The 144179-nt window shown below is 38.2% G+C and overlaps 8 protein-coding genes across 8 annotated transcripts in view; 4 read left to right on the top strand and 4 right to left on the bottom strand.

Annotated features, from left to right (window-relative positions):
- Window positions 1–10758, bottom strand: part of LOC139737001 (uncharacterized) — a 17368-nt gene extending 6610 nt beyond the window's left edge. Inside the window, exon 1 of the mRNA XM_071647674.1 lies at window positions 10563–10758. Within this exon, the coding sequence (XP_071503775.1) occupies window positions 10563–10650 (88 nt within the window). The 5' untranslated portion in view covers window positions 10651–10758. The remainder of the gene's footprint in view (window positions 1–10562) is intronic.
- A 9593-nt stretch (window positions 10759–20351) lies between these two features.
- Window positions 20352–23852, top strand: LOC139737026 (uncharacterized). The gene is made up of 4 exons (XM_071647706.1): window positions 20352–20417; window positions 21793–21888; window positions 22674–22917; window positions 23664–23852. Exons 1-4 carry the CDS (start codon window positions 20411–20413, stop codon window positions 23764–23766), a joined length of 450 nt encoding a protein of 149 aa, XP_071503807.1. The 5' UTR covers window positions 20352–20410; the 3' UTR covers window positions 23767–23852.
- Window positions 23853–27659: 3807 nt separating this feature from the next.
- Window positions 27660–34748, bottom strand: LOC139737024 (protein N-lysine methyltransferase METTL21D-like). The gene is made up of 5 exons (XM_071647703.1): window positions 34510–34748; window positions 31218–31328; window positions 30234–30306; window positions 29153–29272; window positions 27660–27788 (listed from the first exon to the last, which is right to left on the bottom strand). Exons 1-5 carry the CDS (start codon window positions 34746–34748, stop codon window positions 27660–27662), a joined length of 672 nt encoding a protein of 223 aa, XP_071503804.1.
- A 2188-nt stretch (window positions 34749–36936) lies between these two features.
- LOC139737025 (uncharacterized) lies at window positions 36937–64994 on the top strand. Its single transcript, XM_071647704.1, has 8 exons — window positions 36937–36971; window positions 39257–39986; window positions 40495–40713; window positions 42711–42877; window positions 45337–45429; window positions 48104–48316; window positions 56215–56283; window positions 64827–64994. The coding sequence occupies exons 2-8, from the start codon at window positions 39317–39319 to the stop codon at window positions 64989–64991; spliced, it is 1596 nt and encodes a 531-aa protein (XP_071503805.1). The 5' UTR covers window positions 36937–36971; window positions 39257–39316; the 3' UTR covers window positions 64992–64994.
- Window positions 64995–81153: 16159 nt separating this feature from the next.
- On the top strand, window positions 81154–96531 carry LOC139737000 (uncharacterized). The gene is made up of 5 exons (XM_071647673.1): window positions 81154–81287; window positions 84339–84402; window positions 87297–87395; window positions 91901–92077; window positions 92632–96531. Exons 1-5 carry the CDS (start codon window positions 81154–81156, stop codon window positions 93895–93897), a joined length of 1740 nt encoding a protein of 579 aa, XP_071503774.1. The 3' UTR covers window positions 93898–96531.
- An 18563-nt stretch (window positions 96532–115094) lies between these two features.
- On the top strand, window positions 115095–121613 carry LOC139737023 (ciliary microtubule inner protein 5-like). The gene is made up of 3 exons (XM_071647702.1): window positions 115095–115392; window positions 118198–118237; window positions 121005–121613. The coding sequence occupies exons 1-3, from the start codon at window positions 115097–115099 to the stop codon at window positions 121194–121196; spliced, it is 528 nt and encodes a 175-aa protein (XP_071503803.1). The 5' UTR covers window positions 115095–115096; the 3' UTR covers window positions 121197–121613.
- Window positions 121614–128507: 6894 nt separating this feature from the next.
- LOC139736999 (caveolin-1-like) lies at window positions 128508–130431 on the bottom strand. The gene is made up of 3 exons (XM_071647672.1): window positions 130183–130431; window positions 129674–129766; window positions 128508–128801 (listed from the first exon to the last, which is right to left on the bottom strand). Exons 1-3 carry the CDS (start codon window positions 130429–130431, stop codon window positions 128508–128510), a joined length of 636 nt encoding a protein of 211 aa, XP_071503773.1.
- Window positions 130432–136536: 6105 nt separating this feature from the next.
- Window positions 136537–140812, bottom strand: LOC139736998 (caveolin-1-like). The gene is made up of 3 exons (XM_071647671.1): window positions 140648–140812; window positions 138637–138729; window positions 136537–137122 (listed from the first exon to the last, which is right to left on the bottom strand). Exons 1-3 carry the CDS (start codon window positions 140810–140812, stop codon window positions 136829–136831), a joined length of 552 nt encoding a protein of 183 aa, XP_071503772.1. The 3' UTR covers window positions 136537–136828.
- Between the last annotated feature and the right edge of the window lie 3367 nt (window positions 140813–144179).

Here is a 144179-nt window from a genome sequence, read left to right as displayed (position 1 = left end):
GTGTGTTTTCCATGTTCAGCAGTTTTTCTAGAACCCCTTTTAGGGGGAGAGTAGAATGATCAGGTATGACTTAGAGGCCCCTTTTCACTTCTTGAAATCCTTTGCATACTCTTCAATTTCAAGTCTAACTTTTGAATGAATAATGCTACTGCTTTGAAAGTTGGCATTAATCATGGAAAGAATATGTTAATGGAACACACCTAATTTCAGCTTAATCTGATAATCCTTTCATTGTTGTTGCTCCGGTGGTTTACATTCTGTGTTTTGTCCCTTTCATCATACAGCTAGTAAGGCTTGGTAAAGATTAAGTGCTTGAATAGACCGTGTACTTCAGAACCTCTTTTCTCAGTTCACACTTTTCCAGAGTGTGTGCTTTGTTTCCAGTATTTAGATAGGTTAGGGGAGTCCATTTGAAATGAGTTATACATCATTTTAAAGCTTAGAGTCTGTTCTTTTAGAAACTGCCCTTAACTAAAAATCCATGTCTGGCGACTTTTTGTTGGTTTTGTGATGCATGGTCACATATTATGTCAGCATCAAATACCCATTCTATACCTATTCCTATTCCGTCAAGAACTGACATTTCTCTCCAATCTAATGAAGGAAAAAAAAACAACTTGAAAACATTGATAAATTTGAAACAGCAAAATACATGGTATGATGGGTATGTCAAGCCCGTAAAGAGTACATAAAACTTGTATAGCAACTGCCTATACAATTTATTTACAGATGGCAAATGAAAGCCATTTGCAAACCGATATTAATCGGTACCGGTACAAAGTTCATCTACGAGTCTCAGTCATTTCTCTATAAACTCCAATGACAGGAATTAGTCAGTACAGACAGGAATCGTTCGAGATTCTCACTCTGGTCGGATTTCCGGGTATTTAGAGGCGGCTGGTCCAGCGTGAAAGCAAATCGACGATCAATGTAACCCTGAACGACGTATCTTTTAGAAGAATTAATCAACTTTTTTTTTTCATAAATGATAATTGGCTTTCAAATTTCATGAAACTGTCAGATATAGCACATCTTAACATTTCAGATAGACACAAGGAATGTTATCGATAAATTACTAAAAGAATGATAGATCGAGGATTTTGAACTCCAATTAGTGTCATCTAGCTGTATCACGACGTATAGATTCGTACAATGTATATGCTTGCGCTATTCAATGCGGATCAAAGTACATGTAGGTAATTTACGTCGATTCCACTCCAGCTTTGCACACACCAGGGAGGTGCCTCTCACCTCCCTGCACACACGTACTGTATGCACAAGCGAGATACTGCACTGTAAAAACATCGGTGTTAGATTTAACACCACGGGTGTTAAATGTAACACCGATCAAACTTCAATAAAGGACCACACCCACAGGTGTTGAAAATGCACTGTGATGGTGTTGAAAAGTGTTCACCTGACACTTCGTGGTGTTAATTTGACACTGTACCTGGTGTTATTTTGACACTGTACTGGTGTTAATTCAAAAATGACACCACATGGTGTTGATTTGATATTTGTTGGTGTTGATATCAATGGTTTAACACCCGTCCAGCTTCAATAAGAGACCACACCAGCTGGTGTTACTTTGGTATAAATTTATTTTCACATTTTTTCAAAAATCTAGTATTTTAATGTAAAATTCTTGATCGTCTTGTTTAAATTAAAAATCAAGAAGAAGTGCAGTTACTAAGAAACTCTTCAAAAAACAGTTTAAAATTTGGAAATGACACCCGGAGGTGTTAAGCTAACACCATAAATGAGCACCGAAAATTTAACACCAGCTCGGTGTTCACTATTTAACACCGGACTTTTTGCAGTGTGTATACTAGAGTTCACTTTAGCTAAAGGAAGTGACTCCGACAACGAGAATAGAATCAAAGTCATGCATCGTTCTTTCATTTTGAAAGCTTCAATGATGTTTTAATTTCAGATGTTGATATGCGTGACGAAATTTGAGGAAAATTCACTCATATTCTCTACTCCAGAGTATCATTCTGGGCTGGCAGTAATGTGATGAAACTTCAGATGTTGATGTGCGTGAAGAAATTTGAGGAGAACTCACATATTCTCTACTCCATAGTTTCATTCTGGGCTAGCAGTAATGCCATCAAACTCCATTTTGAGAGCACTATACTGGTATGAAATAACAAAGCACGGCACCGGAAATGAAAGTAAAAATAAAATTTCCAGACACTATATTCAGATATCTACACTATAAATAAAATCATCTGCATGCTGACATTTATGACATAGTCAATTAAAATGCTTGATTTTATTTTCCAATTTATTTAAACCAATGACATGAGATCAAATATCAAAGAAACTCATTAAAAAAAAATTATGCTGACATTCTTATTCTTCCGTACCTTGGAAATGAGTTAATGCGTACAACAATGAAAGTTTGCATACATGTTTAGACCGCATAATTATTTGGTTCTGGAGGATTTTACCATGGGTTCATCTGGGCCAACTGGAAATGCTAAAATGTCACTATATTTTTCAATATCATGAAAATACCTAGAAGCATTGGAAGGAATAAAAAACCGCAGACTGATTATTTGATGACAGCTGGGATGGGCGTCATGTACGGTAAAAGGTCAAATAAAATATGATAAACAGTAAATTACTCTTTTTACTGATATTGTTAACAAATTGAATTTCGGTTCAAGCTATGTGAGATCATTTAACGCATTTTGAGGATGTGCCATCTAACTTTCAGATTTCAGGTTTTTTTTTTGTCGATCATGTGAACTGTCTCACGTTTTCAAGATCGAAGAGTAAAAAAATTATATGATATAGCAGAGACATACAGGTCACCATAAAAGCAAATTTCTAGATCCGCTAAATGTTAATAACGACCATGTGCAAGTTATGGAAATATATAACTGTGACGTGATTTGCTTTGTAAATTATGTAAAAATGTCAACGGAAAATTGTCCTGTCAATCACCATTAACTCTGAATCTGACTGAATTTGGCTGACCACTACAGTATTTGAAATCTATTATAGGCATACTTATTTGGCATACTATATGTTAAACTACACCTCCTGCTTGCTGTTACCAAATAACTCATAAGTCTATCCCTTTTTAAATAGGAATATCATTAATAGTGTTGTCAAAAAGAGCAGCAGTGAAGGATGTGAATGATAATTTTGGCAAATTTTAATTCATAATACTGGGATTTCAGCGTCATGCAAAAATGTCATTTTGTGTCCATTTTAATGCAATACAGGTAAGCACAGGGATTTACAGCACTATTGAACTATTGAACTCAAACATACCATCAACACGGACATTCAGCCACTCCCAAACAGGCAAACACATACATGTAGATTTAGATTTCGGAACTATAGATCAGTGATGAGACTGTCAATTTAGATTTTGACCATTTAAACATCACCAGAAGAGGTCGTAACTGTCGTTGTACAGTTAACAAAATTGATTGTTACATCAACATTTATGAAATGCTGTTAGTACGCATCCCACCATTTCGTAAATGTTGAATTTAAAGGGGAAAATGTCGGATTTACCATTTCTGAAGATGGCAGTTCAACCTTTTGAGGTTAATGTCAACATTTTGAGTTTTAAATTTACCCTTTCACAAAAGGTTGGAGTAGTGACAACATTTAAAAATATTGATTTACCATTTCATTTTCTAGAGTTTACCTTTGGTATCAATAGAAACGGCATGTGCTTTCAATGTTTATACATTAGGGCTTACCACGCTATTTCTTTTGGAAAATATCCACGATGAACTGACATAACACCAATAGGTTTCAACTAAGATTAAACAAAATTTAGATTGATGTTATTTTCTTTTGTTCCTTCAACGTCTCTATCAAATTCCAGTGTGTTCGTAATATCATCAGATACTGAGTAGACCTTCAATTAATGTATCTCGGAAAATCTAAAAGCTGAATCTTTATACCTCAGATGTTATAGCATCTCTTTAAAAAGCAAATTACCTTAGATATTCCAATTTTGAAAAATTAACCTTGATAAAATCTAACTTCTAGTAATGGATTTCATGATTTCTCTGAGCATAAATCACAAACGGAGAACATGTCCACAGCGATAGATAATTTTGGAATGGCCTGTATGACATTATTTTGGGCAAACTTCAATCTTGATCAATATGCATGAAACTTACTGTATGCCATGCTTCTATCATTAATTTTGGTCTACAAAGACATGCTACTATTATGAAGGATGAAAACGTTACGAGTGAAGTATTGTGTGGCGTGTTTTACGGTCAGGAGGCTTACCCGTCCTAGAAAATGGTCTTGAAATGTCTCGTTAGACTCGATTTCCAGTCGCTCCCAGCATATATCTCACTAAAATAGCCAGACTAGAGTGGCGTAGAATGGATGCGCGGCCAGGCTGCAGCGTCGTAATGCTGGTTGAAGGCCAACAATCTGACGCGGGGATTCCCAGTGCAGCGTTTTGATAGGAAAAGGCATGCGGTTGACATTTTCACTATGACGGCCAAAGATCACGACGATTCATATTTGCTGTTATTTTTTTTTAATGTTGTCTGATTAACGTTATGACCCCTAACTGCACAGAACACTTTTTACTCTATTTGAGAGCACATATTCTATTGCTACTACAGTATTTAAAAAGCGACATGAGCTACTCTCTATTTACAATCGGTGTACACGCGGAAACAAGAGGAAAAAACCAATTGGGTTGCTTTCCTTTTTTAACCTGTATTGCAAGAACTGTTCCGTATATCAGCCAGTGTATTTCATCATTAAGTGTGATTCCTTTGCTACATAATACCGGACAGCTTGAGGCGATATGCAGTACAACTGTACCACGGGTTCCATATTTCCCCATCTTTTTTTCCTATGCCTGACGAATGTCACGATCAGTTTTGATTTTTAAAAAAAAGAAACACTAGTAAATGTTTGTACGTTATGATATTGTTAATTTCTTTTCTGTACAAGTGTTAATGTCTTAGATGTTGTTCTGTGACTTTCTACAAAAATGTTATCTCTTTTCTTCTGCACTACTCAATCATTTGGAAACGATTGTTTAAAAGAGGCTCAGTACATGTATATTATAATGTCCAATTATAAACATATATATGCTTTATTTATTTCACTTCGGCATAAAATTACAGTCTGGGGATATTATCATTCGAAATCACGGGGTGCATGCGTTTGTTGAATATCATCCTTCGTGTTCTCAGACCACAACGTTCTGTATGTACCTGTCCGCGTTTACAGTCATACGTATACCTCCACGTTTGTTTCATTTAACTCGACAATTCAATCATAATTAGAGCTTAATAACCATGGTGTGAAACTGCTATTAAACGGATTATCTAGGTTTATATACACTAATAAAGCGAATTGAATTTCAAATGTATTATTTTTATAAGCGAGTTATGCTAAGCAGGCCTTCCCTTTTCTTCTCCTATTTTCTTTTTCTCATCCCAATGTACACAAACCGAAGAGCGAGGTTTTGCAATTTCTATACATTGGTGCGAAGCTATTTATCTGCTTTGTATACAAAATGACCTGCAGTACATAGGCCAATGTTATTCATGACCTATTTTACACCTTCGTGGTATAAAGGTAGCAGTCTTATTTTTTGGCTATCATGTTTCCCCCTAATTTGATTGATTGATAGCCCTACCTGGTTAGTCTTCTTTACTGGTGCACTCTCACTGGAGCAATTTCCCTCGGCACTGTTTTAGTCAAATCGTATGAAACACAATTTGCTTTATACCTGTCAACTTGCTATATTGTCAGGGCCATATCTCATAAACGTTTTTATTACTTCAAATGTATGACACTGGATACTTATGGCAAGACGGCTGCCTGTGCTGTAGGTACAGCTACGATACATTTATTTACGGGTGTGTACACGTATACAGAGAGATATACGCAAAGGCAGTTACGTTGTTTTTCTTTTGCACCCACATTTCAATTTTGCTCTGCAGTAAATATACAACACTCCGTTAATTTCTATGGTCCCAGATAGTTTGAGGCGGTATGCAGGTAACCAGCTGGGCTCCTTAACTTTTCCACCCTCCCTATTATCTAAATGCCTAATGAATGTCACAGTGTGGTTGGAACGCATTGTTTGACACCCACCGCCTAAGCAAAAGCTTGTATGCTAGGTATGCTGTGATATTGTACATGTATATTGCTTTTCTTTGAGTTATGAGTCGTTGTCTAAGATGCTATTGTTGGACATAATAAGCCAAACTGAAAGATTGTCCAATTATGACGTCTATGATGCAATATGTAATCATGAAAAAATAGTTTCTTTTTAATTTTACTCTTGACGCAAAGGTGGTAAAATGGAGACATCGTCGTTGAAACATGGAATATCTAAGGTAGCAGATTTGAGTTTTGTATCACGTGCAGTACTTACATCACATTCCAGTGTATTCAACTGCATCAGTACATTGTCAATCCAGACATTCATCACGTGATATTGTAACGAGTGACGGCAGTTCCTTGAATGTTGAATGTGTATTAATAATATTTGCAGCCTCTACTCCTACCAAAGTGCTAAATGCACTCCTTGTTTCGTTTATTTTTCTCGTGTGTTTGCCTATATATAGTTATGTCGTCTTATGAGTTCAAAATGTCGATGCGCCGCTCCTTGCAATCCATATGGATGAGAATTTTGAACGATGTACAAATTGCCAATTTTACTGACATTTCTGCCCCTGCTCCTTCTGCACTTCTCTCTGGGTCTTTGCCTCGTACACTTGAATGCACTCTTGTTCTTAACGTCAACGAATGCTGTAATACCATTTATTTATATGACGGATAGTATGACACAGGTTGTAAATTTAATTTTCCTTATCATTCTCTAAACAATGATGCTTTCTTCGATATGTTTTAATCATGGCACAGAAAGACATGCAACAAACGACCCCACACTGAGAGTAAAAAGTTCTGTACCAACCGTTGATTATGATTTTAACTCTCATACTAAAAGAGCAAACTTTGGTGAAGATAACAAGAGACAATATCCTATAGTTCTGAATATTTTGCAATTAATCAATTCAAAGCTCTTACTAAAATAACTCATTTTTTTTTTCTTTGATGCAGCTTAATATACGGAGTTTGAATAGTAATTTCGATAATTTTGGTTGTCTTATGAATGACATTCATAAATCATTTTTCTCTGTAAGAAGTCTGAGTGAAACATGGATTAGCCCGACTTCTCTGCCTACGTTCTCTCTCCCCGGTTATCATTTTATAGACAACAGTCTTCAGCACAAGAAAGGCGGAGGAGTTGCCCTGTATGTAAAGCAAAACCTTAATCATATTATTCACAGTGGATTGAAATCACTCTTTATTGAAATTAACTTGCCTTGTTCTAGGAATATACTTCAATAGTAATTAATCATGTACCGACCTCCAAATTTTGAATGTCCAAGATTTTTCTTTTCATCATTATTTGCAATCGTTATTTCAAAATCCAATTTAGAACAATAAAGATTATTATATTATGGGGGATTTTAATGTAGATTTATTTAAGTCTCGAACATTAAATACCTCTCCGAATTTATTAGGTATTATGATGTTCTCACCTTCTTTGCCCCTTGGAAGCCAACTCGAGTAAGTAATCATTCAGCAACTATTATTGACAATACATTCTGCATTGTTATCCCTTTACCTTTTTTTCTGGAATTGATTTATGGGATTTGTCTATTACCCCATATATACCCTTTTTTATTATGCCTTTTATTCTCAAATGTAATTTGAGTTCTTCTGCAGTTTATTTTCGAAAAGTTACACCCGATAATTTAGCTAGGTTGCAAGACGTTTTAATGAACTGGATTAGTCTGAGGTATTATGATGCTGAGGACCCTAATGATGCTTTTGATTTATTCTTGAGAAAATTGAATTCACCTTTAGAAAAATGTGTTCCTTTAGTTAAGAAAAATGATAGTAATTACAAAAGATCTCCTAGACTCCCGTGGATATCGAAGTCCTTGTTGCAATCAATTAACCGAACAAATCATTTGTATTATGCTGATAGAATTAAACGTACTAAGGAATCTCGTCATGAATGTGCAAAGCGAAAATATCTCAGTGATCAGACATTTTTTTTTTTGTTGACTTTCCTTGATAAAGTCCCTAAAGCTATTGATAAATTTCATATAGGCGTATTCCTGGACTTCTCCAAGGCCTTCGATACCATCGACCACAAAATAGCAGTCCCCTCCATTTCCGACTTTTTCTTTGTTATGATTCAGTTATATTTTAGCCCATGCATTTCTTCATCTAAAGTATGTTTATTGCCTCATTGTAAACAAATGACATGCATTTAAATCTCATGTGGATATGCAAAAGTTACGTTATATAAGATGAATGAAAAGAATGAAAGAAAATGAAAGAAATGAGCATTAAAATGTTTGAAACCAAACCCTTGCCTCTCTGACAGTTTCTCCCTGAGATTTAGACCGTACATACTTTATTATATAATAAGCCTATCGAGGGTTCAACACTAACGTGTGCACACATTCAAATTTCTTGGCTCACACTGATCCCATATTTTATCGCCTAAAAACTCTAAAGGCCCATGGCATACATTTATACCTGACTACCATATTCAAGTATAAACACACCAGAAATTTATTACCATTTTATTCATAATGCCTTAGTAGGCCCTAACCAATGACCATATTCACTTATACCCAACCCGTCGTTCCCATGATTTTCATTTAAGGAATCCAAAGCTTTTGCTTTCTCAGAAGTCGATCAGACATCACGGTCCGGATACATGGAACACTCTTCCTGAGGAGTTGAAACAGTGTGCCTCCCTGTTTTCATTCAAAGCAAGCTTTAAGAAGCACATTTTATTACAATATACTTCAAATACGAACTAAAAACAAATAAATTATATGACTAATGTTGGTCTCCCGATAGCAACATCGCATATCACCCCTCTTCCATGCAGCAAACCAATTCTATTATTCTAAATTCCAACCCATCTGCCCTTGTGCACTTTTAAAAGCACTTGCACGCACATTCACCACCATCACACATCAGAGTTTATTTTCCCCTGCTATCTGCAGCAGAATTTGTATTGTTTAATCTAGTATGTCCCTAACCTTTTCCTCGGGCCGGCCATCTTTTCAAGCAATGCTTACAATGGCGGCCCTCTGCTGCTATCGCTTCTTAACTACAATTGTTGTTGTAATCCCTGCTGCATAGACATGCATTCTGTATATTATATAATCAATTTCCTCTTATATCGTTGTTTATGCAAGTCAAACGACTCTGTTTTGAATTTACTTTGTATATTTCCCACATGTTCACGATTATGTATTGACTTATACATATTGATTTGCTGATTGATCTATTGATTTGCAGAAAAAAAACGTGTTTTGTTGTGTTTTTTCTGGTGGCCCGTTTAGGACATTTTAATCTTTGAATTGTATTTTTGTTTTTGTTTTTTTGGCCAGAGAGATGGTGGCCCAAAATTGAAGGAAACAATTAAAACAGAATAGATGTTGTGGACCAATTACCCCCCCCCCCCAAAAAAAAAGCCTTTTTGGAAGTTTAAATTGGCGGCTATTACAGTCATTAGTTTTTTTAATATAGGCCTATATACTATGATATGATATGGGGGCGGGTACATACCACATAGACGCTTGACCCCGACCCCCTGATGTGGCCCGGACGTATTTGACAATTTTATATCTGACATGGAGTGAAATGAAGGAGGGGGCAGGAAAACAGCTACAAAAATGCAGTGATATAAACCCATCGTTATGAAGTGAGTTCCCCTCCAACCCTGAAAATGAATAGAACCTTCATATTCAAGTTTTAAAGGCATAATTTACCATTTGCAGATGAAACAAAAACCCAGCATTAGTGTTTCAAAATAGTTCTAAAATGTGAGTTAGGGAAAGAAACAACCGATGTAAAAATTTGAACCAGTGTAATCGATCTTAAGTATTCTTAAATATATAAAATGTGAACGATAAATATATAGTTAAAATAAAAATGTTTCGAGACTAAATCGTCTACAGTTATGGTTTAATAAAAAAAAATTACATTTTAGGCTTTAATGCAAAAATGTAATTATTATATATGAAGAGTTTGTTTGCAAAAACCGATAAGTCCATATTTGCCAAATGGAGATAATTGCGATTAAAGGTCAAGAAAAATAAAGAGAATAATAAGAAATTTTTTGCTTCTTTTGACCATAACTTCAAAAATATACCTTTATATGTAGTGACCAATATATCATTTAAAAGGTATTATTTTGTACTTTATGACAGATATCGTACTTCAAAATCATCACAAATGGACTTATCGGTTTTTGCAAACAAACCCTTCATATTATATATATGGTAGGACGTTTTGTGATTCAACTGACCTACACATATGCGTCAAAAGTGATATTTTGAACATTTTTAAAATCACTGCTCCCAACAGGACTCTTAAGCCCCAGCCTTGGCAATGGTTTCAGTGTGCATACCTTAGTATAGCTCGGAAGTCCCTAAAATTAATGTCATGCGATGTGGCTTACTATGTACATTCATGTAATTCGATGCGAGGTACAATACACTTACCATGTACTTCAGAAAAACAGATCACAAGCAGTCCAGTTGCCAAAATTAGCCGTTGAGTAAACACGGGGAGATTGCGATTTTCATTCATGACTGTAAAGTTCGCGACAAGGATGATATGAAAAGAATATTATGAAAGAGCAAACGCGGAACAGATTTCAAAGGACATGCCACGATTCCCTCGCCAGACTGTAATAGACTGAAGTATAAGTGTAAGTTATGGCAGCGCCGCTGCATTTAATACGCAGCCAACACCCGAAAAGAACACTAGATTCCTATAGACGCGAAGCTCAACTGCATTGGGGATTCCCCGTTCAGTAACCCTCTTGCCATTTTGGGGTCATGTTGGTGGATGCGCATAATACAAGAATAGCTCCGTGCGCATACGCTTTGAAACTGGCAAAACAATGTAAAGTTTTCTTGAGAACGGGGGGGGGGGGGGGGGGGGGGGGGCGGTGGAGGAAGGGGTCACAGAAAATTGGACAATTTGTAGAAATCTGATTCTTTAACGAATGTCAATGACCGGTAGAGGATTCAATTTGCATATTGGCAATTTCTGAGCTACGTTTTACAGCAAAATTAGAATAAATAACGTTGAATACTGATTCAATTAATACTTTTCATATTTAAGAAGTTCACAATATTCATAAACAATGAATGTCAATGTTCATGCAAATATGGTAGCATCAACTGCACTCGAAGCTTACATAACTTCCTGCAATCTATTATGTCTGTCCGAGACATTCTGGCAGATTCGATGCAATACGTTTTCATGTTTTGCGGGAAATCTTTTATGATTTTTCGGTTAAAAACATGAACAATTAAAAACAACAACCGAAACAAAACACAGCGAAAACACAAGGGAAAATTACTTTTCCATCTGGGTGCAAATCAAATGACTGCTTCATGATTTTCATGCTTGGCCTATACTGCAAACATTATTATTATTATTATTTTTTTTTTACATTTTGATTTTCTGCGTGTGTGATTGTGTGCGTAATATGTGTTTGCGTTTGCGTGTTTGTGTTGGGAAAGGAGTATGCATACCGGACATATTATTTCTTTTCTTATCTGTTTTATTTTATTTTTGCTGGTCCCTACCTCACCAGAATTATTTTTTTTCCGTCGCTCATCCCAATCCTCCTATCCCTTTCCCGATTCTCTGTATTAGCCTTGTCCATAATACTAGTCATCAAGTTTTACTGTACCATTTTTCAACATAATCATACTATTTTCGGGTGGGGTGTATGAGGGAGATTGCTCTTGACAAGGGGCATGCCTAAACGTTATATTCAAACAAAACTAGAATCGTAGTCTGGAAGTGCAGTATCGGTATAATCAGTAAAATCAGTTTCTTTGTTGCTGTTGTTTTTTTTTTTTCATTTTATTTGTATGGTCTGTTCCCTGTTATCTCCTCTCTTCCTCCGTCTCCACTTTTCTCCTCCTGTTTACTATCATCAGTTTAGACCATGCATGGAATATGTAGAGATTATAATATAAGGATAGTATATCATACTATCCTTATATGAGGTCACTCAAAAGCAAAACAAAAAGCAAAACAAACAGGACAAAACAAAGCAAAACAAACAAACAAACCATCAAAAGGCAAAATTATAGGTGTAGCAACGGTAAGAGGCAAACAATCAACAAAAATACACTAAGCAGCTGCAGACCTATATCAGAGTGATGCAGTTCATCGTAATCTTTAAAATAGTGATTATACCATTCTGCCCTATTGGCAAAAGGAAGCAAGTGACATCGAGTACAAATGCTACAAATGAAGAAAATATGTTTTTGGGTAGGCCCTTCAAAATGGAAATTTGTAATGAGAAAAAATGTTGGTATTCGTCCCAATCATCATTATGTATGCATTAATGACAAATCGAAGAATTTTAATATTCCCATGAAATTTCAGTATGTAACTTGCTTCCTTTTGACAAAGTATTACAGATTTGTAGCAAACATGAACAATCCGGCAAAAGGAAGCATGTAACAATCATATCGTTAGTATGTTACTTGTTTCCTTTTGCCAAAGTATTATAGTTTTGTAGCAAACATAAAAAGATTGGCAAACGGAAGCAAGTGACAATCACATAATAAGGATGTCACTTGTTACCTTTTACCGAAGTATTTTAGATTGTGTGCAAATATAAATAATTTGGAAAAAGGAAGCAAGTGACACTGAGGTTGTAACTTGCTTCCTTTTGCCAAAGTATTTCAATCTTCTGGCAAACATGAAAAATCTGCCAAAAAGAAGCAAGTGACAATCATATGAGAATGTTACTTTCTTCCTTTTGCCAAAGTATTATAGATTTGTAGCAAACATAACAACTTGGCAAAAGGAAGCAAGTGACAATCATATCAAAAGGATGTTACTTGCTCCCTTTTGTCGAAGTATTTTAGATTGTGTTTAAATATAAATGATTTGGAAAAGGGAAGAAAGTGCATCATATCATGAGGTTGTAACTTGCTTCCTTTTGCCAACCTTCCAAAAATGTGATAGAATTGTGTTCTATTACTCTTAGATGTCCCAAAATTTTCTTGAAATATATAGGCCTATTCCTTTTGTCATGCGTAGGGTTTTTGCAAGAAATACCTGAAATTCTGAAGTCCGCCCGAACGACCCCACCTCCTCGTCTCGGTCCTTTTCGAGGTACTGAGATGGGGGGGGGGGGGGGGGCTCCGGCTCCGGCTCCACCTCTTCCAACCTTTGGGGTTGGGGCGGTGAAAATTCGTCACAGATTTTTCTTTTTTAAGAAGATGGAGAACATTTTGAAAATCTCCCTCCTCCCCCTCACCCAACCCATCCCCGATCAGGGTACCCCAGCCTGCACCCGCCATAATTAAACAGGATATTTCAGTCATTAATGTCTTCATAGCACTAACTTAGTTCTATCTTTTTCGGTTCTACAGGAGATTTAAAAAAATCAGAGTTTAGGGACTTTGAGGCTTCAACTCCCCCCCCCCCCCCCATCCCCTCCTCTTCGGAGGGGAGGGGGATCATTCTAATAAATCAAAATCAGGTTAGGTGAAAATCCGTTACGATTTTTCAAGAACATACAGAAAATGTGGAAAATCTTCCTCCTCCCCCTCACACCCCCTATCAGGGCACCCCTCGATCCGTCATCATCAAATCTGAAATTTCAATAACTACGGTGTGTGCATTATAGCTGCATTAACGTATAGTTCTATCTTTTTCGGTTTGACATAAGAAGATTAAACATTCCAGACATTAGGAATCTTAAGCTTCAACTCCCCCCCCCCCCCCCCGAAAGGGGGCTAGGGAGGAGAGTTGAAGCCTCCCCATCCCATGGCCTCATGCCCTGCTCCCTGGATATGCCAGTAAACTCGAAGTACTGTCATCAATGTCTTTATAGCACCAACCAAGCTCTATTTCATTTGGTTATAGAATATAAGAAGAATTTTGATAAAACCGTATAGTTCCGGGACTTTGAGGTTCATCCCCCCCCCCTTTTTTTTTTTTTTTTGGGGGGGGGGGGGTATGACTAATCTAAATAAATTGAGATCCCATCACCACAAAGGTGCTACCTGCCAATTTTGTTGAAAATCTGTCAAGGATCTTATTAAGAAAATATTAAAGGCGGAGGTTCATGCGCAGTTTTGACACGGAGTTTATCTACCATCTTTATACACAGAATTGCTAAAGTAAATTGTTTGCACATTTCCCGGCGACGTTTGCATATTTCCCGTCAAAATTGAACTTTTGCACATTTCCCGGCATCATGTTTGCACATATCCCGTTGATGAAATGTGCACATTTCCCGGCGTTTGCACATTTCCCGGCTCCACACACCATGTATAAGAAAAATGAGATAAAATTCTGCATGACTCTCAGAAAAAGCAATCTTGATCTACTTAATCAAGCCAATTATACATCTGCCTCATTACACAAACACGTGTGGTGTCAGGTTGATCACTTTTTTTTTAACATACTTTTCTTTTGTAGAGCATACCCTACATACAAAAATTATAGGAAATTCTGCATAACTCTTAAATAGAGAAACACTACATCTGAGGGATGGCTGTGAATCATTGTTGCTTCTATTGAGTTTGGAATTCAGTTATGGTGGTATAAGGCACTGGCATTTTCTACCTTGTAGATTCTCATATCTTTTTATGAGCATAAACATAATACAAAATAGTATACAGGTATATACGGCAAATACACTGTTGGATCCATTTTCCATATCTATTTAGGCTTATACATGTAGGTTTTATTTAGTGGAAGCATTTCAGGTCGTAGATTTTTTTTTTTTTTTTGCTATTGAGTGTTAAGATTTCAGTGTTATTTATGAATGCATTAATGACATGTGTGTTGTTAAAATTAATTATCTTCTGTGTTTCGTTTTGAAATGTGTGCTCTATGGATGCGAAATTATTCATTTCACTTGATTCATGAGAAATCTATATTTCATGGACATAAAATAAATGAAATCTTGATGATCGTGATCAAATTAATCAATATCTGCCTCATTACATAAACTCCCTCACACTCCCTTTGAATACATCATTTCCCAAAACCTGCAGTAAACAAAACTATTAAAAAAAAACTCATACTTGAATTAACTTGAAGAAATTGATTATTTTTAACCTATCAACCTACCCCCCCCCCCCCCTATTTGATTATATTAGTTAAAACCAGACTGGGAAGTGCTCTCTTCCTGCACACACACACACACACACACACAACACACTTAAGATCCTATAATAACGAACCCCCATTTTTGACCTCCTGTTTATGATTCTTAATATGTATTGAGTATCTAAGAACATTCAAGATAGTGTACTTTTGGAATAATGAGCATTAACCGAAAGATAGTTATGACACGATTAGAAAATGATCCCTAATCAGAACTGATAAAATCTGAATTGAAAAAAAAAAAAAATCCGCCGGGCAATGCAAAAGAAAGTACAGAATATCAAAAATGTGAGCAATGGTGATTGATTTAAAAGCAGAATGAATAGAAAGAAACCAATGTCAACGTCAAAATCTCCCATTAAGAAGGAAGATTTTGTGGGGCGGGAGGCATTTCAAAACGTATGCAATTTATTTTGATCGTGAAAAAAAAAGACTTGTAATTGACATGTTTGGGGATCAAAAATCAATGGCAATGATTGAATCATAAATCATTATAAACCGTGTGCAAATCGCAGTTGCGTTTTTGGTAATATTCTAACCATAAAACCTGGTTTTGAAACAATGTACGTTTCTAACGAGAAAACACTTCCAATAAAAAAAAAAGAATGCAACCTATTAGACACGATGGATTCGGGACAGTGATGGTCCCCAAGGCCAACGAGAGAAGGCAGCCTCTGAAAGATAAAGAAGAAAGGATCGAGGCAAGAGCCTATAGCTGAACCAAAATTATTTCAATATACGAGGAGATACTTGAGATAATGGAAAGTAAATTAGGCATTCCTACTGAGACAAGCTGGATGAATGAAAACGACAGAGCACTAATCAAAGAGAGGACGTAGATGTTGGTATTATGTAATGGAAATCGAAAACGAAACAAGATGTATTGTTAAAGTCTATACTATACATTTTTGATTCCGTCCCAAGAATAGCAAACTAACCCATATGAAGTGTATACCAAACTCAGCAACCCTCAGTGATAAAAGTATTAGATATACTAGACCTGATCTAGACTGATTAAAAAGACAGATTGAAAGAAAGAAAGAAAGAAAGAAAGAAAGAAAGAAAGAAAGAAAGAAAGAAAGAAAGAAAGCATTTATTACTGATCTGAGATTTTGTTGTACAATGGAAATTAGTAACCACTCTGAACTTGTGATGCAATTGCACACTGATTTTGGTCATTTATAGGTCCTATACAGTACACACTTACGTCCTATAATTGAATTGAATTGTGTTTATTTCCACATTTCACATCAGGCATTAACAACAGCAGTGCCTTGGTAATACACGCACAAAAAAACATCAACATACAACTAATGATAATGGAGGAGTAAAAAGCACACAAAATAGGCTTGTTCATTGTGATGCCCTAGAAAAAGTATATCGTTTCGTTTTATTAAAAAAAAAACCACACACACACAAAATAATAATAAGGATATAGAAAATAGAAGAAGGAAAGAAGGAAATATTTCATAAATTACACTGAGCTACATGTTCATCAAACAATATTGCTTTTTGTAAATTCTCTTGTATTGATTTAGAGACTTGCATTTATACTTAAAAGAATTTGACAAATTAATTTTTTTCGAAAGAATTGAACTGTTATGAAAAAAAAAGGAAAACTGTGAAATTTTATAACGATTGAAGGGAGAATGAATGTTACGAACATTAAAAAATTTACTAGTAGGCCTATTGTAATCAAGAAATGAACAATTCAAAATAGAATACTCATTGAATACTTTTGGGTAAATAATTGTTGCATGATAATAGAAACATAAGCTTAGCAATTTCCAAAGACATCAGTCATCAATTGGCAATATTTTTGTTTGTAAAAACAGAGGACTTGGTGTGCTGCGGAACCGAGATATTATTCGAATGACCCGTTCTTGTAACTTTTTTTTTTTTTTGGAGTTGAGTTGAGTTTATTTACAACATACATGTGAATATGATAACATGATAACATGAAATTCCATAGGGTAAGATACAATAACATGATTTTTTTTTTAATGAGAATACAATGATTTTGTACAAGGTTCTTACAGCTATGCAAGCATATATTTTACATACTTATATTTATCTTACATAAGAATACATGTGGTATGATAGATTTAGTTTCGTCGTGATACATTTATCACTAAAAAGGCAAAGAGTATGAATAAGTATGTAATGTAGACATACGCATAGACAAAGGTTCTGAAAAAAAATATAGAAAAAGATATAGAAAAACAGAAGATAATGTTGTTAAAGGGGGAACCAAAAGTTAGCACAAGTGCTAGTCGAGAATGGTTCTCCCGTTATAGCTACATGTATATTTAAGCTGCTTATTGCAAGGTCTACTCTTTTAAAGTAACTGTACTATAAAAGTACATTAAACTAAACACTGAATATTCTTTTCATCACTAAACTTCATTTAACAATTGATTTTTTAGGTTTCTTCGAAATGAAGATCTTGTTCTACCCTCTTGAACATTTTTGGGCAAACTATTCCAAAACTTTGACCCGACAAAAGATATAGAAAATGTACCATGTGTCGTTTTACATTTCGGAAGTCAAAGCATGGAATGATCTTTGCCTCTAGTCCTGTATGCATGATTCATTGGCTCATAATATTGCGTTACAGAATGTGGTAAATGTGCCTTGTGTAGATCATATACAAAGGTTGACACTGCAAGCTTATGCAGGTCAAAAACATCTAACACCCCTAGACTGGTGAATAATGGCCTAGAACTTGTTCTTAAGGGGGAAATGTAATTGCTCTCACGGCCATTTTTTGTGCTAAAAATATACAATTTAAGTGGCTTCTGTAGGTACTTCCCCATACTTCAATTCCCAAAAGTATATGTGATTGTATAAAGAATTTTTATAAAAGCATGAGAACATGCCTTGGAATAAAGTATCTTAACTTAAAAATTAAGCCAATTTTGCGCCTAATGCATTTGTTGATATACTGAATCTGATCCTTCCACATCAAGGTCTCATTAATTTGGATTCCTACAAAAGATGCTACATGTACTCTTTCTATAACCGTTTCAGAGTCTGTTAACACACCTTTAATTGCAATTGGTTGTCTTGGTCCTTTAATAATCATTGTTTTCTTCAAATTAATAGTTAATTTATTTACAATACACCATTCCTGTACCTCATTCAATTTTCTATTTACGTCATTCATATCAATTTCTTTTGTACCTTTGGGAAATGTATGAAAAATGTTTGAATCGTCAGCGAATAGTCTGAACTGAAAATAGTTCGATGAGGTAGGTAAATCATTGATGTATAATAGGAACAGTGTGGGTCCCAGCACTGATCCTTGTGGTACTCCACATGTGATCGTTCCACTACTGGATATTTCATTCTTGTAGCACAATACCTGCGATCGGTTTGAGAGATAATTTAGGAACCACTGCAACACAATGCCTCTTATGCCATAATATTCTAATTTCGCTGAAAGGATGCGATGATTGCTTGTGTCAAACGTCTTTTTGAAATCTATATACCAAGGGTTATTTCACCTTTATCATTTGAGTGTATTAATGTATTAAACAAATTGATTAATGATAATTTTGTACTGTATGTCTTACGAAATCCATACTGGTGTCTGTACAAAATTTTAGTGGACTCTAAAAAGTCCATTAGACGACCATTGACTAATTTCTCGAAAATTTTTGCAATTACTGGCAGAACTGAAATAAGTCTGTAATTACCTGGGTCATCTTTCGAACCTTTCTTGAACAAAGGCGTCACTTTTGTAATCTTAAGTGCATCAGGGAATTAGCCCATTTCTAATGACAGATTAAAGATATAAGTCAATGGGGAAACAATATATATTGTGCTGCGTCCTTCATCAATCTTATTGACAAATTATCATAACCACGAGACTTTGTATCATCAAGAGCATATAATATCCATAATTTCTTCTTCTCTTATAGGTTTCCAAGCCAAAGACTTAGTATTTCTTACACCCAAATAATCTTGAAAACAACTATTAGGAGGCCCATTTGGTATTCGTTCTGCCAATTGTTGACCCAACAGTGACAAAGTAGTTATTGAGTTCTTGGGCTATTTCATTGTTAGAAGATATAACTTTTTTTCAATCCCACCTTGATTAATAGTTAACTCTTCTATATCCAAATGCTTATCTTTAACCTTTCTACCAATTAACTCATTAATGATATCCCAGGTCTTTGTCATGTTACTTTTGTTACGATTAAAAGAATTGCAATAATACAATCTCTTTGCATTTTCAATAACTGTTACCAAAGTGTTTCGATACCTTTTATACTTGTTTCCGTATTCGTCACTAAAATTTGATGACCTATAGTTTTTGTATATTAAAGATGTGCTTCTTCTTGATGGATTTAAGAATCGCTGATGAGATCCAAGGTTTCTTTGGGCTGTTCTTTTTCTGGGATACATGTAGGGGCATGCTTATCACATATTTTCTCAAACATATCATGAAAGATTTTATAAGCTGTGTTTACATTTTCGTATCTAGATACATGTGCCCATTCAATTTTTCCTATATAGATCCTCGTGAAATGACTGGGCATTAAATGACTTGTAGGATCGGGCAAATTTCCGCACAAAAGCATTCGTATTTTTATTCCCATTTTCAAAAAAGACAAAAAAATTGGAAAAATGATCTGACACATCTGTCTCAATGACACCTGAATGAATTGTATGACTATACACATTAGTATAAATATGATCAATAACAGACGACGTAGAGTCTGTCACCCTAAGTGGGTGACGATATACTAAGTAATCTGTTGCACTACTCTCTACCATCATGACCATACTCAGATAATCATATACCTTTTGATTTATTCGTTTGAGGTATATCTTTATCTAGTGTTACTAACACGATTTATTATTTTTCTTTGAGGTGAGAGGAATTCAGGGTTCAGGTGACGGAAAATATGTAAGCTTGGGTCAGCACAATGCATTGAATCCCCCGCGGACAACGGAAAATAGTACGCCAAAACGAAAAAAAAATATATACACTGTATTATCTTTGTCAACTTCAAAATGGTCCGCACTCGTTGATCCCGATGCGACTCATGATCCTTGGCCCTGCGGGTTGCATACCGAATTAGTATTTTGTTTTGCGCCATCTACGACGGTTTCTATTGGAGATCGAGAAACGCTGCTGCGAAGTGAGTCGTAAAGGTCGGAATTCTTGCTATTGCAATTGAAAATGCCAAGTGAGTATAACTAATTTTTTTTTCGTCAGTTGTATGATCAATTTGTTGTTAGAATGCAGCATGCAACCTACAAAGGCAGAAGAAAGAGTGATGACCTCTGTTTTTTTAAGTGACAGTTTTCCGATATTGGATCTAGTTCATAGAGGACTAAGCTAGTCCCATATATTACATTTCGTGTAAGCAAGTCCGTTCAACTGATTTTAGTTCACGCGTACGACACCCGTACGAGCGCGAGCGTAGGCTCTAAAACCCCTATAGTATGCTATATCACCTTTTGACGGACAGACATGCATTTTTGATTCTTTTTGTATAGAACCCTATACAAGTGTGTACGTGTATATCGGTACCGCACAAGATGGAGTTGGGTCAGGTTTTGCATTTCCATTCCATTTTTGCATTTCCATTTATACAACTGCAACTGCAGAGTTTCTGCAGAGTAACCGTGTCATTTGATTTATTAACAATAGTAGAGTAGTCAATAACATTTTCACTCGGCATGTAACCTGTTAGAAGTCTAATTGTATGAATAATGATGTAGGCAACCCTAACGTTAGATGAAGATCTAATTTCTGAGCTAGGCGTGCATCATTAATGGTCATTATACTAGTGTCTACTCATGAGTCATACTAGTCCTACATAGATCTATAGTAAATTTATCAACCTGAGTTTTTCAAATCAGCAAATACACTAGCCTGACTAGTCAAGCCGAGGTGACTAGCATATTAAACACTGTCTGTCAGTGACGGTAACACTAACAGATCCAGATTTACATTGTCATTTTGATTTTTGTGAGATGTAGTCCAACGTTAACTATGCACAGCCCTGTCCCTGTACCCAACAATGGCGACGTCTGGTCAGGCTAGCGCTAGTCTAACATTAGTTGTCAGAGCGGTAGAGGTCTACTCTCTAGACACTACTATGAGTACCGTACCAAGAAGATCCAGGGGTCCTGTCACCGCAACAGCTACCCAAACACATACGTGTTTGGGTCGCTGGTGCGGTTAGGGGTCCTGAGGCTGTAGCCCATAATAGTGGAGCCCTACTGTATGTTCACCGCACTATTGTCATCATGAAGTCAAGTACATTGTAATGGCAATGGCAAAAAAACAAAAAAATTAAAAAAAGGAAGGGCAATGGAGAAAAACAAACAATTCTCAACAAAAACAAAAAACTAGAAACCTTAGATATTGTGCACTGCTATTAAACTAAGCATAGTTTTTACAGCTTGCATTGTACATAATATACCTTCAGACGTAGATTACAAAGTACATGTATGATTGATGTAATTTGACTATCCAAATTTTATCTGTCACTAATGTTAGTTTACCCTTTCTGATTAAAGTCTAAAGTGAATTTGAATGATTCATTTCCTCAGGTAAAGGAGGAGGAAGCAAGAAAGGAGATGGCAAGGAGGAGCCAAGATCTTCAACTCTGAAGGGTGTTTTTGTTTTCCCTAATGGTGATAGATACGGTAAGATGTAAACCAGGAATGTAGATTGATCCAATCATTCTGTGGGAGTCTTGAAATGAATTGTTATTATTGCACCACAGCATGTCAATAATGCCCAAAATGGGCCCTTTAAAAATGGCATTTCTTTCTTCTACCCTGCATGAATCTTGTCATACGAAAATCCAAAGCTACGCTGTACATTCCAATTTATGATTTTTGCCCAGACCCAGAAAAGAGAAGCCACATGTAACTGTAGGTGAATCATTATAAATGAACATAATATATACAAGTACATGAAGTACAGTAGTATTGTTTGCTGAACAGTGGTCAAGTTTGCTGCCCGTATTACTCCTGTGTTTGACACGAGACAAAATTTTGTTTTGTGAAAGGCCAGTTGTCTCACTACAAGAAGTTCAGATAGATTATAGATTGGCATCCATATGCTGTAGGAATACAGTCTGTATTTGCACTTCAATCCATTAACTCCCACAAAGATCCACATTGTCAAAAAGTGAAAACCAATACATTTGTAGTATCTAGGTTTATCTTGACTTTTTGGATTATGAGCATTGGGCGTTGGAATTGTACAAAACCTATTCGACCTTATGTGATGTCAAATGTGATTCTTCAATGTTAATATACGAGTGTGTACCAAGGCAAGTGAAATTCCTGTTGCTCATTGTACTGGCTACATTGCATGTTCTTGGTCCAGACTGATCATGATATCTCCTTTGAGCCTACACAACAAGAAATTAATAGCAACTTTTCTGAAAGTATGTTTGTTTCAATCTTTTAAACCTGGACAGAGGGAGACTACATAAAAACTGATGATGGTGCCCTTGAACGATGTGGCTATGGAAACCATATCACAACAGATGGTCAGCGCTATGAAGGACAATGGTCCAGCGACAAAATGAATGGTCAGGGGAAACTGACCCACCCATCGGGCAGCGTATATGAAGGAGAGTTTGCGGACAATCAGTTCCATGGGAAGGGCACCTACACCTGGCCCAATGGAGCTGTATTTGATGGCACATTTTCAGAAAACAGGCAAGTGACAAGCAAGAAATATAATACACTGATTTATGTACATAAGACTTGGCATTACAATATTCTTAGGGCTGTAAAGGTGTGGTTTGTTGTTGTTGATGTTGTTGTTTGTTTATTTGTTTGTTTGTTTGTTTGTTTGTTTTGTTTGTTTTGTTTTGGGGGAATTTGGTAATAGCATTGCCACCATTCTTGCAAAAGATAATGTGTTCTAATGAAATTTGGAGAAAACAGTATTTTGCCCCCAGCCCCCCCCCCCCCCCCCCCCCCCCCCCCCAAAAAAAAGAGAATACATGTACAAAATAATATAGAAAAGTAACAGTTGCCACATCTGGATTGATTTGCCTATGACATATCTTTGCTGGAAAGAAAAATGTATGAAGAGGCTCAATTTCTGATTAGCTGCTCTATGTGTATATGTGTGTGTGCATACAATTCTTTTATTAATTTTCATTACCATAAAGTGAAAGCAACCTGATTTACCCTGTTTCATACGAAAACTTGATTCTGTTTTGGGGAGTGCAAATTGTCACATTGACCATTGTGTGAGAAACTGATATACAAAATGTTCCACATGTACTTGTTCATACAGCTTGGTAGTGGAGTATTACTGAATAGCATCTACACGTAATGAACTCATTGATGCAGAATTAATTTACCATCTGTAACTCTTAGTTTCCCCCTTTAAATGATAATCCATTTTCTCACGGTCTCCCTCTCTTTCTTTCATTGCCCTCTCTCTTGCACAGGATGGAAGGTGAAGGACAATTTACAGACACAGACAAGCAGATCTGGTCAGGGGCCTTTCACTTCAGGGCAGCACCGGGGCTCAAATTTAAACTGTCCATGTGATCATTACGAGACAAACACAAGAGGAATGAGACCTTTTCAATGGACTAAATTATGCGTTTTTGAAGCTAAGAGTGCTGGTGCGCACGACTGGGACATTTAGCCTTCAGGATACATGTATGGAGTTATCAGAAGCTGTTTGTTTTGTTTGTGTAATGCTTTGATCTTTCAAGTCATAGCACATAAAGTCTTCACAGACATTGGTTGAATACACTGTACAGGCTCTCATGTACCCCTCTCATGGCACACTGTACACAAAAGTCACAACTATGCATCTGAAGTCATAAAAATGTATTTTATAGGCTATGACCTGTGTTTGGATTACTACAGTGAAGGCTTTTCTGCACTCTTTCAGTGCCACTTTGCTCCATTTTTTGAGCTTGGTCATTTTCAGCCTGCAGTGTTTGCAGCATGACGTGGAAGGGAAGATTACCAATAGACCATCATTGTTAAAAAACAAACAAACAAACAGGTGTTAATAGGCAGTGCTGCCCTGACCATTATCTTGGAGAAGTACGTTGCTATATTCCTCCTCTCCTCCCTCTTCCCCCCCCCCCCCCCAGGTTTTTATTTTTCGCATATTTTACGAGCATGTGAAAATGTTCAGTTTGATCCCAACATGAAGGTGACTTGTATGGAGTACATTTTACAGAATTACACCACCGCCAAAATTGTCTGAAAGTCCGATTCATGAAATTTAGACTTGCTATCAAAGTACATACATTGTACTTCTATAACATATATTCCAGACAGTTACCACAATCCATATTACGTCAGCATTGAAACAGCAAATGTGTTACAGTGTTCATTGTCCACAAACCTACACTGTACTTTGTTTCTTGATTTTTTTCCTGTTCCTGTCGGCATTTCCTTTATTTACACCTTAGAGGGACTGTATACGTGTAGTATTGGTTGAGATGAGGATTCAGCTTTTCACTTATTCTTCTTCCTATACTGTGCAGAACCTCCTAAGAGTATACTCGCACACTGTGAGATACAGTACTTAGAAAACACTTCATAAAATGTTAAAGAGCGTACAATTCTAAGAGGAATTCAAATTTATTTCAAAGAGATCCTTTTGCCGGGATTACTTTGTTTTACTTTTTTTTTTATATCTCAGCCATTTCAAAACTAATGTTCATCAAATAAACTCTGGATTCCTCCCATGCTCTTTCATATTTCAGAAGAGTTTTCTCATTATCTCAAAAAAATGATCATAAAAAACTTTGGAAACCTGAAGCCCTATCTCAACCCAAACTGTACAACTTTGTACCATCCCTTTTAAAGCGATGATGCTGTAAAAAAAAAAAAAGTAAAAAAAAAAATAAAACAAAAATGCAAATTGTTTATGACACACAACTAAGGCAACTTTGAGCAGGCATTATGGAATGTGAGCTAATTATGTGGCATCCATGGAAATAATCACTGCCCAAAGAGAGCCATGGTCAGAGGTCATATCTGGTCACAAACTCAAACTTTACAATGAAATTTCCTTTGGACATACTGAACGTGTAGATTAGTGCAAGAATACTTGTATAAAGATATGTAAGTTCATCTATTGTACAGTTCTGTATATAGTCTAATAAAGTCTAATATTATTACCAGGTAGATTCCACTATGTTATGAGTCTAATACAAAGAGATCTACATGGCATGAGAAACAAATACAGTACAGTGTACATGTACATGCATTTCTGTGAAATTCATGTACAGTGTATGTGTTTGTATTTGTTTGTCAGTGCATACTCCCAGAGAGAGCGTGAGAGAGATAAAAACAGCCAAAGACAAATGAAATTAGCCTGAAATGTTTTGAAATACAACAGATATTGACACATAGACTTTTTTTATTGTTGAGAAAATCTCAATTGAGAGAGGAAAAAAAAAATATTTATACAGGTATACACTTTGCACTATAACTGCATCATACATAAATATGCACACAAAAGAATGATGGGAATCCCATCATGGTATTTGTCCAATACGATGAAGATATAACAAAATAGCCATTTAGTTGAATTGATTGAATTGAAATGTCAACACAGTGGACTCCTGTTATAACAAAGTGCCTGGGACAGGCAGTTTCTTTCGTTATGTGGAAATTTCATTACAACCAAATAAATAAACAATAAAGAACATAGAGCGTATAATGTTGGAGCCTGAATTTTTACTTTGTTGTAACTGGAATTTAGTTATACTTCAGTGCACTGTAGGCCTATTAAGTGCAGCTATGGCAAAGTGTCAGCTAATCAAATTCTCTTTTTAACATCTTTGATTTCTCATTCTTTCTGTGCTTCCTTCCCCAGAGGTAGAGCTTTAGGACAATACTGGTATAACTTTTTTTGTTGTTTTTGTTTTTGTTCTTGTACATGTTATATCATTTTTTTTTTTGTCACTGAAGGTAGCTCTGATTGATGTCACACTATATTGCACAGTTGCAGACAAGTTGGTCATTGATTTGTGGAGATGAAATTACAGCAGAGATGGGAGAAGCAGAAAAGATATAAATACATGTATAAAATTGTAGCACAATCTTTTACACACTGCAGATCCGGAACGAGCATCTATAGGACCTGCACACATGCCTGGGTATACAAACACACTGATACAAGTACATGTGACTGTACAGTATACATTTCCAATGTGTGCAGGGCACCGTAGTTACAAGGACCTACAACCGTGACAATCGCCCTGCTTTCATCAGGTTCCTCCCAACTCATATTTATCTATGTACAAATATGAATATAAATTCCTAGCAACAAGGTGGAAATGGAAAGAGGCATTAAATTTGAATGTGTCACTTACATGGTTTTACAACCGGTTAGACAGCTGCCCCAGTACAATGCTGAACCCCTTCCTTAAAAATTCTACAGTTTCCATAGCCTTTGTCTTGTATAGATCTACACGTACAAGAACCCCATTAGCAAGAGGTCACTTGGGAAGTGACAACTTGTGTCACTGACAACTTATGTCACAATTAACCCTATTCTAACTGGGGGGGGGGGGGAGGTCAATTTGACCCCCCCTCGACATTTCGCGCCACGATTCCGCAACGCGCCAAGATTTCGCCTTTTTTCATTAAAGTCTCCTGCATATTTTGAGACCAAATTTGCGACGTCCGGGTACACCGTTCTGAAGTTACGCAGTGTTTTGCACATGCATGTCAACCCGAAAACAGCTCAAATTCATGATTTTGTGTGCAAATCCAATGCAAATTGTGTTTTTTTGTTTCATTGATATAAATTAGATTATTTCAACTTTTAACCATTGAAATTAATCAATTGTAATGTAGATAAGCTTGGAAAAGTGCCTGCAACAAATTTTGGCAAAAAACAATAGAAAACAAAAGGTTGAAAAAAACAATGAAATACATAAGAAATTAACAAAACAATAAAAAACAAAAGAAACTGATTTTGATTGCGCTATTCTTTTACAAGAAAATTGTTTGATGTGTCTTAAGGAACTATGACACAAAAATTTAGCAATCCTTCAGTCTTTTTGATGGAGTTATAGGTGAAAATATGATTTCATGCATAAATTTGCATAATTAATTTATTAAAAAATATAAAATCCCAATTGTTCTATTGTGTGACCACGTAATCTTGTACTTGACATCCGGCTTTATGTTCACGCAAAATTTTGTGGCGATCGCGCGATCGGTGGCCGAGATCTGAAGGGGGGGGTCAAATTGACCCCCCCAGTAAAAACTTGGTCTCAAATAGCCCAGTTAGAATAGGTTTAAAGCTAGAATGTAACCAGCATTCATCAAACTGTCTTCATTTACTTGTAAATTCCAGATAAAGTATTTTTCTGCTGATACACTGGAAGCAACCCTTTTATTAGCTTTTAATTTTCCACTACCCATCAGAGTCCATTCCATGCTCAAAAAGTTGTACTGCATCAGCTCAGAGTGTCCTCCGATACATCTGTTTTCCTCCTGTACTGCTTGACGTGAATTTCCTCGCTGTTGTACACTGGATGCAGTTCTCCTCTTGGAATCTCTTCCACACTGAAGTGAGGGTCCATGAGCTGTTCAACATCAAACATCAAACAATCTGGCTGAGGACTCTATCAACGTTCACTCAATAGCTGTGGATATGAGATCTTAGTTATGTCATGGAGTCTTACTGGCAATATAAACAACAAACAATCTACATGTATTTCTTCATCAGAAAGGACTGTGAACACTACTCGGGGGGGGGGGGGGGGGGGGGGCGGGGGAGGGAAATCAAGTGATGACTTGATATTGCTCAATGGATACAAATGAAGCTCACTGAAAGAAATAAGAATACTGTTTGTGCCATTATGGTGAGGATTGCAATCAGTTGCCCTTTTGGAATGCAAGCAAAGATGAACAAATGAGACTGTGTAAAAAGGCAAATAATTTGTAAAATCCCATATTATGCTTCACCTAATACAATGCTGTGCATGGCTAAGCGGTTCAAAGTTCAGTGATCACACAACACTTTTAAATGGGGAGATACAGTCAAGAAATCTGGCTTTGAATTAGAGAAAATTTGACTTATGAATTAAGGATAAGATCAGTATATAAAGAGAAGAGGACTTGAAAAGACTTTCAACTTTAATAGGCATTTGTGACTCTGCACCTCAAAACAAACAAAAAGTCGCCAGACATGAATTTTTAGTTAAGACCATATTCCGAAAGAGCAGACTTTAAGCTTTAAAATGATGTATAACTTAAATCAAATGGACTCTCCTAACCTATCTAAATATTGGAAAGAAAGCACAAACTCAGGAAAAGTGTGAACTGAGAAAAGAGGCTCTGAAGTACAGTGTCTATTCAAGCGCTTAATCCTTACCAAACCGTGCTGGCTGTGCAGTGAATGGGACAAAAAACAGGAAGTAAACCACCAGAGTAAAAACAATGAAGAGATTATCAGATTAAAGTGAAATTAAGCATGCCTCATTAACACATTCTGTCCATAATTAATGTCAACTTTCAAAGCAGTAGCCCTATCCTTTCAAAAGTTATTAGAGTTGAAAGTGAAGAGTGTGGACAAGGTTTTTCAGAAATGAAAAAGGGATTCTAAAGACACACCTAATCACACTATTCTACCAAAAATGTTCGAGATAAACTGCTAAAAAAACACACTTTCCTGCCCGTTTTATGATACCAAATTTTTGCATAATGTAGAAGAAGACCCGCTCTTTCAGAAAATATGAAAAAGTCAAGTTCGGCTAGGTTGACCCATTTCACTTATTTTCAGTCCTCACGCAAAATCAGTGTGTGCGACTTTATGTTCGTTTTGAGGTGCACGGTCACATTTATTCTCCTTATGCAGGTCGACTTGAGCATGGTTGACTGAAGTTGGAGTTACTCAAGTGCTACAGAAAAATGTCTGCAAGAAAAGAGACTGAAAAACAAGTCTTACCTGATCAAAGAGCCTGTGGGCTTCAGCATTTTGTCCTATTGTCCTTTCCTCATAGCAGCATATAATCTGCCCTCCTTGGTTAGTCAGATCCACCAGAGTCTTGACCAGGGGACCAACAGACTGTTAGTGTCAAAGTTCAAAGTGTAAAGGTTATGATCACACATCTCCCCTCTCCAATCTATTCCACTTGTGTGAGACACGTTGATACGATGAAAACTACTATGGCAAGATTACATCAGAAAAGATATTTGCGAAGAATGAAGAACACTCAGCTTTTCCATGCCTGTGATAACAGGACCCCTAGAAGTTGAAAAAGCTTGTTGAGTGTGTTTGAGTGAGAAAGATCCATGTGGCGTGGGTCCCACACCTAATTCATGTAAACTGTGTCAGACTTGGTAAGTCTGCCACCTCCTTTGAATGCTCACAAAGACAAAGAAACATTACCTGATAATATTCATATAATATTCAACTAACATAAAGTTGACTTTATATCTCTCTTGATATGTGTAATGCAGTCATATCTTATGGGAACTCTAATGTAAATGCATATAGGATGTGGGCAAACAGCAATATAACATCCGTTACTGATATGTTTCCAGTAAAATTTCATTCAAATGATTAAATGCCTTCTTACTTCCAATGTTTATATATGCGATAACTTAGTTGTAGACCCACTGTCATTTTAAACTCATTCCAACCCTGTAGGGTCATTAGATTATGTAGGAAAGTTACTTCTCATGTAATGTTCATGTTCTTTCTTTGCAACACTAGTTCCCATACAATATATTTTGAAACACTGAAAATGACATAAATAAGACTGAACAATTTTCCATCTTTGACTTAATGCTAGAAAGATGTTTGAACCATACATTCAGGCATATTAATGTGATATATTTAATTAACTATGAATATTTCTGGAACTTCCGGGATGTCATGATTTCTGTATTTGTTGGTTTTATATTTTGTTTTCTCCAAGAGCCTAGAGGGGGGTCGAAAGAGTCGATAAAATTCCACAAATAAATGTCTACAAATTCTAGATGTATAAGTCAGGAGATATTTAACGGGGCATTGCTTCCATTACCTCTGGGTAGTAAACACAATCTGACATCAGAATCAGGTCTGGGCTGGGCAGGAAGTCTGCTACATCATCTCCCCTGCAGACGATGGTAGAAAACATTATGAATTAATTTGAAGGATGGTATAGCATACTGTGAATAGCACAAGAAAGAGGATAGAGTGAAGATAGCAAATGAAATATCGACAAAATTTAGAGCAAAAACGGTTATATGATTTCAAAACTGAAATTAGATGTCGATAACCTCATCACTTGTTGCACCACACAATCATTGTTATCAAATGTTATAGTGAATTCAGTCTCCTGTTAGTTCAAAGGTTAATGTTGTTCTAAGAAGAAGAAACAAAGAAAATGTCCTCTGCTGTTACCTTAATGCATATGATATGAAACATGAGTAAAGTTTTAAAAATATGCTATGCAATGCATCATTTTTGTAATATTTGTTTGTCTGTCTGTCTGTCTGTATGACTATCTGTTTGTGTGTTAGGTAAGGATAAGCAAGCAGCCAAATGAGACTTACAAGTTTGCATGCCACACAGGTAAAAAACAAAAACAAAAAAACAGTCCCTGTATGATAATTTTCTGACTTGATATAAACTGGGCAAGAAGAGAAGAAAAGGAAGACGGAGGAAAAGATTTGTTTAAAAAAGAAATAAAGGGAAAAGACAGCCAAAGAATGTATAAACCCTTCATAAAGTTACCCTCCCCTCCCCAAAACCAGCCCTGGTGCCCTGTTGCATAAAACCCTTACCGCTGGACTTACCGCTCCTTTCTAGCGGTAAGTGTTCAAATTAGTGGTAAAGCTTGAAATCCTTGATGCTGATTGGCTGTGACGCCTAATTTTGACGGTAGTTACCATTGAAATTCAACGGTAAGTTTTATGCAACGGGCCACAGAGGACTCTTCTATCTTGTATCACATCTAGGCTTACATGTAGACTGTATCTACAGTCTATTAGCAGTTATTCAAAACAAACTGATCTGTTATTACCATTTCAGAACTCTGGCCTTAGCAGATCCACTCAGTGCACTCTCATTGGTCTGAATGTTCATCTCCATCAGTGGCAGAAAGTCTGGAAGGTCTGTCAAGATGACATCAGCACTGTGGCAAGAAAGTAATATTGTAGTGTACAACAAGTACAAACAATAATTATACAAGAAACAAGTTAAGGAAAGGAGAATACAGTGCACTCCCATTATAACGAAATGCTCAGGACCGGCAGTTTTCTTTTGTTATAACGAAATTTCGTTATAACTGAACAAATACAATACAGGTGTATATGTGACAGTGCACCTCAAAACAAACAAAAAGTCGCCAGACATGAATTTTAAGTTAAGATCATATTCTGAAAGAGCAGACCTTAAGCTTTAAAATGATGCATAACTCAAATCAAATGGACTCTCCTAACCTATCTAAATATTGGAAAGAAAGCACAAACTCAGGAAAAGTGTGAACCGAGAAAAGAGGCTCTGAAGTACAGTGTCTATTCAAGCGCTTAATCTTTACCAAACCGTGCTGGCTGTGCAATGAATGGGACAAAAAACAGGAAGTAAACCACCAGAGTAACAACAATGAAAGGATTATCAGATTAAACTGAAATTAAGCATGCCTCATTAACACATTCTGTTCATAATTAATGCCAACTTTCAAAGCAGTAGCACTATCCTTTCAAAAGTTATTAGAGTCGAAGGTGAAGAGTGTGGACAAGGTTTTTCAGAAATGAAAAGGGATTCTAAAGACACACCTAATGACACTATTCTACAAAAAATGTTCGAGATAAACTGCAAAAAAACACACTTTCCTGCCCGTTTTATGATCCCAAATTTTAGCATAATGTAAAAGAAGACCCGCTCTTTCAGAAAATATGAAAAAGTCAAGTTCGGCTAGGTTTACCTATTTCACTTATTTTCAGTCCTCACGCAAAATCAGTGTGTGCGACTTTATGTTCGTTTTGAGGTGCACGGTCACATATAACAAAAACAAGGAAACCACCCATATTATATCATATTCTGTTTGTTGAATACTCATCTTACACTATGCAGCTATGTGAAATGGGATGGTACACTGTTCCTTTTAAATTCTGTTTGGATATTACATTTATAAAGAGAGCATAAAATTGACGGAAACTGTGCGTGACATACAGAGGGAACACACCGTGATGTGAAGCGTTCGTCCATGCTTGTTCCGCTATATACACTGTATTTTCGAAAGTGATCTGCATTTCGTTATAACAGAGCACATTTCTTTTGTTTTTCTTTGTCCGTGGGGCTCGGAAAAGACTTCGTTACAACGAAAATTTTGCTATAACCGTGTTCATTATAAGCCAATTTTGTACCATAGCAGACATTAATGTCAATAATTTTGGGACCAGAAGTTTTACTTCGTTATAACGAAATTTCGTTATAACCGTGTTCGTTGTAACGGGAGTGCACTATACCCTGACATGATAGTTACTAGCAGCGTGAACCTAATCATTGATTCAATCTGAAAAGACAACATGATGAATATTTACAAGTAGTAGTATCAGACATTATACTGCCAACCACAATATAGCAGCTAAAAAGAAAACAAATGAAAAACGAGAAAAAAAACCTTTTGGTTTGGAGCAATCAATACTAACATTTAATAGTATTATTAAACCGCACACCCAGCGACCCCAACCCGTACTGGTCACAGCGCCCCACGCCAGGATTAGTATAAGGGGTGCTGTTCGTTATTCCGAATAAGGTTCGCTATTCCGAAAGTTCGTTATTCCGAAGGGTCGTTAATCCGAAACACACAAATTCCCTATACCTACAGGTTCATTAATCCGAAAATGAAAAACGGTTCGTTAATCCGAACATTGGTGGCACTATTCCGAAGGTTCCTTATTCCGAAGATTTCTTAATCCGAAAATAACATTCAGAACAATGAGCCTTCGGAATAACGAACCTTCGGCTTCGGAATAACAAGCTACTAGCTGTAACCAGTATAAGTGTAGAACTATTACAGCATTTAGATTGACATTCCCTGCCCGGAACGCCGGAAGTATAAGAAGGAATGATGTAACTTAAAGGGATACAATGTAGTACAGTTTTGGTTGAGATGAGAATTTGGGCTTTTAAAGTTTTGCAAGATACCAGAAAACACTTATGATATAGCACAGAGCATACCATTTTAAGAGCATTTCAAAGTTTATTCGATGAAAATCGGGTTTGGAATAACTGAAACATCCAAAAACAAAATAAAACAAAGCGATCGTTCCAAAGTGTGGGTCCCACACTTTATTAGAATCGCTCTTTTTTGGATATCTCAGTCATTTCAAAACCAATTTTTATCAAATAAACGTTGAATTCCTCATAGAATTGCATGCTCTTTCATATTTCGTATGAGATTTCTTATTTTCTCACCTAAAAATGTTAGAAACCTGAAATTAGGTCTCAACCAGTGCTGTACAGTCCCTTTAAAGCATAATATTCCTTAAGGGTGTGCATTATATCAGTCCGGGAAACCCGCTCATGAGGACCGCTCCCGCGTACGAGGACTGCCCCGCCTCATGAGGCCACCTAGTCACTTCTTATTCATCACATCTGACGTATAAATTGTCACAACTTTGCACGGTGATTTTTTTGTTACACACACATGTCCACTATTCATCATGGATAGTGGACATGTGTGTGTACCAACAAAAAATCACCGTGCAAAGTTGCGACAATTTATAAGTCAGATGTGAGATGAATAAGAAGTGAATAGGGGGCCTCATGAGGCGTTCCCCACCCCACCCCACCCCCCCCCCCCCCCCCCCGGGCCGCGTGTTTTTTTTTTAGACGGCGCAGATTGGGGACCCTAAAATCTATTGAGGACCCTATCCCTAAACCTAACCCTAATCCTAACCCTAACCATCAAACCCTAACCCTAACCCTAACCCCAACCCTAACCCTAACCCTAACCAAAAACCCTAAACCAATGTTTTTCCCCATAGGTTTAACACGCGCCATGCCCAATCTGTGCCGTCTTAAAAAAAAAAAAAACGCCCCCGGGCCTCATGAGGCATGGGGGCGGTCCTCATGAGGCGAGGCAGTCCTCGTACACGGGAGCGGTCCTCATGAGCGGGTTTCCCGGACTGATATCATGCAAGCTATAGTGAGCCTGCACTCACATCATCATTATGGCCCAAAACGTTTGGCCCAGTCGAAGCAAATTTGTTTCCGTGCGCACTTGTTACGCGTCGCATGCTAAATGGTAGTAAATGTGGCCTAACACTTGTTGGTGCATGGCATAATATCACGACTTTTGTACTTACCCTAGACGACAAGCAACTAAGCCTGTTGCACCTGTCCCGGCTCCAAGCTCCAGCAATCGCTTCTTCGTCAGTTCGCCGCCATATCGTCGTCTGAAACCGCTGGTTTCTAGATACTTCGCTAAAACAAGAGCAGCATCCCAAACGACACAACCAACATCCCCGATGAAACTTTGCTTGATCGTGAGAATCGTCTCGTCTTCACACTCTATTTCGCGGTCGAAAAGATTACCAGCATCCATGCTCTTCGTGCAAGCGGGTACTAGCTAGGCGCAGCAGCAGCAGTAGTGCGGGACGCGACTGGACACGGTGCGGCGGGCGGGGCGGAGGCGGCGTGCAGATTCACATTGGTAGCTGTAGAATCCCTAGTGTTCAGCTGAATGAAATCTCCATCATGCCCTGTACGCAGCCAGCTTTCGGGACTTCCCCTCGATACAGTGAGGGCGCGCGTTGACAACAAAGGTTACGAAGTGGCCATGATAATAATAATAATAATGATAATAATAATACTAAGATACACTGTAATAACTATTATTATTATTAGTAGTAGTAGTAGTAGTAGTAGTAGTAGTAGTAGTATCATTATTATTATTATTATTATTATTATTATTATTATTATTATTATTATTATTATTATTATCATCATCACCATTACAACAAAAAGAGGAAAAATGATAGTAATCTATGATAATGATAAATAGTAATATTGGTAAAAGGGTGGCCAATCACAAGTATTTTTTGCTGTGTTTTCTTTGCAAATCACTTCTTTGCATTTTTTTTTTATTATCTTGAGCTAATTTGTATTCCTGTTTTGATTTTCTTTAATTATTATGAGGAAACAATGTCCTAGATAACATTTGGACGTTTTCTCAATGTTCTTGAAATGTTCCAAGTTCGTTATTTGGATGTTTTGTCGAAACGTTTTCAGAACGTCTTTTTGTGGAAGGCTTTCAACGTATTTAAAATGTTTCAATGGATGTTATAAAAACGTTTTTTAAACGTTTAGAAAAACAATAATGAAAAACTTTCGGAATTTTTTAAGGACCTGCAGAAAACCTTGTGGACGTTGTAGACGTCAGTAAAACCTTATCGTTCTGTGGATGTTCTGCGGACGTAAAAAAAAACAAAACAAAACAAAAAAAAAACAAACAAAAAAAACACCTTTGAAAACCGTCTAGAATGTTTAAAAAAGTTTTAAGAACGTCTAAAAAAATCTTATTACCTGTTCCATAACGTTTAGAGAACCTTTCATATATCCGTCTAGAACATCCAGAAAACCTTTTACGAACGTCTAATGTTTATTTTCTACTGGGTATCTAAAAACAATATACAGTTACAGCATGAGATTATACAGGCACAATCTGGGATTAATGTAGGCCTACCCTAATCCTAACCTGTTCCTTCCTACCACCTATATCTATGTTACATCCTGTTCCCATTATTCCTACTGATGAATCTGTATCACATTCTTTTATGCAAGTATACCAGCCAAATGTTGTAATGTATGAAGACATTGTTACTAAAAATTAGATCGCACACACCGCCTGCATCTATGTACAGTGCACTCCCGTTACAACGAACACGGTTATAACGAAATTTCGTTATAACGAAGTGAATCTTCTGGTCCCAAAATTATCACCATTAAAGTCTATGGTGCAAAATTCGCTTATAACGAACACGGTTATAACGAAATTTCCGTTATAACGAAGTCTTTTCCGAGCGCCACAGACAAAGAAAAACAAAAGAAATGTGCTCCGTTATAACGAAATGCGAATTGCTTTCGAAAATACGTAGCGGAACAAGCATTTATATAGTGTCTCTGCATGGGTGAACGCTTCACACCACTGTGTGTTCGCTCCTTGTGTCATGCACAGTTTCTGAGGGGAACTTGCGTTTATTATTGTAATACAGCTATCCCATCACATTTCACATAGCTTTCCAGTGTATGATGATCGAGTATTCAGCAAACAGAATGTGATATATATACGTGGTTTCCTTGTTTTCGTTATATATTGTATTTGTTTGGTTATAACGAAATTTCGTTACAACGAAAGAAAACTGCCGGTCCCGAGCATTTCGTTATAACGGGAGTGCACTGTATTCATCTTATGAAAAACTAATTAAACTGCAACATTTATTTAAAAAAACAAACAATCAAAGGGCATGATTTTCAAAAATGTCTCTTTGAGAAGCTTTATAACCCTTTAATGTGCAATTTCCCATATGATGTTGGGGCAAATATCATCAAAAACACATTTATGATGTTACAAACTCAAATACAGTAAATATTATGACCGCTCTATAATTATACCCGCTCTGCAACCCGCTCTGATCCTGACACTTTGGCGCCCTCTATGTTTATTGTTGTACAACGAATACACATCATCAGCTGTTCATGACACATTTCATAACAAACGAATCCAAAGTCTATAAAGACTGAGTGAGAGCAGACTATCATTCTGTCGGTAAGGCAAGCTATTTACTTGTGAAATTGCTAATGCATTGCCAATATGTGATGTGAGTCCTAACTCATCCTAACCACGACGTTTCTCTTAGAATAACGTTAGAATTAGAGCTGTCTGCTTAACTTCATGAAGGAGGCAGCAGGAGGCGTGTCCACTCTCGCAAACAAAGCCCTTTGATTTCCACCCAATAAAAATTCATAGTCCCACATATTGCGATCAGTGTCCTCGTAGCTCTACCCGTTTCCTGTTCAGACGGTCGACGGGCAAGTTTGAGTTTTCAGTTTATTTGGTGCCGTTTATTTTATTTCACCACGGGTCACTTACCTCAGCCGATGGCTGTTCTTTTGTGAGTCTGTGAGGTACAATGTATGTCCGTGATGTTACAGCCAAGAAAAGTCTCACTTAAACGTAAAGCTTTATACATGCGGCTTTCTGTTTCTGTTTCAATTCTGTTCAGTGACAGTGTTTCAGTTCTGGTTCCGTCGGTATACTCAGAATTAACTGTACTCCACCAACGTTCTGATGTTCTCGATGTAAAAAAAAAAAAAAAAAAAAAAAAAAAAATAGCACATGCGTTCATTGTATCTGTTTTATAAGATTCTGTCAATTTCTAGCAGTAACATCAGTCCGGGAAACCTGCTTGCTCATGAGGCCTGAGGGGGGCTCGGCCAACATCCCTCCTCCTCCTGAGCCTTGCATGGCCCCGCGGCACATAGGGAAAGGCGTCATTCAGTGCTTTCTGTCGTTCTGCGCTACATTCGGTTTGCCAATTTGGCGACACTATTGTGTGTGCGTGGGGAGCTCATGAAGTCATGTAGGCCCATGTACAATGTTAACTGCGACAGCCGCCACACGCAGCCTGTCGCAGTTGGTGGGGAGCTCATGAAGTCATGTAGGCCTATGTACAATGTTAACTGCGACAGCCGCCACACGCAGCCTGGCGGCGCGGTCTCCGGGGCTAGTACAATGTATGAATGAGGCCCTTAGGACAGTATGCTCATTAGACATGAGGCTCCCTGTTCACTTTGAATATTACCCGTCGACCTGTCTCACATCTGACATATAAATTGTCACATGTCTATCTGTCTGTCTTTCTCCCCCTTCCCATTCTTTTCTAATGGATGCATAATTCATGTATGACAGGGACTGTACAATACGGTACTGGTTGAGGTGAGGATTCAGGTTTATTACATTTCCAAGTGAGATAATTAGAAACCTAGTCTGTCTTACAATATGAGTGAGCATGTAATTTTAAGAAGGATTCAATGCTTATTTGATGAAAATTAGTTTTCAAATGGCTGAGATATGCAAAAAGTGAAAATGATAAAAGGCGACAGGCCATGCCTTATATTAGGATCTCACTGTTTCACCTTGTTTTTGTTCTAAGCCCTTTCAAAACCAATTTTCATCAAATAAACTTTTGATTCCTCTAAGAATTACATGCTCTTTGACATCTCATAGAGTAGTTTCTGAATATCTCGCAAAACGTTAAAAGCTTAATCCTCACCTCAACCAGAACTGTACAGTCCTTTTAAGTTATTTTATGTTAAAGGACAAATCCACCTTCATAGACATGTGGATTGAGTAAATGCAGCAATATTAGTAAAAAGCATCAGTGAGAGTTTGGGGAAAATCGAACAATCCCTTCAAAAGTTCATGCATTTTTAAAGTTTCTGCTCAGTCACTGCTGGATGAGAAGACTACTAGAGCTTGTGATGTCACATATGTAGAAAGATATGAAGAAAATAAAGAAAATTCAGCATAATATATTTTCACTTCTTGCAGTCCGTTGAGGACGAGTCCCGAGTGTACTTGGGCAAGGGTCTATGTGAAATGTGTGTTGTAGGCAATTCAGTCCGTCCTCAACTGGTTAGAAGAAAACTTGACTTGCCTCTTTCAGAAGGCAGGAGAAATTATATTTAATACTCTTAACATATGTCAGTGACAAGTTGAAGAAATGTAGGTCCTACAATTTAAAAAAAAAATTGTGAAATTCTCTTGATATTTTCTTTTTTATATCATTCTACTTATGTGACATCATACACTTTAGTAGTTTTTTCATCCAGCAGTGACCATGCAGATACTTTAAAAATGCATAACTTTTGAAGATATTGTCTGATTTTCCCCAAACTTTTGCTGATGTGTTCTACCAATATTTCTGCATTCACTCAATCCACAGGTATATGAAAGTGGACTTGTCCTTTCTGGCATGCAACGTATTTTGTACTCTTTACAATGTATCAACTCAAGTGCATATGCGTATTTGATGTTTCTGTTCTTTACAGGAAGTGAAAAATCGACTACAATAGTTTCATCCAGAGACTGGCCTGCGGTTAAATGATTTCATGATGGACTGCTTCCGTGGCCAACCCCAGGTGGTCCTCCGACCAGGTTCTATCCAGGCCCAGGGCTTTCAGTCCCTTGGAGAGCAGGAGGCCCGCCCTGTCAGGATAAAGCAGTCTCGTCCCCTCCCCCCATGGCTCTGGTACATCATTGCCAAATCCCTCGGTATCAAAACACACCCGAAGGACAGGCCCATATTTGCCCTGTTCCTATACCTTCTCACTCTCTTGAGCACTGTAGGCTACGTCATTGCCAGCACGTGGTACACTGTCAGCGACATCGTCTCGCAGAATACAACATTTGATTCGCTCAACGGCACTGTCAATATCCTGATGGCGCTCATGTTCTGCTCAGTGACTGTCTACGCAAACAACCTTGCCTTCCGACTCTTCACCAACCGCCTGTTTGTGCAGAGCGTTCGCCTTCACACCAAGACCTTTCTGAAGATGAATTCCGCTGTTGTGATAGGCTTCCTTGGACTGACCTTTATTGGTCTGTACAACTATGAGAACAGGCACCTTTTCCATGACGACACATGTCACTCAGTCGCCATTTCACCCTGGATCTGCTTCATTCAGTACCCTTGTCTAGTGGGTTTAACTGCATTTTCTTTCCTCTGGAACATGCTGGTGGCTGTGGCTTGTCTTTCTGTGTGCCGCACCCACACAATCAGTGAGTACATTTGTTTCATAGTACCTTTTTTTTTTAATGTCAAAATCTCAGTCTTCAAAACTCTCTGTAGAATTCAAATGAGATTTAGAATGCAGTCATTGCTTATTACATGAACCGTACAAGTACCGGTATATTGGTCTGCCATTTTGAATTAGCAGGTTGAAGACTGCTGTGATATCTAATTACTCCTTGAGTATAATACTGGTTCACGCATTGTTTTGTTTTGTTTTGTTTTGTTTTGTTTACTTTTTGTTGTCATTATGATTGTAAATGTTAACATTAGAAATGTTGTATATCAGTTTTATTATTTTGACACATAAACCACAATAAAAGATGACTTCAAAATTTTGAGAGATGTACAATTTGTACTGTTTACTACAGCAGAATTACACACTACCATAATTAATTTTGCTCACATCTTAAAGGATACACAGAGAACGCAAATTTATTTCATGTAGAAAGTCTGGGTGGACAGCAAGCTATCAGAATTACGCTCACTTTTCTCTAGGTGTTCGCCACTTTCTCTTGGAGCTTGACGAGGATGCGATGATCTGCCACATCAGTAACTACCACCGGCATCGCACCAGACGGCATCCTACCATCAGCATCGCTGAGGATCAGGTGGACGGGACTGCCAGTGCCATCCTCAACGACAGCCTTGGTGCGGCCAGGCACCAACAGATTGCCCCTTCACCCACATCTGAAGAAGTCATGCAAAGTCTTGAAGGTACACTGCCAGAAATATAGATATTGAAGTGATATACTTTGTGTGTCTTCCATACAAGGTTAATGATTTTGAGTTGAAAGATAGAAATTGTTTAAAATACAAGAAGAAGTAAAGTATATTTCAACAGGATCAAATGTTTGTCCTCTTTGACTTTTAATCACTGATTGCCAAATATAGCATCTTCAGAGAATTTTGAGGCAGCAGTGTACTATGGTTAGCTACATACAGTGCACTCCCATTATAACGAACACAGTTATAACAAAAATTGGTTACAACAGAGTAAAAATTCATGTCCCAACATTATTCGTTCTATATCTTTTCATTGTTTATTTGTTCAGTTATAATATATTTCGATATAGTGAAAGAAAACTGCTGGTCCTGAGGATTGTGTTATAATGGGAGTCCACTGTATATGACTCTGCTTCACTAAAAGCCACTGAAAAGTCACCAGATAAGATATATTTTATGTGGAATAATTTCATGATCTGAAAGGGTAGATTCTGCACTTAACTACCTCCGCCAAGGAGGAGGTTATTTTTGTTACCATTGGTTTGTTTGTCCATGTGCAAAAGTTAACAGATTTGGATGAAACTTACAGGAAAGGTTGAGAATGACACAAGTAACAAATGATTTTAGTGATCTGAGAATTTTGGGGGAATTCATGATTTTTGATATTTTGACAGGTAGGGTCAATGAACTTGGGAGTTCAAGCTGCGCATTTTTGAGGTTTTTAAATGCGCACTAAAGTGCATGCTCTTGTTTCTGCCAGGGCGAGGCGCGCCGCGCAGCTGAGGGTTTATGATGTACCAAAGGCTTCTATATAATATTGGAAAATCAGGCGATTTTCAGCATGTATACCTGTGGGTGGAAATCACTGCTCTCTATGGAAGAGCCCAAAGAGCTCTTCCCCAGTGATGGAGAGGAGACAAATCTCTTTGGGAAGAGCAAGATCACCGGTGGAAAGTAGCTGCGTGGTGGAGGTCTGCGCTCTCAGAGTGCTTTTCTAGTTCATCACTGTAATGATGTGTAACTTGGAATAATTGAATGCACCAAGCCAACTGTTAAGAAATGGAGTGATGAAAAAAAAAAACATTTAGCAATTCTCCCACAAAAAAAAAGAAACTTTAAAGTCATGTTCTTATTCAAATGCACTGAGTCTAACTTTTGTGTAGAATAAACAGATAGTCACCATAGGCCACCATTATGAAGTAATTACTAGATAGACATAACACTTGGTATGTTTCCTCATCAACAATTTTTAGTTTGGATTGTTCCAAGTATCAAAACTGCATTTGACCTCCCAAACTTCCCTCTCCTCATCCCACATATCACCATTACTCACTGTAAGATTGATGCTCCACATACATGATGTATGGTTCCTGATGAAGTGTGTGCAAACTTACACTACTGCACTTCCCTCTTGTGACAATTCTTCTAATCTATTATGCTCTGCCATTCACAGCTCCTTCTTGTCTCCATTAGCTCATTACACCATATCGATAGACACCCTCCTAACAGCTGAGATCTTATGATCAGGCTCTGGCCCTTTGACATCCTTACATACCCACTATTCATGGAGAAACTGCATTTTCTCAGTTGCATGTCTCCAACCTTGAGAACTATCCCACACCCACTTCCTAGAAACCTTTCCACAAACTCTGATGTTCAGTTGAATAGAATACATCAATGATGGGGGAATTTCCCTATGCATACCATGTATGAAATGTGAATTGAGCAAATGCTGGAAGATTGGTGATGCACTTAGTAAAAGTTTGAGAAAGAATACTCGTAGACAATTTACTCAAAAGTTGTGATATTTCAAGTTTCGAAGTGATATGAAGTGTTAATGGATACGAAAGATGTAGTAGGGTATGAACACAAGTGAAAAGTTGTACTCAACATTGTTTTAATTTCCACTCAACACTGTCTAACCTCTATGTGCACAACAGGCTTCTCTGAAAGACATTCCATTGTAACCCTTTTCCAAATGTTTGCAGATGAGTGGGATATGAATGAGCATGAAAGAAGGCGCATATCCGTGTCTCGGCTGCATCATACCAGTGTTGGATTTGATTCTGTCGATGCTGATCATTCCAACCACGACGTCTGGGCTCATCTCCTCGCCTCAGGCTATGATGGCGGTAGACAAGGAAATAGCACAAATGTGAGATTCTGCAATTTTCATAATATATTTCTCTTCATGGATACAAATTTACATGTATGCGACCCTGCATCAGAAAACCAACAAAAAGTCACCAAACATGGATTTTTAGTTATTAAAGTGCATATTCTGAAGGACCAGACTCTAAGATTTAAAATGACCCATTGATTACTCAATTCAAATGGACTCCCCTACCCTAACTAAGTTTAAAAACACACACACACACTCATACTGGATAAGTGTGAACTGAGAAAAAAAAAAGGCTCTGAAGTACAGGGTCAAGTTGAGCACTTATCTTTAACAGGCCGTGCTAGCCATGTGATGAATTGGACAAAAACAGGATGTAGACCACCATACCAACAACAATGAGGGAAAACCACATTCTGTCCTGTTATCAATGCCAACATTCAAGGCAGTAGCATTTATCATTTCAAAAGCTATTAGAGCTGAAAGTGAAGAGTGTAAAGGATTTCTAACAAAAGAAAAGCAGCCTCTAAAGTAAGACATACCTAATCACACTATTCTTCTGAAAAGGGTTGTAGAAAAACTGCTGAAAACACACTTTCCCATTCATTTTATGATCCCAAACTTAAATATACTAGAAAACGAACAGCTCTTTCATAAAACATTATAAAATCAAGATTGATTCGGTTGCCCTGTTTCATCTTTTTTTGAGTCCTCTCATTAAATCAATTGATGTGACTTTTAGTTGGTTTTGTAATGGACTGTCACAATTATTAGAATTGAAGCTTATTCCACAAGTCCATAAGCCATCACAAACAACTTTTGAAAAACACCCAAACTCTAGGAGTTGATGCATCTGTGAAATATTTCCAGACCTACGTGCCAGAAAACCAAGAACCCACTAAAATTCTTTTTGGGCTTTGTGATGCAGTTTTTACAATCAGCTGGGTGTGGAAGTCATTTCCTCTCCCATCATAAACTTGCTCAGAAACTCTGTACTAAATTCCATCCTTTTGTGGTGTAGGAACATGTCCATAAATTTAATGTCAGCAAACATCAAGACTTCACAACACAATTGCACTTGAAGGCTTTAAAGTTTTCAGTGTGCCAATTGAGTAACATTACATTGATTTCTTTGTTACCACAAAAGAGAGAGAGCGAAAAAAAAAGTGTGAAATGGTTTAAAGCACTGTTGTAAAAATTGATGATGGATGCTGCACCATTCAATAGTTTAGTGACTACACCATTCCGCAATGGAGTGAGTAGATCACGAGTCACAAATGCAGAGGATCTAGTGCACAGCAAGATAACTTAAGAGCAAATCTATTCAAAGTAATAAATCAGTCATGTGATAAAAGGAGATTTAGAGTTTACCTTAGGACAAATCCTGGTAACACAGTGCAACTTGTCAGGTTTGAGGTTGATGTATTGCTGTGTCAAAGTCTAGTCCATTAAAGGACAAGTTCACCTTCATAGACATGTGGGTTGAGTGAATGCAGCAATATTAGTAGAACACATCAGTGAGAGTTTGAGCAAAATCGGACAATCCGTTAAAAAGTTATGAATTTTTGAAGTTTCTGCTCAGTCACGGCTAGATGAAAAGACTACTATAGCTTGTGATGTCACATGAGTACAACGATATAAAGAAAAAATAAAGAAAATTCAACATATTTCCATTTTTCTCGCATAACAAAAGAACACTCGACTTCTCTCTTTCAGAAGGCAGGGGGAATAATATTACCCTTAACATACGTCAAAAACAAGTCGAAGAAATGTGCACTTTATTCAAAAAGTAAAGTTTTGTGAAATTCTCTTTTTATTTTCCTTATATAGTTGTACGCATGTGACATCATACACTGTAGTAGTCTTCTCTTCCAGCAGTGACTGCGCAGATACTTAAAATATTCGTAACTTTTGAATGGATTGTCCAATTTTCCTCAAACTTTCACTGATGTGTTCTACTAATATTGCTGCATTCTCTCAATCCTTGTGTATATGAAGGTGGACTTGTCCTTTAATATCTGCAGGGTTTGTCCAAAAAAAAAAAAATGTTTGAAGCATGGAAATAACCTTAAGTTTGTATGATTACAGCGATGATGGCAAATCTATCTTGAAATAAGAATTTCTTAAATCTACGAATATTATGTGGATGGCTTACAATAGAATACTGTAAATCGACATACCGTATAAGATGTCACAGTGTATGCATTATCTTTCAACCCATTGAGGACGAGTCCTGAGTATACATGTACTCGGGCAAGTGCATTAAAGGGAAATGGGTATTGTAGTGAAATCTGTCCATCCTCAACGGTTTAAGAAAAGTCACACTCATATTTATCAATCTGTTAATATTTTGAGTGAATTGTGGCAGACATGCCAAATGACTGATTATAATCAAAATGAACATTTGGGTAGTGGATCCTGCAGGATCCTGCAAGGTATAATTTTGATGCAACGCCTAAACCTTATACATTATTTCATCATCATCCTAACTTCAGGCACGCAGTGAGTTTCAGTCCCGGATCGCCAATGCTGATGGTGTCAAAATCTTGGAAAACAAAGATATTCTGGAGAAGTACTGGAGACTACAGGTAAATTCTGCCATAGTGATTTGCTGGAATTGAGGTATTCCTATGATTAGTAATGATTAATAATGTATACAGTCAAATTTTGCTACAAAAACCACACACAGGACATATAAAATGTATATATTATAGTCATTTGTGGACATGTGATCTTATTAGACAAGTTTGGTGCAAAAATAATTTTGTAGTGATATTTGTAATGCTCCAATCAACATAATTACCACACTGCTACATACAGCTTATAAATACACAGGTCTTTAGAAAGTCATCAACATATATTTCTAAAAGAAGAGTAATGGATGATGCCTGTGACCTTTTGCACTGTATTATTAGAAATCTGACATCATTTACTTCTTGAAAATTCAAGATAGATTCTTATAATGAATTTAATTGGCATTCACATTGAAACTGTGTGTTTGGCATTAGTAAGCCTTTTTGTCACTCTTTCACTTTCATAAAATTGGCTGTGACTTTGTGTTTAGATGTTGTATTTGTTGTTTTTGTTTTTGCTCTATACTATTTTTAATATTATAAATTATCATTTATTATTTCATCTCAGTATGGCATCATGTAGGATCAACTATGTTGGCCTATGCATTGCCACTACAGCTGTACTGTATCTCTTGTTTGTTGTTTTTTTACTAAAGCACACATGTGACCTGTGCTGTGTATCATGTGATCGAGCTTAGTCGTGGTTATTTGTTTGCCTGTTTGTTTTTCATGTCTAAATTTGTCAAAAACAGAGTACAACCGTGTCCAATCTTCTTGTGAAACAGTTGAACAAAGATGTGCCAGAAAAACATACACTGAAAAAAAAAATGAACAAAGAAAGTATGGCAAAATAATCCGTGTTTCAGAAAGAATTCACTACATATTGTAAATCTCACTTGCTGAAGTTGATGGTTACAAGTGACCCAAGAAAGCATGCAAATATAGATGCGTGTATTAGTTGTCATAATGTGTCAGTGATAGCAGTGTATACAATCAGTCTGGTCTAGTTTCAATGGACATATTGTATGTGCGGTACTTCAGTAATTTTTACCTAGCCAAGGATGTACAATCTTAGTTTTCATTGATAATTACCACCGCCAAGTATGTTTTCGTTACCGTTGGTTTGTGTGTTCATTCGTTCGTTCATTAGATAGTTACAGTGTAGTTTGTCCGTGTGCAAAATAACTCAAAAAGTAGTCAACGGATTGGGATGAACTTGCAGGAAAGGTTGAGAATGACACAAGTACCAAACGATTAACTTTTGGTAGTGATCCGAGAATTTTGGGGGAATTTATGAAGGATTTTTTATATTTTGGCAGGTAGGGTCAATGAACTTGGGAGTTCAGGCTGCATGTACAGTATTTGAGGTTTGCATGCGCGCACTAAAGTGCATGCTCTAGTTTCTGCTAGGGCGAGGCGCGCCGTGCAGCTGAGGGTTTATGATGTAACAAAGGCTTCTATAATGGGAAATCGGGCGACTTTCAGCACACTATAAACACTTTCAGCATGGTGTCTAGTACGTATGGGTGGAAATCACTGATATCACTATGGAAGAACAAGATCAGTGGTGGAAATGAGCTGCATGCTTGGCGGAGGTCTGTGCTCTCAGAGTGCTTCTCTAGTTGAATATTTTTTACTTTGATACAATGTTTATCTTTTACTTTTGGAATTCATATGTGAGGCACGTTCAGCCATGAGACATGTTAGTAATGCAGTGTACTTTAATGATATAGGCCACCATATACACATATATGTATGACAATTTTTTTTTTTCATGATGAGACATAGTTATGTTTTATCACTAGTGCTTAAATTGAGAAATTTGTGGAAAATAAGAGGATTTGAAGAGACACCAGATTTACTTTAAAACATGGGATGTATCACCTGACCATGCAGTACTCACCATGGACCATCACACACACTCACACACATACTTAATTTCTCAGTTGGATTCCTCTGTTTAACTATAAGTCTCCATCAATGCTTTGTTAGTTTCTGAAAGCCTAGTATATAAAGAATGATTTTTTTTTAATTTTTTTTTTTACAGTTAAATGGGGTGAAGATTTGCTGGTCACCTCTGATTACATAATTTGTCAATTCCAGTCTTATTTTAAATACACATACAATGTAGTTTCATACCAGTCAGGCATTACTTTTTGAGACTTATTTAGGAAAAGCAGGATTCTCAATAATACCCTGAATGAAAAAAATGCATGACTGTTCGCATGGATTGGGTATCCTCTGCGTGAATGTTAGTTAACCTTTCACCTGTGAACTCTGACCCCCCATATATAATTCCAGTGCCAACTGCGAAACACCTCGCACTGCATCCAGCGCTGGCTCCTGAGTTGGAGTGTGCTCCTCATCTTCTGGAGCGTGGTGTACCTGGGGTATCCTCTACGTAATGGGGGATTGGGGGGATTGGGGGATTGGCTATCCTCTGCGTGAATGTTAGTTAACCTTTCACCTGTGAACTCTTGACCTCTTTATATGATTCCAGTGCCGGCTTCGAACCACCTTGCACTGCATCCAGCACCGGCTACTGAGTTGGATTGTGCTTCTCATCTTCTGGAGCGTGGCGAACCTGGGGTATCCTCTGCATGATTGGGGATTGGGGGATTGGGTATCCTCTGCGTGAATGTTAGTTAACCTTTTACCTGTGAACTCTGACCCCCTCATATCATGTCAGTGCCGGCTGCGAACCACCTCGCACTGCATCCAGCGCTGGCTCCTGAGTTGGATAGTGCTTCTCATCTTCTGGAGCGTGGTGTACCTGTTATACTGGATCAGCCATGAGGCGTCCATCATCGACATGTTCCTCTTCCTCCTCCCCCTGGCCATCCTACCACTCCTTTGTGCCGGTCCTACCGAGGTCAACGGGGAGGGTCACAAGGTCCCAAAGGTGAGCTGCGGTGCTGACCCTCTGTTGTCAAGCCAGATATTGTAATCTGTTTTAATTGTAAATGTCCCTGTATTTGTGGTTTTCAGTTTGCCTTTCCATGGGGATGCCTTGAACTTCTGTGAGTCATGTTATTTTATTATGTCTAAGTTAGATCTTTGATTTTAGAAATAGATTATACACGTATCCTGCTCCTTTAGATAAAGTTCATGTTAAGGTAGCAATACCCCCTTGAGCATGTATCAAAATAAAATCATTTTTTAATGCATTTTTTACAACAATTGACCACCCAAGCCTGGCATAACATATTACCTTATAACTAAGTAATCCATACAAAGTCTAAATTACGATGGTCACATGACCCGTTGCTATGGTAATGGCGGCCATCTTGGATGGTCAATTTTGGTACATAGAGAATTTGAAAATCAAATATCTCAAAAACTGTTAATGATAAACTGTTGGAATAAAAAGTATATTAAAGCTTGATACTTTCTCTATGAAATGAACCAAAATCAGGTAATTTGAACACCCTATAATAGATGAAGTATGAAATGATGAATGATTTAATGAAACTCATAATTATGACTTTAAAAAAATCAAAAAAATACAAAGAATCATAGTTTAAGCAAGATTTTGGTTCACTTCACAGGACATAACATAAGAATCACTTTGGCCAAGTTCCAAGATTCTAGCCCCTGTAGTTATTTGAGATATGTTTGTGGAGGCTCGGCCATATTGCCGAAATCATGTTTTTAAGATATCATCACTTAAAGTTTTTAGTATTCAAAATCAATACACAAAATTGGGGAAATGAACTAATAATTGGGTAAATTACTTTAATTGTGACCCTGCACCTCAAAAGAAACAAAAAGTCGCCAGACATGAATTTTTAGTTAAGACCATACTCTGAAAGAGCAGACTTTAAGCTTTAAAATGATGTATAACTCAAATCAAATGGACTCTCCTAACCTATCTAAATATTGGAAAGAAAGCACACACTCAGGAAAATGTGGCAAAAAAAAACCTGTTGAAAACTGCTTATCCAATAAAGGCGAGCCAATGGAGTAAAATGGAGTCAAAAGGGGCCTGAGCTTTCGATCCTAGCAGAATCTTCGTCAGAGGCAAAATGACAAACAAGCAGGGAAAGCAATCACATATAAGGACTTCACGCAAGAACAGACAGGTACAGGCTGGTTACACAGAACAAAGAAAACAAAGGAGAGGGTGGGCGTTCATGGGCAAGGAGCCCAACAGGTAAAGAGAGGGGGGATTAGAGCAGGAGGGTGGACAGACAAGGGGCAGAGGAGAGTGGACAGACAAAAGGCAGAGGAGGGTCAGTGGTGATCAAGAGGATCAAGGGGGCAACCAATGTAGGAAAAGGATGAATAGGGAGGCAACATCAAAGAAGATAAGGAACACTAGAGGGATAAAGAAAGGGAAAGAGTGAAAAAGCCAACACCAAGGGGAAGGGGGGGGGGGGGGGGGGGGGCTGAGCAAACAGTGAACCCTGAAAGGAGTACCAGGAGGAGGCAGCAAAAGGAAGTAATCAAATAAATCAAAGTATATATACACACAGTAATGATAATGATAATTGAAGTAACAATAATGAAAAAGATATTGATAAAAGAAATGAAATAAAATACATATGAAAAAATTGGGGGAAAGAAGATTGTATACAATGTACACTGTATGTGGATAGGCAGGCAAGGCATAGTAAGCACAAGTAAGTATAAACCAACAAAACCAAGTGCGTGTATGTTTACAGTACCATTGTAGGTAGAAAAGGGCTGTATAAAAGAGACTCGGACTAGAGGAAGGGATTAATTGGGAATAAACAGGTCTGCAAATAGAAAAAGCGCAAAGAAAGAACAAAATGAAATTCAAAAATGAAAAAGAGAATAACAATAATAATAAAAATAAAAAGGAATAAAAGGTGGTTAGTCATTTCCCTCCTGGATGTTGAGGCCATGGGGTTGGATAGTGTGAAGACGTCTCATCCAGAGCTTCTCTCTGCTGGTTCTGACTGTGTCTGGACGAGTGCCTAAAGATTCAATGCCCTGTAGAGTCATATCAGTGATGGAATGATCAGGTAGATTGAAATGGTGGCCCACTGGAGTGTCGAGCTTGGCTGTGTTGACAGTAGATCTGTGTCCATAGAAGCGTCTTTTGAGTGTTGTCTTGGTTTCCCCAACATACTGGATTCTGCAAACTCTGCAAGTGATGAGATACACAACATTAGTGGTAGTACAAGTGATGTTTCCCTTTGTGTGGTGAGAGAGGCCGGTAGAGTTGCTGGTGAAAGAGTCACTCTGGTGGATGTGTATGCTACAAATGATGCACCTACTGGCTGAACATTTGAATGTGCCATGCTGTAAAGGAGAAGAATTGTCAGTGAGGGAGGGTACTTCAGCACGGTCGATGAGATCCTTGAGGTTATGGGGGCGTCGGTATGCCAGGATGGGAGTATCTGGGACGGCCTGTAAGAGACGATCAGAGGTACAGCATGAAGGATATGGTGGTTATCACGAAGGATATTGTGGAGAGAGGGTAGATTGGGATGGAAAGTGGTCACCAGGGGTATTCTGTCACTGATGTCCTGCTTGTTGGATTTCGGTTTGAGAACTTCAGATCTGGGGAGAGAACGAACTTTGTTGATGGCTTGTTGAAGTCTCCTGGTACCGTAGCCCCTGGCTGCGAGATGTCTCTTCAGGTTCCTGGCATGGAAAGAAAACTCAGAATCCTCAGAGCAGATACGGCGAAGTCTGAGGGCTTGGCTGTAGGGGATACTGGTTTTGCAGTGGCGGGGATGGCAGCTGGCTGAGTGAAGGTACTGATGGGTAACTGTGGGTTTAGTGTAGAGAATGGTGGTGACATGGTTAGACTCCTTCCTAACGGTGACATCAAGGAAGTTGGTCTCTTCTTGGGAGAAATCAGAAGTGAATTTGATGGTTCGGTGGAAATAATTGATGTGGTCAATGAAATGATGGAGGCTTTCTTCCTCCCTGGTCCAGATGAAGAAGATGTCATCGATGTAGCGCCACCAAATCCATGGACGACAGGGGGCTGAATCTAGCATCTGCTGCTCTAGCTTGGTCATGAAGAGACAGGCGAAGGAGGGAGCCATCCTGGTACCCATAGCTGTGCCAGATACCTGTAGGTAGTGCTTGTCCATGAATGTGAAGTTGTTTTTCATCAGTACATGTGACATGAGGGATTTGATGTGAGATATGGGGGGGGGGGGGGGGGGGGTTGGAATGGCCGCTGCAAGTCAAAGCCTCACAGGAGGCTAGAATACCTTCATCGTGGGGAATGTTGGTGTAGAGAGAGGAGACGTCGAAAGTACCGATGATTGCTGTCTCGGGTATCTGGTCCTTGATGTCATCGAGTTTCCTGAGAAAGTCTGGTGTGTCATGAATGTAGGAGGGTCGAGTGAGACAAGGGGTTTAATGTGGTGATCAACAAAGAGGGAGATGTTCTCTGTTGGGGAACCATTTCCAGAGAGGATGGGACGACCGGGATTGCTAGGTTTGTGGATCTTGGGGAGCAGATAGAATCGGGCAGGTTTGGCATTAACGGGGGAAAGAAATTTGTGAGCCTTCTTGGTGAGGTGTTCATGTTCCTTCATGTCATCGAGTGTCGACTGGATCTGTTGGGAGAAATTATTGGTGGGATCAAAGTCAAGAAGTGTGTAGTGGGAAGGATTGCGGAGATGTTTCATGGCTTCATCGATGTACTGCTGGCGGTCCATTACTACAACAGCTGATCCTTTGTCTGCGGGCTTGATGATGATGTCAGACCTGTTTTTGAGAGATGAGAGAGCCTGGCGTTCTTCCTTTGGGAGATTGTCATGTGATGCAATGTCGAGGGTATCTGCGGAGTGAACTTGAGATGAGACAGCTTCGATGTACGTTTCCAGGGAGGGAACTCTATTCTTGGGGGGAATCCATGAGCTTTTTTGATGAAAGGGCTCAGGAGCAGAATTGGGTTCATCAAGAAAAAATTCTTTGAGGCGTAACCTGCAGTAGAAAGTAGAGAGGTCTTGGCTGAGTGCTATCTGATCAACCTTGGGTGGAGTGGGGCAAAACTTGAGACCTTTTGAGAGAAGAGACGTTTCTGCTTGAGAAAGGGGAGAAGAAGAAAGGTTAATGACAGAAGTGGCGGATACATCAGTGGGTGTGGTGTGTCGCCTGAATCTGTTAGACCCTTGATGTTTCTTCGTGATGTTGCCTATTTTCTTGTTCCTGCGAGCAGTGAGGTCAGACACATGTTTTGAGAGACCAGATTCAATTTCATCATTGTATTTGAGCCATTGGGTGTCGGTGCAGCAAGAGCGAAGTTCACTCTCCAGTCTGTCGATGTCAGCTGAAAAGGAAGTGAGAGAGGCGGCACACTGTTCAGAGAGAATGTTAATCAAACGGATGGAAGCTCCACGTAGAGTCTGGTTCCAGCGTTTCCGTAGTTCAGGTGAGAGTGTTCCAAGAGCTGGAGTGCAGTGGAGTTGGAGGCCTGTGGGTATCATGCGGTTAAGGGAGTAGAATCTGTAATTATCCTGGTGAAATGAGAATCTGAGGGCCTTGAGCTTGGTTTTCCTCAGTTGATGAAAGAGAGGTAGATGGTTAGCCATGGTAGGCAGGGGACAGAGAAGAACAATGATAGCCAAACAAGGGAAGGAGAAATACATAACCTGTCAGAATTGAGGGAAATTCAAAAAAGGGAGCAAGATTGACCTGTAAGGCGAACAAATCAAAGGGAAAAGGGTAAGTACAGTCGGTCAATGTACAGCTAGGCCAACCTGTGCTAAGCAGAAAAGTGAGTGAAGAGAAATGATAAAGGGAAATGATACAAGCTCAGAGATAAAGGCACAGAACTGAAGAGAAAAGTAACAGGGACGGAGACAAGAAGGAAGAAAGAAATACGATACAAACAAACAAATACAATACTGTGGAAACAAAGATACTGCAAGTTGAGAAGTGGGAGGGAAACATAAAAGCAGGGCTAGGAAGGAGACTGAACTGGAACAAAGCAATAAAACAATTAAAACAAAACAGAACAGAGAAGACAAAGAGGATAAGGAGGATCACGTGGGCGTGATGCAACAGCAGAGAATGAACTAAATGTGGCAAAAAAAAAACTGCTGAAAACTGCTTATCCAATAAAGGCGAGCCAATGGAGTAAAATGGAGTCAAAAGGGGCCTGAGGAAAAGTGTGAACTGAGAAAAGAGGCTCTGAAGTACAGTGTCTATTCAAGCACTTAATCTTTACCAAACCGTGCTGGCTGTGCAATGAATATGACAAAAAACAGGAAGCAAACCATCAGAGTAACAACAATGAAGGGATTATCAGATTAAACTGAAATTAAGCATGCCTCATTAACACATTCTGTCCATAATTAATGCCAACTTTTAAAGCGGTAGCACTATTCTTTCAAAAGTGATTAGAGTTGAAAGTGAAGAGTGTGGACAAGGTTTTTTAGAAATGAAAAAGGGATTCTAAAGACACACCTAATCACACTATTCTCCCAAAAATGTTCGAGATAAACTGCTAAAAAAAAAACACTTTCCTGCCCGTTTTATGATACCAAATTTTAGTATAATGTAAAAGAAGACCCGCTGTTTCAGAAAATATGAAAAAGTCAAGTTCAGCTAGGTTGACCCATTTCACTTATTTTCAGTCCTCACACAAAATCAGTGTGCGCGACTTTATGTTCGTTTTGAGGTGCACGGTCACAATTTATAAGTTTTTAAGAGCAAATTAATGCATTTTGTGCACTTATTATTCAATGAGGACATAATGTAGCATACTAATGCACAAACCATCAAAACATAATTAATTCCAGAGGTAATATGACATGGTCACATGACCCGTTGCTATGGCAATGGCGGCCATCTTGGAACCTAATTTTTTGTGCAAGAAATGCTTGCCGATCAAATGTGACCCGCTACAACAAAATGATCCTAAAGTCGGGCGAGGTCGATTATTTGAAAATTGCATGATATGATTCCCTAATCTTTCTGCTTTAAGTTGATATATAACACATTTTATAAAAATAATCGGCTGCGGAGATATCGATGTTTAAAAGAGAGCATGTCGAGACGTCTGGAAAATCACTGTTTTGAGAAAAGCGCCCTAAAAGTCTTCCTTTCGACGCAATCGCGATCAAGGGACACGCAAGTCAGTTTTCATCTCTGGACAATAGAAGGTAAGCCCTAGCAACCCCCGAAGAGTTCATTCAAGCACATCAGCGTCGGCGGTCTCCTCACCAACCAATCAGTGACCAGGATGTGAGAAGCGGCTGAGCATAGCGCACCCCGCCCGCACGCACCAGTCGACTGGGCAGTGTGCAAGCTTCATGCTTCGGTTAGCAGCAAGCAGCAAACTGACCAATGAGATCACTCTGGTTGTTGTTAGGGGCGGAACCTATCTGTGGCGGTCAATCCAAATTTTCGAACCAGTTTCTGCTTCGTTGAAACGCCAAAAAACATGGCTCAAAAAAACCCTATTTTTTGGTCTTTCCGTTCACCATTTTGCTTCAAAATTTCAACAGATGATAGAAGACATGTTAGACTCCAATAATATATCAAAATCAGAAAATCGTAAGTTTTGGCCAATTTTAATGCTCTGACTTCAAACTCGATTTTCACGGCTTCGACCGTGCGCGACTTTAGGACCTTTTTGTTGTAGCGGGTCACAAATATCTAAAAAACTTTACATGATAAATTGCTGGAATAAAAAGCATTTTTAACATTAAAAATGTCTTTGCAAACTAAATTCACAATCAAATAATTTGTACAATTTTTAGGTATGCTAAATGTCTGTTGTGTAGAAGTACTTGGAACATCATTCTGATCCATTTTTTGGTCCTCAATTTCAAATGTAATTTCTGCAGGTTTTTTCATGGGAGCTGCCATTTTGATTGGTAATAAAGTGATGTAATAGGGCAGCAGAGCTATTTCACACACAGCCTTGTTAGGCTGGGCCAAGGGGGTGGGGATGTGATGGTTAGTAGATCAAAAAGACGTTGAAATATGTTTCAAAAATTGGTTAAAATCCACTTCTGGTTTACTTCCGGGTTCATTATGATATTGAATTAACCATCATATTTTAATTTTCTATAAACATTTCCTCATGAAATTAGGTAAAATCATTTTGGTATTTCATTATCTAGATACCAAAATGTTGTTTAAAGCAAAAATCTCATTTTTCATTTTTGCAACCCCTCAAGGGGGTATTGCTACCTTATTTTTTTCTGAAAAATAGAACAATGTTTGTACACATACAAAAACTAAAGAATAATGATTGGACTCATACAAAAACCTTGCTGATAAGGAGAGGAAAAACATATGATTGTATTATAGCAGGAACATTTCTTAAAACTTTTCTTGGGAGGCAAATAAAACTTGACAATATTTGCATACAAATTCAATGGAGAATTGCTCAACACATTAATTACTCAGAGTTGCCAATTTGTCTTAGTCTTAGACTGTACATTAAGTACAACTCCTAATCTTTTTTTTTTTACTGTGTCCCAATCATTTTCCAGATTTGAGTAAAAAGCATGTTTTCCTAATTTTCACTGTTTTTCACTATATTTTGTCTTATTTTACTGTCTTCCTACAAAGCAACATAATATTGGGTTGAAATTTCCCTCTAACACAAATAGAAAAGATTTTTAGAAGCTTTGCAGATGTTGAAAATGTTTGTGTCACTGCAAGTTACATTTTTATTATTTTTTGTTTCTTTCTTTGTTTCTTTCTTTTATTATTGTTGCTATCAACCTATTCCCATCACCTTACTTGTAAAAACAGGTGGCAAGCCACATTCAAGATATGGCCTCAGATACTGAACTTTCCACCTACTAAATGCATTTTTTTACTCTTTTCTTTTTCTACTCTACACTACAGAGCATCTGCCCAACAGAGGAGAGGTTGAAAGTCATTTCATTCATCAAGCAGTCACCGCTGTCCTTAACAGTGAGTCTTTGTATTCATTCTTCACTGAATTAAGTTTGTAGTCAGTTTATTGGTCTGATTATTCCTCCATTGTGAAGCTTTTTTTTTTTCAGAGAGAGAGAGAGAATCTGTTTCTTTTTCTTCTTATTTCTAGTAGATTACATTATTTTTTGCAGAAAGGGATTTCTGTAATTTTTCCGTGGACCCCTACATGCATTGATACATATACTGGTCCATAGACTGAATTATTACCTACACGAGGGAGTTTTGCAAGGCAATTCCAGTTGTTATTTTGCAGGGTTAAAGGTCAGGAGTTGTTATTTTGCAGGGTTAGAGGTCAGCAGTAAATATGCTTTTCGCCGCGTCGCTGCGTGTCGGTTACACACACCGCACCATACACAAAACAATGTGTGCAAACAGTGCAGTCTTCCGGTTTGGGGAGGTTGGAAGAGAGAGAGAGTGGAATCTCTCTCCCCACCTCCCTACTTTAAACGTAAACATTCCGATCGACCACGAAAAGAAAACTTTCCACGACGTTCAGGGTGTCAGTTACACGCACCGCAGAAGAACGCTGATAAATCAGCTCATACAAGATCGACCACTTACAGCAGCACTAGGCAATGACTAGTCCATTTGTGCTCAGTAATTGCACAGTGACCATCAGTTTTACAACTCTCCAGCTTTAAAACATAGAAGTAAAAATAAAGTGTGTGTAAGAGCGTTCAGTAGTTTGAAGTTTGCCTGTTACAACTTCATATGTATCTTTGAAGTTGGAGTTGAATAATATACATTGATGAACAATTTTGCAATTATTCAACATGTTGATGGTCTACAGGTAGTCAAATGTGGCTTGATCTGTATCAGTGTATAGCCGTATTCACATATTTTCTTAATTTACCTAAGGGATAGGTAATAATTATGATATTGACTGGCCTTTCTTTCGGGAGGTACATGTACCAGATAAATATTGCCCGCACTGAAAACATATTGCCCTCGTCTTCGACTCGGGCAATATGCTTTCAGTTTGGGCAATATTTTCTGGTACCTCCCTCAGGGCCAGTCAATATTATATAAATATGTGCAAGTAAGACATATTTTTGTGTTTATCAGACCAGGTACTGCCAGCTAAGATAACTAGATGTATGTCTGCGAAAACACAATTCTTTTTGAGCAGTTGCAGAAGTATATTGTCTGTTATGTGACCTTGGATGTTAATGCATGAAGTGTGTGTTCTAACAACTGTCTGATTGATGTGGTGTGTATCATAAATTATTGTTAAAGGGAAACAATAATTCAATGCTGTAATAATAGAGGGTGCGGCCAAATAAAAGGTATGGCAGGGGTCATTGCCATAATTATTGAATAGTAATACACATTCCTTCTTTTGTGTGTGTGTGTGTGTGTGTGTGTGTGTTTTGGTGTATTGTGGATGTGCCAACATGTGGTTTTTAGGGTGTATCCTATGTGGTAGGCATTATAGTGATTGTACAATGGGTTTCCACTTTTACAGGGGTGTCATACCTTTAGAAGAACAAAAAGGGTCAGTTAATACAGAAGTGCAATCTTAAAGTACATGTACCAACATTCAATTGCAGGAATTCCTTTGTCATTACAAACGTAAAGTCTGTTTACTCGTGGTCTATTCAGCCTGTGGAATGTTTGCATATATATGTGTACTTCCTGTTCTTGTCAATTCATACATTACGTTTTTATGTACATTTCTGATTGTGTTTGTCTGATATTTTTTTTTTCCTCACAAAGGTATTTGATTGCCTGAGGAAATGCCCGTGGAGGAAGTATCATGAATTTTGTAGAATAATTTGTGTGTGTGTGTGTGTGTGTGTGTGTGATAGATGATGGAATGGAAAAAATGATCATGGACAAAATATTCAAAAAGAAAATAGAAAAAATGTTAAACTACAGCAATAGAATGTAGGATGTTTGCAAAATTTTAGGCGTGCCTCTTTTGATAAAGGGAGAATTTAGTCTGGAATGTCAGGTATGATTTCTATGCCTCCACCACGAAGTGGTGCCGGAGGCATTATGTTTTCGGATTGTCCGTCCGTCCGTCCGTAATGAATTTTGTGGATAGCGTTACTAAAAAATCTTTAGAGGTATCCTAATGAAACTTGGCATGTGTGTGTATTAATGAAGTTGTGCCTATCAACTTTTGGATGCACATGCTCAAGGTCAAAGGTCAAAAGGTTAAGGTCAAATACATAAAATTTCACTGTTTCCACCATATCTATGCAATGCGTGAAGATAATTTCTTGAAACTTAGTGTATACATGTATTACCCAATTAAGATTCTCTGGTGAAAGTTTGGGGTCATGAGGTCAAAGGTCAAATAAAAATAAAAATATTAAAACCTCAATTTTTTCTCCGTACCTTGAAAATTGTTCAAGGTATCTTCATGGAACATAGTATATATACATGTACTGACTGGCAGTGATTATCTAGAGAATTTAGGGTTCATGGGGTCAAAGGTCAGGAGTCAAAAGTCAAGGGCAACACTTCACAATTTTACTATTTCCCTCATATTTATGCAATGCCAGCAGAATTATTATTTTTTTTTACACTTGGCATATGAAGTATAACCTAATAGAGATTCTCTGGATACTTTCTTTTTTTTTCTTTTTTTGTCTGCCTCAAAGGTCAAAAGGTCAAAGATCAAGGAAAAGTGCTGAACTAACTTTTTCCTCCATATCTCGGAAGTGGCTCAAGTTATCTTGAAACTTACTACATATTTATGCATGTTCTGCCTGACAGTGATTATGAATTTTAGGGTCAAAGGCCAGATGAAAATGGTAACAATGTACTTTCAATACAGAAATTGCACTTTTTCTCTGTACCTTGAAAATTACTCAATGCATAAACTTATGAATGGATCAAAGTCAAGTAAAAGTCCTTAAATCCCCAAATACATGCTCTCCTATTCATCCAATTAAACCTCGGTCAAGGAAGGTGAACATTCAACACATTTGTGACAAACTTGTCATTTTGATATTTTGCCAATTTTGTGAAAATGTAATCACACATTGTCCACGTGTACTATAGACCTGTAGGAGAATCATGCATTATGGCGGAGGCATACCAGTTGCCTTAGCGACATTTCTAGTTAAGTTTGGATCAGGGCATTAAGCATGATCTAAGTGTGTGTGTGTGTGTGTGAGAGAGAGAGTGTGTGTGTATAACATGTGTGTGAGAGAGAGAGTGTGTGTGTATGTGTGTGACACAGCAGGGGATTTCAGTGTCTGGAAAATTTGCCAGTGACCGGGAAGATAAGAGGGAAAGAGGAACAGAGGGAGGAAACAGATGTCTGGGACGACAAATGTAAATGCTTGGATAACAGCGGGAAGCAGAGTCACGGTTACGTAGTACAAGTATGAGATCAAAAAGTGGAGCTGATTTAAAGGGCTAGAAACAAATGTTTGCGGCACACCATGATCATCTGCCTCCCTTAAAACTTAAAATGGAAAGAGAGAAAGAGAGGGTACAACTGTGTATGATTATATCCAAGGACTTGGCGACCGTGCAGTGGTTGTACTCATGTTTGCATTTCACAGTGTTGGAATGGAACAGTAAATTATTTTCTTTTGTGTGTGTGTGTGTGTTTGGTGTTTTTGTCCCGGCCGAACGAGTTCGAGCAGGGGACTATGAAACGGGCTCCGTACGTGTGTGTGTCTGTGTGTCCGTCCATCCGTCCGTCCGTCCGTCTGTGCGTCCGTGTGTGATCAAATTGTTCAATTTGCTACTTCTCTGTCATTTATGAGCCAATTTTGATTCTGTTTGCTTTAAATGATAGCACTACATGGGAGCTTTGAAACTTCTACACAGAATTTCAGTTGTGACCTTTGACCTTGACCTTTGACCTATATTGTACATTTTGCTTCAAAATGCTACTCCTTCGCCATTTCTAACCCGATTTCGATTCCGTTTGCTTAGTGTGCTGGCACTAGATGAGGGCTTCAAAACTTCTACACAGAATTTTGACCTTTGACTTCTTTGACCTTTGAACTTGATTTTTGACCTATATTGTACATTTTGCTACAAAATGCTACTCCTTCGCCATTTCTAACCCAATTTTGATTCCGTTTGCTTTATGTGATGGCACTAGGTGAGGGCTTCAAAACTTCTACACAGAATTTTGACCTTTGACCTTTGACCTTGATTTTTGACCTGTATTGTACATTTTGCTACAAAATGCTACTCCTTCGCCATTTCTAACCCAATTTCACCTCCGTTTGCTCTATGTGATGGCACTAGGTGAGGGCTTCAAAACTTCTACACAGAATTTTGACCTTTGACTTCTTTGACCTTTGACCTTGATTTTTGACCTATATTGCACATTGGCTACAAAATGCTACTCCTTCACCATTTCTAACCCGATTTCGATTCTGTTTGCTTTATGTGATGGCACTCGGTGAGGGCTTCAAAACTTCCACACAGAATTTTGACCTTTGACTTCTTTGACCTTTGACCTTGATATTTTACCTATATTGTGCATTTTGCTACTAAATGCTACTTCCGGCGGGGACATATATTGCGCACCGCGTAATTTCTACTTTTCCATGTTTTTCCTCACTTGAGTATTCACAGTTATGTGTGTTATGTCTAAAAGGGGCATAGGTTAAACCTGCAGTTGATGTTTATTTCTGAACATTGTTCCCAACCAGTAATACAATGACATTGTCCCTTTGGTATTTCCAAGGAGGTTGAAGAGATGGAGTAACAACAGAGTTATTCCCTTTGATCTATGTTCGAAGCCGGCGCTCAAAAATATTTGAAGCACGTGCCAAACAGGATCTGCCGCGCTGATACGAAGACAATTGACTTGTGTCTCATTGCATAATCACCAACCAATTTCAAAGGAAGATATGTCTTTGTGATGGTAATTACTTTTCGCTATCCCTTCTTATAAAAACTAGGCGGTACAGACACGAGGATGCGCGAACAGAAATTGAGGGAAAAATGCTGAAATGAAAGTGAAAATTACTCGATTGGGCATAAAACCTCCTTGGTATTTCATAGGGTTGAAAGACAAAAAGAAAAAAAAAACTGAAATATTTAATTTTGAGGCATTGTGAGAGCATTTTTTGCTTTTAATGTAAAACTGTTTGTGTGCCCATCCATGCACTGTAAGGAACATGCATACATTGCAAAGCTGTTTCACCAGTGTATGAGTAACATCCCAAACCTTGACTCACTGTAATGCAAAGTTTAACTCATTTGTCTCAAGGCAACAGTCTCTAATCATGAATGCCATACAGGGTGATTCAGTTAGGGAATTACCTGGATGAGTAAATAATTAATCCTAGTTTTCTGAAGGTTTCAAAGTCTCATTACTTATAAAACAAAGGATTTCTTCGCATGGAAGCAAGTCATTAGTTGGGTTGATTACCTGAGGTAGTGCATTAACCTACACAGGAAGGTTACATGAAATCAGCAGTAAGCACTGGTGACATACTGTACAAACAGTCGGTCTGCTGACCCTATGAACTCGTGCCATGGTATGTGCGGTCTCTTTCTTCCAGCATCCATGCTGTAGAAGTATACATTAGAAACAGAAAAAGTTGACCAGAAATGTTGTCATTTAGTTTGAAAAATTATCATCTTGGATTTTATTAAATTGAGGTAAATTTCTTGGGGTTCTTTTTCCAAATGGGCGATTCCACACACACACACACACAAATCTTAAAAATCATAAATCTGAGATGATTTGAAAAATATTAGGGAAAGACGCAAATTTAATATCAAATGCTAAAACTTGTCAAGTTCTTTCATTTGAGTGGTATTTTCATACAGCTGATGTTCATATAGAAATTCTTTCCTTAAAAAAACACGTATTTGGGAACTTTTTTTTCAGTTTGTTTTGTAAAATTCACAATCTTTGACTCATTATTCCATATCCATTAACACTTCAGAAATAAGACACTAATAATAGCCTTGTCTTGGATAAGAAAAGTATAAATATCGGAACTTTAAAAAGTAGACAAAGTTGTAATGTATTGTAACTCTTATCTGCGTGTGTGTCTTAACTGTGTACTAAGTTGTTTGTTGTTGTTGTTTTTTTTAAGATGGACACACACGGCGGTGTATTTTGATGTAAATTGGTTTGAAATAGCTTAGTCATCCAAAAACAAAGTAATACAAAACAATCCTAATAAAAGGTGGATCTTACCTTTTATTGGGATTGCTTTGTTTTGGATATCTCAGCAGTCTCAAAAAACAATTTTCATCAAATTAACTGTCTGAATTATGTTATTTCATATTTCATACAAGGTTTCTCATTATCTCACGTGAAGTTGGAAACCTGAAAGCCCACATCAACCAACACTATAACATCCCTTTAATGCACATTTGATGCAGAAATATTTGTCGATGTTATTGTTTTAAAAAGGAGTGACAAGGCCCGGTAAAGGTAACCCACAAGGTTGGCAAACCTAGAAAGGTCGTAACCTCCTCCATGAGACAAGTATAGACAAGTCAAATCTGTCAGTTCACCAGTTTGCTCATCACTACCGATATTACTGCAATCGAGGGATGGATTTGTGTATTACCTTACACATAAAAGTCACATGATTTCACCTAGTCAGCTTCCCCTTTTCATGGCTGAATTTCAGCAAACTGTGAGGCAAGGCAGTCTTACACACTATAAATGTCAAAGACATGTTTCAACATCTCCATGTGGTTATTCAATTTTAAAGATTGCCAAACTTTGTCCATGAACTGCATCGATGTTTGCGGGATGAAGAAACACCAAGCATGCAGAAGTTTTGAAGTTATGCTTCTAATTTCAAGATATCATACAATTGTATCACCATGCAATGTAAATGAAGCATTTTCCAAATCATTTATTCCATCATTTTTGTCTTTGAGAGAAATGAAGTATGATTTCTACTCTTTGAATTATTGCATAACAAGCATAAGTCCAGCTACATGTATAACTTTCCTGAGTATATAATAGAGCTGTACTGTATTTGTTTGTTTGTTTGTTTTGTTGTTGCTGTTGTTGTTTTGTTACACAATTTGAAACCTGTGCTTTTATGTAAAACCATGGAGCTATTTTTTTTTTTCAATCTTCATAATCAATGTTGTCAAAACATAGCCACACTTTCCTTTTTTATTTGTAAGTAATGCAAACAGAGGTTGGGATTATATTACAAGTACACTGTATGCACAAACACACAAGCTGAAAGTAATGTACATTTAGATGTAGGAAAGAAATGTTAAAAACATCAATGCAGAAGCAGCTGGCTTGTGCCTGATTTAAAAAAAAATGACACAAATTTCCCTTTTCAGTGCTGGTTTTATGCTTTAAAAGACAATTTGTCTTTACAACCAAATAGTTTAGAAATTACTGTATATGGTTTCACCTCAGTACATTTGTATCACTACGACCATTGTCACTATTCACTGAGAACATGAGAAAACTTGAACAGAACTTTTTCTCTTTTCGTATATCTTTAGAAATGTTGTATCATTGTGTTTGAGTCAAGCTCTCAGATATTAATGTTAAAGTTAACCTCAACAAGGCATGAAACTGCACTTCAGCTGTTTTGTTGGGTTTTTTTTTTTTGTCATATGACCTGGGTGTTTTCAATCGAAGGAAATGAATGAGAAGATTGGTAGTTGCTTCATTTGACTAAGTTTTAACTATTCATACCGAAGTTTGTAGTGACACTTCTCTCACAGCAGTTCCATCAAAATAAAGTGGGAACATGCATGTAGAATAAACACAATACTAGCGTGTCATTACTCAATAACAGGTTGTTGTTTAGTTGATACTGTAGGATCCACTCACCTGCCCAGCAATGAATCTTAGTGCCTGTTAATATTTGGGCGTGCGTGAATCTCATCTTTTTTTTTCTGAGACTGCAATTCTTTTAGAACGTTTTATCAGCTCTGTTTTTCAAGCGGAATTCCCAGAAGACCCGCCATATTATATGAAGAAAGATGAGATGGCTATTTTGTCCTATTGGGTGTCAAGAATAGAAGAAATCCTTTCCAAGTAGTAGTAGTTGTTGTTGTTGTTTTTGTTTTTGTTTGTTTGTTCTTTGTTCTTTTTTTTGGGGGGGGTCACTTTTCAATTTCTTTATATGTTTTTCTACTCGAATAGTAATGTGTGTAATCTTTTTTTATATTTATATTTTTTGTTGATTTTCATGATTCACAGCATACCATATTGGCATAACAATAAACAAATCACACAAAAATTAAAAAATCAAGGAAACAAATAAGAAGTAGGAAAAAGGCTGTTTCAAACAATCAATTTTATGAAAATATGAACCTAACAGACTGTTGTTTTCATTTTACAGGCTTACCTTTCTTTTCTTTCCTTTTTTTTTTGGTCTTTTCTTTGTAGAGAGGAATTGTTGAGAGAAAACCTCATCTAATCAAAATACATGTATTTACATGTATTAAGAATTCTTCAAAATGCTAAAATGTTTGACAGCTGTTTCTCTGTAATTGAAAAGAAGTGTTTTTATATCAAAATCTTATACAATCCCATATAGTGAGATTATCTTAGACCAACTCTTCTCTTCCCACACACCCTGCTGCAGCTGTTTGGCTTTGAGCTGAACTACTCCTCGGTGTTCACGACCATCGTTGCCATAGCGCTGGCCTTCGCCACCAAGATCATCCTCCAGGACGTTTCGGACACATCCTCACCGTCTGTCCATCCCTCCCTCACCACTCCAGCAAGCAACATCACGGTGGAGCTCTGATGACCTTTGACCTTGTAGAGACCTGACATAGCATGATGATATAGCATGATGATGTAGCATTAGTCTCTTTGGCGTAGAGCCACTACAGTTAGCGATTCATTTCAAATTATTGGCAAATACTTAACTATCCATTTCATTTTCGACACCATTGCCAAGTTCTAATTGAATTTTGAAGTCAGGGATAAATCAGTTTTTCCATGTAGACCGTTCCATTACTCCTCCGTGCAAAGTGAATAAATGTAACTGTGAAGAAAAAAAAGAAGAAATGAAGATACCATAAAGACCCCTGAATGCTTAAATTTACCCTTCTCTTCTATTTTGTTTGTCCCCGCCGAACGAGTTCGAGCAGGGGACTATGAAACGGGCTCCGTACGTGTGTGTGTCCGTGTGTCCGTCTGTGTCCGTCCGTCCGTGTGTCCGTGTGTCCGTGTGTGCGTCCGTGTGTGATCAAAATCTTCAATTTGCTACTTCTCTGTCATTTATGAGCCAATTTTGATTCTGTTTGCTTTATATGATAGCACTACATGGGAGCTTTGAAACTTCTACACAGAATTTCAGTCGTGACCTTTGACCTTGACCTTTGACCTATATTGTACATTTTGCTACAAAATGCTACTCCTTCGCCATTTCTAACCCGATTTCGATTCCGTTTGCTTTATGTGATGGCACTAGGTGAGGGCTTCAAAACTTCTACACAGAATTTTGACCTTTGACTTCTTTGACCTTTGACCTTGATTTTTTGACCTATATTGTACATTTTGCTACAAAATGCTACTCCTTCGCCATTTCTAACCCGATTTCGATTCCGTTTGCTTTATGTGATGGCACTAGGTGAGGGCTTCAAAACTTCTACACAGAATTTTGACCTTTGACTTCTTTGACCTTTGACCTTGATTTTTGACCTATATTGTACATTTTGCTACGAAATGCTACTCCTTCGCCATTTTTAACCCGATTTCGATTCCGTTTGCTTTATATGATGGCAGTGGCACTAGTTGAGGGCTTCAAAACTTCTACACAGAATTTTGACCTTTGACTTCTTTGACCTTTGACCTTGATTTTTGACCTATATTGTGCATTTTGCTACAGAATGCTACTCCTGCGCCATTTCTAACCCGATTTCGATTCCGTTTGCTTTATGTGATAGCACTAGGTGAGGGCTTCAAAACTTCTACACAGAATTTTGACCTTTGTCTTCTTTGACCTTTGACCTTGATTTTTGACCTATATTGTACATTGGCTACAAAATGCTACTCCTTCGCCATTTCTAACCCAATTTCGATTCCATTTGCTTTATGTGATGGCACTAGGTGAGGGCTTCAAAACTTCTACACAGAATTTTGACCTTTGACTTCTTTGACCTTTGACCTTGATTTTTTACCTATATTGCACATTTTGTTACAAAATGCTACTTCCGGCGGGGACATATGTTACGCACCACGTAATTTCTACTTTTCCTTGTTCATTCTTTTTTTCTGTTTAAATTATTTATTACAAAGGAAGTCGGGTTAGTGAGATTTTTAGAACTTCAAGAATCTAGATACTAGTACACGGATTGTGCACGTTTTCTTGACGTCAGCAGTCATCTTGCCTTATCAAGTCATTGTAAATTGCCTTATCAATTCATATCGTGCGCGTGTATGTCGGGTACCACACCTCCTATCTGTGAAATGTTACCTCATCTTGACAGTGGCATTTGATGGAAAAAAAAACATGAAAGAAAACTTTGAGCAACATTTGCAGCACCACGTATGCTGAATTGTGTTTTGATAGTGAAAAAAGAGGATTTTTTTACTGCCATGTATATAAATTTAGAACATAATGAAATTTAAAATTACGGCTCCGTATAAAATCATAATATATTTGCAGTTATGAACATTTGAGTGGTATGCAATGTACTTGCAGAAAGAAATTTCCACCCTCACTGTCGTATTAGCGAGCTTTTGATCAGCGACGAGAACGCTATGACAACGCAGCCTCCTCGGTTGGACAATGGAGACAACTGTCACGCCCATGTGCAGAGCACCATTTTTGGCCTACTCAGCGTCGTCTTAGCGTTCGCGTCGCAGATCTAAAGGTCGCTATTTGACCTGTTGTTTGTTAGAATCTGACGGATCTTTACAGTGCCTATAAAAAATGGGAATAGGTTTACATGACATCGTAAATTGAAATGAGTAACTTTTTATGTTGTCTGTGGCTATAAAGAGAACAACCAGCAAGGAATGCGAAGAAAACAAAAATAAGTATTATGACATCGACAGAATAGAATGTAAGTAATTTTCACAACGAGCATGAGAGCTGAAGGGAAATCATGATGAGCAATAACACTGACAGAATGAAATGAAAGAAACAACTTTGGAAAATGGAGGCTAGAATATCATTATATGACGAGTTGTAATCACGTGAAAACCTGGCGGTTCTTTCTGCCGCACCCTTGATACCCCTTTCTGTTTATGCGATGTTTTTGTAAGAAGTTTGATAACCTTGCATTTTTTCTGGAAGAAAAATTTTCATTCAAGACATCGCAAGAATATAACTTCAATCGAGTATCCCCAATCTATATATGACAAAGGAGTTTAGTCTTTTGTATGTAAATCAAAGTGTATCATATGTTTTGGGTTACTGTTTTTATTTCAATATAGATATTCGTTTATCTAAAGAATATGAACCTGCTGACGCCACTAATGTCACAGTCACATGAGATGTAGACGAACATTGTCTTTCTTTCCCTTTTATCAGCACAGGGTGGCCTATTCAGGGACTTAATGGGGAAAAATCATAAACACGTGATCAGCACTTTTTCCCTTCAGTCAAGCGTTTGCCCAACCTTTCCCTTGATATTTCCCAATTACTTCCATGTAGCAATCGTCTTTGATTTTATTATCTGTTGAACTGCCTCTGGCTCAAAACGATAACAAGATTGATCCTGTTTACGGCAAAACGATGACTTGAAGTATTAGAAGGGGAGTTTGGTATGTGATTTGGAGGCTCATGATGAAAATTAAAAAGCCTCAGCCACCATTAAGATGGTGTTCGCTATCAAGAAAGGTATGCATGCAGATAAAATGATTGGCCAGTTTGAGTGAAAGGTCAATGTTAAACACCTATATGATATAGTAGAGAAGGATGCATGATGTCAACTGCCTTTTTATGTATTTTGTGCCAGAGAATGACTGCAGCAACGTCATCATTAATAGAGTTTCTGCCTTTACATCCCTGCTGGAGAGAGCACAGTGTCCGACAGAGTGTTCACAGTGTGTTCGCACATTCGACTGCCGTATAATGTGAAAACGTTCACATTAATTTGATATGGTGTGAAGACTATTTTACATTATGGTGTGAGTTATTTATAGGATATTGATCTGTAGTATAGATCTCTATTCTACAGTGTATTTCACACTGAATTGATGATTCACAATGTGTTCACAGTGGCAAAACGCTCAACTTTAAGAGTATGAAGAGATTTCACACTGTGTTTACATCGTGTCCACACTCTGTTTCACATTGTGGGACATTGTGTTCTTTCCAACAGGGATACCATGTACATAAGAACGATTATCATTTTTTATTCGCATGTTTTAGTCTGTGTGCTGAAAGTTATCGCAGGGTCAATGTTTCTGTACCGTATGTTAAAGGTTTGGTGCTATGAATTCACCTCATGTGAAGAAGTTGATTAATTAATGTTTTTGTTTATTTTTATTGTTATTTTATTATTATTATTATTATTATCATTATCATTATTATTATTATTATTATTATTATTATTATTATTATTATTACATAGTATTTACCAACATTTATTGTTGGTGCACAAAAGAAAAAGTAAAAGCTTTCATAAATCTTGCCAAATTCACTGCCTTTTTTTAAACGTTTGCCTAACAGGGTCTTCCTAGTATTGAATAATATGTAGATAATATCTGTGGTGCACTCTCTTTTTAACATTTAAGTATTCTATTGGGATTTATTGAGAAACAACAGCTTTTCCAGCAAATGTATTTTGCATGTATACATAATACACATACAGTTTTACATGCTATAGGACTGTTGGAAAAAAAAAAAACAAGAGGACAGCCTAAAGATACTAACATTCTTGATTTTCCTGAGGAATGCTCATAGATAACTGCATTGCCACTCCTGTAGATCTAAATATCAAAATTACCACTTTGATATCACTGATGAATTTTCTATCTTATATGATGAATACTCATAGATATTGTAAAGTGTATTGTAGCCTCTCCAGATCAAGGCAGTGTGAACGATATGTGATATTACCAATCGTTAATCGAAAATTAATTTCCTTTAATTTTAACTGAATGAGTACCTAACGTAGATTACAGTATTTCATGTGATCGTTATTTGTGTGTAATATGAAATAATGTGTAGCAACCAAAGAGATACATTAAATATATAAATAGAAAGCTTGCACAATAACATTAATGACTTGCGTTTGTGTTATTTCATAATATTTGCCTCAATGTAACCCTCAGATTCTACTTAAAACCCTGTATCACAAAATGTCGTGAGAGTTGATTTTCCAGTTGAACGCAAGATAGTATACTACATGTATTTTAATATGTCAGGCTTCTCTGATAGCTGATTTGGTCCGCGCCCCACCCCCCCCCCCCTCTCTCTCTCTCTCTCTCTCTCTCTCTCTTTCTATTGGAAATGTCTTTAAAGGAAACCAAAACCATCGCAGATTGAGTGAAAGCAACAACTTTAGTAGAATACATTAGTGAAAATTTGAGGAAAATCGCCTTGCCTCGCCTTGGGCAATAAAACCTCCGTCGAGGTTGCATGTTCGTCACGGCCACGGTACATTGTGATCATCTTGGCCTACATTCAATAAGAACGTTTATAATGGTTGCTGGTCGTAAATTATAACGTAATAGCTATACTCATTGGCGTAAGACATGTAAGAGTTTCATGTGAAACTATACGTAGACCGAGGTGACTCCAGCATAGCACTATTGTTTTTGAAAACAGTATATAAGCCTATTGTATGCACCTTGAGCACTCTACAGAGTGTAAATGGCGCAATATAAGTCATAATTATGATTTGTGTGTGTTTGTATGTGTGTGTGTGTGTGTGTGTGTGTGTGTGTGATGGTCGATGCGATGTTGTGGAGGGATCACAGTGACCGTACGGAGCAGCGCAAAAGCTTTGAGAAATCATTTATACTATTTGGAGACTGTCGTCTAAAATGACGTCATTTTCCAAATAGCACACCAGAGAGTGTCAGGCACGCTAACATTCTGAAAATGTTGAAAGGGCTTAGAATAACCATGTAATTCGATTTTCATTTCTGATAGAACGCAGACTGTTGTTCCGCATTCTTATCCACTTGAAGCTTCGGGGATGAATGAAGGCTATAGTTTTGCATAGCTAGACGATGACGCAGGAATTAGTGTTGATTATTACCTATACGAGGTAGTTTTGCGAGGCAATTGCAGTTGTTATTTTGCAGGGTCAAAGGTCAGCAGTCAATGTTCGTCTCGCCACGTTGCTGCGTGTCGGTTACACACACCGTACAGTACACAAAACTAAAGCCCTTTTTACATTTGTGTTTCTTAACCCCGTACTTTTATCGTTAGTCCCGTACCAATACTTTCCAAACCACATGAATATTCATGATTACGCTGTGCACTGTACACGTACACGCACGCACCGGCAGCACTTGATTACCTCGTTTCTGATTGGTCAGTGGGGGTCGGACTTCGTCTCCGTCGCTTAGCCCCGGATTATTTTTTCGTTCTGTTTACACTCACTTGCTTGGCACCGCAATTGCGGTGCTAACCCTGCTATTTTGCAGGGCCAGATAGTACGGGATTATCGGTGGGGCTAGCCCAATTTGGCAAAAACGAGTGTAAACAGAGAGTGGGCTAAGGATAGTCCCGTACCAACGGTGGGGCTAAGCACTGAAAGAATATTGCCCTCATCTTCGACTCGGGCAATATTCTTTCAGTTTGGGCAATATTTTCTGGTATCTCCCTCGAGGCCAGTCAATATTATATAAATACATCTTGAGGTTTACCTCAAATGTGGAAGCAGGCCTTGTGAACATAAATATTTTAGGCGTGTCAAGTTGTGTCGGAGACAGGATAGTCATAATTCTGTGCCCTGTTTTATGAAGACTTGTGATTGATTTTATAGTTGATCCCTATCATAAGTCTATGGCAGCCCGTGTGGAACGGGAATTTACAATCGACTGGTAGGCAGCAAAATGTCCCCAGCCCATCCTCCCCACACCCCATCCTGAAAACGAATCGATGTCCCTTTCCCCATGAAGTCGTTCCCCTCACTTTGAAAAACGTATAGCGCCGGCTCGCCGGCTCTGTTCATAACTACATAATTTACTGAAGAGTGCTGGAACGTTAAAAGTCACGGACGCGAACACTGAACTCACTCTCAAATACAGTCCCTCGAGCTTTTAAAAAAGGAAACCAAAACCCAAAGAGAAATACGGATTGAGTGAAAGCAGCAACATAAGTATAGAACACATCAGTGAAAATTTTGAGGAAAATCGGGCAATCGATGCAAAAGTTGTGAATTGTTAAAGTTTTGGTGTTAAAACCGCTGAAGGAGGACAGTACTAGCAGTTTTGACGTCATGTGTGGACAACAATTTGAAAGAAAATATAAAGGGAATTTCACAAAAATTCACTTATCTAGCATAATAAAAGAGCACTTGACTAACCGCTTTCAGAAAGCATGGTGAATAATTGTCAGTATCAAATTGATGGAATGTGCAACTTATTTTCCTGATTTTTTTTTTTTTGGATTCCCTTTCTATTTTCTTGGCTTGATAAACAAAGTTTCTCTCTAGAAACTGAGATTATCGGCTGATAAAGAAAGTTGTTTTTTCGGCGATTAAGTAAGTCTTATCGGCGATAAACTCAATCGGAATTATTGGGCGACGGCCATCTTAAATGGCCGGCAGAACACGCGGATGGGGGCACTCTGTGTCCCCCCCCCCCCCCCCCCCCGCCCCTCTTTTTGTGCACTATACAAAGGAATACATAAGATGTCATCACTTTCGGCCCCCTTTTTTTTTAACCCGGAAGTACGTAAGTGGCACTAAAAAGAAACAGAGATCTTGAAGTGTGAGCGCGGTCATGGCGGTAAGGTGAGGTTTTGGGGTGGGGTATGGGCTAAAGATCTCCTTTTTTTTTTTTTTTTTTTTTTTTTTTTTTTTTTTTTTTTTTTTTTTTTTGCTTGTCAGCTGAAGAACCCCGGGAGTGGAGGAGGAGAGATTAGTTGAGGACCTGTTTATTTATTTATTTTTTATTTTTATTTTTATTTTTTTGCTTGTTAAGCCCCCGTCACACCAGAGCGGATCGAGCCAACGAATGCCCAGAGGATCCGAAAATTTAGAGATGCGCTCACATCCGTTGCTCGACGTTCGTGACCCGCTTGACCTTCGCTGTATCCGCTAGCTGTTCGCAGAGATTCGCAGAGATCCACCGTAGCCAAATTTTGATTTTGGACATGTCCAAAATCTTGAGCGGATGACGAACGGAATGACAATCCGCTTTGTGTTCGCTGAGCATCCGCTGATCGAAAGTTATGGTCGCTCTACGTTCGTTTCTTATTCGTCTGCCGTTCGTCCGAATTCGCCCAGCAAATCTGCATAGCAACACACGTTAATTTAATGTAGTAGAAAAAAAATAATATATATTCATAGCACATATAATAATAATAATGATAATAATAATAATAATAATAATAATAATAATAATAATAATAATATAATAAGGGAAAAAAAGGTTTTATATTCCAGGGGTAGCCTCTTCAGTGTTGCCACTGCTCTGCCAGAGGACCCTACCATTATAATTGCCCTAGCGTTGCCAGGTAACCATTTATACAAATGGGTCGAGAAAGACATCGTGGGTTTTAAAAAAAAAAAAAAAAAAATCTTGTCCAAGGATGTTCAAGCAGTGGACGGGATTCGAACCCCGGTCCTCGGTTCGGGAATCTTATCCACTATGCCACAGCCCCCCCCCCCCCCCCACAACATCATAAGTATTCTGGCATTAAAAAATAAATGGTAGATAATAACCGCACTTGCAATGCTGTATCGAGAGCATTATTCTAAACCGCTGCTATAAAAGTCAACCTGTATTAAATGGGAATCTCTGCATGGATATTGAGAATTGTGAAAATTCGACTCCAGTTGGAGACACCGGACGCAATGGAGGATGTTGGACTACCAACATCATCGTCTACGCGATCATCAGACGGAAGTGCACTGTTAGGGGAATCTTGAGGACAGTCAGGAGTACTTGGTGGTGGCTTCTGCTTCCTTCTTTTTGGGGGGCATTTTCTCAGTCACAACATTACTTGACACTGTCACTGCTCAAAATGATTTGGTGAAGTGTGCGTAAGCCGAGATCCGTCACGTGATTGCCGCAGTATCGCTCTGCATGATTATGTCGGGCATTCGCTGCTCTTTCGCTTTATCCGATCAGTATCCGTTGGATGGACAGTACGAATTCGCTTTCATTCGCTACTTTATCTGCTCGTAACACGATTAGCATAATGCTCATCATTCGTTAGGCGAAAGTTCGAAAACCACATTTTCCTTTCGAATTCGAGCGGATTCGAGCGTATCTGGACTTTGCCAAATTTTGCCCATCCGCTAGGCATTCGCTGATTTATACGCTATAGTGTGACGGGGCCTTTAGCTCCACATATGGCGCGCCGTTTGACCAATGATGCCGATAAACACTGTTTATCGCCGAAAAACACTGTTTATCGGCAAGAAACAGTGTTTATCGAGCAAAATATTGTTTATCAAGTGATAAACACTGTTTATCGACGATAAACACTTTATCGGCGATAAACAGTGTTTTTATCGAGCGAAAAACGTTGTTTATCGGGCGATAAACTCTGTTTAGGCAAAAAAAATGTTGTATTGGCGTAACATGAGATTTTCAAATAGGGTCGGGCGGATTTTTTTTTTCTGCTACCTGTATTTTACGTGTAATACTCATATTTAACAGAACCCCATTCGATAGAGAGGGTCTGTTGCATCCAAAGTTTGTTATATCACCGGTTTAAAAGCCGTCACGACATACCGGTCAGAATACGAACGAACAAATTCCTGGGGCTGGGCTAAATCACCCAGCGCCACTGACAAATCGATTCTCCGAATAATATTAAATAAAATCTTCGAATAGGACTTGCCGGTCGCCGACACGCTGTACTGCGCGGCTATTTTCCGACACCAGCTGTTGTTGTTGTTGTTGTTGCTTTTGATTATTCGCAAACCCGTATCGCGCCCTCTCTCGGTAAAAACGATGTATTTCCTCTTTTTTGTTGTTGTTGTTGAAAAGTTCAGGGTCAGGGGGTTTTTTAGGGTCGGGCGGGTTACGCCAATACAACGATTTTTTTTTTTTTTTTTTTTTTTTGCCTTTACATATCGAGCGACAAACAGAGTTTTTCTCGAAAAACTCTGTTTATCGAGCGATAATCTGTTTATCAAGACAAGTGATAAACAGTGTTTATCAAGATGAAACTCTGTTTATCAACTGATAAACATTTTTTCTCGATAAACAGTGTTTATCACGAAGAACTGTTTATCGGTCGATAAACAGAGTTTTCTCGATAAACACTGTTTTTCGCTCGATAAACAGTGTTTATTAGCATTATTGGTCGAACAGCGCGCCATATCCACAGAGTTCTGCGGTTAGCTCATGTAACCCGGAAGTGGACCCCCCCCCCCCCCCCACACACACACACACACACGTCACACACACACACACACTCATACACACACTGGCCCTGTCTTGTCATGGCTTGTCTCAACAAGATTGTGAACTGGCTGTTTATGACGTTCAACATTACTGTCTAATGAGATTCTAGAATATACCGTTTCTGATTCAACGACTCCAGGTGGGGAATCCCCGAGTCGTGCATGGTAACGGACAGGCGGTTAACGATGCTTACATTTGAACTCGGGTCCGGAGCGGACATCGGTAAGGTAAGTACATGTGCCATAATCGCTATATGTGTTCATGATTGGCCACAAGACATTTTCATGTAGTTTCTTCTATGCTGTTGTAAGTTTGAAGTTACAATTCAAGTAAGAACCGACAATCAAGGTCCCTATAGTAATGTTGTGCAATGATGAAATCATGTTTCCTGCACGTTGCGATAGTCGCTTTTGTTTTTGTTTTTCTTGTATGAGCTAGTGCATGGTAAGGATATTTCGTTCCATGGTTATTATAAGGCATGCTTACTCTCGCGACTGCTGCAGTGGTGGCATCAATCGGCGGAATGTTCGATGCCTTTCGCGTCTTTATAACAAGAAGAAAGTGCATTTAAAATGTATGGCAACTTCAGGTATGATTTTCCTCACCTCCCATCGTCGTTCAACTATGGAAGCGGGGTCTTCTTCTCCCTAGACCTAATTGTTCTTTGATTTTCAAAATTGCTTACCCCTGCGATGCTTAGGGCCTATAGGGAACAACTTATCAGGAAGCATCATACAGAAAAAAAAAAAGATCAAGAATACTTATCGAGAATATATACTACTGTATTCTTATTAATTTTATTGTTCTTAGTTCTTTATTTGTGTATATTGAATTCAATGTAAAGGGATATTTATCCGTACCATGCATCGCTCATTTATTGATCTGCAGGCTATAGCTGATAGGCCTACCATGAGACGAGAAACGTGCACCCGGACGTGGACACGGATATGACATTTATTGGAATCTCTTGGGATTCTACCTAGATTGTATTACAGTACTCCCATACCATAGGCATCCCTTCTTCCCTCCGCTCCAATCATTCCACTGTTAAACAGATTCAAAAATGTGTCGCCAGATGTTAAAAAAAGGTGAATAAGTACAATATCCATTTATGCACTGCTTTGTCATTTATGTTGCTATCAGAGTACTGATGTATAAGAATACAAGTCGGAAATGATAATCATGACATTCTCACGCTATCAACCAAAACATGAAATGGAATTCCTGCGACAGTGAGACATATCATTCAATAAAAAAACTCAGGACTATGGCTTTCTTTAAATTATCAAGTCTTTAATAGCGGAGTGTCGTCACAGTTTTTTGTTCAACAGTGTTATTAAGCGTATGATGGGAATGTAAAACTTGTTCTATAAAACAGGAAACGGCTGTATTTGCCTAGTTATAATAGCATAATAGGTAACAGATTATCTAGTTACGTATTGTAACCTAGAACTGGCACACGTAGGCCTATGGCTATGGTGTAAGTTGCGACATCAAAACATTGACAATATAGCTGTTGGGAAAAACCCACATCCTCCATGAATAAGACTAGTATTCCATAATGGCGGTGTGTGCACTCAGTCGTAGCCTTTTACGATAATGTGTGGGAGAAACTGAAAAAGAAAACTCAAATGCTTTTGAGGTAGGTCCTTAGAAAAAGAAAAAACTGTCGGCACTCACACAGCAGTGAAATGAAGGGAAAGAAAGAAGAAATACAGGAAAGAGAAAAACCTCAACTCAGGCAGCCATCAACTCTCCTTAAAAACATTTCTTCCGTGATTATTGAACAATTTGCGTTATAAAATGGGTTCAAGAATGTAGCCAATTGGAAGCGCTGAAATGAGTCACGTGTGCGTGCATTAATTTCTTGGTAAATGCACGGCCTGACGTACGTCACAATGTTTACACTAGCAGTGCGCACTCAATCAGTTGTTACAAGTGCGTCACGCGCTACTATACGCGCTGTCAATCCTGTAAACAACTTCTAGTTCGGGCTGCCACAAGAGCCGGCGGCCTTTCTTGTGCATAACACGTGGCGTACGTATACTCTTATACGTACGTACAGTACTTATGTGCGGGATTTCCGAGTGCGACGTGCGTAAATGTTTGGGACGAACATCTTCGGACATCCTGACTTTTGAGCGAGTGCTACATGTAGCTGACTGGTATTGACCCACAAAGGTACGTGAATAATGCTGTTAGTTTTCGACCCATTTTATAAAACAAATGATGCACAGGATTATTTCGTGGCGTTAGTGAAGGTTCACTAACACACTCTATCCTGTGCATCATTTGTATATTATTTGCATTTCCGGCGCGCGTTCTTCGTGTACGTAACGGGCCGTACGTTAGAAACATTACACACGACATTCGCGCATGCGTCGTGAGAAACAAACTGCGCAGGCTAGTGCATGGTTTTCGGCCTCGTCGGAATACATTCGGAAAAAAACTTTTGTGAATGTTGGATTTTGTCATTCGCATCCTTCTTTAAAGGGGATGGGTAGTAACTGATCAATGGGAATCAGTGGGAATGCTGGGGGTGATTGTTCCAATCCTTGTGGGATTCATTTAAGAGTACATTGTATATCTATTCTTGTGTGAAAATTATTTGCTTCAGAATGGTCTCATATTCAAGTAATGTGCAGTTCAATATTTCCAGGATAGCATGCCTATACAGTGACGGGGCGATCGTTGACGGCCCATCATCGATCGCCCCGACACTGTACAGGCTTGCTAACCAGGAAACATTGAACTGCACGTTACTTAAAAAGGTAACGGAAAAGGTTTGCTAAAAAAATTATTTTTTTTATTTTATTTTTAATTTTTAATTTTTTTATTCTATTTCATTTATTTATTTATTTTTTTTTATTTTTTTATTTATTTATTTATTTTTTTTTTTTTCTGGGGGGGGGGGGGGTTTCTCGTCAAAGTAGAAACGACATTCGCGAACAATTGACGACGCTTCCGAACCCTCACGTTCGTTTGGCGATCTTTTCCTGACTGACTAAATACAAATGCTGGATTTTGCCATTCTCGTCCATCCAAATCGCAAATCGTTCGCGTGCTCTGTGAAATCACACCTTTAATCATTCGAGTACTCAAACAAAATGAAAATTGCATTATCTTTCCAGTCTGTACATCCAATTTAAAGCTTAAAGCTTCCACTCAAAGTAATCTTTGTTGTATCAAAGGACGTTTAGTAAGAATGCATCAAGTCAAAATAAAAACACAATGAATCCGTAGGTCTCCAACTGTTCCAACAATCATAGTGTACCATAGCAAATTTATATGTTTTTAGTTATATATTGTAAAAATTATGAATGTTTATGCGTCCAATTGACAGACTATATTCCAAGAAATATTTTGTCCATCGCACGAATGAAAAACATTTATTTTTTTTATAACGCCTAAAAATAGATTCTTGTTATTTGATGTTTTATTAATTTAGAGACAAGAGAGAATCTGAGATCGCGAGAGTGCTCACCAAAGACGCTTGCTATTTGGTGCTCACTGAGCGCTCGCCAGCGTCCTGTCGCATACACACAAATGCAAAAAAAAAGTGCACCCATCCTTACTCATGGGCTATTTATTAGGTGATCCGAGTATCCTCTCGGATCACCTTCTGTATCTGTACGGATTCTTTGTTGGTTCTTCTTCTTCTTCTTTATTTCTGGACAAAATTTGTGTATCGATTAGCTCAGAAAGTGTTCTTCCTATCAATTTCAAACTTATACCATATATGTATCATGTCCCAAAGACGAGGGGTCTAAAAAATCATAGTGATCAGTCGACCGTGACGTCACTATGACGTCATAATATGAAAACACATTCTCAATCATTTCTCATCAATGGAATGGAATTTTTAAATGAAATTTACGTCACATATATTTCAAGTTATGCGCATTCTACTCATATTCTCAAAATTCATATTTTCTCTTAAAACGTGCGCGTACGCGCGCGTTGAAATATTTGTATGCTCAAATCGAGCTCAAATGTTTTTTGCACACGTTTCAGACCATTTGGAGCATTTTTTGAAAAATTGAAAAAATTGGACGGACGCGTACGCGCGCGCACATATACGCATGCACAGCTCATATGCGATAGAAATTTCCCGTTTTTTACGTTTATCGGATGCCTGAAATGTCAAGGAATATCTCTACCAAGTTTCAAGTCAATCCGACTCAATATGATGTCATACGGACCCGTCAAAGTTGAAATTCCGCGCGCGCGTCAATGGCGATATACAGTGCAACAATGCCAAAAAAACGCCAATTTTAAATCCGATATTACTCGTCAGGATGGACGGTGACCCCCCATTTTCTTTTTATATTCTGAAAGCTGATGAGTTGTACATGTCATTTCATGGGTTGGCGATGCTGAAAAAAATGATGAAACATCAAATTTCTTAATAAAATAAAAAAAGTAAATTTTCAAAATGACGTCATCAAATTTCAAGTTCACTCGAGCGTATCTCACTTATCCTTTGCCAATTTTCACCCAGATTTCAGTATGATGTAACTTATTAAATACTCTTTCATCAATTTAGTAACAACATTTTGATTGAATGACGACATCACCTCATAAAAATGGATTGAATGTAACCTTGTCAAATTTGACCAGTTTACGTGTTATCTCTATGGGAGTGCAGTTTTTCTGGAAATGAAAATTGACATGACTGTCTTTTTCGAGCCCTAGCTCACTTATGCTTCCATGAATTTCTCCCAGATTTTGATATGTTGTAGCTGAGACTTTGTGCTATCGTATTGATGTCCTTTATTTTTTCATACGGTGTCGAGATTACGTCCAAAAACTTGGTTGAAATTAAAGCTTATCTTCGATGTATTTTCATATTCCTTTCTTTTTGCAACTTTCTTTCCAATAACTCAAGAAAAGCAAGCCCTATCAGCCCGATATTTTGTACATGTTTAGTTCATGTCACGTACATTATTTCATAAAAAACAACTACTTGATCGGACAACATCTTGGGTATGTAAATTAGGGTCAAAGGTCATAAATGTTTTATCTTGATGAATACATGTCTTATCTTTCCCATATTTTGCACACGCAAAGACCATGTTACAAGGATCATTTCACAAAATAACCACTTTTTGCTCAGATGCCATCTTGTCTGTGCAAAGTGGGGTCAAAGGTCATATGTACTTCTTTCTGTATCTTCGTTATGACGTGTTATCTCTATGGGAGGGAATTTTTCTCGATGTGAAAATTGACATGACTGTCTTTATCGAGCACTAGCTCACTTACCCATCGGTGAATTTCTCCCAGATTTTAATATGTTGTAGCTGAGACTTTGCGCTATTGTAAGTGTGCCCATTGTTTATCATACGGTGTCGGAATCACGTCAAAAATCGTGGTTGAAATTAAAACTTATCTTCGATGTATTGAGATATTTCTTTCCTTCTGCAACTCCCTTTGCAATAACTCAAGAAAAACATACCCTATCACCCCCATATTTTGGACATGTTTAGTTCATGTCACGTACATTATTTCATAAAATAACAACTACTTGATCGGACACCATCTTGGGTATACAAAGTAGGGTCAAAGGTCATAAATGTTTCATCCTGTATCTTGGTGAATACATGTCCTATCTTTCCCATGTTTTGCACACGCAAAGACCATGTTATAAGGATCATTTCACAAAATAACCACTTTTTGCTCAGATGCCATCTTGGCTGTGCAAAGTGGGGTCAATGGTCAAATATACTTCATTCTGTATCTTCGTTATAGTGTATACGGAATATGGTACCATAGATGGCAGACCTGACTCCCTTTTCTAAATGAGAATCCAAACATCACACGGCCAATGTCCCTAAACACAGATGAAACCTGTATGGTCATGCCTATATTGGGATCAGGACACAAATCATCGATTTTCGAAAAGATCGGATCACCTAATTTGTCAGTGTTGACAAATTCCAAGTCTAGTTTGGGAATAAAACCTGTAATGTAGTAAGGTTTTGACGTTATTTCACTATTTTGACTCATTTTCTCCCCCACATATAGAATACTGTAACAACATGTCATGCCAAATTTAACAGTATATAACAGGGAGTGTTTTGTTATCTTCTGTTTTCGCTTTTATTTATTTTTTATTTCATTTTTTTCGGGGGGGGGGGGAGGGAGGCGTTCTTGGCCTGGACAAAATATACATACTGCATGCATTAAGATACATTATATATACGATTAATTTTGCCAAAATTTGTCGTTGATATATTTTATTTACCATCAGTACTGTGGTCATCATTATTGTTAGTGATATCATTATATCGGTGATTACTCTTATACCATTCCATTATTGTAATGGTCAATATTTTTTCACGCTTTCTCCATTTCATTGTTTCTCGATATTACAGACATTAATCGCTGATTGAGTTTTCGATTTTCAATCTATGGAATCGGGCCGTAAAAAAACTTCCATCAAGGAGGTTGAATGCGTGCAATGTCTTCAGCCTCATAGAGAACCTTATTCTGGACCTTGCCAGCATCCAGCTTGCAAAGCTTGCTGGGCAGTTTACCTCACAAGGTAAGAATGATTTGATGATGAATTAGAGACGCCACAATTTCAGCGAATTTGGCTATGTATCATAGCTAATGATACGAAATGCCGAAATAGCTGTAATATGATCCATGTAAAAGACTTGTGCAAATCTCTCCCCATTCTGATCTTTAACAAGTGCCTTATGATAGGCAAAATCTTGATAACGATATGCTCATCATGCCACTGCTGTACTCAGCCCCCCTCTCCCCAGTTTGCAGACACAAACTGCTCTCGGTGGTAAAGGAAAACCCTTTACGACCGACAAGGGTTTGTGTTACATGCAAACTATCCCCTCCTGCACGTCATGTCAACTGAGGGATAAAATTTTATGAAAATGTATTTTAGGGCTCACACCTGTAAATGAAATGGAATGTCCCAGACCCCTTCACAAATTCGTACCAAAGATACCAAAATAAATGAAGAAAAAAAATGATAAAAAATCAGTGATGCAGTTTGGCAAAAAAAAAAAACTGAATAGCTGTAGATATTGAGTATGAATTTCTCTACAAACTGCATTTTGGTTGGAAGATGAAAGCTTTTCTGATGGAATTTGAGGGGACTATATTTCATTGGCTGCATGTACGGAAAATAGGTGATTTTTTGAGTGAAAAGATCTCGTAGTCTGGAATTGCGGACCCTTGGACAGAATTTGAGCCGACGAACCTGCCTTGGAAATTTGATGGATGAAAGGGTATATCTCACTTATTCAGGTCAGTGAAGATGAAACACCTCATTTCTCCCAGCTATTTTACAGAATTTTTTGAAATTTGAATTTTAACACACGTCTCTATGGGGAATTATTTACCCGTGAGCCCTACAGAGAATGCACGTATTGCACACAAGTCAATTAGTCCATGGGCCAGGCCAGATATTGGTACCATCTGAGGTGGCAAAACCTTTTTGGTGTCATTTTGTTTGTCGGGCATAGATATGCTTATCAAGCTATGATAGCATTTCCAAATGAGTAGCTTAGTCATAGTAAATGAATTTTTAACCAATTTGGTCTCGTTGTTATATCCCTATACTTCTGAATCGAAACTAACCGCCATACAGAGAAGAGCACCGCGTGACAGCTGTGGACATCATAACCCTTTGGATATTCCCTTCGCTGCCTTGAATAAAGACTAAGCGCACCGCGTTTACAACAGAACACCTGTGGACATACAGAAGGCAGTGGTCTTCTTTGTATAGCGGTTTAGTTTCGATTCAGAAGTATAGGGAAATAAATACGAGACCAAATTGGTTAAAAATTCATTTATTATGACTAAGCTACTCATTTGGAAATGCTATCATAGCTTGATAAGCATATCTATGCCCGACAAACAAACTGACACCAAAAAGGTTGTGCCACCTCAGATGGTACCAACAACCCATTTTTCGGGTCTTGGCCCATGGACTAAATGGGAAGTATTCATCCAACACAAGCTCTGCTGGTTTATGTTGATCTATTGTGTCAGATTCCTTCCTCCCCCCTTCTCCCCCACCCCCTACCCCCCCCCCCCCCCCCCCCCAACTCTGCAGACTACAATTTGTTTTCTTATTATGTTCTTTTGGTACTAGATCTTGGTAGAAACTAGTCACCAGTATCACACAACTTTGAATGATTGTGTCATTTTAATGTATTTCTTTGTTTGGGCTACCACTGAAACAGCTCAAAATACATCAGGTTAATCTGTTTGATAAATAAAAGTGTTTTACAGGACTTTGTAGGCAATAAGGTGATGATGACACCCCCTTAAAGGACAAGTCCACCTTCATATACATAAGGATTGAGAGAATGCAGCAATAGTAAAACACATCAGTGAAAGTTTGAGGGAAATTGGACAATCTGTTCAAAAGTTACGAATATTTTAAGTATCTGCGCAGTCACTGCTGGAAGAGAAGACTACTACAGTATATGATGTCACATGCGTACAACTATATAAGGAAAAAAAAGAGAATATCACAAAACTTTACTTTTTGAATAAAGTGCACAGTTCTTCGACGTGCTACTGACGTATGTAAGGGTAATATTATTCCCCCTGCCTTCTGAAAGAGAGAAGTCGAGTGTTCTTTTGTTATGGGAGAAAAATTGAAATATGTTGAATTTTCTTTATTCTTTCGTTATATCGTTGTACTCATGTGACATCACAAGCTATAGTAGTCTTTTCATCCAGCCGTGACTGAGCAGAAACTTAAAAAATTCATAACTTTTTAACGGATTGTCCGATTTTGCTCAAACTCTCACTGATGTGTTCTACTAATATTGCTGCATTCACTCAACCCACATGTCTATGAAGGTGAACTTGTCCTTTAATCAACGATAACGTACTACCTGCATCTATGTATTCATGTTATGAAACACTAATCAAAACTGCAAGATTTATTTTTGAAAAAAAAAAAAAACTCCAAAGGGCATCATTTTCAAGAGAAGCTTTATAACCCTTGGATGTGCAATTTCCCATATGATGTAGGGGTTAATATCATCAAGAACACATTTATGATGTTAAAAAGTCAAATAAGAAATATGACCTCCACTATATTTAGTGTTTGCGTGGTAGAGAAACAATGATGGCAACGGTGATGGCGCTGTTTACACCTAACCAGCGCGGTAACCCGCTCTGCATCTAACCTCTCGGGTTACCAATTTCTGTCATCAAGGGACCATATTCAATGTGTCGGACTGAAAATGAACAAATTAATATTCTCTCTTTGAAATCATATTTGCCTCTGTATCGATACAGAATTAAGAAAAAATGTTTTGCACTCTCATGTTGTTGATTATTTTTTCACTTCAGAAATAAAGATCCATGTAAATAGGCTATTTGAAACTTGTATTTTGATTGATATGGTGTAAATGTGTAAATGAAAATGTTTATTATTAATAAGCTGGGTTGAGGATAAAGGTAGATCAAAGTGTCATCGAAAATGTGAAATTCATCATTCAAATGTGATAAAGGCAAGAGGTGTATGTTCATGTTCATATCTCAACATTTTCTACGTCTTTATTAACTTTTAAAGAAAGTCTTCTTTGTTGTTGTTGTTGTTGTTTTATAGGGATTTACCAGACTTGACAAAGGTGCGCTGCCCAGTGTGCAGTGCTAAATTCCACTTCACAGAGGTATGACTGCATAGTTCATGATGTTTGTTCATCAAGTTTATTGCGTAGCGGCAGGTTGTATATTTGGATTAATCAAAAGGAAAAAAACATACGTTGATGTAGGTAAAATTGCATGCAAAACACTGCCGTGATTTTAGCATTATAGCGCATTTTTTTTTGCATAAAAGCATGTGTTATGATTGATACTTTTCCAGTGAAAAATGGTTGTGTCCAGCCACCTACTAATTTTGAATTCCATTTTTATTGTAATGTCTCTCTTTTCTTTCAGTTTATGCGTATGCTGCGATGATTTCGCAGAGCTTTTTCCCCCTTGTTTGTCTATTCTAAAATTTGTTAGTTAGTTAGGGCATTTTTGAAAATCTCTGGAAAATCTTTGAAAAAATTGCTTACCAATAGCTTTTTTTTCACCAGTGTTTTCATAAAGGTGTCTACTAACACATCTCTAATAGTTCCAACTCAAATCCTTGTGGAAAATTCTGGGGAGCCAATCAAATTTGGGCATCCGGAGGGGGGTGGGGCAAAAATGGAAAAATTGATATATATATTTTTTTTTTTCCAATATAAGCGTGTGAGATGTCTAACTAGGGGTTTCTGGGGATTCTTAATTGATTCCAACCATTAGTTTTGAGTAAAAACTACTATCTGACCGTAAAATAGGCCACGCCTCCTTTTTGCCCATGCCGAAATACGTAAATATTGGTACTTTTATACGTATCTCATTGGGTTTATATAGTGGGTTTGTAGGGTGCACTGAAAACATATTTTGTGTGCGATGGGAAGTATAGTCGTTCCCATTTCTCTTATATCCTTTACACCAAATATAATCCTGTCACGTTTTAACTAGCTCCCCAGTATTTTTCCACAAGGATGTTGGTTCGAACTTATTGAGAATCAAACATACAATAAGTATGTACAGCAGTAATATGATTATATTTGGTGTAATGGATATAAGAGAAATGGGAACGACTACTTTCCATCGCACTCAAATGTGTTCAGTGCACCCTAAGAACCCACTATATAAACCCACTGAGATACGTATAAAATACCAATAATACATGATCATCCCAGCGGGTGCAAATAGTAGGCGTGGCCTATTTAATGGTCAGGTCGTAGCTTTTCCTCAAAACTAATGTTTCGAATCCATTCAGCACCCCCAGAAACCCCTAATTAGACATCTCACATGCTAATACTGGAAAAAAATTCCATTGTCTGACCCCCCCCCCCTTTGTTGCCTAGGTTTACTAGCTCCCCAGTATTTTTCCACAAGGATGTTGGTTCGAACTTATTGAGAATCAAACATACAATAAGTATGTACAGCAGTAATATGATTATATTTGGTGTAATGGATATAAGAGAAATGGGAACGACTACTTTCCATCGCACACAAAGGTTTTTAGTGCAACCTAAAAACCAACTATATAAACCCAATGGGATACGTATAGTTTACGTATTTCGGCGGGGGCGAAAAGGAGGCGTGGCCTATTTTACGGTCAGATAGTAGTTTTTACTCAAAACTAATGGTTGGAATCGATTCAGCACCTCCAGAAACCCCGAGTTAGACATCTCACACGCTTATTTTGGGAAATATATATATATATTTCCATTTTTGCTCCACTCCCCTCCGGGTGCCCAACTTTGATTGGCTCCCCAAAATTTTCCACAAGGATTTGGGTTGGAACTGATTGAGAGGTGTTAGTAGACACCTTTATGAACACACTGTTGCAGAAAGCTATTGGTAAGCAATTTTTTTCACAGATGGTCCAGAGATTTTCTAGAATGTCCTAACTATAGTATCGAGGTAATAGAATAATCGTATACACACGTATGTATGTTCATAAATTCACCAGAATATAAAATGTTAGTTAAGAGATTATGGTGCCATCGCGTCATTTGACTTCCATCTGTGATACTTTGTAATATCTACAACTCATTATTTTTTGTTCAATTTGATAAAAACGACTGTACTCTGTCATTGTATGCGAACCATGTGTTCGGTATTTTCTGTACCAAAGTCAGCATACGATAACCTTACATCGTGACTTTAAAATGATCATTCTGTGATTATGACTGATGCATGTCATCTATGTGGAACAGGGTCCCTTTGCAGTCATTTCACGGGGGAGGGGATGAAAACTGATTCGACCCCTAAGTATATCTTTTAGCATCAAGGTAGGAATGTGTAAACCGCGTTCGTTAATTTTCGTACGTCATATCAAGATGTAGATTTATCCATCATTATTGTCATCATCATCTATTCTTATCATTATTAATCCCTTGAATACTCAGTTCTGCCACTATCCACAGCCATGATTAACGCGTCTAACAGACTTTCAATTGACTTTAAGCACAAATGCTATACTTCCAATCTCTATACGAATCTACCAACAATCTGCCAACAACATGACATTACTACAGATTAAAATCGTCAATTTCCAGTTGTCTTTTACCGGCTGCATGAGGGCAGTCGTCATTTTCTTTGACTAGAACCATAAAACAATTTGTCTGAATTCAACTGGAACCTTAATTGTTACGCAGATGTACTGTATATAGCCAATGTATGATTTCAGCTCCATGTTATGCCATGCTGCCGAACTCAACATTGGCTAGTATTGTGACTTTGAGTTAACGACAATTATAATACTCAAAATGGCTTATTGATTGAAATGAAATACCTTGTAGTGTGCAAGAATCGTATGTGCCACTTCATGAAATTCGTTTGTTTTTTTTTTATGAAAAACGTTCGTTTACCCATTTGCTCTTCTCTCATTGAATCTTTACAGAGCATTCGTCTTATATTTGATTTTTCAAACTGTTCTTTCAGCTCAGTAAGGGATGGTTTTGAAATCGAATTGTTCTTTCATTAGTATTTCCTTTTATTACACCTTCCTCTCTAGATTGTACCCGACCAAGTTGCACAGAGGCGTCTCCAAAAAGTAAAAAATGTCAGATGCAAGAATTGTTCATGGAAAGGATCGTTTTCTGAGTATAAACAGGTAAAATTCATAATACAGAGACATATTTCTACACTTTTATGTTCCATTCCTGGTGCCAGAAATAATTCACTACAGTTACAATTGTATATTCAAAAATGTGTTCGCTTGCTTGAGATTTAACCATCACGGGATTGGTATAGGGCAAGGGCGTACCGGGGGGGGGGGTGTTTTGGGTGTTCAAACACCCCCCTTTGCCAAAATGGGGGTGTTTGAGGTGTTCAAACACCCCCCTTGGGCAAAAGGGAGGTGTTTGAGCTATTCAACACCCCTCTTCAGCAATGTTTAGATGTTGACAAATGAAACAAAAGCTGTCTTTACCGCTTTTATTTCCGTTTTGAATTCCGCCTTTCCTTTCTTTTGCGTTCATTTTTTTTTCTCTCTCTCTCTCTCTCTTCCTTGTTTTATCTTAATGTTTGTGTTGATGATGATACATTATGGAGTTACATAATATTATACGCACTAAAGAACTCGTGTACAGTACGTGTTAATACTACGTTACTGCACGGCGCGCGAAGCTGACGCGCAAACAGTAGACATTCCCGATCCCGCGACTGCTTTGCTTTCTGGCCGAATCGCGAAGATACATTTCGCATAATGTTCACCGTTTACCGGTATTATACCGTACGCGGTATACCGTAAATTGCGATGCATAATATTATGTGTGTACAATGCATGCTGCGCTGCAGCCTATGATAGGCACATTGCATGCTAAGTTAGTATAAGTATCAACTACCAACAGTGGCGTATCGGGGGGGGGGGGGGCAAGAGGGGCACGTGAAAAAAAAACGAGAAAAAAAAAGAAGAAGAAAAAAAACCGACGAAGAAAAAGAAGAAAAAGAAGAAGAAGAAGACAAAAAAAAACCCTCGCCCGGACGGGGGGAAGGAGAATGGGGGGGGGGGGGGGGGGGGGGGGCAGAAAACCTAATCAAACAAGATAAAAACAAATAACGCTGATATATAAAAATTTTCGGCTCGTCGCTGCGCCCGCTCGCCAAGATTTATCAAAAAAAAAAAAATAAGAACAAAACGTAATGATGACGTGGAAATATAAAAATTTTGGCTCACTCACTCGTAGTAATTTTGAGTTTTTTTCCAAGTCCTTAGTTTGTTGGCATAATTCGTTATCTATGAAGCCGTCACTATATCTTGATTAGAATTGTAAGATTTAATAACCAAAAAATGGCAAGAATTCCATGTTTTGTAAGGTGAAATACAAAAATTGTCGGCTCGCTCGCTGCGCTCGCTCGCCAAAATTTATCAGATTTTATATCACCCTCAAAAAAACCCTTTTAAGTGCTCGAAAAAGCATATCAAGTGGACTTTTTTTTAAGTCCCTACCGGGATGGGATTGGGGTTGAACACTGTTGGTATAAATCGTTATAAGACCGTCACTATATCTTGATTAGAATTGTCATTCGAAGATTTAATAACCAAAAATGACAAGAATTCCATGTTTTGTAAGCTGAAATACAAAAATTTTCGGCTCGCTCGCTGCACTCGCTCGCCAAAATTCTTCAATATCTATTACATTTAAATCACCCTCAAAAGACCCCTTCTAAGTGCTTGAAAAAGCATATCATGTGGACTTTTTTAAGTCCCTACCGGGATGGGGTTGGACACTGTTGGTATAAATCGTTATCTACAAGGCCGTCACTATATATTGATTAGAATTGTAATTCGAAGATTTAATAACCAAAAATGACAAGAATTCCATGTTATGTATAAAGCTGAAATATAAAAATTTTCGGCTCGCTCGCTGCGCTCGCTCGCTAAAATATATCAAAATTTAGGGTTGCCTATTACATTTCAATCACCCTCAAAAGACCCCAATTAAGTGCTTCAAAAAGCATATCATGAAGACTTCTTTAAAGTCCCTACCGCGATGGGGTTGGGGTTGAACACTTTTTCAGAAATTAGGGGCGCAATTTTCGCGCTTGCCCCGGGCGCCGTTTTCCCTAGATACGCCACTGACAGTGGCGTAACTACGGGGGGCATGGGAGGCACGTGCCCCCCCCCCCCATTCGCTGGTTAAAAAAAAGGGGAAAAAAGGGGAAAAAAAGAAAAAAAACCTACGAAAATGGTAATTCAAGGGTTAGTAAACTGCTTTTGAAATCGACATGAAAGGATGATCAAGAAAAAAAGATATTTTTCTAAGATTTCTTTTAACCATATACTGAGTATCTACTTAAAGAGGTATAACATTGTTCAAAAAGCCCGGAGACGACAAAAGATTGTGATTCAGCGTGATTCCTGGTTGGCATTTTGAGTACAAGCAGGATGTGCGCAGTGTACTCAGAATATCGGAATGGCAAAAAGAGTCGCTGCAATTTTGCGCAATGTGATGTTTGATAGGTTGTACACATTTGCTATCAAAGTTTGATCATTGATTTTGCAGTGTTGCTTTACATACTAGTCTATATTAAAATGCCTTGCATTGCCAATAATAAGACTTGACCTTGGCTATTTCCTAACTTTTCCATCTATTTGAAACACACACACTCACAAACACAAACAAATTAGGAGATGCTCTATAAAGTGCAGATTTTGGACATCCTTCTCCCGCTTGGTCACTTCGACGCCCCCTCGCTGGTCATACCTCCCCCAATCATGAACATAAACCGACACCCTTGACTACCAGTGGCGGATCCAGGGGGCGCACCGGGCGCCCCCTCCCTCCAATGAGAAAAAAAATATATACATGTAGCTACAAACGACAGTTTTTGGACGGTAAAATGTCAAAATTTTCAAGCTCGCTCGCTTCGCTCGCTCGCATTTAACCGTTATATGCCATTCTCCTGATGTTACTGCCAGTAATTGCCAGCAGCAGTTGCGCCCGATGCGCCCCCCCCCCCCCCCCCGAATTTCCAAAGCGAAAAAATATAGCTACAAACGGCAGTTTTGGGACTGTAAAATGTCAAAATTTTCAAGCTCGCTCGCTTCACTCGCTCGCATTTAATCGTTATGCAATTCTCCTGATTTTGCTGTCAGTAATTGCCAGCAGTTGCACCCGGTGCGCCCCCTCCCCTTGATTTCCAAAGCGAAAAAATATAGCTACAAACGGCAGTTTTGGGACTGCAAAATGTCAACATTTTCAAGCTCGCTCGCTTCGCTCGCTCGCATTTAATCGTTATGCAATTCTCCTGATGTTGCTGTCAGTAATTGCCAGCAGTTGCGCCCGGTGCGCCCCCTCCCCTTAATTTCTAAAGCGAAAAAATATAGCTACAAACGGCAGTTTGGGGACTGTAAAATGTCAACATTTTCAAGCTCGCTCGCTTTGCTCGCTCGCATTTAATCGTTATGCAATTCTCCTGATGTTGCTGTCAGTAATTGCCAGTAGTTGCGCCCGGTGCGCCCCCACCTCTTAATTTCTAAAGCGAAAAAATATAGCTACAAACGGCAGTTTGGGGACTGTAAAATGTCAACATTTTCAAGCTCGCTCGCATTTAATCGTTATGCAATTCTCCTGATGTTGCTGTCAGTAATTGCCAGCAGTTGCACCCGGTGCGCCCCCTCCCCTTAATTTCTAAAGCGAAAAAATATAGCTACAAACGGCAGTTTGGGGACTGTAAAATGTCAAAATTTTCAAGCTCGCTCGCTTTGCTCGCTCGCATTTAAACGTTATGCCATTCTCCTGATGTTACTTCCAGCAACTGCCAGCAGTTGCACCCGGTGCAACCCCCTTAATTTCCAAAGCAAATATATATATGTATATATATATATATATATATATATATATACACATATATCATTATAATAGCTACAAACGGCAGTTTGGGGACTGTAAAATGTCAAAATTTTCAAGCTCGCTCGCTCCGCTCGCTCGCATTTAATTGTATACAGTATGCAATTCTGATGTTGCTTCCATGAGGTGCCCCCCCCCCCCATGTCTTGACCCACGGTACGCCACTGAACACCCCCCTCTAAAAAATCCTGGGTACGCCTATGGTATAGGGCCTTTATTAAAATCATGGATACGTGCATTTATCTTCATATTTGTTTTTCGATATTTATGTCCGGTATGTGTTTGTATTTATTTTATAGTACATATTATCTTGTACTATCCAAATGTGTCTTTTTGCTTGGTTGTACAAAATATTTTTTTTTCTTTACTTTGCAATGCTATTCATTATTTCTTATATAGGAAGTACTTAAAATGAAATGAAAATTCATCTTCTGAACTTCAAGAAAACTGAAACACATTTCTAGAGAGTTAATCAAAAACTACTGCTTGGAATTTAATCAGACAAAAAGACAATCGATACTCCCCAAACGAAGGCCTACGAAATGGAGCAATGAACAAACATATAAAAGGACAGTGGAAAATATATACCATTCGTTTGAAATGGATGTACATGACTGTTTATGTCACACATGTCGTAAGCATGAACTACATTTTCAAAGTGATTGATATACTTTGTATTTTCTTTTTTATCTTTATACACTCCGGTGTGTTTGTACGTGGCTGTGTATGTGTGTTGTGCATTGATTTATTGGGGAAAACACAGGACCATGAACGTGTATGTGGAAATGTACCGCGTGTTCAGTGTAAAGTGTTGGGCTGCGGGAAGTGGCTGCCGAAAAGCAGAGCACTGGAGTTACACCGAACTGACGACTGGTGTCCAATGATCCTCCTGATGAAGGCGCGCCTCTCTGAAGCTGAGATTCTCCATCTGAGCATGAGGGTAGAATTCTGTTCTCTTATTGTATTGAACGTTCCCATGTATAAATGCTACCTATGCTTGATATTAAGTAAGTGAAAATAAGTCAATATCTATGAATAATTGTATAGGGACATAGGTACAAGTTAAGAGAAGAAAAAGTGACAGAATAAAGTAACTGGGAACACTTAAGTAATAATGTTAAAATGTTGTTATCTGAGGATTTGTAGTTTGAATCAATAAAAGTAAGGAATGTAAAGGCCTGCAGTAGGAAAAGTTTCGGTTATAAATGTTGCTTTGATATCAAAGTGAATCAGTAAGCTGGATTGTAATTCGACTGATGGACAATTTAAAACAATGAAGAGAAGCACTGCGTCTGAGGTCATCAGACATTTTGCCATTGATTAGGTAGATGTGATCGCAGCAACTAGAAATTTAAAAAAAAATGGTAATAATTAAGTTTGTTCATTGGAGTTGCTAGAGACACAGGCAGGACGCATCATAGCAGAAATATCGGCATTTAAATATAATTGATCATTCGAGTAATGTTACTCTTTCTCTTTGATTTAAAAAAATAGGAAAGTTGGGACTGGACTTGTGGACTTGTCCTAAGGAGTGACAACCCTAAGGTTCGTCAGTACCTCGAGAGGCTGATTCAGGTTTACAGTCATTTGGATCCGAACATCCCTACTTCGCTTACCCATGACGAATATGGAGCGTCGGCGCAGACACAGGATACCTTCACTAGTACGTCATGCAATAACGATCAATCGACCTCTTCCAATCAACGGAAGATCACTGATGAACCCGACTCCATCTCGACGTCATCCGCTGTTGATAGTAACAAGATTACAAGCCTGTGCGGTTCCACTGAAGTGGACGGTCGTCCACCCAGGGAGCCGTCAAGAGGACGTGATTATGTGGGTGCTGAAAATTTATCACCGCAAGAGATTTTGCCAGCTGTAGCTGATCCACAGCTAAGAGTTTCTTCACACGTAAGGAAAAATGGAATTAGGACGATAAGCGATGAAGAGTTAGCAGCGCAGATCCAGAAAGCTATTGCGAAAACTCAGGAGGAGATAGAAAATAACAGAAGACGTTTGGAAGATCTGAAAAATATTCCGCGCGCCTTCGCTGTTCTGCAGGAGAAGACAGTCGTTCTCGAAGGTGTAATGGCAACGCTTCATAGAGAGGTTTCGACGCTGAACACAAGGCTTGGCGACGTCAAGCTGCCCAGCGAGATGCAAGATCGGAAGATCACAGAGGATCTTCGAAAGGAAAGTCAGCGCTTCAGTCGTGACCTTTCGTCACTTTCTGAAGCCGTTCGGAAGCTGGAGGCAAGGTTGGAGAATCTCGAATGTTCCCACACCGGCGTTTTCTTGTGGAAGATTGATAATTACCGCCAAAGGAAGAGATCGGCGATGACAACCAATGTGAAGTCCATTTACTCCTCACCCTTCTTCACCAGCCAATATGGTCACAAGCTTTGCGGTCGAGTATTCCTGATGGGAGACGGTGTTGGCAAAGGCACCCACATCTCTCTGTTTCTCACAATCATGAGGGGACCCTACGACGCCGTGCTACCGTGGCCCTTCAAGGAGAAGATCACTTTCCAATTGGTAAACCAGCGGGAACCTTCCATGAAGAGCATAGTGGAAGCCTTTCGTCCAGACCCGACGAGCTCTTCGTTCAAGAGACCCACTTCGGAGAGGAACATTGGAGCAGGATGTCCTCTGTTTGCCAAGATACAGGTGATAGAAGATCCCAACCAAGGGTTTATAATTGACGACACCCTCTACATCAAGATCGCTGCTGTGACCTCCGACATTGCAGAAATTAAGTAGCCATAGATGCACACAGCATGCTTTATCTAATGAGTTGAGTATAGTAGCCTTCAACCAAAATCGTACTGTAACTGTCATGACGGTAGGGATTTAATTTGTTCAAGTGCTGATGAACTTTTCTTAAGGTGTTTGCTTTAAGGAGGGGATGGGGTTATTTACCGGTTCGAGTAGGGTCCCCTGGCAGTGCCTGACAATCGGGCACGGAAACCCATCCTGGGATAACAATTAATTCATGTCAAATCAACATATCATAATGTTTCCTTTATAGATTCAAACAGTCAAAGACTACTAACCTGCCAAGGCATCCCCAAATGCCATGATACTCAAGTGAGTCCTTAAGCCAGAACAAGTCAAAAAGGATAAAGGGCCTATGCCTGCACTGATAGCATTATGGCTAGAGGACAATGGAATGCATGTGTACCACCATGATTCTTCTGCTTTCTTTTCAACGTACGCAAAGAAGAACATTTCTTGGTAGAATGTGGGAGATTGTCCCGTATTTTATGACCGACGTAGTCTTCGATTTTCTTACTGAATAAAGATCCAGCAAGGATGGCAACGTATCAGCTCTCAATGCATGCATTTAGGAGTTTCACCTTTCATTAACTGCAAAAAGACTAACAGGGCATAATTCGGGAGAGCAATTCCTCATCTTCTATGATGGCTCTACTGGTTTCTATCCACTCATTTCCACATCTTTTCTTTGGAAATGGATAGTATTCTTGTTAATCGAGCGGGTGAGCAGTAATCTCCTCTGTAGATTTCAGAGTTGTTAAGGTAGCGCTGAGTTTACATTTAGCGAACAAAGTCTAGTAGAGATTCCAGGGCAAGGGTCTCTTTTACTTAACTGAACATCACAAAACAAAGTTTTCTCCCGTAGTAACAAAGAAAACATGTAATGTCTCGGAAGGCAACTATACCGATCATATGCAAATCCTATCCCAAGCTTCTGTGTTTGTTTGTGGGTTTTTTTTTTCGTTGTGATAAATGCAAATTACTGTCGTTGCTACACTGATGACTGTTACATCAAATTTCTGAAGCAGCCTAGATTTTACAACAGCGATTCGGTTCAGACAGGATATTGACAAGCAGTACTATAAAACTCCTTATCTCATATCACTACTTGTAATGGTGTTGATTTAAAGAAATATATGTTTAATCAAAATACCCTCAACTTGTAAACTTGGGTGTGATGATCAAGGATGGTATGAAGATAATTTCAGCAGGAGATATCATGATTGAATTCAAATAGGTACAGAGTTAAGGGAGGCAAAGTCATATGATCCTTCATTTGCAACCATCCCATCACAAATAGCTACACAGCATAGAGTTGCCTATAGTATGAAAGAACAGAAAACATGAAAATTGAAAGGACATCATAATTTGAGAGTTATATTCGTGTCATAAACGCCATATTACACTGCTGAATAAAAACCGCAACAATCGGACTACTACTGTCATGAATATATGATATATTATGAGTGATAGAAAATGCAAGTACTGTCCACTTGTACGGATAGCATATTTCACCACCTCAACGTGTGCAACCTCACTGCAGACATCGCTGTAATGTCTGAATTTATTTTCATGAAACTTATTGTATATCAAGACCATATTACCAGATAAAGATTCTCTGATAAACGTTTTGCAGACTTAAGGTGAAAGGTCCAAGGTCAGGTGAAAATGCTGAGATTTCACATTTTCTCCCTATTTGCTTATCCTAGAAATGGCTGAAGGTACGTTCATGAAACAGTATGCGTGCATATACTCCCGGAAAATGATTCTCTTGCAAAATTTTGGAGTCATGGGACCAAGGGGCAAAGGTTAGGTTAAAATGCTGAAATTCTGCTATTAATGCTGAAGTTATAATTTCTCCATACCTTGGAGAGTACTCGATGCATACACCTGAATAATATGAGGCTTATTGATGCATAATATTATGAATACTGCACAATGATTCTGCAGGGATATAAACTTGGATCGTGGAGTTGGGGGACAAATAAAACGTTAAAATGTCAGTACATCGTATTTTCCCATATTACGAATATATCTCAAACTATCTGGACATTTATACCCGTTGGTGATTATTTCAAGATATTTGTTTGTCATGGGGTCAAATGACAAGGGTCCGAGGTCACGTGAAAATGCTCAAATTGCTAAAATTAATACTTTATCTCCGAACCAATTAAGGAATATGAAGAATAAAACATAGTCAATGAATGTAAATACTCAACACATCTGTTGTTATTATTGTTCCAGGCTTTCAAATGTGTCATTTCAGGTTTTTGACAATCTCGTGTCAAACTGCCGTTTCACGTTGTAGAGATATAAAGACCTACTGGGAGAACAGTTCAACTTGGCGAAGGCATATGGTCATAGCGAAATTACTAGTTCTCAACATTATGGTTTAAAGACAAAAAAGGTACAATGTAAATGTCTAGAATAAGTATTAAATTTAGAATGTTCAGCTCACTTGGTTTGGCATATTGTAACACAAATATTGCAAATAAGGTTGCAAAAGGTATATTTTCGATAATAATGTGTCTGAACACACTACGTGAAAGTTCAAGATGATATTCATGTCCAGTAAAGAAGGAAACAATAAGTTTAGTGATATGATTACATAATTTTAGTAACGACCATCTTTTTTTCTGTTTTAATTATAGTATGTAATATTTTTTTTTAAATCCCACGAATGCAAAGGGACATCGCCCTGATAAAACACTAAATCTATTTTTATCAACTAAGTGGAAGTTCTTGTTTGGAGGGCTTTTTCTGTCGCTGTTCTTATCATCAGAGCTTGTAATCTCAATTTTACATCGCAAGATATCTGATCGAATAAGTAAAGCGCTTTTTTCAAGCAAATATATTGACTATGCAGTGCTCTGCCGTCCTTGCTTTTATGTTGCGTATACCAAAGATAAAGAAAAAAATAGAATGAAGCAGAGAGTCTAAATAGTCTCTCGGGTTTTTCCCCCTACAACCGTTAAGTGATCTATTGTGACCAGAGCTTACGTTTAGATATCTTTTTTCTCCTTGGTCATACCTTTCATTATTTAATCAAAACTGCGTCCTTTTTTTCCATTTTGGCTACTTGATGTAATATGTGCATATATGTTTTGTTTTTATAAAGCATATAAAATGATATTGATAAGCTTCTTTTCAGTACATGCATTGCCTTCCTCAATTAGTACATTATAGTTTATGAAGAAATCTTGTATCAAATTTTTTGCACCAAATTCTGAGAATTATATTACTGTTGTTTTGTCAAATTATTGTTGTTAAGCCCCACCACCAGCAACAACAATTTGACAAAACAACAAAAATGATGATTCTTAAAAAAGAATTAATCACAGAAAAGGTATGCGTATATCATAAGTTATACTTATATATATACATACATATATGAATAGTAAAATTTTATGTATATATAATACATACATAATAGCCCATGATGCTTATATTATGAAACATACAGATACATACATTTTGTTCATGCGTTATTCCTTTTATGCCGTAAATTGCATAAATAATGATGTGCCCTTCTACTTTCCCCAAAATCATCTCCTTCTTGCATAAATGACATTTTTGTGTATATCTTAATCAAAATAATTAAAATGTATAGTTACATTTTGCCGATTGTCTTGTTTGTAATAGTGAACGAGGAAATTATGAATTAGGGATTACGCACGAGTTAACCGGCGAGTGTGAACATGCTTTAATTTTCTTGCGTGCGGGTTCAATTAATCAACTGAGATGGGAAAAATAAAAGAACAGGACAGCTCAGTGCTATGGTGACGGGATTCAAAATTGAAAATGTTGTGAATTATTAATGAGCTCTGTGACTGACGACCGTGATATGCGTATTCTCTCACGGTATCTCGTCTTTTATGAGGCTGAAATATGACTCTGAATACACCACAGACGACTGCCAATTAATCACGCGGCCAAGGCAGGATGTGTTGCAGGGTATTAATTAGGTGATCCGAGTATCCTTCGGATCACCTTCTGTATCTGTACGGATTCTTTCTTCTTCTTTGTTTCTTTATTTCTCCGCAAAAGTTGTGCAGAGGTTAGCTCAGAAAGTCCGCTGCCTATCAATTTCAAAATTATACCATGTATGCATCATGTCCCAAAGACGACAAATCTAATGTATCATTGTGATCAGTGGACCGTGACGTCACTATGACGTCATTATATGAAAACACATTCTCAATCATATCTCATTAATGGAATGAAATTTTTCAATGAAATTTACGTCACATATATTTCAAATTATGCGCATTCTACTCATGTTCTCAAAATTCATATTTTCTCTTAAAACGTGCGCGTACGCGCGCGTTGAAATATTTGTATGCTCCAATCGAGCTCAAAATTTTTTTGCACACGTTTCAGACCATTTGGAGCATTTTTTGAAAAATTGAAAAAATCGGACGGACGCGTACGCGCGCGCGCATATACGCACGCACAGCTCATGTGCAATTGAAATTTCCAGTTTTTTCACTTTGATCGGATGTCTGAAATGTTAAGGAATATTTATACCAAGTTTCAAATCAATGCGACTCAATATGACGTCATACGGGCCCGTCAAAGTTGAAATTCCGCGCGCGCGTCAATGGCGATATACAGTGCAACTATGCCAAAAAACTGCTAATTTTAAATTCGATTTTACTCGTCAGGATGGACGGTGACCCCCATTTTCTTTACATATTTTAAAATCTGATGAGTTGTATATGTCATTTCATGGGGTGGCAATGCTGACAAAATGATTAAAAGATAGCAAATTTCTTAATAAAGTAAAAAAAGTAAATTTTCAAAATGACGTCATCAAATTTCAAGTTCATTCGAGCGTATCTCACTTATCCTTTGCCAATTTTCACCCAGATTTCAGTATGTTGTAGCTTATTTAATGTTCTTTCAAACATAAAATTACAAAATTTTGATTGGATAACGGTATCACCTCGTAAAAATGGATTGAAAGTAACCTTGCCAAATTTGACCAGTTTACGTGTTATCTCTATGGGAGTGCAGTTTTTCTGGAAATGAAAATTGACATGACTATCTTTATCGAGCACTAGCTCACTTACCCTTCGGTAAATTTCTCCCAGATTTTGATATGTTGTAGCTGAGACTTTACGCTACCGTAATTGTGCCCTTCGTTTTTTCATACGATGTCGGAATCACGTCAAAAATTTTGGTTGAAATTCAGGCTTATCTTCGATGTATTGAGATATTTCTTTCTTTCTGCAACTTTCTTTGCAATAACTCAAGAAAAACCCGCCCTATCACTTCTATATTTTGCACATGTTTAGTTCATGTCACGTACATTATTTCATAAAATAACAACTACTTGATCGGACACCATCTTGGGTATGTAAATGAGGGTCAAAGGTCATAAGTGTTTCATCCTGTATCTTAGTGAATACATGTCCTATCTTTCCCATATTTTGCAAACGCAAAGACCATGTTACAAGGATCATTTCACAAAATAACCACTTTTTACTCAGATGCCATCTTGTCTGTGCAAATTGAGGTCAAAGGTCATATGTACTTCTTTTTGTATCTTCGTTATGACGTGTTATCTCTATGGGAGGGAATTTTTTTAAATGTGAAAATTGACATGATTGTCTTTATCGAGCACTAGCTCACTTACCCTTCGGTGAATTTCTCCCAGATTTTAATATGTTGTAGCTGAGACTTTGCGCTATCGTTAGATTTCATTTTGTTTTTTCATACGATGTCGAGATCACGATAAAAAACTTGGTTGAAATTAAAGCTTATCTTCTATGTATTGAGATATTTCTTTCTTTCTGCAACTTTCTTTGCAATAACTCAAGAAAAACACGCCCTATCACCCCCATATTCTGCACATGTTTAGTTCATGTCACGTACATTATTTCATAAAATAACAACTACTTGATCGGACAACATCTTGGGTATGTAAATTAGGGTCAAAGGTCATAAATGTTTCATCTTGTATCTTGGCGAATACCTGTCCTATCTTTCCCATATTTTGCACACGTATAGACGATGTCGCAAGAATCATTTCACAAAATAACCACTTTTTCCTCAGATGCCATCTTGGGAGTGTAAAGGTGGGTCAAAGGTCATATGTATTTGTTGTTGTATCTTCGTTATCTAGTGTATACGGTATTTGGTACCAAAGATGGCAGATATGACTCCCTTTTCTAAACGAGAATTCAAACATCACACGGCCAACGTTTTTAACAACAGACGAAACCTGTATGGTCATGCCTATTGCGATCAGGACTCGAATCATTGATGAAAAAAAAAAAATCGGATCACCTTAATTTGTCAGTAATGACAAATTACAATCTCTAGTTTATATATTTATTTCATCTAATAAAGACTCTACAGAGACAAGTTGAGAGCTTTCTATGCTTGTATACTGCGTGTGCACTTGACTAGCCTGGAGTTGCCAGTCACTGCGGATATGATTTGAAGGGTTTATGATATCTCGACCCGTCGTGCAATGTCTAGTAATTTTTGTTGTTTTGTTCCGCGCCTCTTGAAAGAGCTATCTCCTAATGTCTTGAAAGAAGCATGCGGTGTGTATGTGTGTGTGGGACGGTGTGTGTGTATGTTTGTGTGTTTTACGTTGATTCCAGTCATCAATAGTTGGCAGTATAAATGACGTAGCTCCATCACACCACGGATTTGCACCCCCTCAGCGATTGAATAAGCCGAAAGTGAAAGGAGCTAGGTATATTACTCGGATGTTGAAGAATGTGAGGTGATGGCGGTACATAGAATAACACTGGGGGTCCCCTTATATCAGCGTGAAATGGAAACCAAAGCCCCAAATTTTCATAAGTTCATTACATTGCACTGTGTAAAATACCTTCTTTCTTATAGTCAAAACGCACCGATGTACAACTTACCAACATTAGCTGGAATTTCGGGAATTTTCAGGTTCAAAGGGAAAAGTAGTTTTGAAACCAGTTATTTCATACGACATAGCGGGAAATCGGCGACATTAATCAGAGTTATAAATCGTTTTCAGTAGTGGCCAGCTCCCCAGTGAGGACCAATCCACTCCACAATGTTCAAATTGGGTAAATGCACAAATTCATCAAGATAGGATTGTGAAAAAGAAAACTTATTGAATCTTCATTTTTTTATACATTCTCAAATAGCCGTGGTATTTGAGACCTTAGCCATTTAGAAGAAAAGATGGTGTTCAATGCAATGTACGTCTACCATTGGACCTGCAGAGGACGCTACTTAAAACTAAATTTCCTCCTTTTTTCATATTCCTAATGGTTTGATGTGGAAACGAAAAAGATTTGTGAGGTTTTGAGATAATTACATCATCACGAATTGAACTGAATTGAGTGGAATTGATTTGAAACGGTATTTTGTTGAGGAATATCCATTGCAGAAGGCAGGCTGAATTGCAGATATTTTACAAGAAAAGACTATGAATGCATTAGAATATTTACACAATTATTAAAATGCATAGAAAAAAAAGCATATTCTTCTTAACTATTGCACAATGAAATTAACCTGTACGACAAAACAAACACAAATCACCTCTTCAATTCATATGTGAGGTTGCCACCAACATATTATTCCGTCAATACCTTGCAAGCTTTCCTAGTGTATGTCAGAGTTTGAAAAAAGTAGCTCTTCTATTCGGTCCATCTGAGTGTATTGTAAAGGTAAAAGGGAAATTGCATAGTTTTGGTTGAGAAGGGGGATTCAAGTTTTAAATTTTTGCGAGATAATCAGAAACCTCTCATGAAATATCAAAGAGCATGAATAATTCTAAGTATTCAAAGCTTATCGAATGAAAATCGGCTTTTAAGTGGTTGAGATATCCAAAAACAACGTAAAACCAGGTGGTCCTAATAATGAAAGATCATAATAACTCAAGGTGAGTCCCACCGTTCATTAGAACCCTTTGTTTCTGCATTTTTCATCCACTACACTCACACACACACACACATACACACAAATTGGAAACCTGAAGTCTCATCATTACCCAAACTACAGTATCCCTTTAAAGTCATGGTGAACTTGACGTGGACAACCCACTCCTTAAACGTTTTATATCGGAGGGTGCATGGCAGGGAAACGGTACTGTCCCGGAGTCAAGTACGGAGACACGGTCTCGTCTTACGCATTGACCTTCGACATAGGCATCCGTGTTGGAGGTCATGTTTGTATATCGGGTTACCATGGCAATTCAAAATTCCAGTCCCCAAGACGATACGCTGGACCTTTTTGTTTCACTCTACAGAGAGAGTTACTCTCACAACCTTAATTGCCGTCTGGCCTGTGAGACTGGATTATGAAAAGGCCTATGTGCCCTACAGACAGTTTGCAAGAGTTAATCTTCTTCACCCCTCACACATCATCATTTTCGTGATGTTGACTGGTCCTCAAACAACATACTTGATACTTCAAAAATACTACTCTATTCTTCCGGAGGGAAAAAGAGGGGAAAGACCTATACAGACTCAAGAGAGGCGGGTGTATACCAGGGAGGTGAGAGGAACACCTCCCTAGCTGTCCACTGAGGAGAGGACAAGAAGCGACGAGAAAGGATTGATAGCAAAGACGGGAAATGAACAATAGAAGAGAGATAAAGAGATACATGTGGATCGAAAAAGGTGTGAGAGTGAAAAAAAAATTAATGCAGAAAGAAAAGAAAGAGATAAAACATATGGAGAGATTGGCTTAAGGGGATGTATGTGAAAAGAGAAAGGATCAGCGAGGTGGGAATAGCCAATGAGATTTACAAAAAAAAAGGGGGGGGGAGGAACACTATAGTTATGAAAAGAGAAATACTAGCTGGTATATGCCATGAAGTTCTTGAGGGAAAGAGGGAGACGGAGAGTGAGATGGGGCTGGAAGTGCACACTTGAGGGGGGGGGGGGTAAGTGTGTACGGGGGGGGGGGCAATCCTGACTCTTTGTTCAGCGCTTCAACTTGCAGGGTTTTTCACCTTGAATAAATAAAGACTGACAATCAGCACCGCAGTCCATTGTTAGGCAGGATGTACATTATATTATTGGGCTTTCTGTTGACAGGACTTGTCGTGCTCGGACAATAACATGTTTTGTACACCGCATGTACATTTTATTCAATAGCTTTCCGCGATCGAACATGGTTCATATCTACATGAACATCTCCACCGCACCACTTCAGAAAAATTACATCACGCATCTCCACAGGGAGAGATCAGACAGCGAGGTTCATCTACCATGACGTGATGGTGTAGGGCGACAAGATGTGTTCATACCAGAACGCATCGGCTTGAGTCGACGTCAGTATAAAGTTGGACGCCAAGGCACTGCCCCTGGAGTCATGACATTGCGTACTGGTACCGGCATAGAGACATGGTTATCTATGACAGGGACAAACGAAGAGGAGTGACGCGCCCTTCGCACTTCACACTGGTCTCATATCGATCCAAGAACACTATCCATGACGCCTGTCGTACCATTAGTTATGAAAAGTGATATCTTCCTCTACAAACGCTTAAGGTGTTGTATCTAAGCGCCTGTTCGAGCTGCGGTAACAGAATTCCATATTAATGCCGATGATATGCACTTTTCTCCATATCAACGTCGCAAGTATAATCAGCGTATAATCAGATTTTTGTTATAAATGGGAGATATGTTTACATCGATTTATCGACGCCTGAGAGCTGTGGGTTAGCACATCTACGCGAGCGTCTGCCACCGAACGAGATGGTTTGAATGCAAGTCATTTGCTTTCTTTTAGACTTAATCTCAGGAAAAGACGATGTTTTCTCATCTCTGTGGACATACAAGGGCTACCTGGATCATATGAGAGGCTGTCGAGAAGCAAGATGGTGGGATCACCTAAAAGAAGCAACTCGTTGCATCTCGATCTTCTATGTTAGAGCAAGAGGTTGAATAGTGTGCCAAGGGCGTGAAGGGTTTCTCCCTTCTCACAAAAATGTGACATCGTAGATATTTCTAACTGCGTGCCAATGTATGCATCTCGTCGGAGCAAGGACAGCAAGGACAGGAAACAAAGATTTTTGGACTCTAAATGAAAAAAGAAAAATTGTAAGAATCGAAAAAAGTGGATTTTTCTACTCCTACGTTTGTTTACAGGAAAAAAGAAGAGGAGGAGGAGGAGGACTAGAGATCCTTATACCACACACCTTCGTTTGAGAAAAAGAGAGAAAGAAAAGAAAATGTTCCCGAGGAAAGCGGCTACCAACTATTCATACCTGGAATCGGTCAACCCTGTTTTAGGTCAGACGTAAGTACAGTTTATCTTATTCTTCCTTTTTTCCCCTCAGTAATAATAATGGTAATGATAAGTAATAATGCGCCATCGATATACATAGTGGCCTTTTCGTAGGTTCAGAGGGACATAAAAGCAAATTACATAGTTGAAAATAAGAAAGTAGTTCTCTGCAACATAATTTTCTCATCTAAAAATGTATTTAATCTCAACTGAGTGTATATTTGCACAAAAAGGTACCATCAATTCATAATGTTTCGAAACATCAAAATAACTATAGGCCTACATGTACGTTGTAGATATAATGGTGACTGAAAAAAAAAATGCCTTTCGAACAAAGGTTGATTATGCCGTCAGTTTCGGTAATGTCTTGGCACTATAAACAAGTTTGCATTTGATGTTTAGTGTGGCATACCATACCAACAACGCTGAATACGCCTGTCAAAGATCATGTGCACTTCAGCCTTGTTGGATGCAAGGTCAATGTTAATGAATTATCCATTGAATTCAAGGTGAATATAAACAACACATTAATGAATATAGTGATGCAGGTGGCCTGACGTAATGCGCATCTAAATCCCTGTCGGGAATAGACACGGGAAGTGGGGGGGGGGGGACGACCTGATTGGTGAGTGTCAAAATTCTTTCCTTGTAGACAACATAGGATTTAAAAACTGTCATTTGTGTGTATTAATTTGATTCAGTTTTGTTTAGGACGTCAATTCGAGAAAAAATTCAACAAATTATGCATCATTTCTACACTAAAAATGGCTTTTAAAAAACGACTTGATGGCTATTAATAATGACTCCTTTTTCTGTGATATGCATCGCCATACTTCAGTCATAATACTAATAACATCATGAAAGATTGAATATACAACGTAGCGCCTATTTAGAAAAACAAAATGTTTCTAGGCACTCTCTAGTTCAAAAAAAAATTAAGAAAGTAACACCAAATTAACGTCAACATAAATCACGGAAGGATGCAACTTATATGTTTGTGTCGACTTCGTATTTCATGTATTACCGTGTTGTGCCAGTTTAAGTGAAGTCTTCGTAGGGCGTCCTACACCACAACAATAGGAGCGAATCATCAGATGTTTCAGTCCTGGAATCGTAAGGATTCACCTCGGTTGGCAACTTGATGTTTACAGTTTGGCGAAAGATCCAAAGGCCTGAATATTTGAAGTTCGTTTATTTCTATATACTTTTACACTATTCGCGTTGGGATGTGAGAATGTAGTATGTAACATCAAGCAGACAGTTTGTGCTTAAGCAAGGAAATCATCAAGTAGGCCCTAGATCGCCGGTGATGTCCCTGTTGCGTAAACGGATTGAAGACAATGCTTTATATGAGAAGCTCTACAAGTCTAGGAAGTCATTTTACTCATTCCTAGATTATACCTCCGCCATCCGGATTAAAGAAGGAACCTGTGGGATCACCCGTCCATTTAGCGTCAAATATAATATATCTTTTCCATTCATATTCTTTATACAACCACCAGTTGAAACATCTGTCAAGATCCGACGTCCAATCTCTACATGTGTAAGACTTAATGGTGAAGACGAAGAGATGAAGATAAGTGAAAAGGCTATTGCTTTTGCACTGAAGCATGATAAATGGTGGCCATATACTAGACTTGTGGAGGCCGTCTACTTATGTTCTACTATAGTCTTATATAGTCTGTTCCATATACTATCCGTCTGTATGGAAAAACGTACAATCCACTCTGTCATCAACACGGCGATGACCTCGACTTGAACCTGACCTTCCTTCTAACCCTTGAACTTGGCCCGATTATCTCCTCCACGGACGTTTTGCAGCAAAATTTCACGTGGTCTTAGTTGCTTGCATTGATATTTCAGAATACGAGATAAACAAAATGATACTCCTTGCTCTCTCGCACTTTGCTATGTTTGTGAGACCGTTCCCCCTTTTTTTTTGTCGTTTAGAAAAATGTAGCAGAGCAATATTTTCTAGTCGTTGTTATTCACAGGTTCACGAACTTACCTGCGTTTGAAGCATGGTAGCCGCTAATACCAGTCTTTGACATGCATCGACAGGTGTCCAAGTGACAGACGGAAGACCTTTATGGGCTGCCGAAACATTTCTCATATGGGGGAAACCATTAATGTCTCGTTTCAAATGGCATTTTGCGGGCATGGATGCAGCAGCGGAGTCGTGTATGTTTACATCACGAGAAATCGTTTGACATAGTGCAATGATCCCAACCCATTGGAATTATAGGCCTACGTCATTATGTTGTTACCGCTGATGAGAATGTCGGTGTGCTGTATGATACGTAGTTGCAGGCGGAACATTCCTTAGCAGCTCTCTAATGCTACGTTCACGCCATGTTCCCGGTGATCACGGCAGTCATGTTATGTCACGACACCGTGGACAAAACGGGACTGACGTGTAACAACGCCGTGGGCGTGACAAGCTACAAACGTAGCTGGCCGTGATTGCCGTGCATGCCATGTCAGATTTAAAACTGTTAAAAAATGCACCGCAGTCATTGTGCTGAATTGTACACGACGTAATGACACGGGATAAACGCAACGAAATGTGACAGATTGTAATACGCCGTAACAAAACTTGGAGGCGGTCCGTAGTGGGACGCGACGAGAATATGATTATGTGTAGTCTAGCCTGACCAGACGCCATGAGAACGGTGTGTGATAGCTAAAATGTTCCCCGCAGTGAGGACTGGAACGAATGATATGATTAGATTACGGAGGGGGAAAAATGACGCGCCTCTTAAATTAACAACAACAACAACAACATCAACAACAACAACAACAAAAGTGGCTGTATACCCGAAAAAAAATCTCTTCTATCAGTGCATAAAGAACACAAATTGGTAACAACACATAATGTGTGAGTTTATACAAAATGGCAGCAGTCTTCCCAAGCATACTTCATTATATAGCACGCTAGTAAGACTACAAAATATGCGTGCATTTTTGTATATACACTTTTACTTGTCATCACGTGTTACATATTTTGCCTACAGCTACAAATTTCAATGTCTGACGGTGCCAATGGTTTTGTTTGTGTCCACGCTGTGTATATCCTTTGATCAAAAGCTGCGAGAGAGCTATGGGTAATTTGCCCGTATGTTGATGCGAAGAGCTCAAATATCCCACGGTTTGTTTATCTTGTTATGTTTGATGAGATGATTTTGCAAGACGGCACATGAAGAAATCAGATAACAATTATCGATCATGTAGCGAGATTGCTGGTACAATATCTGCGTCAATGCTTGAAAATATCCCCCCCACACACACACACACTTTCTCTCCCCAACCCCCACCCCTTCTCTACCTTCCTCTCTCTACCATGACTACTGTCTCTCGTATAGGATGATCCGATTGGGGATAGTAAGGACATTCGGCAGTGAAACCTTGTTGCTCTTTTAGCAATGGCGCTCATTTTTGTCTCTGACTTACCGATGACTGTCTGACAAAAGATAATCGATAGGATATGTCAGAAACAAAGCCGAAAACTTGAACCCAAGGTCGACTACCAACGGGGCAGATTTTAGCCGTCTGGTTGTACCATGATTATTGGCAAAGGCTTGTGTCGAACAGGCAATGGTCTTTGATCTCATTGTAAGTTAATCAATGTCTGTTTACCGACCGAAAAAATTGTCCGACCAAATGATCGATCCCCTCCAATTGGTATTTGATGGGTAAACAGTGTGCGAAATGTCGCCTATTGCCCACCGGTGGTTATATAACATGCAGGGAGGGAAGATGTACAAATTTATTTAAGAATTAAATCTTACCAAACAAAGGGACCGTGACACGGCTGTAATCCGACACTGAAGTCAGCGTTTTGTCAATTAAAAAGAGATCAATCGACGAATTGAAGGTGTTAAAAAAGAAGGAGAAAAAGCCACCCGAATACAACTTTTTAAGATGTATAAGTATTGCAATAAACTGTTTTTATGAATGACGTAATAAGTCCTATACAGTCCGAATCGCTGGTTTACGCGGTCTTTATCCGGCAGCAATATGCAAAACATGTCATATCTTGCCAAAAGTTAAAAGCACAAAATACATTGATACTATATATCAAGAATGTCATTTTAGAAGGATAACTCCTGAATGTAAATTGTATCATATTAATATAACAACGAGGTACAAGAGATATCGCGGTTTCATGGGGAGGCGGCGCGGAGCTTCTATGTCCACAAGCCCATGTATGCATAATGATATGGCGGTTATGACAAAAACATTCAACAAGTGAACCATCGACAATTGTAAATTAAAAATAGAGAGATTTGTCTGGAAAATCCTTCATTATATTCACAAAAATGTAAAAAAAAAAAAACGATTCCTATCAAGATCTCATTTCAGGCAAAATCTCTTACCCAGTTTGTGGATGTAGAGGTTTTTTGTATCCAAGTTGACATAATTATCGAGCCTTAAAAACAATTTCAAGAACAGAAGAAATTATTTTTTTTTAGCATTGAGTTACGCGCATATTTGCCTTTCTTAAGTTCATTTATTTGTAAAGGCACTGTAAAGCGAAATGGACATGTTTGGAAAAAGATCAGTGGTTCCCAATGGACAGATTGCTGATATGAGTGGATGGATGTAAATCAGTAGACACTCAAAGTTAAAAATATGGAGAAGAGCTGAATTTGGCTTGCGATAATTCAGGCTTCTTAGTCATTTCTGTGCCACAGACTTTGAACAGTTTGTAGAATGCTACGAGGTTTTCTGTGCAAGTCGCCACTCACGGCACACAAACGGTTAAAGTATCAAGTCAGAAGTATAAGTACCGCACTCGGACGACGTGAAAGTCTCAATATTGCGGATAATACTGTGTCTGCAAAACGAAATCCTCCTCCGCGCTCCCGACCGCCACAATAAATTAGTGTTCCATTTAATGAAGCATTTTGCTCCCCACGCCTCCCACTTTAAGCCTCCACTCCCATCGCCATCACTATTAACATCATGTCTTATATGCGATGCCCACGGGGCCTTGTTTTGGCATCAAGAGCAGCGTTATATTTGCCAACGTCTTATCGGGCATGTAAGGAACAATTGGCAGCCAAGCTTCGATCAGCCAGAGTGGACATTTCTTCTTCTCGTACAATAATGTCAACCACCTCATATTTGTTCTCTTTCTTCGACGCATCTTTATTCTATCACCCTGAGACGGCTGTGAAATAGCATTTTTAACTTCCATCGTTCAGATTTGGACGTTCGTCCTGTTTTTTGGAGGCTGTTGGAAACATCACCATCGCTGCGAGGAGAACTTATTATGATGACGTCATCCAGCAACATCTCAAGCACTTGAGACCTGATTATTGATCTCAAACGGGAGTTAAAGAAAGCTAGGTTGTTTCCCTCTTTTATTTTGAACGGAATTTGGTTGATGTTGGACACCGATCTCGTGTTTTGCTTCATGTCGGCGATGTGGATTGTCTATCGAACCCCTTGAAGTCGAGGCATTTGGCTTTGGCAAGCTCTACCAAGGAAATCACCATGAGGAGCGTTGAAAGGGGAATGCAAGCCACTGGGTATGTTGGAGGTGGTAAAATTCTTTGTTGGTAGAAACTACCACTGCTCTTGTTGATTATAAGAATGATTTCACGCATGTTGCAAACATGACAAAGGTGAAGTTACAGCATAGCTATTTAGTGTGTTTAATTCGTCGAGAATAAAGTGTTATATGAAGGGATATCCTGTATGATAATAGTGTTTACAGTGATCATTCTTTATCGAATTATTCTCGAGTCTGGATCAACTTCTTTCTACCATATCAAACAAAGACTGATCAACGAAATTGTACTGATCAATGTATGTAATATCTTCTTCGCTGTCAGCAAGGTTTTCGATGAACCATTGTGATATATTTATGCGATGTGCCGGTATAGAAGTGCGAATTTTTAGCGATGTTAAGCTTATCATTACACAATGACTTGATATGCATGGGCAAGTGATGCAATTCATTCGCTTGTTCCAGATTGTCATCGATTGTAATGTCGTTTTCATTTGGAAATTTTATTGGCTAGAAGATGGTATTTTTTTGTTAATAATGACACATAATTCAAGGTTACTGCCCGTTTTATTTTCCCGGAATTCGCCTCCCTTCTCCATCCTCCCTTTCCCCACTTCCATCTGTCCATACACCAATAATATTGTCCTCGCTCTGATAGACAGTGTAAAGATGGATAGATAGTGTGACATGACGATACAAATTTTCATCCGAGCGTCGCATTCGTGACTTCGGCGACAGAATTCGCCCTTAACTCGTCAGAATTCATGGTGGTATATCCCTCATGTCGGAATTCAAAAGGTTAAAAAAATTGTCAGAAGTATCTGCAGGTGTTTCTTTGTGCATCTCAAAGAGACTGGACGCTTCCAGGGAGCTGAGCAGAAAACTGTTGTCATTGGGAACAGGATAAAGATTCCTTTCACCCTCCTCCTCTCAGCGCCTCGGAGCAGGTGAAAAGCACTGAGGGTAATCAATAGTTTGTTTCCTATCCTCCCACTACTTATAGAGTACAGATCAAATCTGGGTTAGATGCTTGAATATTCGATTTGTAGATATGAATTTTTGAAGACCTTCATCATTTTCTTTAAACTGTTACTTGTTTTCATTAGTGGAGGAGGGTGATAAAATAGAGTTGTATTTCTTTTTTCAACGAAGTTACAATTTTTTTATTCAAATTTAGACGAGAAAAAATTGCGGCAAACGCGTGATCGATAGATACGGTGAGGGAGTTTATAGTTGATATCGAGGTGGTTCTTTTGCTCGAGTCAAATTGTCAGTAGTCCTTGTCATGGTTGTAGTCAATGTTAATGAAGAGTATTCTACAGTGTATTACGTGTAGTGATTTGGCGATGAATACAATTCATGTGTTCTTGTCTTGAGTAGCCATTTGTACTAGGTGTTTCAAAAAACATTTCCCACTTTTGATTCTTGATAATCAAAAAACTATATATCAGATAACACTGTCATTGATATGAGTGATAGCTGAATAGTATACAATTTTGTTGAAGGTAGTGTAAATATGAAAGCATAAATCAGTTTCATGAAATCAATGATTAATTTCACAGTTAGGTTCCAGATTTTGCTCTATTTTCAACCCTCTGTACAAAACTTTCATTTTGCACAGGGGTCAATGGGTGTGTGTGGGGGTGTGTGGTTAACACCCTGACAATGGTTCTGAACAATGGCCAGGGTTTGAATGGTTCATTATTTATTCATGAGAAATTCCACTATCACAACTAGTCTTTATTCAGCCTCTGGCAGTATCTGTGTAAAGTCAAATGCCTGCCGATACTGTCGTTGAGTCGCGACAGTGCTCTCCCTACTTCTGAAAAACGAAATTACAATGAATACCTCCTGTTCTGTCGTAAACATGGTGACAGGAAGCAAAGAAAATCAATTAGAGTATACACTTGTGCATATGGAACCTTGAATAAATCTACTGTGAAACAAATCGCCCCAATGAAAAATGCTGCTGAACTCTTTACCAAAAATGATCTCTTTTTATCGAAAAGGCGAAAAATTTGTCAGACTATTAGTAGACAGTTGTATCAAAATGAAGAACTTGAGATCATTTATGCTTATTTATATCCCAGATTTAGTGATATGTGAAGCAAGCCAGCTGGAATGAAATGTGGTGTTTGCAAGCACATGGAAACATGTGCTTACTTTTTCCATGTGCATGCATTTTACCCTTTACCATGTTTACCTGGTGCATGAATTCAGACTAGCAGTGCAAAGGGCAATCCACATGAATTATTGATTAAGCGTTCATGTGCCTGGGAGCCCGAGACTGACACCTAGTCAACAGGTGGTTCAGGCATGTCCATTGTTCAGAGCCATTGTGAGCACACACTCACATACACATCATTGGTTCCTGTGCAAAGTTCATTTTTGTACAGAGGGTTAAAATTTGACCAAAATCTGAAACCTTACTTCAAAATCAATCTTAGATTTAATGAAACTGATTTATGCTTTCACATCCAATTACCTTCAACAAAATTGTACACTATTCAGCTATTACTCATATTAATGACAGTTTTATTGGATGAATAATTTTTGAACTATTAATGATCAAAAGTGGGAAATGTTTTTTGAAACACCTAGTATGTTATAGGTGCAGTGGTTAAGCATTATGGGACTCGGCATTGGCAGATTGGGGATTGTACTGGCAGGTCCTGTCTTCGGACTAAGACAGTGGAATTAGTGTCCTCCTCTATTGGGGAGTGATACCGAATCTCGTAACACGTATCTACAAATTGTTGTGTGAGTTATATGCGTCAATTCAGGACGTGCAACATTTCGAACAGATTATCTTGAAATGATGAGAGAGGAAAGAAACTCAGCAAAAGACATAAGAGTATAGGCGTTTAATAATCCCTTTGGAAGCATGAGGGATGATACATATCAGTGTGGTAACCAGTCAAATGACTAATAGAAAAGAAGTTTAAGAATAAAATCCCGAGAAACTATTTCAAATACAGTACCTCGAACTGAAAGTGGCATTTTAGCGCTTTGTTTCTTCTATACACCGGACTGGTGAAGTCCCGTATCCACAGAAAGAGCGTCGTTTTTAATAGCTGGACCTTCATCATGCATTACGTTTTATTTACATGGTACAGGCGATATAGAGAGAGATATTGGCGGTAGGCCTTGGTGATAAAGGTCGATAGTGGCACCTCATAATATACAGTCATAATGCTTCAATAATGTTCTGAGAGTACCTTGTAATGATTCCCTTTGTCACGCAGTTATATGGGAGGTGATATATTCCTCACAGCGACTCGTGGCATCGTGGGGGTCTGAAAATGAGTTGGCTCTGTTTCCTAGATGATTGCATGGTTATGCCTACACGTCAAGATGGAGTTCTACTAAGGAGTGATACTCATCTGAAGTTACAGAAATTAATCCCTGAAGAGGAAACTCTACTGTATTCCAAGAAAGGGGATGATTTAAAGTGTGCAATAAATACGATACAGGCAAAGTGAGTCTTGTAGTCAGTGTTGGTGCCCAAGCAAGGAGATTTAGCACCTTGATCATCTCTTGATATGTCATACATTGCACTTTCTCACACCCCGACACCTGAAATGACATACATGCATACATACATATCCAATATACATACATACCTAGGCCTACATACAAACATAAACTGTACAGAGATAAAATGGAGATGTTGTGCCACGGTCGGAAAGTGTTATACGCAGTATAACTCAGATTCCTTTCATTGTTTAAGTAGGTAGGGAGGTAGGTGATCTAAATGAGGCGTTATGCGTTCACCCGACCAGTTAACGATGAATAAACAAAGTCGTAAGATATTCGATGGAGACAAGGCTATATTGAAGAGAATTAAATAATGATGAAAATAGGACATCCTTTCAAAGTGACCGTTTAAATGGAACACAACAAATGACGTGACCTCTGAATTTTGTAGAGTGGAACGACCATTACCTCCATTGATACTACATCGGGGTAATGATGGGGGCTCTCCCTCCCCCCCCCCCCCCCTCCTTAAGCTCCTGAAAAAGAAAAAGAGAGAAAAAATATGAATGGAATAATAATTTTAAAAATGGCAAAAATCGCACCAAGACATTCCTACAAAGGTTTCGTCCGGAGATTTTTTTATAACATCAATATAATATGTCATGTTATACATTACCATGATGTAATGATATAATTTATTGTAATATACAAAATATACATGGTATTGTATTGTATACCATAATGCCAGGAAAGGCAGATCATAGAGTAAGAGAAGTATATTACTGGTCTTTTTTCATATAACAGGCAGAACAGGAAAATTGTGTATAGATGTGCAATGTTGCGTCACAATTTGTGGTTTATCAGTATAACTGTTGCAAGGAGAATGTTGATGGAAAGGTCTTCGAATTTAAGATGGCACGGGAGAAAAGAACGCGCGTTCGTCGTAGATCACTGGCTGTCCGCGTAACTGTCCGTATCTAATCGAAGTCAGGCAGCGCACGGGTCACTCATTTCTCTCCTTCTTCAAATAACACTTGAGAAATCGAAGAAAGCGGCTTCCCAGCCAGCGCGCCCGCACTGCCGCAGATCTTTTGTTGATCGTCGCCTAGCGACACTCGGGCTCTATCGACACGCAGTGTCAACCCCGAACAAAATCTATTCAGGTCTCTCGCACCCGAAAGGTCCCCGATTTTCTTTTCTTCTTCCTTTTCCTTTTGTTGTGTCATCCTCTGTGGTTAGTCGTGTATGGAATCTTGTTTGTCCATTCGGCACAGGGCACTGCCTTTCGCTGCGCGAAGCCATATCGCCATACATGGCGTAGTCCCATGACCAGCTTTCTCTGCTCTTTTTAGGCCAGATCTTTGGATAATTTTGCTGGACTCTTACTCATATTCACTCAGTAAGGATTGTATGTGTCTCTGATAGTCGGTGTATGTGTTTTTCTGCCTTTGAGATTCCTTCTAATCTCGGACAGACGAATGAATCGTCAGATATAACGAGTGCATTTTACGTCGGAAAGACCGGACGCACCGATAACGTATCAGAGGGCTCAAAGTTTGACGCCACTCAGCTTGACATGAAATCGGATATGCACTGTAGACATGGTGGAGGATTGTACAACATTACAGCTCCGTGACATTCGAATGTTGTGGCATCGTGACGTGCCTTGCTCTTTATAGCGGCAGTTCTTAAGATCCCGTGTGTGATTCCAGTTTTTTGGTGTCCGTGGATGAAAGTTACGAGCAATCAGCAAACAGAGACTGATGTGAAACTGTCAAGGACAAACTGCGCTGCGTCATTGTTGTTACCATCATAAACGGAACTTTAGTAACATCCACGTCTGTATATTGTACGGTATAGATATGGCACGGTTGTGCATATAGGTATTCGAGATATTACTTGAAGGAAAGTAAATGGACTTATATTTTGTCTTAAGTTACTGGAATAACTATCACCATGAGTTCTCACATTCAATACACTGACCGGGCCACTTCGGCTGGCTACCGTCTTCCCGCTTCAACTCGTATCTCTAGCGCCTACCACAAGAAGTGCGTGCCGGCCGAGCAGCGAGCCGAGAGCCAGCGCCTCCCGGAGCCCCGTGTTGGAGCTGGAGGAGGAGCAGGAGGTGGAGTTGGTGGTGCAGCGGGAAGTGGAAGACACACCAGGGCGGACTTCCGGGCGTGCAATGTCGTCATCGAGGACAAGACGTGGCGGGAATCCGTCGGCAGGGAGAAGAAGGGATCAATCAGATGGTAAGGACGCCTCATGAACAGTCTGTCAAGATGCATTAAGCATCGTAAGAAAAAAAAAACACCACACACACACACACACACACACACACACACTAATAAACCCCACCACACTTATCCCACAATTAGTCACAAATACATTGTATATTCTACTATATGTTTACTGTACATACTGTCCTTGGTGCTTAACACTCTTTTCATAGGAAATGGGCCTTCAACCTGTTTTTAAAACGTAGCCACAATGATTATAGACCAGGTGCAGACCACAATGCCATGCTCTGGAGGCCCAGTAACTGTTTTGGGGCTACATTGTAGATATTCCCTGTAAATTGGGTAAATTCTTACGATGCAGTGAACATTTTTCTAGACTGTCCACAAGACTGAGCCTGAGGCTGATGTAAAGAGAAAAAAAAATGAAACAGAGACACACAAAAGAGAAGAATTGATTTGGTTATTGTATTGCCCATTTTAGGAAATTGGAAGTATGAAAAAGGTCAGTTTCATTCCTCCTCGTAATCTTTTGCAAAGGCTCAAGAGAGATTCTCTACCTCTTTCAAAGACCTGTGGGACATCCTGACGGCACCTTTCTTATCGCACCTCAATATAATCTATCTGTCATCTGGATACTGGTGTATATACACCATACATTATCTCTCATAATAATTTAGCTACAAGACATATTTGTATGCATGTGATAATGTTCAACATGGCGCCATTACGCAATCTGTGATGCACTAGACCATTCAATCACTGACCCACAAAATTCGCTGCACTGTCTCCATTGTGTTGTCAGAGCGGTCCATGTGTTCTTTCTTTTCATATTTGATTTGAACTTCATTATCCCATAGTCCCATACAGATAATTGTTGCTTGCACACGATGATCTTGTCCGATGGTATGCATGAGTTTGATGACTTTTTCGAAACACTCAAACAATATATTTCTTGTCAGTCACTAAATTCATTGATGTTTCATTTCCACGACATGAAACTGCTGTTAACAATGCTGGCTGGACTTTAATTATATACAATAATTTGTACAAAGATTTTATGTCAGTACTGCTGAAGTATTCCAATGCCTGTTGATCACATTTAGGTGATAGGGTTTCCATTAATGTGTTAGAATGTTGCTCTTAAATATCCTGCCCCCCCCCCCACTCTTTTTTTTTTTTTTTTTTGCTTCTTCTCATTTTCAATTTTGCAAAGAGACCAGTTGCGAAGGTTATCAAATTGACAATGGCAATAAGTGAGCTTGGCAGCAAGAAAGATAAATGATTGCTCTTGATACGTTTCTCAGACCACTTTTAAGCCTACAATGTGTATCAAACTAACAGTTAGTTTATCCATTTGTTGTTTGTGATCCAAGGAAGTATGCAACCCCTAGTAAAGGGAGAGCTCAATAAAATCACAGTAAAGAAAAGAGATTAGAAATGCGCGCAATTCCGTAATGTCTAGTGAGTGTTCAGCACAATGAAGGATAATCTAATTTCTCTGAATCGCAATATGCAAAATCAATTCATGCTAATTGGGTCATACAAAGCTTTTTTTTTCTTTTTTCCTAGCTTATTATTTTTTCCAGAAAAAGGGATTGGTTTCAGATAATCGTTACGATATCGATTTTCAATTAGCACTTAAGGTGACTTTTTATAGTGAATATAGTGAAAAAATCGATATAAACGTTAGTTTCATCAACATTAAATAGAGAAAAATTTAATAAGTGTGTCTGTGTATGTTTTTTCCTAATTCACATAATTTTATGAAACAGTGATGACGAGTACGATCACATACAGTGGACTCCCGTCACTCTCTAAAAAAAATCGAGTGAAAATATTCACTCTTAAAAGAGTGAATACAAAAAAGAGTGAATTTAGAGTGAAATTGGAGTGAATTTTGAGTGAAAATGTTCATTTTCACTCGTTTTAGAGTGACGTCAGGGATCACTCCAAAATCTTCGAGTGATCCCTGAGGTCACTCCAAAATGAGTGAAAATGAGCATTTTCACTCAAAATTCACTCCCACTCTAAATTCACTCTTTTTTGTATTCACTCTTTTAAGAGTGAATATTTTCACTCGATTTTTTTTTTTTATAGAGAGTATAACAAAGTCCTCGGGACTGGCAGTTTTCTTTCGTTATATCAAAATTTCGTTATAACCTAACAAATAAACAACAACAACAACAACAAAGCCATTGGAGTGGATACTGTTGCGGTCTGATTTTTTTTCTTCATCGTAACCGGCATTTCCTTAACCATGTTCGTGATAACGGGAGTGCACTGTGCTTAACTATAGTATATAATTGATTCATGTGTATACGTCAATGAGGGAATAGCTGGAACGTATTTGAAACTTCCAGATTCTAAACTTTCTCATGTCTTTAATTACTCTGAGCTCCGTTTTATACTTAAGAAGGAAATCCATGCTAAGGTCCCCAAGAGATGTTTACAACACACTGTGAGATTCAAATGACCGTGGGAAATCGGTATTTGAAAGGAAAAATCAATAACTTGCTACAGAAAGTCAATGGCCTTGTCGCCTGAGAAAATCTCGCGTCAGCCATGTCCGCAAAACATTTCTATCCTTAACATTTATACCCAACATGGCACACTAGTTATTTTGCAATGCATGGGATGATGCTGTAGATATGGGAAGTCTGGATGATTATTGTTCATCTACTTCTATATAATTTTCCTAGATTTACAAGAGATCGTTATCATGAATGGTAACAAACAAAGATCTGATTTGATCCGATGTGGTTTGATAAACGTAGTCAGTCTTATTCTGTTGTTTTGTTTCTTTGTTTCCTTTTGCAGGGAGGAAGGCTGGGGTTTCCTGAAAGAGTATGACCAAAAGGTAAGTCTTGAAAGTGCCTCAAGTTAAATGATGAGAAAATAGCATCATATCATTGAAATTGGAAACGAACTTAAATCGTTGCTGTGTAAATTACGCAAAACAATAGTTGATGCTCGTATAAAGTAGTCACAATCTTCTATACGGTCACGACTAATGCAAATTCAGATATGGTAATTGATTTTTAATTTCTAACTTGGAACACTGTACTGTCGCACTGTGTTTGACCAAGGAGTTGTAAGAAAAGGAGAGACAACTCTTCGTAATTCATGCAAACACATGTTTGGGTTCAAAGCGTTACAATGGGATGTCTAGCATTCCACTATACGCTTTGAAGTCATGCTCTGCACCGCTCTAGTTGCAAGGCGAAGCTCGGAGACGAAGAACGCATTTCACCTTTCGTTGAATTACAAGCTTTATTTCCCCGTAAAATCTTAAATGAAATACTCGAATTGATTAAGAGTAGTTTAGGAAAGATTCAATATTATAAACATGTACTTCTAGTTTCTTCGTAATGCGCAAATCGAAATGAAATGAAAATTAGGCCCTCTTAAAAGTCTAATATTTTTCTATAATGCGCACATTTCCGCATGTTAGTTTTCTATCCTTTAATCTGGGACATTTTGATCTTTCAAAAAAAAAAGCACTCCGCTAAAGCGTGCTCCACCGTACTTTTAAACTCTTTGCTGTTAAACTTGTCAGTGTTACACTGCATTTTGATTCGCTGCTCCAATTCAAGGTACACAAATTCATTGTTGCCATCATATTGAAAGAGAGAGAGCGAAATGCACTAGGGGCAAGTATTTCTAGATGTGAGAGCGCTAGTCCCGATAATAATACGCTCTCTTTTGTCAAAGCACTGATTTCCTCCTGTAGTTAAGCGCAAAACTTCTCGGCGGTGCCGCGCATCCTTCAAAGGAGAGCAGGAGTTGTCTCTCCTTTTCTTATTTATTTATTTATTTATTTATTGAAACATATTTATACAGGATAAAAACGATCAGCTAAAAGCTGTTTTACATCGAAGTCCTGTGTAAAAACAATGCATTTTCCTGCACAGGGGATACATGTATATACTATAAAAGAGAGACCATCAAAAAGGGAAGAAAAAAAAATCATTTTCAACAGATTTAGAACAAAAAGGACTGCCGGACTGGGATACAAATGCACAATTCGTTAAAAAAAAATATGAAAAATGCTAAGTTTTGGAGTATATTCTGCCCACTATTCACACCAAACAGAATCAATACACACAAGACTGAAACACGCAGTTTTTAGCAACCCCATTTATACAACACCAGACACTCGGTCAAGCCTACAGTTCACACACGGCACACTCACTTACACACGCGCACACACACACACGCGCACACACACATGCGCACACACACACATACACACACACACAATTACACACGCACACCATCAACAGACACACCACACACAAAACTCACTCGAGCACACACTCGCACCACATGCAGTGATACAAAGCAAATACTCACACAAACAATGCACACATACAATACACATTCTAGAAACACAACGTAATATACAGTACATTAATACGACACTGGCGATGGCATTATACAATATGTTGTCATGTACATAAACGTGTCAATAAAAAAAAATGCGATACAACAACCTCCATTTCTATGTATAGGCCTACTGAAACCTCCCTGGTTTGACTTACTGATGACTGTACATGTGCATGTTACTAGTAACCCAGACTTAGCTAGCACATGGAGTGGGATGTCCATTCAGGGCGTTGTTTTACCACCTAGTGATGTGCTGGCCTATCTCTGTGTAACTTTGTTTTCATCATTCATGTGCATGTACATGAATTAAAATAATTAGATAATACGTTCGATGCCGGCACTATGATGGATTGCTCGTGTGACTGTTAATCCAATGTTGTCAAAAGTATCCGACACAATATCATGATTATGATGAGTTGCTCCGCTGTAAATTTTTCATACTATATTTCAAAAGGAGTGAGATAGGAAGTGTGTGAAATTGTGTGATACCATGTGGTTCCCTGACATTTGCTTCTGCAGCAAGTGCTCCCACGAAATTTCTGCACGCTAAGCCCATCATAAATTCTACCAACAAACATCACCCTAACCGTAGTCCTAATCCTCATAGCACAAACTACTGTAATCCGAAAACCTAATTACAACCCTATAACCATAACCCTATATAAGTCCTTGGAGAAAATAAGACCGGAGCAATATTTGTCGCAGGAGCAAATGTCGTGTCGCCTGTTATGTAGACGTGAAGTAATTTCCCTTGCATGATTGATCAGCGACATGATTTCAAAATTTGATGGCATACAAAAAAATGACATAAAATCAATAGGTGTCCCTCCATTGTCCTCATAGAGATAATCAATACCAGCCCATGTCAGTTCCAATTCTTTCGTTCTTTTTCTCCTCTGTGGAACGAACATACAATAGCGATTCAATCGATAAAGTTTATACAGGTCAATTTCATTCAGTCAATTGCCCTAGATAATATAGGTTTTCATTTCAGATGCCGATGTGTAGTAGGGGACGGCAAGTTTCAAACGTACGCCTACTCAGCTATAATTCGAGAATCTTCTGCAATATCAATGACATTGTATCCGGCTAGGGTCTATTAATCCATATGCCCTGATATAATTATGTTGGAAGTATTAATGGTTGGAGTTCACATTTTCAGTTGCGTTGAAGAGAACAAACCCACGCCGAGCATCCAAAATGAATTTTGTGTTTGTCGAATTGTTCCATTCTTGCAGGGAAACCGGAAAGAACCCACGCAACCTCCTGAAAACCTCACGGTGTACTCAGAGACAGTCCCTAACACGGCCAATCAGAGGTTCGGACATCGGCAAAAGACGGGAGCAGCGAAAGCAATGGTGGACCTACAGCACAGACTCAGCACGACGAACAGGAAAAAGCATCACAAGGAGCTAATATGCTACGACTGAAAACAAAGTCTGAGTCAGCGAACTGATCGATCTACATACAGATATAAAATGTGCATCAATCAATACTTCATGCGTACCCCATGAGAAACGCATTGTGTATCCGAAGTCTGACTTTTAGCCTGGGCTACAAATGGACATGAAAGAACGTGGTGTAGCTATATACGGCGGTGATTAGTTTCGCGAAACAATCAGCCGTCGCACGATGACAAAGAAGTAATGAAGTAAAGAATTGTATGGCTGATCATGTACATCAGACTGTCAGGTGTGAAATGATGTTTACAAACTAACACCGAATGTGCATCAACTTTTGTTGGCTAACGAACAAGTCATTGTTGATAGTTCATGCTCAAATGATAATATTATTTATACAATACTATATTTTTCAAAGCCGGCGTGTAGACTGTGGTTGATTAACAAATGAACACCGCTGAAGAAGTTGACTGGAAGCAGTGTATTTTCTTTTCATTTGAATCAATGATTAAATATGATTTATCAATAGCAAATGTTAAAGAAAGGGAATTTGACCTCATCCTTCATGGGAATGGCTTTATGTGCGATATGCAAGACGTTATACTCGTGAAGTAAGGTGATCTTTGGAACATCACAATTTATTGATGTAAATCTCTGTTGAATGAAAGAATGCATGAGAGAAACTTACATTCTCAAAAATGGTTGGAATTTAAAGCAGGACTTGATCCATTAAAGTTATTTCTTCTGCAAATTATGGATAAATATGGATAATTGTGAATAAATAAAAGGCTATTAGCGCACGGGGTGTCCAAACATCTAGCTCCAGTCCAATGCAACTGTAACATGTAGTTGCATTTATATCACAATTTAAAAGTATCTGTTCTTTCAAAACTGCATATTTTGATTGTAACGTGACCTTCGAGTTAGTGTTTCTTAGAATAATTTTTTCTAGTTAGACAATCATTTTAGCTGCCTCTTAAGTTTTCAAACTCCGTGTTTCCTAGAAGATTAAGTTTCCACTATAGTGATCTGCAGTTTAGAGTATATTTTGGGGAGAATTCAGAGAATAAAAATTGTTTGTGCTCAAAGTAAGACGTTAATTGTGCTCCATAAAGGGCGTATTGCAAAGCTACCATTGTATGAATTCGTGTTGTAAATTATCAGGAAAATTTCACGCATTAATTCTGTATGACGAGAAAGTTGAACAACATTGGTAATTGCGCAGTGGGAGGAGACTGGAGTTGCAAAACGACATGTCAGTGTGGTTGATGTTTTGAATGATTATAATAGAGAGGGGAAAACCTCAGTCTGTCTCGTATCCTGGCGGTTTACAGTTACAGAAAATGTCGTGTCGTAATAAGAATTACGAAATCAATGGAAATCCCGGTAAGCACTATTTGGGCACCCGTCCCGCTTCATCATGGATATTCATCACCTACATGTATCCGTAATACCGTGGAAATACATCATTTTTACATTTCCCGGCAGCGTTTTTACATTTCTCTGCAAAACTGAACATTTTTTCATCTCCCGGCGAGACGTTTTTACATTCCCCGTTGATGCAATTTTTCGAGAATTTTACATTTCCCGGCGATACGTTTTTACATTCCATGGCACATATCCAGCGTTCTGCCATTTACTAGTACAGCACCTTACTGCCTGATGAATATTCATAATGAAGCGGGACAGGTGCCAAAATAGTGCTTACCGGAAATCCCTGTGTTTGTGTTGCCAATTTTGATGACGCGGTGTTTTCTTTTTAAATCTAAGATAAAATTGCATCATGGTGTTAAAAAGAAAGAAATCAACGTGTGTTCCTAAATATTGTCACCAAAGCTCAGCACTATTTAGCAGGTCTATGACTGCGACAACATCATCAAACGCATACATTTTCACGTCGTACCGTATAATCACGTGAGGCATACAGACCATCTAAATATGTAAAATTTCTGTTCTGAGAAATGATTCGCAGCGCTCCGTTCCAAACTCGAGAGCGATATGAAACAGTTACAAACAAAGGAACAGAACAATGCTTCATTCAGTTTCAAATTTCTCCTCCTTTCGTCCTCACTTTCAATCAAACTAATTAGCCAAGCTAGGATGTTAGACAACTCCGACACTTTGACAGCAATATGGCTCAACAATTCTATGGCTTGGCTGTTTGATAAAGCACGCACGGCTCATTATGCTGTGTCAGATTACATCTTCTGACACTGCTTATAGTCAATAAAAATAGTGCAAATTTATTATCTACCGTGCGTCAGATAGCGCAAATGTTCATTAAGTGTACCAGAAATTCACACCATAATGACTATCAAAATAAACTCAATCGTCGTAAGTAACCTTTACACTCCATCATCTTTCGGGGTTATCCCCGCGGCTGATGTGCCAGTGTGTTAGCATATTATATCAAATCAAACGTGTGTACAAAGTTCGAGTATATACAGGCGGATTACTGCAATCAAACACAACTACTGTCTATTTGGTTAAATGTCTAGATGGGTGTAAAGGTTTCCGTTCCATCCTTCTTTCACGAAGAAGAAAAGCAGAATTTTTTAGCAATAGGTGAGCATAATATAAAGAACAAGCACTTATCTTTGCTATAGGCAACTTTCTGTGTATACCTAACTACTATTCAAGCACCTCAATGTCACAGTGATGGTAATGTACAGCTGTTATCAAACGGATATTGCATTATTTCGAAATCACTGTGACCGGTTGTTAAAATTACGTGTGGTGTTCAATACTGCATAGTATTGCGTAGACCGTGTCTTTCATTCTGACACGGTTCTGTACTCGGGTGCAATCATTATGATCGCATTGTTTGAAGACGCGATTATAATGTACAATACTGCGTATCAGCATTCTTTGGATCCGGCTATGTCTATAAGGCATTGACTGTGGGAACCTGAGTGATTCCGACGAATATGAATAATAGTAGAATAATATTGTTAAATATTCGTATTCAACGGGTTGATGAGCCCGTACAAAGCATGATGCAAGCTAGAAAAATACAAGCGTAGCCAAACAGTCATGACGAAAGAATAGTTGTGATAACACGCCTTCATTTGCTTTATAGGTTTCTCGATGATTGTAATGATGTCATCCTGTTAGCGTCAGAAAACAGAACAAGAAAACAGCCAACTGATGGAAATATTGATGTCACCGAACCTTAAGCATTTTGACATAGGCCCTAAATTTTGAAAGAATGTGTATACTATTAGGACCTTCATACAAGTTAATCGAAGAACATCACGATTGCAAATCTGTATAATTATATTTCTCTGATATTGAATGCATATACATCCGTCTAGACAAGAGACCAGCCATGCAGAAATGTCTATACTTCAAATTGCGGTAATTGTATGAAGAGCTTGCTTCCAAAAAGCGCTAAATCAATTGAAAATGATGGATTTAGCGCCTTTTGGAATCAAGCTCTTCATAGGGCCTACCTTAATCCGTGTAATCGAACTGGAATTATTTGAAAATGATGGAATAAAAACAGTGACCTTCTTTTGATTTGCTTTGCTAGCTCGTGTTTCAAAGCGCACGTGGTAATTGATACAATCTGATCCGGTTTCAATACTTCCGCATATTATTATCATTGCATGTGTCCTGCCTTTGATTATACAATGTCGAGTGGGTATGGAAGAGAGAGTGGGGGACTGGTGTAGCTTCTTTCGCTTCGTGATGTTTCTAAGCAACGCTCTTTCGTGTAGTCACACCACTATCATTACCAATTTGCGGAACAAGCTACAGTATATGATGTTGTATAATCAAACGAAGTGAATATGAATAATCTCTTAGCATGAAAATTGCCTCCCTGCAAGAGGGCTATATAAAATGGTCTCGAAGTTTGTTCAGGTCAGAATAGAAAGAAATGTGTGCGCACCCTGACCATGTATGTATTATATATGTATGTCACCAACACTAATTACGGGTTACCGTGCCGATCGAAAGTACATGTATCTCTATTCACCTCCCTGGTTGTACAGAACTCATACTATTATTGTGTCGCTAGAGTAACTCCATGCTATTGCCATGTAGGTATATCACCAATTATGATCATCTGCTTTGCGTGAAACGGACCTATAAGAAAAAGCATTCTAGAATGACTTGCATTATGCCGGTAGACATCAATGAAGAGGTATAATACACGGGAAGAAAATCAATTCCATTTTCCTCAAAACATAGCAGTGGTCTAGAAGAATGACCATGAAAATAGGAGAAATACTTTTGATCACTCACACAATATGCATATAAGAGTATAAAGTGAATGGTTAGTGTAAGTGCTATATTGGCACACTGCCTGTTTTTGGTCTGCTGTGGATCTTCTACGGTATAGATCTAGGCCTTCTCAGTTGCAGCACAATATTTTACATAAGACAGTGTGGCTTTCCTGTATTTCACATGTAAGCAGCATTACATTGTGTATTAACTGCAGGTGAGGAATGTGCAATGATTTACAATGAGCATGATATCATATTAGCCTCTCTTATACAACAAGATTTTCATACGGCATGACATTATGTTTCCAAAGACGCTAATTATACCATGCATGGGTTTATTCTGGAAGGCCTGAAAAAGGAAATGTTAAAGGATCTTTAAAACCGAAAATGGAAGTCACTAGGCATTCCCCGCCATCCGGTGAAAAGGGAATACCCTCTGTATGACATCAGATGCAACACAATAAGACATAGAGTGCCTAAAGCCGTTTCGTACGATGTCATTGTTATTTCAGGTGACAAAAAAGAATAACCATGATAACAACGTTCGAATAGTGCTGCAATTTAAAAAGTACAGTTAATGATATCAAAATTCAGATACGCGTTTCCATAGTATATAAATGCAGCTGCAGATATTGATTATTACAGTCTTATAGATCATGAAAGAAATGAATACATCAACATCAAGGCCGACGCATGTTTAAAGTTGGGGGGCACTTCCGCTTTGGTGCCACTTCTGGGTTTCTTCAGCTTACAAGCAAACCAAAGTGGTGGCGGGCTATGTATTTCTATATACTGGTGCAAAAAGGGGGATCCCCTGCCCCTTCCCCCCGGTTCCGCCGGCCCTGAACATTATAGACCATAGTCTGTATCTGTTTCCGTCTCTTCTGAAATACTTAGATGATTGATTTTGTACCTTGACTGGGAACTATAGAAGTATATTTGTGTGTTTTGTATTATCTATGATTTCTCATGTATTCATTCTGATGTGTAATTGGTGTAATATTTGTACAAAAATAAAGATCTACATGAAAATATTGAAATCCTGCCTAAAGCCTTTAGTTCAATAATTAATGACGAGAATCTGGTGACGATCTTGCACAAAATCGAAACTTGACCTTTTTTTCAAAAGTGGTTTCCAGTGGAATGTACAAGAGAGAGCAAGAAAAAAAAAAGATCGAGAGAGTTACAGAGAGAGAGGGGGGGGGGGGGGAGGGGTAGAAGCCGGGCGAGGGTACGTGGGGAAACTCTGATGTGACGTATTCTTAGGCATTATATTTAATTCTTTGGGATTCTTTCGAATCCCAAACTCGCCAGCAGATTCTGCCATCTATAGATGGGCAACCAAAGAATGAGATGATTGTGGTTTACAATAATTTACGCCTTTAATGCTAGACTACATCTCAACACAGGCTGTAGCAACTATAGTCAGTTCACTACCACGCCAACAGAGGGCGCCTAACCACGGACTGGCTCCTAACATTCATATTGATGTAGATCGCTGCTTGAGTAAACAAGCATAAACACACACATGCATACGGACAAACAGAAGTGGAGGACCCCATTAAAATTGAAACAAAAAGTCGGTTATGTAAATATTTCATCCTTTCATTTATTTTCATTTTAGATCATTAATACGTTTACAAAGTTTGCATAAAAATATACATCATATCAAATATCAAATATCATATCATTTTTGTCTACTAACGTGCCTGAGAAAGGCTAACGTTGGCTCTCCTTCTGTTTAGACATAAGATGTTGTAATACCGTATACTTCTTGAGGTAATCTTTCAAATTTTCAAAGGTGGCAAAAAGTCTCAACTAGAGATCAATTTCTTTAAAAAAACAACACTAAACCATTATGCCCTAAGATATACCTAGCGTAGATTTTCGATGAAAGCGAATGCAAAATACAATATGTGAAGTACGTATTTTTTTCGTTGTTGTTTATAATAAACGTTGTAGTTTATTACAGACAATTAACCTGCCGGCCGACACTTAATAAAATTCCATTTCACATGGGTGATGGGGCGATAGATTAAGTGATTTTTGCTCCAGGAAGTGCGACAATCTGCACGATAAGCTAAACATAAATCATAATACCCACAAACATATCCCTGGCCTTAATTCTAATCCATGTGACCGTGCACCTCAAAACGAACATAAAGTCGCACACACTGATTTTGCGTGAGGACTGAAAATAAGTGAAATGGGTCAACCTAGCCGAACTTGACTTTTTCATATTTTCTGAAAGAGCGGGTCTTCTTTTACATTATGCTGAAATTTGGTATCATCATAAAACGGGCAGTAAAGTGTGTCTTTTAGCAGTTTATCTCGAACATTTTTTGGAAGAATACAAGTAGTGTGATTAGGTGTGTCTTTAGAATCCCTTTTTCATTTCTGAAAAAACCTGTCCACACTCTTCACTTTCAACTCTAATAACTTTTGAAAGGATGGTGCTACTGCTTTGAAAGTTGGCATCAATTATGGACAGAATGTGTTAATGAGGCATGCTTAATTTCACTTTAATCTGATAATCTCTTCATTGTTGTTACTCTGGTGGTTTACTTCCTGGTTTTTGTCCCATTCATTGCACAGCCAGGACGGTTTGGTAAAGATTAAGCACTTGAATAGACACTGTACTTCAGGGCCTCTTTTCTCAGTTCACACTTTTCCTGAGTTTGTGCTTTCTTTCCAATATTTAGATAGGTTAGGAGATCGAGTCCATTTGATTTGAGTTATACATCATTTTAAAGCTTAAAGTCTGCTCTTTGAGAATATGGTCTTAACTAAAAATTCCCGTCTGGCGACTTTTTGTTTGTTTTGAGGTGCAGGGTCACATGATTATGAAACTAAAACTAAAACCCTATCGCAGCCCCAGCCCTAAGCCTATAAAGACCACCGCACACTATTAGACTCTCGGTCGGACGACTGACCGATTTTGGATCTGAAATAAACAAGTGTGTTTAGGGCCTATTCCGAAGCAGTGGTGATTTAATTCGGATCCAAAGTCAGTCAGTCGTGTACAAAAGTCGTATATAAGTGTACGTAAGTCCTTGGAGAAAAGACGACAGAGCAATTGTTGTAGGAGCAAAATAATGTATCACCGGGGAGATCACACGTTCTGGATCTGGCCCGTCTTCATCGTCACGTTGATGTCTGATTCGGCCACCTGAAATCGGCCCCTGATGCCTGACAATATGAGCGACATGGACCGGAAGATCGGATCGATAAAGAGTCGCACCGAGGCTTCGAGTAGCATGCTGCTGATTCGGAACATGGTGAAGTAGGACTTGATGCACGGCTGGATGAACCAGATGATGAAGATGTGGAGGACAGCGAAGATGACGGCCCACATGAAGGAGATGAGGGGACCGATGATCAGCGTCAGAGAGGCGTACAAGGCAAACTGTAAGGAATGACAAAGGTTTGACTTAAGAATAACCAGTCATGAAATCAATTTCACAGGGAAATTATAATTTCACGGGATACGCCTACCTTGAAAATGACACGTTGAACAGGACATTTCTCCCCGTCTTTACCATGATGTCACTACCTGCATGTTTAATCATAATAGAAAATATCTCTTACCTGGATCACTGCGACAGATGACAAGTCGTTCTAGACAATATGATTATCACAATGCGATGTACATAATGCTGCACTTTCACATTGCAGAAAAAGAATCAACGAACTTCGAAAAGTGAGAGCGCTTGACATGCAAACCGAGAGAGGACGATATTAGCACCCCGATCTCTGAAAAATACGACAATAATGACAATGAATCCAGGACATTTTTTTTTTCATAATTACCACGGTCAACACTGTCAAACACGACTTTACTTATTCAAATTATTAGAAAAAGGGCCGTCTGCCATGAAAATAAAAGAAATGTGTACATATAACGTTGTGAAAAAAAGGATAACATTCTAAAACTGTTAACATTAGAAAAACTCCAATGCCAAGATGAAACTGTGGCTCCAAATATCCAAGTTTCCAACGTCAAAGATAGCAAACAATTACATCTCTTAAATGCGACGAATAAGGTGCTTGTCAGCACAATATCGTCATATCCTATAATACTGTTCACAAAATTTCAAGAGTGGAGAACAAGATCCTCACATGATGCATTTTTTATGGTGTTTCGGTTATATTTGTGAACAAAACTAGAAAGAGAAAATGTAATTTCCTTTTGTCATGGCTATGTTGGGCTGATAAGAAAAACTCGCTTGAGCGCTGATCTTTTAATAGTCAACGGAGTAATGATAATCATCAACTTACGTGCGTCCATCTGTAGATATTTTTGTTGACTGATTTCATAAAGGGGAACCCAGCGGCCGTCTCAGATTCTTTGAAAGTGTCCTCATGCGTCACCTGTCAGATAAACAAAGCAGTCCTCATTTTTGTGTGTGTGGGTTATACAGGTATATATATATATATATATATATATATATATATATATATATCAATTGTATTTATCTATGCCTTATGATTATACCTTCAGAACTTTTGTCCAATCAGGGCGAAGCACAGCATTTCTTATGGCAGAATGAACAAGATTTATGAATATGTCAGTAGGCCCTATTTAGTGTTCTAGTCAGCGTGGGAAAGAAATAAAAAATACGTCATAACCTCCTCGCTTTAGTGTGCTTTGTTCTGGTTTGTTGCCAAGTTGTAGCTTTAAGAAGAAAGGAAAGAGTGATAATGATCAACTTTAACAAGATGCACACATGGCACAGCAGCAAAGTATGAAATACATACAGTAGTACAGACAAAAAACAGATACTCACATTCACATGTGGTTTCATACTGTAAATGTCCTCGAAATCATAGGCAGCTTGTTCCTGATTGGTTTCATGCTGCGTTGCCGTGGTATTTGGAACTGCCCCAGCTGTGATGACGTACGATGGAGGAGAAGGGTTAATCGGCTGGTTGGGCATCTGGGCAGCCTGGCCCTGCATACTGTGGTAATTAGAAGGGGCCGCACCACCGAGCAAATGCGCGCCAGTTGTCGCATGTGGACCTTGTTTGTCCGCCATCTTGTCACCCCTGGTCACCTGTAATGAATTGATAATTATCATAGTCTAGAACCATGGCATAATATAGATTCTCTAGTATCAATTATGCTCTCTCCAGAGGGCATACCATCATCTATCACCCCAACGTGCAGGTATACTCTTCTATGATACGTCTGGGTAATGAGGGACATTGTGCGCGAACGCAGCAAACAGGATTCGAACCCTAGACCCTTTGCTTACAAATCTAGAGCCCCGGAGACACTAAACACAGCTAATCCTGTTGACTGAGCAGTCCTATAAAAATTTGATCTACTCTCCTACTGTAAAAAGAAAAAATGCATTAATATACGGCAATGTTCGGACTGTAACCATGATATATATTTCTTTAGCCATTTTTAAATCATTCAAGTAAAGTTGAATTATGTTTGTGAGCAACGAGGAAAATGATGAGGCTGTCATTGAGGTTTTCCACGTTTTCATTTTACCATGGATATCTAAATGCAATAATGACCGGGATGTAATAAGCTGATTATAATCATCAACACGTATATCGGTAACGGTTCATCGTTACATAGACCGGTTTCATTTTCATTCTTCTAAAATGTAGTGTTGGTATATGGACTTAAAACTATTTCCAATCACATTACGTGCTTTGGTTTTGAGGGGAACAGTTTACTTAGTTATCATGATGTAATGGCGTTGTCAAGAATGATTGAGCAATATTTGAGTGTATACCAATACAAAGCATATTTCGAAAGCACATTATTGTCCGAGTTATATAGACCAAGGTGTGATACTGACAATTAGTTAGGCGTTGTCTTTCATAGATTGACAAGAGAACCATGATCTACAAACGACGTTTTGTATCATTCATGTACCCGTCATAAAAAACCACATCATTCGATTCGATTCACGTCTTTTGAGATTACAAAATGGCCAGTCGGATAGATTATGCCCCAAAAGAGTCACGTATACGTACAAATCCCTAATTATATCATTTTTCCCTATTGTGTGAGAGTAAAGTTCAGTAGGCCTCCACATTTTATGGCGGAACATTCATTAACATTCAGAAAAGTAACGATCAAACAAAAGTTTGGTAACAGCGCCTTTCCTTTTCTCTACGCTCAAACAGTCCGCATCTATAAAATTTATACTGTGCAAACAATAGACTTGACTTATGTTAAACAGTGTGCGTATAAACTGCATCAGCATTAATCCTCTCTGTGAAGACCTTTAGACCGCGTGCACAACGCTATGGGGATTCTGTGTCAATTTGGACTCAAAACACACAAAGTGTTAAATGTTATCGCGTTCAAACACTCAATAAAAAATTAAAATTGACACAGCAGTGACCGCACATATTATCTTCCCCATGCAATAATCACTGTAGATCTTATAACGTACTGGAGAGAGTACTCGATGTATGTTGCTCCCGTTACTTATGTTTTGCTATACTGTACAGTCGGAACTGCCTAACCTGACAGATCCACTGCAGCTGGAAACCTTGGTACAGTGTAGGCATAGTAGGCCTGTACTGTACTGTACTCGAATGTTGATACTCCTGGCTATCTTGACACGCAGAAGATATTTTTTTTTTGTTAATTACCATGTATTTCACTATTCCCTTTGTGTCATAAATTGTTTCGACTAAAATAAATACTTTCTGATCGAGAAAACCGATTCCCAGTTGCCAGTTGCGGGAAATTTTTAGTTTTAGTTTCAGTTTATTTCACACTTCTCACATGATGTTTATACATCAAGAATTATAGCACTACTTCTTTTACCTTGTAAATAATAAACGCACGAAAGTAATATACATACATGATAATTATACATAATACACAGTAATTATAATGATAACTGGTAGAAATTGAAATTACGATTCGGGTTGTAGAAAAATAAATATGACGGGACCTACATAAAAGGAAGATTATTTTCCTGTAAGCCCCGCATAATCAGTGTTTGTGCTCATGTGAAGGCCACGCAAAAGCATCAAATTTCGATTGCAGGGATATTAAAGAATAATTTCCTACATTCTGGGGAAATCCAAACGGCCGAAATTCGTTAAAAAAAAAATGTGAGCATACAATGTATATTGCTATCTCACAAGTTTTGAAGCATGTTCTACAGCTCTTCCATGTATGAATAACAGGTCTATTCACTGTATATAGGCCTAGTAGCAAAGTATTGTACAGTTATAACTATGCAAACAGTAAATCTTGGACTTACCTTTGAGCTATCAGCTTGCTGGAAATTATAAAACTGTGGACTGTGCACTGCGAGGGAATCATTTTATTATGCTGCAGAGTAGAAATTAGCATTAGGTTAGGTAGAATTAGGGAGGTGGAAGTGGAGGAGACACCAATCAGTGCTAGGGTTTAGGGACCAAGGGGGGTGAGGGTGACGGTGGCGTACCATACCGCCGCCGCCGTTGGATGGGGGGCATCCATACCCCCATGTTCTTAGACAATGATACGGCGTCGTCAACGTTAGCCTCATAAAGGGATGTTTTTCTCGCTCTTCCCCTCCCCACCTCCCCTCCCCCTCTATTTCACAAAACACGTTATCGACATTCTCTAGACCTACTATTTTACGTAATTTGGGATAGTACATGTGAGTGGTGTAGATTGAATATGCCCTGTAATTTATATCTTACATCTGTTTGACGATATTCCTCACTGTATTCCAGGGCTGTGATATTCTGTTGATATTTTCTAAACATAGTGTAAAAGTGTACACACATTTCTTTATTCAAAAATACAAATTAGGGTATATGATTTACTTGTCAATTTGAGGTAGGTATATGACACCTCAGTTAACACTATTTCGGGCATGCTTTACAGGTATGACGCAATAATGATGTAAACTTGATGTGCCGTATGGTATACAAGCGTCATTTGGGGTCCATTTCTGAAATAATTTGGACACAGGGGAGCTGGGGTGGCACATTCTATCTGAGAACGACCCCCCCCCCCCGACTATTATGAGCGATCGACGTCATTCAGAGTATACCATCGTACACACACAAAACATTCACAAGCACCCATTAACGGTGTAATAAACTCGTATTATCATCTCTTTTATCTCAAAAAGACGAGTTTGCCTGTAGAACCTGAAAAATAAGATGAGGAATTATTTCTTCTTAAGTGAAATTCTTCAGTGGTCTTTTCATCCAGCAATGGCTGCACAGAAATTTTATAAATTCATAACTTTCGAACGGATTTTTGTATTTTGCGAAAACTGTCAAAGATTTGTTCTACTAACATTGCTGCACTCACTCAATCTACGCATTTAAGTGAACATGTCTTTTTAGCCATACCTTGGAGTTTCATTCTTTGGTTGTCCGACAAAGTAATTGAGCAGGATCTTCCAATCGATTGTGGTACACTGTATTTCTAGTAGTCGACTTTCGTCGGCTACCATGTAATTAGTATCGCGCCATCTATTGACGGGTAACCAAAAGTTGATATCATTTCTTAAATGATCTAATTCCATCAGGAGTATTTTGGAGGGGAAGCTACCTAAAAGTACTAATTGTATCATTCGTCGCATACAGTAGACTAGTGTGAAAATGATATCTGTGTCGGGTTCTAGGACAATTACGTCCTGGACAATTACTCTAGACTATTCCCCTGACCTATAAACCAAACCCTAATCTTGAACCTAATCCGGATCCTAAACTAAATACCGACCCTAAACCTAACCCTAATTCTAATCTCTGCCCTGATCCTGTCACTAAATTTAGCCGGGGAGTCTTCCTCGGGGGTAATTGTCCTCATATACCATGTTTACCCTTTGGGAAAGTTGTACTGATCGGTGGCAGGGTGACAAGTGGAGTATAGTGATTGTTGATGATGGCAAACTAAAATAGTTTGTATTGCTGCTATATGACAACTGTATGATAACAATAAAATTATTATGATAAACAAAACAAGAACAAAAACAATAGAAGGAGACTGTAAGCCCGTTGTGGCTATCGTTAAGCAAGAATAATTATTTATTTGCATAACACCAATGAGATATATTTTGACTTATGATATTTTATATTGATACTAATAAGCTGGAAAAATCTCAGAACGCCTTATGCTTGTACTCTTTAAAATTGATGAACATGAGTTTATTCACAAATGATCTGTATTCACGGAAAAATGGTTCTCTCCAGATGAAATCCTATTCTTGTTTGCGTATGATTTCAATCGGTTCCCCCAGTTATATAGTATGGTCTAGAAAAATATCTGTAATTTTCATACTTCCCCTAATCTCATTTTATCACGGGACCTGCGGCTCTATCTGTCTATACAAGCTTGCTTTTACGCAGGCCCCATCATATTTTTCGCATTATGACCCTAGTTTAACTCGCATGTATACAGATCTTGTGTTTATACCAAGACAAACTTTTGAACATTCCGATGAAGTTTCATTTAAAATTATGTTCTGTACAATTTTCGTATTCATTGTAATAAATGAGAAATATGAAAATAAATTGAAATGACATGAAATGAAATTTTGCAGCCTGAAGCACGGTTATACGCACATCTCTACAAATAACACATATTTTTAACGTACTGCAGTACAGTTAACTATACGTTATACAGTACATATTCTTATGGAATGTGTTGACATAATAATTATGCATAATTAGGCAAAATAAATATTCAAGTTTCATTCCACATCCGTGGTGAAATTTTAATTCCGTGATGGCTAGCTTTGCGTCTGGAATGTATGTTACCTAAACCTTACCTCAGTAGTACCTAAACACTAAAGCATAAACTGAAGATTTGACATATAATATTATGCAAATGCGTAAAAGTATTGTGCACGACTCTGTCCTAATACAAAAATAAAGGAGCACTGTTTGACAATTTTCGAGATTGAAATACCTGAGCTGCTACTACAGAAAGCCTGATATTTCAGAAGCTAAGAAAATAAAGTTGAGAATATATGCAAATGTCCCGAAAAAAATCGACGATCTGTGAAATTTGTGTGAACTGATATAATAGTCGCGTATCGTAACCTCCTGCTAATGATTATTATCTGCACCATGCTTGCGTCTTAAACATTGTTGCGAACAAAAAAGTACGGATTAATGCTGATATTGAAGAGTTGTACGCATACTTTTATTCCATACATGTTGTACGTATGTTGCCCCTACACTTAATAAGATATCATGATTACTTTAACAGGACATGTAAACACCAACATTACGAACGTAAATTATCAGCATAATCGAACAAGCAGTCGGACATGAGGTCAGACAATTAATTATATTGCAATTCTCAACAATATAATGTTAATTGCAATGACTCAACTTTAAATTGCACTGATACAGATCACTCCAAAGTTTTGTGTTCATCATGAAACTAATGTGCTGCTTGGGTATCGTGATCAACACTGGCAGCTAAATACGAAGTTCCGATACATAATGAAAGAAAGTATCTCATGTGGTTACCAGTTTAATTTGCTCTCGATTCCGGTCTTAAAAAGAATGGTAAAGTATTGGCTGATGTGGGAATTTTTTACGAGATATTTTGAAATGACTTTGTGAAATGTTAACGAAGCCTACAATTCTGAGAGGAATTCAAAGTCTGTTTGATGAAAATCGGTTTTGAAATGGCTGAAATATCCAAAAACAAAGTGAAACAAAGCGATCCTAATAAAAGGTGGGTCCTTTGGATAGCTTTGTTTTGGATATTTCAACCATTTCAAAACCAATTTTCTTCAAATAAACTTTGAATTCCTCTTAGAATTATACGCTCTTTTCATAAGAGGTTTCTCATTTTCTCGACAACAACAAAAAATCACCATAAAAAAAAATACGTTGGAAACCTCAAACCCCATCTGAACTGAAACTGTACCATCCCTTTGATTGACTGAAATCCCAATCGCAGGCACGGTTGTCTCTCTTTTGTCACAACTAATGTACGTTTTAGTTCCTTCTTCGCAAGATAGTGTCTAATATTGTATTCAAGTTACGTTATATGTTACAAGACATTATGTTACAAGAATACTTAGTATACCATAATTTTCATAATTTTCATAATTAATGAAAATAAAACATGAATGAATGAATGAAAGTGGATTTTTGTTGAGAAAGGGAAAGTAAACACACTCACATGCACACGTACAACAGTCGAGGTTTTTTCTAAAATTGAAAAAAAAGTAGGAGATTGAACTGTGAAGATCACTCTTTTCAGACAAAAATCATCATAACCAGGAATGATCATAATATTATACGTCTTCTTCGTGTTCTTCCTCCTTTTATGCCACTCAAATATATCGTTTGAAGATTTTCACTAAAAGATGTAAAGTCTGTATGTTGTAGTTGTTGTTGTTCATAGCGGTTGTTGTTGTTTGTTTGATTAATATAGTTAACCTGTGTATACGCTACAGTATATGAAATTTCACTTCACTGAGGCGATCACACGTTCTGGATCTGGCCCGTCTTAATCGTCACGTTGATGTCTGAGTCGGCCACCTGAAATCGGCCCCTAATGCCCGACAATATGAGCGACATGGACCTGAAGATCGGATCGATAAGCAGTCGCACCGAGACTTCGAGCAGCATGCTGCTGATTCTGAACATGGTGAAGTAGGTCTTGATGCACGGCTGGATGAACCAGATGATGACGATGTGGAGGAGAGCGAAGATGACGCCCCATAGGAAGGAGATGAGAGGGCCGATGATCATCGTCAGAGTGGCGTACAAGGCAAACTGCATTCAGGAATGACACAATTTTGGATTAAAAAAAACTCAGTCTCGAAATCAATGTCAAAGAATAAGCCTCCCTTAAAAATGATATGCCAAACTGTTACAGGACAGCTCCTCTCCCTCCTACCCTCCCTCCCTCTCTTTCTTAGCCATGATGTTACTACTCGCCTGTGTAATCATGTATAATGACAAACGTCTTTTGTATTTCTAAATTATACAACAAAACGTCAAGTCGATTTAGAATATATTATGGCAATAAGGCATAGATAATGATGGTGTAGAACGACAAGCTACTTCCATATTGCAGAATGAAAAAGAAACTTAACGAAGTTTGGAAGGTGAGATCACCTGACCAGCAAAATGTACGACGATGTGACACGCCTGCCTGTGACCTATATTACTATTATGACAATGAGCCACGTGTCTCACGAACTAAGAACCCGGGACTTTTTGTTTTTATAAATGCCGCTGTCAGACATGACTTTAATGATAAAAATTCTCAGAAAAAGACCCTTCTCTCATGAAAATTAATAATGTACACGCAAACATGAATAAAAAAAAGATAATCAATGATAAATTCTTTCAAAATTCTTAATTCTGCAAAGAATTCCAATGTCAGTATGGAGCTGTGATTCCAGAAAATCGATGTTTTCAGAGTCATAAAGATAGCAAACCATTTCACCTCATATAATCTTTATAATCTCTTATAACCGATGTAAAAGGTGCATACCATTATCATCTAATCCTACATTGCTATGTACTGCAATATAACTAATACCAATATAGATGAAGAGTCTTGTTGTAGTTGTGGGTCAGTGAGTGGATAATAAGACCATGTGCTACCAGTCAGAAAGCTCCTGGTTCAAACACCCCTTGCCTGAGTTGGTTATGCGGCAGTTTTGACGTGTAATATAGGCAAGGTAAGTTATCATCAACGCCTATAGTCCTTCGGAGACAGAAAGTGATTATAATTTTTGTGTGTGTGTTTTATTTTGTTTTTGATTTGCTTTGGATTTCACAGTCTAGTAATCGGTAGATTTCGATTCAACTTCCATTCGTTGAATTTCTCTCATTGAAGTTTCAGGATGAAATATCAGAAAAAAGTTAAGGGATTAGGTTTACATGGTGAAATGTATCACCATGTCATATTCTTGAATAAAAACAACGTCACTTAAAAAAAAGTGATAACTAAAGAAAGCATTGGTCACGTCATTTTCATATAGATACTGGTAATCACCGGAAAGAGCTGCATAGATTCTGATCAGCATTACTATTTGCCGTTCAGACAAACAAATTGTCAAAAGAGTGGAGAACAACATCAGCACATGACGCAAAAGTCTTTTTCTATTTATTTATCTTTTTTTTTTTTAGTATCGCGGTATTTGTGAACAAAGCTAGAAGGAGAAAATGAAACTTTCTTTCTGTCGTGTGGGGTTAACTGAAAAAGAACAGAAAAAACTCGCTTACGAACGCCTATCTGTTAATAGTCAACGGAGTAATGATAATCATCAACTTACGTGCGTCCATCTGTAGATATTTTTGTTGACTGATTTCATGAAGGGGAACCCAGCGGCCGTCTCAGACTCTTTGAACGTGTCTTCATATGTCACCTGATTAAAAAAAAAAGTCCAGACATGCTTGTCAGAAAGGTTTGGTAACATCTAGATGGTGATGATGATGATGATGATATATATATATATATATATATATATATATTTATTTATTATTATTATTTATTCACGTTCCATATTCCACATTTCGTACAAGTTTTATATTCCATTTGATTTGAAGCAGAAATATTTTTGACACAATGGTCAGTTTGAACCAATAATGCACAAATGTATAAGGACATATAATTAACGTGTAATATGAGGAACCCACTAAAAAGCAAAGCTTGTAGGATGTGGGTTCCAAAAATATAACATAGGGTTTTAGTACAGTATATATATATATATATATATATATATATATATATATATATGTATGTATATATATATATATATATATATATATATACATGTTTATACATGTATATATATAAAATATATTAACAGAGTAACTACTATGCGGGTGTTTATGTATGTGTCCATGTTTCTTGTATGCTGCATCGCAAGTCATTAATCAATTCCATGTATGACTATTTAAAAATGAAATCCAGTCCAACAAATAAGTTAGTCTGATCAAAAAGAGTAAAATCTTACGATTTCAACGGTAAAAAATTTGACCGAAATCAGATGAAAAATAAGGAAGTTATGAAATTTTGAAGTCTTGCCAATTTATGCTTAACAGTTCTTGTAGTGGATATGAATAATTACATGCAAATGAGTGAGCTTACCATGTCATACCCTCACAATTTTCCATTGATTGTGTACAAAAAATGACGAAAATTCAATGTTTCTGTCATTAAAGTCTGATACATGATGTTATTCCTGGTCAAATAACTTCAGAATAGTAGGTAGATATATTGGGATTTGAGCCTGGGGCATAATTGCATTTGAATTAAAAAATAAATTTCAAAATGTTATGTACAAACTATATTTGCAAGTTGTGAGGGGATGATAGTTCACTTTTATATTTGCATATTCATAACTTTATCGTTCAAGAACTATTTCCTCAAAAAATTAGCAAAAATTCAAAATGTCATAACTTCCTTATTTTTCATCCGATTTCGATCAAAGTTTTACCGTTGAACTCGTAATGTTTTACTCTTTATTGTCCGACTAAGTTATATTTGGACTGGATTTCCCCTTTAATGTCACAGAAAGTTAATGTGTGAATTTCCATTTGTCCACCGTAACTCTTTATATGATTAGGAAGACTACACATTCCCCTTATTAGTTGCTTTCCATCATTTCCGTCGTAAAACGTGTATGAAATTATTTCAAATATTGCTGATTTTTGTAGGGTTCCCTGACATCATGAATAACAATGTAATATATTTTCATTCTTTTTTCATTTATTCAATTTCCAACTATGCAAAGTTTTGTGAAGTTAACAATTATCTCGTATCACTTTTAATAGATAAAGATATGAATTAAAATTAAAGTTGCAGGAAATGGAGGTGAAGTACTGAAAAGCCAGGCTTGTATTTTGCCGTCTAATCGTGGACAATATAACTAAATAAAACCATGTATATATATATAAATTATATGATATATATAAAATATATACAAATGAACATCTTCGGAACCTTTGTCCAACCTGAGCGAAGCACAGCTTATCATAGCTTGCAGAAAGAACAAGATCGTGGATATTATTCTGTAGGCCCTATTTAGTGTTCCAATCAGCCTGGGAAGGAATATTATTGTTTATCCCCTCCTGTTCTGGTTTGTTGTCAGATTGTAGCTTTATTTCATGAGAAAAAAAAAAACAGGAAAAGCGTTGATTAACAACAATAACAAGTTCAAGTTCAAGTTCAAGTTTATTTAACCAATTCATTAAACATTTGACATTTTACAAAAGGATACAGCATTAAGAATAAGATGTACAACAGCAGGGTATCAATTAATATAATATACAAAAACTCACATTCACGTGTGGTTTCATTTTGTAAATGTCCTCGCTATCATTGGCTGCTTGTTCCTGATTGGACTCCTGCTGCGTTACCGTGGTAACTGGAACCGTCCGTGTGATCACGTGCGTTGCAGGAGAATGTTGGACCGCGCCATATTGTGGGCCTTGTTTGTTCGCCATGTTGTCACCCCACCTGTAAGGGGATGTGTCAGGAAAGGAATATATTTCTTCGTAAAATAAGAAGCCACAAGATGTAGTGTAGACTTTGTGAGGTGAGGTTTTATTAGATAATGATATTCACGATTATAACTAATTTTAGGGGGCTAGGCAAGTCGTAATAATAAATAGCAAGTAGGAATAGTTTGTTTTGTATAGCGAATCGTTATTGCACACTTTTGTCTGGCCCTTACGTTATTGATTGTGGTATGGTGTGTAGCCGTATAAGTACCCACGGTAGGTACTGTAACACGAAATTGAGAAGCATTTTAGTAAGCACAATCATGACGTATATCTATACGAGTTCCAGTCATTCATAATCTACGGAGCTTCACTCGACGTCGGCGAGCGGGACTATTTCCAAGGCTGGGGGCTGCCGGTCCGGGGAACTTCGCTAGCTGAGGGCCTAATCTACTGACGATCTAAAGGGTCTACTAAGCAACAACGCAAGCGCTGCACCAACTGCTGGGGGGGGGGGGGGGGGGGATTCGAACCTGAAACCTGGTGATCCTAAAAGCTAGAATTTATATCTTTGTGAATCTCTTGTTTGAATATTAATTTTGTTTAGACCAAAATTCAACGTTCACAATCAAAGCTTGATTAATGTTGATTTAACTCTACTTGATCTATTTCGATCTTAATGTTTCTGAGTCAAAGTAGCAAAATGAATAACTAAAATAAAAAAGGTCGCTTATGTGACAGGATGAGAATATCAAAGTCTTATGGTATGGTAACAGTCTCCCAAAGGGCCATTTACCATCATAGAATACCCCGTCAGCAGCACTGACTAGCTGACTGGACCCTGACGTCATGCCCAGCCTGTATGGCCCTGACCGCGGTATAATTCCGACCGCATCACCCAGCAATCGGGCGCGCTATGCACCTGACGCATCAGTAAATGTATGGGCCTTGTGTGTCTGCCATGTTGTCACCCCGTCTGTATTATCATAGTATTGAACTGCGTGATGGCCTGGTAAAACTCTTCACTACTGATAATGCTCTCCCCAGCATTACCAGATAAGCCTATACTTTGTATTACATGAACTTTATCAGTAATTCTAGTCAACCGGACTTACTTGTAATTTGGCAATTGGTTGTTGACCCGCAACAGGGTCGGGGAATTTCGGAAAGCGCCGCCAAAGATCAGTCGGCCTGATGAAGCGTCCCGGCGGGAGAAGACGTGAAACGTCGCTACTCCAAATTACAAATAAGTCCAGTTGACTGGTTTACCGATATAGTTCATGCGATACATTCACAGACATACCTATATTGTATTCTTTTATATACGTCTAACTCTTATGAACATTATGGATGAACCCTGTGAACAGGATTCGAACCCCAGACCTGCTATTTGCAAATCTAAATCCCGAGACATTAAAACAAAACTAAGGCAATGCTATGCAATTTTTGACTATACTCTATTATTGTAGAATATTTGCACATTCGCGATCTGACCAAACAGAAGCTTAGTAACAGCACCTTTCATTTTCTCTACGCTTAAACAGTTACAGGGGCGGATCCAGAAATTCTATAAAAAAAGGGGGGCGCACCTAATATTTCTGGTGCCACTTCCGGGTTTCATTTCATGTTCTCTTTTTATTTCTTTTGTTTTCAGCGAAAAATAAAGGGGGGGGGGGGTGTGCGCCGGTTGCACCCCCTCTGGATCCGCCACTGAGTTAAATAGTCATCATCTACAAAATTCAACCTAAAATACTGCACGCACATGACTCGTGCTAAACAGTGTGCATGTATAGACTGTGCCAAAATTAACCCAATCTGTGCCAAGACCTTTGGACAGTGTGTACAACGCTCTGAGGTTTCCTGTGCAAATTGTTTCTCAAAGCACACAGAGTGGTAAACGACATCGTGTTCAAGCACTCAATAAAAAGATTGGCACCGCACAGGTATATCAATTCACTGAGAGTCACTTCCACTGAAATATGACCAACTTAATGCATGTTGGTTCCCCTTCCGGTGTTTTGCTACACAGTCGGGGAGAATTACCTCACAGTCACGCGCTATCCACTGCTGTAGACCTTGTATAAAATAATGTTAATACATGCACTGCTATCTCGATATGAGGAAAATTATGTCTGTACACTCACCGTGCATGAAACTATTCCCTAAATGCTGCAGGCCCACAAAAAACAAACACTTCAGAGGAAACCATAATATTATTCCATGCAGTTTAGCGAAAACATCAGTTTCAGTTTATTTCATACTTCTCATAAATGTTACATAAAGAATTCATGATGTCACAAAATGATTATTGTACCTTGTAAATGATAAACGAAGAAAAAGATATACATACATAATATAACTGGTACTGGTCGAAATGGACATTAGGGTTCGAGTTGTACAAACTGAAATACATCATGTCTAGAACCGTACATAAAAGCAAGCTTGTTTGGCTGTAAGCTCCGAATAATCAGTGTCTGTGTTCATGTAAAGGAGATGCCAAATAAGGAGATGCCAAAACATCATATTTCCATCCAGAATCTAAACATTGCAGAGAACCTATTTTCCTTTTTATTCCGGGGGAATCCAAAAATGGCCATCATTCGTAACTCTTGTATCAAAATGATGAGCATAAAATGAGATTGCTATCTCACAAGTTTTTGAAATGATTTATTAAGCTCTTCCATGTAGGCATTAATAAAAATATCTATACAGTAGCAAAATATGAAAATACAGTTATGACAATGTTAACAGTGAAAATTGCGGGACTTACCTTTGTGCAGGCAACTTCAGCAAGGAAAACTGTGGACTGTGCACTGCGCGGAAATCGTTTGATTACGCCGCAGAGTGGAAATTAGCAGTAGGGAGAGTAGAACTAGAGAAGTGGAAGTAGAAGAGACACCGATTTAAAGGGCTCACACCTATAATGGAATATCCCTGACCGCATCACAAGATCGCACCAAAGATACTAAAACAAATGAAGAAAAAATTTAACAAAAATATCAAAAATCAGAAAAGGTAGTAAACTGTTCGGCAAAAACAGACAAGCTGCAGATATTGAGTGTAAATTCTTCTACAAGCTGCATTTTGTTTGGAAGATGAAAGCTTTTCTCATGGAATTTGAAGGGACTATATTTGATTGGGTGCATGTAGAGAAACTAATGTGATTTTTTTTTTAATAAAAAGAACACTCGTAATCTGGCTTTGCGAACCCTTGTTCATAGTTTGAGCTGAAGAACCTCCATTTGAAATTTGACAGATGAAAGGGTATACATTACTTTTTTTTTTCAGGTTAGTGAAGATGAAACACCAACCTCATTTCTCCCAACTATTCTAAAGATTTTTTTTATTATTATTTTGAATTTTAACACAC

The sequence above is a fragment of the Diadema antillarum genome, unplaced genomic scaffold (genome assembly GCF_040938485.1).
Source record: "Diadema antillarum isolate AM-2024a unplaced genomic scaffold, OU_Dant_1.0 seq00000675_RagTag, whole genome shotgun sequence".
In the NCBI taxonomy this organism is placed as follows: Eukaryota; Metazoa; Echinodermata; class Echinoidea; order Diadematoida; family Diadematidae; genus Diadema; species Diadema antillarum.
Note: the sequence above shows the minus strand (reverse complement) of the source record. Positions and strands in the feature narration are given on the sequence as shown.

Bases quoted from the DNA above. Each gene is read 5' to 3' on its own strand.
- LOC139737023 (XM_071647702.1), top strand. From the start codon at position 115,097: ATGAGTTCTCACATTCAATACACTGACCGGGCCACTTCGGCTGGCTAC. The intron at 115,393-118,197 runs GTAAGGACGCCT...TTCCTTTTGCAG, and splicing joins AAGAAGGGATCAATCAGATG to GGAGGAAGGCTGGGGTTTCC. The intron at 118,238-121,004 runs GTAAGTCTTGAA...CCATTCTTGCAG, and splicing joins TGAAAGAGTATGACCAAAAG to GGAAACCGGAAAGAACCCAC.
- LOC139736998 (XM_071647671.1), bottom strand. From the start codon at position 140,812: ATGGCGAACAAACAAGGCCCACAATATGGCGCGGTCCAACATTCTCCT. The intron at 138,730-140,647 runs GTGAGTTTTTGT...TTTTTTAATCAG, and splicing joins AAATGAAACCACACGTGAAT to GTGACATATGAAGACACGTT. The intron at 137,123-138,636 runs GTAAGTTGATGA...TCCTGAATGCAG, and splicing joins ATATCTACAGATGGACGCAC to TTTGCCTTGTACGCCACTCT.
- LOC139737000 (XM_071647673.1), top strand. From the start codon at position 81,154: ATGGAATCGGGCCGTAAAAAAACTTCCATCAAGGAGGTTGAATGCGTG. The intron at 84,403-87,296 runs GTATGACTGCAT...CTTCCTCTCTAG, and splicing joins CTAAATTCCACTTCACAGAG to ATTGTACCCGACCAAGTTGC. The intron at 87,396-91,900 runs GTAAAATTCATA...GGGAAAACACAG, and splicing joins CGTTTTCTGAGTATAAACAG to GACCATGAACGTGTATGTGG.
- LOC139737025 (XM_071647704.1), top strand. From the start codon at position 39,317: ATGATGGACTGCTTCCGTGGCCAACCCCAGGTGGTCCTCCGACCAGGT. The intron at 39,987-40,494 runs GTGAGTACATTT...ACTTTTCTCTAG, and splicing joins GTGCCGCACCCACACAATCA to GTGTTCGCCACTTTCTCTTG. The intron at 40,714-42,710 runs GTACACTGCCAG...AAATGTTTGCAG, and splicing joins AGTCATGCAAAGTCTTGAAG to ATGAGTGGGATATGAATGAG.
- LOC139737026 (XM_071647706.1), top strand. The intron at 21,889-22,673 runs GTAAGATGTAAA...AAACCTGGACAG, and splicing joins CCCTAATGGTGATAGATACG to AGGGAGACTACATAAAAACT. The intron at 22,918-23,663 runs GCAAGTGACAAG...TCTCTTGCACAG, and splicing joins GGCACATTTTCAGAAAACAG to GATGGAAGGTGAAGGACAAT.
- LOC139736999 (XM_071647672.1), bottom strand. From the start codon at position 130,431: ATGGCGGACAAACAAGGTCCACATGCGACAACTGGCGCGCATTTGCTC. The intron at 129,767-130,182 runs GTGAGTATCTGT...TTTATCTGACAG, and splicing joins GTATGAAACCACATGTGAAT to GTGACGCATGAGGACACTTT. The intron at 128,802-129,673 runs GTAAGTTGATGA...CATTCCTTACAG, and splicing joins ATATCTACAGATGGACGCAC to TTTGCCTTGTACGCCTCTCT.
- LOC139737024 (XM_071647703.1), bottom strand. From the start codon at position 34,748: ATGGATGCTGGTAATCTTTTCGACCGCGAAATAGAGTGTGAAGACGAG. The intron at 30,307-31,217 runs GTAATAACAGAT...CATCGTCTGCAG, and splicing joins AAGGCCAGAGTTCTGAAATG to GGGAGATGATGTAGCAGACT. The intron at 27,789-29,152 runs GTAAGACTTGTT...GATGTTGAACAG, and splicing joins CCCACAGGCTCTTTGATCAG to CTCATGGACCCTCACTTCAG.